The 140,204-nt window shown below is 37.3% G+C and overlaps 1 protein-coding gene and 1 long non-coding RNA gene across 2 annotated transcripts; one reads left to right on the top strand and one right to left on the bottom strand.

Annotated features, from left to right (window-relative positions):
- Positions 1 to 30,393: 30,393 nt before the first annotated feature.
- LOC136286850 (uncharacterized) lies at positions 30,394 to 49,333 on the top strand. Its single transcript, XR_010720008.1, has 3 exons — positions 30,394 to 30,626; positions 47,798 to 47,941; positions 48,428 to 49,333. It is a non-coding gene; the product is annotated as an uncharacterized lncRNA (long non-coding RNA).
- On the bottom strand, positions 31,536 to 119,157 carry ADGB (androglobin). Its single transcript, XM_066178893.1, has 35 exons — positions 119,094 to 119,157; positions 118,577 to 118,721; positions 115,525 to 115,617; positions 113,212 to 113,283; positions 111,723 to 111,911; positions 109,000 to 109,139; positions 107,682 to 107,768; positions 105,938 to 106,149; positions 102,677 to 102,796; positions 96,031 to 96,125; positions 93,523 to 93,697; positions 92,702 to 92,792; positions 89,881 to 90,025; positions 81,040 to 81,085; positions 79,172 to 79,337; positions 77,206 to 77,269; positions 75,438 to 75,534; positions 74,289 to 74,421; positions 72,753 to 72,867; positions 71,150 to 71,317; positions 69,040 to 69,178; positions 63,474 to 63,662; positions 62,002 to 62,095; positions 60,328 to 60,462; positions 59,373 to 59,526; positions 56,011 to 56,198; positions 54,259 to 54,434; positions 49,050 to 49,246; positions 47,767 to 47,878; positions 41,072 to 41,181; positions 39,054 to 39,215; positions 37,122 to 37,230; positions 34,984 to 35,071; positions 33,596 to 33,779; positions 31,536 to 31,967 (listed from the first exon to the last, which is right to left on the bottom strand). Exons 2-35 carry the CDS (start codon positions 118,712 to 118,714, stop codon positions 31,806 to 31,808), a joined length of 4,545 nt encoding a protein of 1,514 aa, XP_066034990.1. The 5' UTR covers positions 118,715 to 118,721; positions 119,094 to 119,157; the 3' UTR covers positions 31,536 to 31,805.
- Positions 119,158 to 140,204: the final 21,047 nt, after the last annotated feature.

Raw genomic sequence — 140,204 nt, forward strand, 5'->3', positions numbered from 1 at the left:
AATTGAGAATATAGCCTCTGCTCCCCCTGTAGTTTTAAAAGTCATTTTTAGAGCTTTTAATTTAGTAAATTTTATAACTGACAAACAATTTGGCTGCAGAATCTAAGAAAACCAAGAGCCTACAGCATAACATTAATCCAGTCAACCATTACAGAAGTTCTTATTAACTCTTTTCATTTTTTTAGACAAATAAAACCCCATATAATATATCTTGCAAACTAAAGAAAACTGTGACCACTATGGTAGCAACACAATAGCTTATAAACTATAAATAGACTGTTATTTTTAGAACACTGTGTTTCTTAATTGCCTATAAACTTACCCAGTTGTGAGCACTTTGTGAAGACTGATGAAAGAATGCATTCTCCAAATTTCCACAGGGCAGAGCGACTCTGTATTGTATCTTGTGGATGGGACGTTGACATTAACTGACAGAAGCAGGAACACAGCAAGACAGATATTTTTAAATGAGAAAGGAAGAAGGAGAGGAAGAAGGAGCCCTATTAACTCTTCTTCTTCCCCCACCTGGAGTGCCCTGCACCTGGCTCAGCTGTGGCTGAATTTCAATCGGTCTCTGGTGGGCCCTGGATCACTGTGGATTTGCATGTAAAAAGAAGCAAGATGGGAATATCCCAGTGAGATTTTCATAATCCAGCTTTTGTCCTCACCAGGTACAGACCCTGCTGATGATTTTTCATCAACGCATCTCAGTCAAACAGTAAAATCCTTTTAACCTTAGGAACAGTCATTCTGAGATGAAAAGTGTCTGTGTGTCTGCTCATCATTAACAGACAGATTGAAGAAACTCATGTCACAATTTTAATAACAGAAGCCAGAAACACCAGTGAAATATTGACAAGTGGAATTTGTTCACAGAGGTTTTACAACACTCTTAGGAGAAAAAAAAAAAAACCTCAATGAAGAGAGATGTAATTATCCAGAAAATTACTGGGTTTTATGCACTGTTTCTTTCCATCCATAGGATCAGCGTGGTAAATAGTTCAGACTGGACCAGCAATCTCCTGAAAGGTGCTGAGTCTTCCCAGGGAATGAATAACCATCACTGTGTGCCCCAAGGCCTTGTCTTTGGGCACACTTCCAGTCTTGCTGCCCCTGCAATGCTCTCTGCCTCTGTTTCTGCCTTGGATTTTCAAGTGATTCCACAGTTTTCTTGCTGATGAGTCTCACTTCCAGGGCCTTCTGGCTGTCCTCTAAAGTGCCTCAGCTCTACAACTCCCCCCTTCACCCTCTCCATTAGTGCTTATGGCCTCCAAGAAGGACTCCATATGGCTCATGCACCAGCATCCTAGAAATCATCAACTTCCTAGCAGACAAGTCCTGACAAGGATGGCTATTCCCTTTACTTAATCCTTTTTTCAGCAGCAGTACTCAGAGAGGATGCAAACAACCCGCTCTCCCCCCCCCCCCCCACCTGCCCCCCCTTCCTCGGGAATCTCAACACTTCTCTAAGGCCAGATCCATCTCAAGCATTTTCTTTGGTTTGATAAGGTGAGGTGGGGAGCCAGTGCCTGGTTTTTGGCCAAGGACATTTCATTAGAAAATGAGCAGCAATGCAGAACTTAGCAATAGCGTAGCAAGTTTTGCACAGCTGTAAAAAGAAGTTTTATCACTATGAGTAACAGTGCCATCTGCTGACTCCCACTACAACCATATCGGAAGGATTCCATATTAGATAATTAAGCAATAAATTTTTCCAAAATCCAATATCTTTTCACAGAAAACAGTTCTTGTTAAGGTTTTTTTTAAGTCATAGGATTCTGGGGTAAAATAATTTTCAGTATGACTTCTGAAGTCAGGGAATCTCAGCTGTTTTCTTATGGACCTGAGAGGCAGCAGTGTTTTATTAAATATTGCTCTGACGTCTTTAGGATATTCGGATTACTTTACAATATTACACAAAGCACCTGAAAGCTTTGCATAGCTCTTCCTGATTTTGCCCCCTCTCTGTTATTTTCTGGCCCTGCTTAACTGAAAGCCTAACTTTCCAGATAGAAGCAGGACCCTTGAGGGTTACAGAAAAACTCACAGCCCCAGTGTCGGAGCTCCAGCTATTTGGAGAAGCTGTTGATTTTTAGAAAATTTTTTTTAAAAAAATCCATGTTTTTACACACACCGAGTCTGCTAGTCTCAGGAGCCTAAATCCCAAACAATGGCCCCAAGGGATCCAACATAACAATGACTAATGCTGATGGATCCATTTTAGGTACCAGTCTCCAAAATCCTGGTCATAGTCTTTCATACTCTGGCCTATTAGCTGCTTTTATTATGATTTTTAAGATAGTGGTGATTTTTTTTTTCCCCAATCAAAATGCACTTGATGGAGCATTACTTTCTAAATAAAGAAAATTACTTCCATACCTGAATCATCCTTGATCTTGTCAAGGGAAAGCTTTTTGTCTACCACTCTCTTCACTACAGTGCTTTTCATGCAAAAGATACTAAAAATGAATGCCTAAGTAAAACATAAATAAGGGAAAAAAAGAAGATCTTAGTGTGGGGAAAGAGTAAAACAGTACAGCTGCAACACCTGGTGAGTCAACCTAAAACCTTCTGCAAATGATGTTTTATCACATATTTCTCAGCAGTTCAGAACTTGCTTTTCAGCTGGCTATTGCTAGGCTGAAGTGGGCTGGTTGAAAACAGCAGATGTGATTTGCTCCTACCCAGATACTCCTTTCCTGCCACCCCAGATGAGTGAGTAGTCTACAGCTTACACACTACAAAGACCTTTGCTGTGGGGCTGACATCGCTATATAATGCCATAACCAACTCTAAAATAAAATATTACCATAGCATCATATTATTTACTAGACCCAAACTGGCAGAAAATGTAAGAAAGGCAGATTTACTTATGTAATTTTTCTTCTGTGTTAATATGACAAAGCCTGGATGGGCTAAGCATATGTAAATTAAAATGCTGAGGAAAAAAATGCAGAAAATAAGAAGCAAAAACTGCATACAAAGTCTACCACCAAGATTAAGAAGTTTTGGGCTTGTACAGTGTTGGTTTTGTGTGATAAGCCAAATTCTGAGATTATAAGAACCATAGCAATGCTAGAGGTAAATGTGGGAAGGTAAATGAAAGCAAATTTCTGAGACCTATGTCTGCCAAGGAGGGATTTCACTGAAGGCTTTGGTGGAGGTTTTTGGAGCCCTGACTGCTGACAGAGGCTGTTAGAGAGTTTATATGAAGTAATTAAGTATGAGAAGACTGAAATTAATAATCCCATTGAAGAGAGGTCTTTGTAGCTGTGCACAATATCTTGCAAATATGCTGGAGAGGGTTTATGCAGTAATGTCTTTTGGGTCTGCTCCACTCAAGTCAAAGAGAGGTCCCAAATTTCTTCAAGCAGGCATAGGGCAAAACTGGTATCGGGTCAACATTCATATGTGTATATTGCTTCCATCTGGTAACAGGAAAGGAGGTTGTCTGTGTTTCCTTTCAGACTGGAAAAGTGAATTTGAGAGGTAGATTGAACTGTCATAATAATTTTGCTGGTGAATGAGTCTATGATCTTTGGCTTAATTTTGTCCCTTTTTGGTACTGTTTGCTGCTCACAGAATTCATCCTAATTAACCTATTTTACTCTTCATCTGTCTTGCTCTTTCAAACAGAAGAGGAAGGAGGCTTTTGATGCTTGAAGAGGCCCAGTTGAGCAAATCTTACTTGAACGTCCACTTCCAGTCCAGCCAAGAGTTACGTCATGTGCCTTTCAGGTTGTGCTCCAGTGTACACCCCACCCTGCAATATGCTATTTTCTTTTCAGTTTGATCTTTCTGACTCCTGGTCAACTTGTTACCTTCTGAAATTCTAGCAGGTTTCGTGCCTGGAAAGCTGCTAATCATGTAATTCATACACATTTCTGTGTTTCTGCATTTGTCCACCTTACTCTTCCATATTCCATGCCATTTTGAAGAGGGTCTTCAATTCACCACATTTTTCAAATTAATTTTGATTTATAATCCTGTTCTCCAGCATAACCACAGTTCTTCCCAGTCTGGTGCAACCTGTGAATTTAATACAGTTACAATTATGTTGCCTGTGACAAGATGCTGCTCAAGATGTCTTTTGTGCTGGCACTTCAAAGATCCAGGCTGGACTGCCAGGCCAGGAAATGAGTTCTGTTCAGCAGGAAGTAGTGGGTAGGATCCAGTTCTGCCCACACGACCATATGATAGATACTGGTCATGCTGGGAACTGTGGCAGGGCATCTCAGCTGATCTGTGATACATCCAGGAGAATGGTTCTGGAGTTCCTCCCAGGAATGCAGGACTTTGCTAAAATTCAGTCCAGACTTATTTGTGAGACATATATACATCATTCTGCTCTTTATTATTCAGCAGTGACCCTGGAACCATGTAGGAGTGTGTGTGGGCCAGGTGTGGGGTGGCTCTTACAGCTATATTTGTACATGTAAGGTTCACTGTGTGCCCCAGAGGCTGGCCATGTACCCACAGAGGCTCCCAAGGATTTTGTCAGTGCATGGAGTCTATCTCAACATCTTCATTTTTGTTATGAGGACATGATGCCTCTCATTCCTTATTGTATTTTCTATATATTTTGAGAAGATGACAGACAGAGTTAAATACTTGTTAATTTAACTACCTTCTTTTAATTCCTGACAGAAAGCTCTTTCCTGCTAGAGGTACTTTTATGTCATGGAGCGTCAATGCTCCCTTAAGCACAACATTTGAATCCTTGCAAAACCTCCTTTCTATGGTAATTTTCACAGTGGTCCACTTACTTGCTCATAGTGGTGAGATGTTCATGTCTCCTGTTGATTCACCTGGTTCAAAATTGGCTTGCAGGACATCACTGTATACTATTTATATGAGCAAGAAACTGGTGAGCAGTCACAATGATTTTAGGTAATGGTAATGATTTTTACTTGATGATTTTTTTTTCCCTTGAATGCATTACAGATGGGATTTTATCATGTTGAAAACTAATAATCCTTTTTTAAACAGAAATAGGACCCTGTGGACCTCCTGCTAACCTGATGACAGGACTGCTACAGGCTGCTTTTCACTAGGAGTGAAATCAATGTAGTTGTGGTACAACGCCATAGGAAACAGGCTCTTTTGCAGACACTCATCTGCAATAAGAGTGGCAATACTCAGTACTGTCTCTGCACAGTGAGAATTGTTCTAGGGAAGCTGTATAGCAGAATAACATCTACGCCAATCCATTTCTCCATGTGGAGGCAAAAAAAGTGCTTAGTGAACAAGTCAGCCCTAATATCTACAAGACAGATTTGGATCTTCAAAGAAGACAAATTGTATTAAGCATACAATCCTCACATGAAAAGCGTCCCCTGTATCCAGGAGTGGATCTTGAATTTCCTTCCAAAGCTGTGGTCACTTCACACACGCTATATAAGAACACTACTGTCTGGAGGTCTGGAGAGGTTTAGATGTGGGGTTCCAGTTCCATCACACATTAGTACTTTGATGCTGGATCATTGTTTTGCACATCTAGACATAAAAAAATTTAGGCCTATATTGCAGTCTTTGTTCACTATTTTTATTTGATGACTAACTGAAATTTAAATTTGTCAGCCTCAGAGGACCACAGGTTCCTGAACTAGTAACTGGAATTATTATAGAATCATAGAATACCCTAAGTTGGAAGGGACCCACAGGGGTCCTCAAATACAGTTCCTGGCCTTGTACAGGACAGCACAAAAAGTCACACCGTGTGCTCAAGAGCACTGTCCAAATGGTTCTTGAATTTGGTGAGGCTTGGTGCCACAACCACTTCCCTGGGGAGTCTGTTCCAGTGCCCAACCACCCCCTGGGTGAAGAAACTTTTCCTAATATCCAGTCTAAAACTCCTTTGGCACAGCTTCAGGCCATTTCTTCTAGCCCTGTCATTGGTCAGCACAGAGAAGAGATCAGTGTTTGCCCTTCTGCTTCCCCTTGTGAGGAAACTGCAATGAGGTCTCCCCTCAGTCTCCTCTTGTCCAGGCTGAACAGACCAAGTGACCTCAGCTGCTTCTCATACAGCTTCCCTTACAGACCCTTCACCATTTTTCTTGCCCTCCTCTCGATGATAACTAATAGCTTTATTTCCTTCTTATATTTTGGCACCCAAAATTTGTCTATTTTTTAACAGAATATTACAGTGGAGAGATTACAAAAGATACATCTGCAGTCAATATGCTACAGAGGTGCTATTGTTCTGGTTTGGCACAAGTTCTTTATTTTTGACTGTCTGCTGGATTCATCGTTTTGCACTTCAGATTACACAATATAAAAAACTACCAAACCGACATTCTTTGCTAATACTTCTGTGTGAGTTTAATCTCAAAATTTCTATTTGTGACACTGAACACTATTTAATCAAAAAGAAAATGCATCTTCAATGATTATTAAATTGTGAAAAGCTATCTCAGCTACTTTGACTAAGAAACTTCTCAACATTCAAGATGATTCCAATGTATTTACTGCATGCAAAAAAAACTCAACCAAAAAAAATAAATAAAACAACAAGAAGAAAACAAAACAAAAAAACCAAACCCACTATTCAAGACTATAAAAACAAACTGCTTATTGTGGAGTTAAAAAAAAAAAAAGAAAGTGAGTCAGAAACATTTGCAACCCTCTGTTGGCTCATTGCAGCCCACGAGTTTGGGGTTTTTTGTTTGTTCTTGTTTCTTCATGGCATCTTATGTTGCAAAGCTTGGCTGCCCTGAAGACAGCATGTGGTGCTTTGAAGCACCTGCCCCAGGTACAGGACTACCACGTCCCCACATCCCTTGTGACTCCACCTATTTGCCATTATAGTGACCATCCATGGAGCTAGCAATGCTCCTTTATAAGTCAAACTTCCCAGCTGAGAACTGCAGGCAAGATAGAAGACAATGGTGGGAAGACATGGAGGCAATCTCCACAGCTACCAAAGTGACACTGTTCTTTCAGTGCTTTTCCTGCTCTGAAAGTCCAAATTGTCCACATGGGGCTGTTGTCCAGCTGTTCAGGTCCAGTGCTGCATGCAGAGGGGCTCATCCTTTTAGCACAGCTGCATCTGAAGTTGTCTGTAGCAAGGACCTGGCAAGAACTGCTCCTTGCTCCAGGTGACTTCAGATAGAGGTGTGCTCCAAGGCATCTTGGGCCTCTATTTTTGTCCCTTTTCATTTGCTAGCAAAGTCATGAACACAAGATTATTTTTTCAGATCTCAGCAATACCCAGTGATTATTCCCCTGCTCACTTACAACTGTTTAGTAGCTGAATCACTTCCCAGCCAGCAATTGTGAGCTCAGAGATGGAGGCATCTGTTCACACAAACTGAGGTGTGGGAACAAATTAACTCTAGGTTTGGAAAGGGGCGAGGGGGAAGGGAGAGACTCATTTTAAATACAAGCCTCTCAGGCCCTAAGGCAGGCAAATGCCCCATACCACCCTGCAATGCTGTTTGAAATGGACCTTTCCAGATCACACAGCGGAGGTTCTGAACGCACTAATAAAAAAATAATGAACAGCAGTAAAGCTCCAGGGTTACACCTTATTATTGTCTGGTGCCAGTCTGTTTCAGATTAATTTTGTAGCTAGGCTGAAACAGCTTACCAGATTCTGTTGCTGTGCATGGCAGTAGGATTTGATATTTGTTCTGGTGCAGAAAAGCTTTCATCTGTGTGTGATGATTAAGGAACCATCAGTCTGGAATTGCTTGGTATTGCTGGGTGATGTGGCCCTAAGCTTTTGAGCCATTAAACAAAGAGCCCTGTTGTGTTTTTTCATTTTTTTTTCTCTCCTATAAGGCTGTTTGCTGTATTTCCTAAATGGAACAGACTGCCTCTCAGCACCCGAGCCGACTTCCCACCCCTCCTTTTCTGATGGAAGCCTATTCAAGAATAGTCTTCACAAGCTTTCTCCAAAGCTGTTATGTGGTCTGATAACAGCTTCACGGACAAACATACAATCAGCCAGTTAAAAGCAACTTTTCCAGGGGAATACTCTGCACTCCTGATGGCAATATTCCTGGGGTTAATTAGAATATACCAAATTTTCATTGTACTTCCATCATCACAGCTTCCCTGCAAGCTGCTCTAAAGCAGCACAGACCTTTAGAGCTCTTACCTCATACAGCGACAGCTTTAGTCTTGGCAAGGAATGAGCAGGGAGGAGAAGGGAGGAGGGAAGGGGAGAAAGGAGGATGGTCACTCCTGGCAGACACAACAGTAAGAGTTTGTAACCTTGCAGAATACCCCCTGGAATCTTGCCCGTGCTGCCTTTCACACAAAAACCACTCAGCCACTGTCCACACTACATGAAGAATTAGATAAGAAAAATGACCAAACCTCTAAAAAAACAAAATCCCTGAGGTCCAGCATGACTTCAGAATAAAAGAATGCTGCCTCAAAACCAGATTTTGCAACTTATTTCTTGCAACATGGCTGATCTGGACAGCTGCAAGCTCTCTTGGAAAAAACTCCCACATAAACATCTTCAGCGTGTGACTGCCCTCACCAATGAATATGTCAGCACTCCTGCAATCTTTGATATCTTTGTGCATTATTGTTGCCCTGATTTTTTAGCCTTCTGATGATGTTTACATATTTCTAGTGAAGTCTCTCACGAATGTAACATAAACAAGTAGATTGTTTTCATACCAGTCTCTGATGGACTGGTGAACTGACCACTGGGGTCAGAAACGTGTTCCTCTCATCTACCAATCCTTGATCAAACTCCAAATCCTATTTAAACCCCAAATCATAATAAACTTCCTCTTTCTCTCCTCACCTCTGAACCTGAGTGAGTGTGGTTCTTTCGTGTCCCTACCAGTGACACATGATCCAGGAGCTCTGAGAGATGGTTAATGATTTCTTGCCTTCAAATCCACAGGAACAATAAACACAGACATGGTGCAGTGTGGTTTGGGCTTAGGTTTGTACACATGATGCTTTGAATCTGGTTTGGTTAGGTTTGCTGGTCCCAGGACACCTGGAGTCAGCAAACTGTGCTCATCAGCACACACATGCTGTGATGCAATTAACAGTTACCACCTTTTTCCTCTGAGGTTAAGAAGAAGAAGCTGCAAATTAAATGTTGCTCCACTGCTGCTGTTTCTAAAACCACAGGAAAACTTGCACATGCATCCGACTGAACCAATTTTCATAATAGATCATGAAAAAGGGGAAAAACTGATGGCTGTTTGTCTTGATAAAGGCTCAGGAAACACAAAAGTTAAGAAAAGGCAACAGGCCCTACGCTGTTGCACTTTTGTCACTTGGATCCAAGGGAAATACATAATGGCAATGCTGTGAACCTTCATACACTGAAACCTCTGCAGGGGCCTCATTTTCAGCCTGTGTTTCAAATCAAGATGGAAGAGCTGTAGGATTTGACTTTGGAGTGACAACCATGCGAAGGACAGGATGTGGCACGTATAGAAATGAAAAGTTACTGTGACAATGTCTTCCTTCTTAAATAATTGGCTTATGAGTAGAATGAACTAATGCAAAAGAAAAATAAACATATCTTCCTTTGCCAAAAAGCGGTAACTTCAGTAAGCAGTTCTAACAACTCCCTGACTCACAATTTGTGAAAGCATAGGACAATGATAATTTTGTGACCTTCATATTTCCAGGAAATCTGGCCAAAATTTGCCAGTCAATGGAAAGGGGATCATCAACCTGCAGGCCTTATTCTCCACAGAATACTCAAGAAATGTTCTTCCCAGTGTAGCTATTTGGGTAAGCTCCAAAACTGAGTCAGAGCACTTGTGAGTTCACAACACTTTGGTTGAATACTGCAGACAGACAGACACCCAGCCATAGGATGACTCAGGAGTTTTGTGAACTAGGTAGACTTGAAGTTACATCCTACAAGAAAAGCATTTGCAAACAGGCAGCTCTAAATTCCCATCAGATGTTGTGTGTCTGCTTGAAGGTCAGACATCAGGGCAAATTCAAGGGAGAAACACAACTCTCAAGGTTAAAAAAATGAGGTAGGGATTCATATAGGATTTGTGGTACTATGAGCAAAAACCATTATCTTACTGGCACCTAGAGACTAAGACATTTATTCATCTTGCAGTCTTGATAAAATTAATGAACAGATCTTAGGATAAATGGTTTATTTATTAGAGACAGCTATTTATGTGATAATAACCGCTAATACTCCTATTTAGTTGATTAATCTCTAGAATAATCTGAGGCCCTGTGTGAATTGATAGTAGTGGGTACTCATGTTGAGTGGGGTGCTTGTCATCCCAAAATGTCAGCAACTCTCAACCCTGCCAGCAATCACCAGGTAAAGAAGAAAAAAAAAAAAAACACCACCAGAAAAAAGGGTTTAGAGAATGAGAAAGTCAGCACTCCGGTAGCCCTCACAAATCTTTTTCATCAGGAAAAGAAAAACTACCCTTGATATCACTGGAAAGGTTAGAAGTTAATGAGGGTTCTGATAAGCCAAGCTGGAACAGCACAACACCACTACTCTCAAAAGAGCAAGAAAAACTTTATCAGTTTTTAGGAAGCCTGTTTTTTGTTAGATTGCTTTAAAACAAAATTATATCTGAGAAGTGAACGGGAGACTTTAGGAGTTAATGCCAAAACGGAATATAAGACAACTTCCTGGTGCATGCTTGCTCTGCAAAAATGCTGTGGTTTCCTCTGTCCAGATATAGCACAACTGCTTCAGCTGCACCTAAACCACCACTATCACCACCAGCAACAAAGGCACACAGGAAAAGGCAGATCTGAAATGTCCTGACATTTTGCATGTACAGTTGGAGTTGCAGGAGATGATCACTGGGCACATTCCACTGTTTTTGGAGGAGCTGTTTAAAGTGCATTCCTCACCCAGCATCTTGGCTGTGCAGAGCTGGGCTGCAAAGATTAATGCTGAAATATTCCAGGACGAAGAAAAGTCTCAAATGATAATATGCTGGCAATTAAATTTCTATTGATGAAGTTCATATTGGATCACACATACACTGCATACTGGTCTTCAGAGAAGAATAGAGATGAAATTATTTAAGTCAAATTTGTCAATTTATTTTACTTCTTACTGTCTTCACACTCTCTGGTCACTTTACAGTGGAACAGAGCAGTCACCACGCCAGCAAACTTTGCTAGAATGAGGAATTCCATCAGTATGGAACTAGGAAAATTTAGGTTCCCACAGACTGGTGTCAGGTAACCTCTGACTGCTCTGGCCATAATAATTTTTGCTTTCTGTATCTTTACACTATTCTGATCATGGACCATAAATATCTCCTATGGTCATATATATTTTCCCACTGCTCTCCTGCTTGGAGATAATTGTTTGCATTTGCCCATAAGACATCCCTCTCTGCTGATTTGGCATTGGGTATCACTAGCTCTGAAAACTGCCCAAGCACCTAAGAGGAGACAGCACCCTCCCATCTCCACTAAACCAAAAATACAAGTTGCACAGTAGCTACTGCAAGTTCATCTTATCATGGAATCACTACATCCTGCAAAGCATCTCCTAACTGAGTCTGAGATCACCTTTCACTGTTACTAGCAAAGAAAATTATGCCAATTAGTCAAATGCATGTTATCAAAGCAAATGGTCAAGTGGTTGAATAAAGAATTGAAAATTGAGAACATTTTAAATGTAGATACCTATCTTTCCTTGGTTTTGAGCCCTAAATATTTTCCCCTCTTCTCCCCCATTTCTCTTAAAATATATTTCCATTGCATTCACTAGAAACAACTGTTTCTGTGAAACATAAATTATTAAACTTCCAGTTAGATTTATTGCTTTTAGTTCACTCTAAGCTCTACACAGAAAAAAAAAAGATGAGTTAATATCATAGGCAAAGTTTTGTTCTCTGGATTCCCTCTTCTTCTCACCAACATAAGGAGCCGTACTCACACATATTGTGCACATCCTCAGCCCAATGTGAAGTGCTTTCAGTTCTCAGCTCCACTTCTACCCCTGCTGCAGAGCTCTACATCCTGCATCCAGCACCCCTGTTATCCCTCCATGCCCTTCCTGTTTCCCACTCCATCCCACCGGAAATTCTGGTGTTTGGCCTCTCAATTGCACAAAGAGCAGAAAATCACTGCACAAAAAGCAGCAAATTACTGAAGCACCAGGGAGCCGTGTACGTAATGACTGGCTGCTCCCCCAGTGTGGGCTCCAGCAGGGTCTCTTTCTGATCTTGGCAAAAACTGCAGGGACTTAGTATCTTAAGAGATAGTATCCCTCACTTCCATTGCCAAATTTGACTGAGGTGCTGCTGCTGATGGAAAAGGAGAAGGGCAAGTGGAAGGAAAGAAGGAAGGAAGAAAGGAGAAGTTTGGGCAAAGACTGACAGGCAGAGCTGTCACATCATCTTTGTTTTGACAGAGCAACAGACTACCACTGCCAACCAACTCTGAAAACATTATGTCCTCAGATGCTGTGCTGTGTTTGGTTTGTCTTCTCCTTTCCAAGTCTTACTGAAAATGAATACCTGGAGGAGAGACAGATCCCTCAGCCAAACTGCAGGATGAGAAAAGAAGCCTCTCTGAAACAGAATGTATTTATGCTCCTCCATCCACCCAACATCCATCCTGGCAGTGTTTGAACAAGATGCAAAAACAAGTGGGTCTTAAAATATCGTTCAAACATACAAATTATCACAGCCCGATTCCATTCACGACACAACTGTTCTATAATTTGGAAACAAGCTCTTTGGTGGCATGACAAATACAAGACGTCAAATTCTGATTGCACAGACATTCATTGTTCTGTTGCCATTAATAATCCTAATCTACGCCAGTGGAAATTATGTGCTTGTATTAACAACATATGAACCAGACAGCTGTGAGGATTACTTCTAGCAAGGCACCTGCTCCCCAGTCCTAGTGAGAGTTATGGGAAAGACGTGCTCCCAGAACTATCCTTCAGGTGTGTGTGGAAGAGGAGGAGCTGTGAGGCAATGTGAGGCAGAGAGAGCACTTGGAAACATGAACTACCCCAATATCCAACCACATTACTCTGGGCTTTCTTTCCTTTACGGGGAGGAATAGGTGAAGATGAAGAGAGTCTGTGAAGCTCTTCACAGGCACATGAAAATGAAGGCTCTCACTGCCCTGTTACTGCTCTAAGGGCATGGCAACACAATCATTGTGTGCCTTTCTTCTTCTGTTATGGCTGTTTCTCTGTGCTTGTCCTCAGAACTTCTTCCTGTCACCCCTGGTCTGGCTCTCACTGAAATGAATCATGCACTGTGTACACTGCACATCCTTAGGCAAAATATCTCATGGAAATGCAACCACAGTTTAGTCACAGTTTGAATTAGATCCACTCAGGCATACACTATGGGGGAGGGGGGATGTTGATTTGTTTGTTGCATATATATTGGCTGTTAATTTTTATTGCTTGTAAACTTTCTCTCTATAAAATCTGTGTGAAAGCTGGACTACCACAGTAAAGGAAAGTTACCATATGGGGAAAATATGGTTGATTAAAGTGGCTGTTTCCATGTTTGCTCAGTGTTGTGACACATCTTCACATTGGGTAAGGTGATTGGCAGAGAAACAACAGCAGTGAGAACTGATGACTGTATGCGTCATGTATAAATGCCTGGAGCTGAGTAGGGCTTGGTTTTGCAAACTTCCCAGAGCTTCCAAGCATGATTTATTGAAGATTATTCTGCAATAATGAAGAAATAAAAAAAAAATAAGTTTCACAATTCTTCTTTTAGACTACTGAATGCACAATGAAGAAAAAGCAGGGAGACTGTCTCATGCAGGGAATTAAGGTTATTTTAGCACTCCAAATACTCTACAGAAGGTACAATCCCATCTTTCATGTGTGTATTAGAGCTCCCTTCTTTCCATTCCATTCCATTCCATTCCATTCCATTCCATTCCATTCCATTCCATTCCATTCCATTCCAGGAAGGATGGTCTTCTCCTTAAACCAGAGTTTCCTGATCACAGACATTGAATATTATCTGAAACTCATGTCATCTCCTCTTTCTTCAGCACCCCATCTACAAAATGTGGATAACACTTCTCCCTTAGTCTTCAATCTTGTATATTTTCAATACAGTTTATTCTATGTGTTTATGTAGATATATACTGAGAAATATACAGACTCTGATTTTCTGGGCCTCTAGCTCGTACAATAAAATGAGCATAAATAGCTTTCAGTAAGGAGCAAATATGGTGGGCAACTTACCCACTGGTCTAAAAATGGACACCAGTTAGACCTGTAAGCACTGACTCTCATGATGTGCCATAAGTAGCAGAGATGTAGTGCACAGGTTTCAAGAAGTTTTGCACCTTGGGATATCTAAGTATTTGAAGTTTCCTTAGACAGGGACAAGACTATTAGTTGTCCCTAGCCACTGGGATGGAAAGCCCAAACACCACCCTGCCTAACCTGTTCCCTGTGTGCAGAAGCCCCTGTGCTGGTTACTGTTGGACTTCTTCATTCTGTGACATGGAAAATGGGATGTGGTCCCATCATCACTGCATTCCTTTTGGCAGGCTTTGCCTCAATCCTTGTGGATGCAATACCAACTGCTTCTTGTCTCATCTCACATCCATCCTGAAAAATTGTGGGGTTTTTTCAGACTTTCAGCCTGTAGCCAGTCATTTTCTTCCTTCATCAATAGTCTCTCATCATTCAACTCTAGTCTCATTCTCTTTATTCACAGAAGCTAACCTAGAGCTATTTTTTTATTTAGCTCAAAATATACCCTGATGTCAAGGCAGAAGCCTCTGAGGTCCACTTTGTATTTCCTGCTGGCCTGAGGCAAGTCTCATTCTCATGTGTTCCCTTTACCAGGCCTCACTTACTTTCTCTGTTCAGCTTTCTCCTGCTACAGGCCAGGTTCCATGGAATGCCCTAACTTGTCCAAGGACTCAGTTTTTCTGAGGTGAGGGCAGAGGTCCTAGAGGAGCTCTCCCTCCTGGCTGGCACATCACTGCATGGGGCAGAGCAGATGAGAAGCAGAGCAGGGGCAGAACAGGGGAACTAAGGAAGTATTTAGACAAGAGTCCATTCTGAACAAAATGGACCCCAGCTTTGTATTGAGGAAGGGTAAGGTCACCATTAAGCCTCAACTGACTCTCAGTATTTGGACCAGCCTGCCCTGAAATCCTCCCCTGCAGCACCAGAGCCTGCTCCATCTGTGAGCTGCTGGTTACAGCTTCTCTAGAAGCACCCGCATGTGCTGAATTCATGGAAGCGAATTGGATTGTTATATGGTGAATTAAGTCTCTGGATAACCCTGTAGGGTCTGACTGAAAACAAAGGGCCTTACTCCCTGCTCCTGCATTTGCACCCAGTTACTGCAACTGCAGTAAGCAAAGTCCTTGGGGAAAAAAGTCAGCTTCAATGAAAGAAGAAAAGTATTGGTAATTCTTGCAGGGAATACCTGCAGAGAGGGAAGATGCTCTCCAATTGCATCAAAAGCTGTGCTGCACATGTATGCACTGTGCAGCAAAAAGCTCTTCCTTCGGGCAGAATGAAGAAAAAAGGTAAATCTAGGTGGGGATGAAATTAGGATGCATTTCAGAAGATTTCCCACAACACAGTAATAAAGTGAAACTCGACTGAAAGATTATAGTGGGACTGGCTTTTGATTTTCCAAACAAAAATTGAAGTGAAATAAGGACAAAAACCACAGAGTTTATGCGTTAAGCATGTTGGTGATAAGTTAATGTGATTGTTTGTAGACTTCATAGTATATTTTGAGAGACTTTTGCTGTTCAAGGGGTTGGTTATCCTGGTGACAGTCTCCTGCTCCCAGATCCCAGGGGCAGCAGAAACAGCGGACAGCTGGAGTCCAAAAGCAGGAGCTGAGGCTGGTACTAGTGCAAAGGGTGTTTCTGATGGACATAACTTTCTTTCCATTTTTGTCACCAATGTTTTTGTTCCCTAAACCCTACCTGAAAACCCAAGATCAACACTGCTTGGTGAAAAGTTTTGTAGTGCAGAATCAACTACAGAAGACTAACAATGGCAAAACCACAGCAGTGAATTTTATTTTTAGTATTCTTACAAGTGGAATAATCAGACTTGCTCTGATCTGGTGATTTATGAGCTATCTGAGAGGTGATAGCTTATGATCCTCACTCAGGGGCCATGAAGTGCTTTCTGCCAAAACTATCAGCCCTTCACATAGCCCTTCACATATTTTTTTAACTTGTGTCATCTAGGCTTTTCCTCTTGGGTTTGTTAGCAATCAATGCCTACCTAGCCTAGGCATGTTTCAAAAGGAAAGACATAATATGGAATAACTTTTGTGGAAGAATATGAAATTAAATGCAATTTAACTTGGGTGCCAAGCAAAAAAATAATTTTGATCCAGGCTTTGCCATCACAGCAATTGAACGTTTAAATGTAACCACTGGCCAAGAATTCAATCACCAAGGTATCTCCTTTTTGGGCTTACCTTTTGAGGCCAGATATGCAGATACCTTTCTCTTGACAACTCTCCCTCAATCACTCTGAAAATCTTAGCTAAATCTTTTAATTCCAGCACCACTCTAATGGTGTTTCTCCTGGAGGTCAGTTACAAGAAGAAAAAGGAAACGAAAAGGTCTGAGAAAGCAATTTTTTGATTGTTAAATAAGAATTTACTGCTGAACTTGGCAGAACATTTGGAAGTATGGAAAATGTATGTCCAAAATAATTCACATGCACAAAATAAAAGAGCGACACATGGGCATAAATGATTACAGTATTTGGTTCTAGATGTGCTAGTCATCACTCAATACTCATAAAAAAAAAAAAAAAAAAAAAAAAAAAAAAAAAAAAAAAAAAAAAAAAAAGCAAGCTCATTTTGCACTGTGATACTTATTTCTTCTCGGGTGCCCATGAAAGGCAGATTTCTAAGCTGAGAATTCCGGTCTGTGGCTCTGTGGTTGGCCCAGGCGGGTGCTCTGGATACACAACATTCCTGCAAGTGCCATTTTGTGGCTTTTGGGAGAACCAAACGGCTACATGATACATGAAACCAGGCAATCCAGGGACTGTAATCCAGATGCCATGAAGCATTTGGAGAAAGGAAGAACTTCCTTTCCAGAAAGGGAATGAAATCTTGTGGTTTCAATGAGGATTAATTGGGCAAGCTTCGGTCCATTTCCCTGCACTTCTTCTTGTCCCGTTCACTTTTGTTGTTTTTGCTTGGTTTCGGAATTTTCCCTTTTTTACCTTTAACATTTAATTTCTTTTGTTTCTCTCCTCACTCTTTGTTTACATTTCTTCCCTGATTTTGTGATTTGAATTGGAGTAATTTTGGAAGTTTTGGTCCTTTTCACTGCCCTTATTTCATCTCAGTCCATTTGGTTGTAGTCATTCCATTTCCAAATTTTCTGGTTTTTTTCAATTGTACTGTTTTTGATCACATCTCCTCTTCAGAGCAATTGTTTGACTTTATTCTCTGATTTCAAGATTTCATTCCCTTTTCTGAAAGGATGAATTTCCAAATGCTGCATGGCATCTGGAGTCACCCTGAATTTACTGCCACATACAAAGAGCAGAATTGATGGGGATGAGCTATTTCACCTTTTTCCCCAAGTTCAGAGCACAGTCTGTTCTGTTGCCAGGTCCTTTTAGATTACACAGATAAAGATTTTGCAAAACATTCTTGACCTTGCAGTGTTTCCAAAATGTTTACTGAATTTCAGTGGGAAGAGATACATTCGGTAAGGAAATAACCAGAAGGAGTATAACTCTGCTCTACTGTTAGCAGTGGTTAAAATGCCAAGGTGTATTTAAAACATTCAAATTAAATATAAGTTTTACAGCACCACAGGAATTGATTAAACTTATGTTTTCTTTTGACAGAGCACTCTGCTCTCCCTGCTGTCGAGGGAGATATTGGGAACTGGACTCCAGCTGGCTGCTGTGCAGCAGAATGGTGCTGCTTGCAGGGCCAGGACCTCCCTGGGTTTCACCAGGCTGTGGCATGGCCTCTCCTAATTAGTACTGTTTTCATGGGGAAAGAATGCTCCAAATCTCAGGCAGAAGCTGTATGAGCAAAAGCCTTTTCCGCTGTTCTCTAAAGAGGGAAATCCTACACAGCACCCATGCAGAAGCAGAAGAGGCAGCATCCGTGAGCCCTCCCCTGCCTCTTGCCACATCTCATCTGTGGACAAGGGGACAACCCAGCCTCTCAGCCCACCAATTTAGCTTTTCTGCAACTCAGCTGAATGCCAAGTGCCCTGTGGCAACTCCCTCACTTCAGCCTTGAAGCAAACCCTGAAATCCCAGGGAGACTTGCTGCTATCCCGTGGCTCCCCAGCTGGGACTGAAACGGCTCCATCTCCTAAAAATACCCTCCCTTCTAGCCTGAGAATAGCCTGTTCGAGGGTTGTTTTCTTCTGATCTCATTTATTTCCCATCGCTGTGCCTGTGATTACTCTCCCTCAAGCCCTCTCTCTCCCTCCTACCAGCATGCCTTGCCTAATTCCTCCCGCGACATTATCAGCTGGGATGATGAGCAGCTGAGCTCGGCATTAGCGCTGACGCAGGCGGGCTGACAAATGAGAGCGGGAGCGCCGCCGGGCGCGCATTCCCGGGAAGCGGGAGGTGGAAGCTGACGGGCTGGCAAAGAGCGAGAGCTGGCGGCTCTCGGGCCCCTTCCCTCGGTGGCTCCGGGCGCAGAGCGGCGCAGGGGAAAGACCCATATGCTTCGCTGCCCTCGGCTTGCCAAGAGCCTCTGACTACCTGGCTGACCCGGGCCTGCCCAGTGCCGTGTCACACGAGCAGCTGGCAGCTTTGCAAAGGGATTCTGTGCTTCCTGTCAGGCTTTTTGTTGGTTGCTTGTTTTTTTTCCCGTGCGTTCACCCTTAGGATCATGAAAGCTGCATGACTGTCCAAGGCCTGCTCTAGCAGGAAATGGTGGGAGATGAAGCACCATTTGAAAAACAAGGTTAGTCTCCCTAGAAAGAGGGACTAGATCCTCAGATTTTCACTGTCCACTGCTCCAAGGCCAGATAGCTCCGCATCTTCCATCTACCAGCCCCTACTCAACTGGGAAGCACTTAAGGATTTTTTTTTAGTCTCAGTCCTTGGCATCAGCTGTAAATATGGTAAGTTCCCCTTTGTTCCAGAAAAAAAAGGTGGGCTTCCAGTTCTGCACTTGAAAGTGTGTATTGAGCAATGACTGGCAGTAATTTTACATGATAAGCTCTAGCTGACTGAATTCAGAGTCTGTTTTCCCTCAGAATACTGTACAATACCTTGAACTGGGTTTGTTCCATTACTTACTGTGATGAAATGCCAGGAAGTCACATCAGGAAAATTATACATAACCAGCCAGTATTTCTCCACTCCACTTGGTTAGCAGCTCAGCCACCTGTCCCTGCATGCTCCTCTGCTAGTGATGCTTCTGATGAGAAGCTGTTTCTTCTTTATTATTTGACCAACTACAAGAGAATTACTGTGTTTATAGTCTGCTTTGCTACTAAATCTGGATTTATGTGTGAAAGAAGGCAAAGGAATTTGGGAAAAATTTACCCTGAAACGCAAATGTTCAACAGACACATCACACAATATAAGTAAATAGAGCTTTAAACAGTCCTCTGTCCTGTAAAAGTCTCACTTTATTCCTAGGGAGCTGGTGGTCACTGTTCCCAAGGAGACAGACCCACGTTGTATCCCATCACAAGGACAGCAGAACCTCAGCTGGAGAGCCATTAGTGTCTGCTGCCTGGTTAACTATGGGCTCATATTATTTTCCATTAGCCTGCATAAAAGAAATCCCACAAGGATGAAAGCTAAAAGAAGCATTACTCCATACATTCTGCATTAGGCTGTTAAAGCGTGGCAGAAACAAAATGTGTCACCCAGTGCTCTGTATGGAAAGCAGTGGGCAGCTGGTGGCCCTTGGGGTGTGATCGAGTGGGTTTGTTTCACCACTAGATGACACTTGTATCTCTTGAAAAGGCTCTGCCACCCTCAGTGTGGCTGCAGGTCACAGAAATTTTGAAAGCAGATTAACCTTGCTCCAGGTGGGAGCTCCCTGAGCCCCTCTCAGACACAGTCACTGCCTGGTTAATTGCAAGTGGTTGCACATTAGGAAGCCTCACCTGATTATTTTGCAAAAGTAAGGTAGAGAAAAGATGATGACTCGACTTTTGAAGTTCTGGTTTCCCTCCCAACAGAAGCAAGATAAGTGCTCAGTGAGAGGTCTCCTACTGACTTGTGGAGCATGGCTGAATGCATTGAGCTTGTCAAAAGTATGGTGGACTCAGGGCCAGGTACTGCAAGACCCCAAACTCGCTATGAAGCCATGGCCAGGCTGTGCCTCACTCCTAACACCACTTTAAAAAAGCCACAGGGCTCATGTGGTGTTATGGCCAATACCCAAATTCTACTCTTTGCAAAACCAGGACAGCTCCTTGTGCCCCAGCCCTCTTAGGGGACAAAGTCATTCTTGTATACAAATGCTCAAATACCACAGGGTAACACGCTGTAGCTACCACGATGATGGAGAACTTTCTGAGTGATAAGCTTCATTCTGCTTCAGGAATTGATTATAAGTATTTGAAAATGCAAATTTTGAAAAGGCAAGACAATAATAATAATAATAATAAAATCCTGAGATTAAAAGAGCCACTAATAAAAAGTCCAAGATTAAAATGCTAGTAAGGCTTTAGATTACACAGCCATCATGTAGCAGAGCACTATACAGGACACAGGGAAGTGTAGAACATGGTGTTTAAGGACAGCTGAAATCATATTTCTGAAAACTCTCCATGAAGAAATGTCCATATACTTCTGATACATGCTCTTTAATTCCCAGACAAATACCAAAGGGGTGAAGCTCCTATTCCTCCCAGAAATAAGAGAATAGAAGAACATTCAAACACAGCCTGAGATGGCAGCCCTATGCCACCCTTTGATGGACTTTAACAGGCCAGTAGTGCTGTGCAGAATCCCAAAGAATTGTACTTCCACAGATCTGCTTGCAAGATGGGAAATTCATGGTTTTTATGGCTTGGAAAGTGATTATCAAGATAATGGCGGCAATTTGTCTGCAAGCTAGCCTTCACAGAAACTTCCTAATATGAAGATCTTCTTCTCATATTGTGCATCTTAACATGAACAATTAAAGTCTTATGGATTTTGCTGTTTCATGTTTTCCCCAGTTTATGTTTTTTTCCCCTCTTTTTCCACAAAAATGGAAATCTGCTTTCCAAGTACCTTTCCTCATTTGTGATGCTGGCCAGGTAATTAACAACTTCACTCACAATCAATACATAGAGTTTTCCTGAGTGTGTAATAAGGTAGGAGATGAAGATAGATTTTTCCTGTGTAAGCTTTCCACAGTAAACCTGAGTATTTACTCCTCTTGCATAAATCTACTTACCTCCTTTTAATCATGATGATGAAATCAATTAAATACATTTTACTTGTCTGCACAAAAACTAATGAGAATAAGATTTACAGGCAAGTAGGGTATTCTTGATACTGAGTTATTGGATGGAGACTCGAGCTAGCCTCTAAGTTAAGACATGTAGAAGTTAAGACTTTTAAAGTGCTGGACAAGTGTGAAGACACACTGTACTACCAGTGCCTTAAACCTGACTTTGCTCCTGTGTCAGAACAAAGCAAAAGCTGTGTGCCTGATTAGAGCTATGACCATACATAGGAGAAAACAGTCCACATTGGGGAAGCAATTTACAGGAACAGCTTGTTTATTTCGGACAAACAGTGCTGCCTGTGTAAGCCCCATCTCAAGCACAGCTCCTGCTGGCTTCAGTGGGAATCTGGTATGAGTCAAAAGTGGAGGCTCAGTAGTGCTCTGTGGAGAAGTATGATCATAATTATAGCGTGGATTATAATTGGAGACTTGCAAAGTCAATCAGCCTGCTTCTGGTAATATCAATAGCTGTCTGGTGGCTAAATTGCCTGGACTAATTCTTTTTTAACACCTCAGCCATAAGACTCATCATTAGACAAATGCCATATCCTAATATATACTGCAGCTTAAACACAATGATAGCTTCAATCTGTTTTTTACTTTCTGTGATATTCTCTCTTTTTGCCCACATACAGGGAAAAAAAGTTTATTGTAGGCAGAAGACTGCACGGACTGTTCCCCATCAGAAGGTTGTTGCAGTCTTCTTGTCCCTGGGAAGTGATGAGCTTCTGCAGACCTCTGGTGCATTATGGTATTTGAAAAATAAGCAATAAACAAAACAAACGTTTGCTGCAGCTCTTGATGCTGCTGCAGCTCAAAAATTTCCTGGAAGAAATAATCGAATTAATATGTATCAGATTCATAAATTGGAAAAAAAGGCCAATCAGCTGTTCAAAAATCTAAGCAGTCCCTGTTATGATCTTTCTTACTTGTACAGTTACCTACTCAGTCCATGCAAGAATACTTGGAGGGGAAAAAACAATCCTTGCTTATCCCAACGCCCTATTTTCCTCTTGTACAACACGCAGAGTGTGGATTTGGTTCCAGCTGAGGAACCTGTCCAGGGTCAAGCAGATGCAAATCCAGTGTGTGCTGTGTCAGGCCCCTCAGTGGAGCAGGCAGGGTCAGTACCACTGAAGAGCACCCTGAAGTTGTCGGGAATATTTTTATGCTTGTTCATTCCCTGGATCTGTTTCAAAAGGCAAGCGTTGTACTTGCTGACAGCAGCCCGTGTTTTCAGAGCTAGGCTCCACCAGCAGTTAATTCAAACTGGCCTGATTTTCACTGCTCCAATCTGAAGCAAGTTCCTTGGCTCCTCACTCGAGTAATTTTTAGTTAGAGACCTACCTTTTGGTAACTGATTCGGAACATTATGACCTGCCTTTAAATGTGATATGTTACAAAATTAGAGGGACAATTTATGGGCCAGCAGATACTTCCCTTTGCAAGTTTCTAACTTCCCAATGCATTATATCCTTACAATGAGTCAATAAAACAAGTCACAGCTGCAGCGCAGTGAGTGTCAAGAGGCGCAATGGACAGCGGGTATTCTTGATGATTTACTCTATCAGCCTCCTGAACAAGCACTTTTACTTTCTGAAAGTTCACCGTGCTATACTGTACGAGGTGAGTGCCTCTCGGCGCTTTGGCTGCGCCTCCCGCACCGCAGTGAGATCGATACCGTGCACCGGAGTCAGCCTCGCTGGGGGAGGAAGGTCAGCCGAGTTAAGCCGTCCGCTGGCCCGCAGGCAAACCCTGAAAACAAAAAGCGGGAAAAAGCCTTCAGGGGCTCTAAGGCTTAAGGCAACTCAGGCTGGACACGGCCAGCGCCCGCACTCCCGGGGGCTGGCAGCGGCGAGGGTTCAGCCGCGGGTCAGCGGAGCTGGCCTCGGGTTTGCCGTGGAGCGATCACACACTCGGTGTTGAAACGGGCAGAAGGGCTGAAAGACACACAAAATCCCTCCAGTCCACACAGATTCCTTCTCTTTCACGCGGAATAGGGGCAGACGGGGCACAGCTCTGCAGGGCTAGATGAAAGCACGGGGGTTTGTTACTCTGCAGACCCGGTGCCTCCCAGTTATTATTTTTTACTTTATTTATAGCGCTACTCAAAAATGAGTACACATTTTGCTACGGGGGAAATAAAAGACAAAACTCCCAGCTATCCTTGCCTACAGCCTCTGGGAAATTAGCCCGGGTCAACGAGAATTCAGCGCTTCTCTCCTGTAGCCGCGAATTGCTGAGAAACCCTGTTGGGTGGCAGGGGACAGCTCGGAGCAGGGGCTGCCCGGACCCTGCCCCGTGCCGTTGGCGGCGGGGCGTGCGTGCAGGGCTGGAAACGGCCCGTGAGGGCAGGGACGGCCGCCCAGCAGTGCCGCCATCCCGCTGGGATGTAGGGGCAGGGCTGGAAGCGGCCCGTGAGGGCATGAGCGGCCCATAAGGGCAAGGAGCAGCCCTTGAGCGCAGGAGCGACCCAGCAGCGCCGCGGTCCCGGCGGGAGCAGGCACGGACGCAGCGCCCCCTGGCGGGTCCAGCCGGGAGGGAATGGCGGCGCCGGGACCCCGCATGGAAAATCGCAACTCCTTGCGTAAAATATTCTGTGTGTATTACCTGTTCACATCGCGTTTTAAAAATTCCTCCAGGCAACAATCATAATTATGAATTTTTAAAAGTGGCTGAATGACTGAGTAAGGCGTCCCCTCTATACTATCTGCATTATTTTTGATTGAAAATGAAAAAAACCACACACACAAAAGACACACACACCAAAAACAAACAAACAAACAAAAATGACTGTGGCACAACGTTTCTGTAGGTTTCTACTTAAATTAATTTCCATATTATTCCCCATACAGCCACACTGCTACCAAAGTGACAGTATGAAAGCAGCAAGGAATACAGTGGAACCTGTTAAAAAGGATGGAACAGGGAGACTGCATCATGTTGAGTCTGAAAGCAAAGTACTGAACTGGACTGCCAAGAGTGATATCTCACAGTGATATCTACCCTGTGCATCTCGCTGGTGAACTCCTGGCCTCCCACAAAAGTCTAGCTGAATGTCACTGAGCAGGGACTTCATCTGATAAAAAGTCTCACACTTGATTTGCAATTGTTCTGCACTGCATGCCAGCTCTGTTGTACCAGTGCTGGCTGTGTGTTGTATTATAGCAATGATATAGTCTTGCACACAAATGCTGCTAGATATGTGAGGGACAATAATAGACCTCCAGCTCCTGCTAAGTTTAGTGAGAAGACTGAAAAGAGGAGGATACTTCATCTGGACTTGTCTCTGATTCCAATTTGTAAGTGGTACCACAGGGATCTACATTCTTCTCATCTTAGCCATGTTTCCAGATTTTTTGTTGTTGTTTTGTGTTAAACAAATCAGAGTCTTTAGGAGAAAGCAGATATGGACATAGGCAGACAAACACACTAAACAGAACTTAAATATCTCAGCCTGTGCATATGGTATTTCAGAGCATCAATTATCAAAACAGTTTCCATCTGCTACATCACAGCTGCAATGTGCTAAGCAAGTTATATATATGGGAGACAAAAAGAAACCACTTGAAAAACCTAAGTTACCAATGAAGTCTTTTAAAATTATCACACTGAATAGTTCAGGTGAAAGCCATTAAGCAAGTCTGAGAAATGTGCTTTTAGGAAACTCACATTTTGCACTGGAACAATAAAAATGCATTCCCTTGCTTTTCCTAATGCTTTTGGTGAAATGCTGTAAAAGTCATTCTACCAAGAGTAAGGACAAGGTAAGAGGAAGTTTCTCATTCCTGCATCAGCTGAACCTCACATTCTCTCATGTCACATTTTTGTGGTGTAAGAGAGAAGAGTACAAACATAGCTTCAGGCACTTGTAGCTAATTTTTAGTCCCTTATCCTTCTCCAGTTCCCAAGAGTAAAATTTTTATGGGGTATGTTAAGTCCTGTGATATAAAGGCTTTCATTCCTTTGTCTATTCTGGTGGACTAGGGGTGGAGTAGTTTTAGTCTCTCCTGGATTTTTGGATCTGTGATTCTAACCTCTGCCAGCAATAGCCTCCACAGCCAAGTGAAGGTTTCTCCGTAGTGAAAAAAAAAAAAAAAAAAAAAAAAAAAAAAAAAAAAAAAAAAAGATAAAACCCCATAATAATTATGGCCTTAAAGATGAAGAAGTGGAGCATAGAAGAGGAAGAACAGATTGTTTTTTCACTGCACCTTTTCATCCCTTTAGGCGCTTTCTGCTTTCTGTGTGTCTGATGTAGTTCTGGTTGCTCCCAGCTGTGCCACTGCTGAGTGCTCGGACTGCCTCTGTACCTGTCTGTAGCTGACATCTACTGGTTTTTGCCATGAGTAGAATGTCCAGACATTGGATGGAAATCAAATCTAGCACACTACAGGCTGCAAAAACAGTAATCTTCTCTTAGCAAGACACTTTATTTTTATGACTTATAAGCAAGTCAAACTTTACAGAACTTCATGAACATGCTGCTACTGTATCCCTCCTTGTATGTTCCAGCTTTACAATGAGCTGGATTATACACCAAGCCAGGATCTCTCTTGGCCTATGCTTGGTCTTGTGAGAATGGTTTTGTTGAGAATAGGTTCCCCATGGTGTCTGGGAATGATATCTGGGGTGTCCTGTCTGTGGGTCCACACCCATGGAATCCACCTTTTCTCAGGCTGAGAGTAGACAAGCCTGGGTATTATTTCCCATGGATTGTGCTGTGCCCCCAGGGCTGCCATGTGCAAGGCAAACACCTTGCATGTACCCATGGAAGAGTGAGCATTTTGGTGTGTGCCCTTTGGGGGAAAGCCATGTGTTGGGCAGGGAAGCTCAGGTTTCAGAGAGGAGTGTGCACCCAGATCTGGCCCTTGGGCTTGTACATTATCTCATTCTCAGAATAGTCTGCCAGTCCCTGAACCATTGACCCTAACTACATTCTTGATGCCACAGAGATCCAAGTTCCCGAGTCCTATCAAACAATATCCCCCATCCCCCACACCAAATATTTTTTCTTATTGTGGCTAGTGACATCTTCACTGCACCTTCCTTTCATGCTGTTGTCTCACTTCATACAATGCAGATTGTTGCTTTTCCTGGCTTTCTACTCCTCTACTGTCTTTGTCCTCTTTTGAGATGGAAGACAACAGCATCTTGTTTTTCTGCAAAGAAGAATATTTGAATCATTGAGATATGACCTGGACTCTGAATTTATTAGGACTGATTCAAGTAATGAATGAGAGGAAAAAAAGGGCTCTGAGAGTGAGATTTCTTCATTCTGCAAACTGCCATGTGATTATGCAAAGCTGTTCTCTTATGTTTTCTGCCAGACAAAATATGTAGACACTTTTCTTGCCTTTTGGAGGGGAAATGCTGTGCATGTGCATAAATTCTGTCTTCCTTAAATTAAAAAGAGACCTTATAGAGTGGGAAAATTGTACCTTGCTGGGGTGAGCAGACTGGCCGACCAGAACCGAGCCTGCTTTCACAGCACATTGCTTGTCTCAGTAGCGAGGCAACATGGAACAGGCTTGGTCTGCTTTTTGATCTGTAAATGCCAGCCAAATTAAAGCAAAGCAGATGGGACAAGTAATATGAAGATTAACGAAGCTACTTGCATTAAAAAGTAACTGTAGATACATATTTTAATGGAAAAGATCCTTTCTAATTCAGAGTAACTGGTCAAAAGAAAAGGATCAAGCAAAGAAAACTGTTAAAGCTTCACAGAGTATACCTACAAAGAATTATTACGAGCCAATAAATCTTTATGGACTTAATCCCCATTAAATTGAATTATCAGGTCAAAGACTTATTTTCTTTCTCAGCTACCTGCATCACACTGTGAATCTACCATTTTTCCTAAAATGTAGTTGAAAAGAAATCAAACAGTGATAAATGCTTTAGGGATTATTTACAATGCAATCTAACATGTTTTCATTCTCCTGTGACTTTTGCAGTTTCCATCCAAACTTTTACAAATTTCTATGAATAGTGGCATTTTCCCTTTGTATTATCCTTTGTATAACTGGCTACACTTCAATTGAAAGAGAAATGAGTGTCAGGAGAGAGTACAGAAAACAACTTCTTTTAGTTTTACCACAAAAAATGCACCTCAACCTTAACAATATGCTGAAGGATGCCCTCTGCTCTAATAAAATTCTAAATCAATATTCAAAATTCCAGCCAATCACCAAGTATAATTGTAAAACATTTCCAGTATTGCTCTAAACTCTGAGCTCACTTGGGGTTTCCAACTGCATAGCTGGTTCACAGGAGGAAAACCAGGCTTGTCTCTCACATACCACTGTGCTGCTTCTTGAAACTGGTTCTTGATATTTAGATACTAATAGACTCTTCAACAGTGTTTTAAGTATAGAGAGTGGAATTAGCTTTGTATTTCATTCATCATTTGGAGGTGTGGGGGAATCAGAAAAAAAATAAAATCTTACCATTATATTGGAGACTGACTGCAAGAAACACACAACCTTCTGCCAGACACAGATCAGGATTTTTGAATTGCTGAGTTACCAAATTCCCTTTATTTAGGTAAAGAAATGGCTGCCAGACTGTTCTTCAGGAGTCAGACTTGAAATTTCAGGGGAGAAGTATGACAGTTAAACTGCAACTTTTTGAGATCAACATAGATATATGTGCTGTTTTTCATACACAGAGTCCTTCTATGAACAAAGAATGAGAGGCTGTGTAAGTGACAAATTGTGCCAACATTCTCAGAGATGATTTTCTATAAGAAATGTTAGAAGGTCCCTACTCCTACTCCCTCAAACCTCTTCTGTGGTGTGATGCCATCAGATAGCTGGTATAGTATGCTTTGATGCAGCCATTCTGCTATTGCACCTCCAAAATGGGTGTCATCTTGAAAGATCAGGCAATCGTGTCTTGATCCAGAAAACCTTGCCCTATCTGTCCTGTTCTGTAAAGGGCTTGACTCCATGTGTGAGTCCTCTGCTGAAGTTCATCACTGAGTAAGAACAAACATGATTTCAAGCTTGTCCTTATGCCTCTACTGAATCTGGCCCTGTATGGCTGAGTTAAGTATAAGCAGGACTCGTGACTGTCCAAATTCCAGAACTTTTATTACAGTAAATGTTATAAAGTTATGGTGCTTAAAAGTTGTGTTAATCCTACAGGGCAAATGAATAAACACGTTTTACCCATGTGAACACATAATTTGACTATTGGGCAGCCTGGTCTACAAACTGGAGCCAAAAATCCTATCAATTAAAACACAAAATACTGTTCTTGTTTTCCTTATAGTAAAGTGCTAAACACAATGGGTCTTTAACTTACTGCAAATGGCTGTTTTGAAATAGTTTTGTTTTAGTTTTTGTACATCTTTCCCCACTAACTTAGCCTGTAATATAGTGCACCATGCAAAAAGCTGTTTTGTTGGTGTAAAACTGATGCATATGAAATGTCATCAGTCATCTGTTTCTGGTCCAATGTATATAAATTCTGACACTATCCAAACAAAGCATTTTCTCTTCCAGGCTCCATTGAGATAAGTGAATATTTTGTACTGGAATATGTAAAGGGATTTAGTAAAACTGTTACTGTGCTTCTCTTAAAACATTACACACTCCAAAGTATGTGCAATTAAACAGTGTGACAGTAATTCACACCCTCATCATATCTGCGTTGTTGAAATGATTAAAGAGCCAATGGAGACATTCACAAACCACACAGCAGATTTTGACAATGTCACATTACCCTTCAAAATGAGAAAAATGGTGAAACTTAGAATTATGTTTAACATCTGAGAAAGATTTGATAATGTAGATCTGAGTACATTGTGCCTGAGTTTAAGTCAGTTGACAGCTGATTACATGTGGGGATGGGTTGTGATCATGAAGGTTATTAGCTGAATTTTTGACATTTAGATGTTGACAGTGCTGGCTTTTGGAGCTGGATTGATTTTTACAACAGAATGTCGTTATAGCGCTTGCAGTGACATGAAGAACAGAACTTCAACTTGATCTTCCTCTACAGAAGCTCATTAGAGATTCACATAAGAAGACAACCAACACGTGCTATTACCATGGAAACAAGATGGAATATTATGAAGCAGTATATCCCATATTTCAAAATAGAGAGGACAAAGAGCAATTCTAGCAAAAATCTGACAGGCTTTTTATTTGCAGCCTGTATGGGTCAAAGCAAAACTTAGCTCCTGCTCTTTGAAATAAAAATCACCAGCGCAGTTTTAGTCCTCTGGTTTCAATTCTTCCTTTTCGAAGACAAAAATTCAAGATAGTTTAGTTTAGTTTAGTTTGTGATGTATGGGAGGAAGGAGGCTGAATGGAGGCATTGGCATCACAGCAGGTGTGTAGGTGTGGTGAGGTACAAAGCACACACGTCATAGAACTGACTGAAGAGTGAGTCAAATTCAAGTCAAATAGTGAGGTATGGATAAAATAGAGGTGAGCAAAACCAGCAGAAGCTTAACATCTGGTCATTAAGATGCAGAGGAAAGCCTAATTACAAAGACAGTGGCTAGCCAGTTGTAGTGGTTTAAGGCAGATTTTGGGAGGAAAATCTCCTAAGGGGGCCCTCCCCCAGCCGGTTCAGGGAAGGAAAAAAAAAACCTCCTCTGAGAGAAGTGGAAAGAACCTTGTTTATTAAACAGACAAAGCACTCCCCAGCACAATAAATTCGACAGTACCAGATGACAAGAACTTCGTGCCGCTCTGGAGAGATGACAGGATTAGAAAAGAAGTCCTTCCTGGAGGTGGTTGCTCTGTCTCAGTCCCTCTGACGCTGGGACACGCTGCGCAGGATGGATCTTGGTGGGTTCCAGGTGCAGGCCCCCATGGCGCTCCCCCGAGTCCTTCGTCCAGAGAGATTTTAACAGTTCCAAGGAAAGACGAAAAAAGAGGAAAAAAAAAGGAAAAAAAAACAGGAGGGGAGGAAAAAAAAAGTGAAGATTCTCCTCCTCTGCTAGCTACTGCCTAACTAGCTAACTAACTACTGAAGAAAGAAAAAAAAACATCTCTCTGTCCCTCCCGTGTGTTGCTGAATCCGACTCTCAAGGCCAGCTGGCGGAGGAAAGTTTCTGAAAACAAACCGTGTGCTTCTCCCTTCCCCCTGCTCCCAGACCCAACACCAAAGGCACACAGGGCAATATCCAACAGAGACCCAACAGACAACTGGGGATACAAACCTCACAACGTCACTCCAGAACACCAATACCAGTGGCCAGAAATGCATAGGATAAAATTTCTTGTGATTTACATCAAATGGGTGAGTCTCATAGTTTCTTCCCTTGCCTAGATAATGAAATGCTTTTGGACATCCTGGACATAGTGCAGGTATACAATACATACTTAGTCTAACTTCCCAGGCTTCTGCTTGTGGTTACATACATGGGAAATACTTTAAACCGTTTAAAACACCTCTGTCTGTTCTAGAAAGTTTTCACAATTATAAGAGTCTTGATCATTGTGTCTGAGTACAGAGTGATAACTTGTGAGTGGATTTTTTTGGGAAAGAATGGTAAGTAGAGCAGCAGCATGTGATGTTAGTTTTTTGTGTTTGATGACACAACCACAAACACAGGAATTCTGTAATAATGGAACAAGAGCTTAGAGGAAATACTTCACCATTTTAATAAAAAGCCTGTGATTACCACTTTATTAACACACTGGTTTACATTTAAGAAATAGTTTTAAATTCCAGCTGAGAGTCTATTGTAATTAGTCACTTTGAGCAAAGCCAGCATGGGCAAAATATATCTTAGGAAAGATGAACAAAGAGAATAATAGGGTTTTAAGGAATGTTTAACAAGCCTTGGAAGGTTGTGTCATGAGTTTGTCACTACAGAGAGTTACTATTAGATTCCAAAACACTTTAAGAGAATGATGGAAGGGAAAAATATTACAGTACACAGAAAGCTTGTGAACCTACTCAATCAGGCTTTAGTAAGCCTCCCAATGCAAGCATATGAAAAGTGTGGTTTGCCCTATTTAATTATGATAAACTCTACAAACTGTCATCTGCTTAAGTAGCCAGGTCAAATGACTTTCAAAGCTGACAGGTTACATTCACTGTTTCAACTCTGATTCATTATTGACTGGTTTTGTTTTGCTTGAAAAAAAAAAGACAAAAGACACTGTGACTTTGGGAGAAGTGTCTGAATGGAATATGAATTTTATTGCAAATGTTAGGCCAGTAAAACATAAAAACTTCAATAGTAGTGAGTAGCTTTGTGAGAAGCAAAATACCAAACATTTTGCTAAAAAGAATACTAGATGAATTTTTTCACTAGCAACAGGCAAAGAGATAAAATGTGATATAGCTGTCAAAAATACTTGAAAATAATAAACACTTTTCCTCATCTTTGCGTATGAACTTTCTTTCCCAAACTGTTAAATACAATTCACGAGTGATAGCAACTACATTTTTTTTCCTGCTAAACCTTTACTATTTTTTCTTTTTGCTTGTGTTTTTCTTCTTTCGCTCTGCTTTCAGGGCTGCTTCCTGAGCTGCCAGTTCTTCTTCTCTCTTGCGCTCAGCTTCCAGCAGCTGATTTCTGTATGCTTCCCGAATGCTGTAAACTCTGCCTCGTGCTTCATCCAACGATGCCTAGCCAAAAAACAAACAGCAACACTGCCCTGCTCAACACATCGCTCTTGATTTTACCACAAGCAACTGCATCTTTCCTGTTCCGTTTCGCCTTGTGACTCTATAAGTACAAGGAGAGCATCTCTCCTTTTCTTTCCATATGGATGTTTATTGATTTCTCAAAGGAAACAGCTATATGTCAGTCTTTTCACCATGAAGAAAAGAAAGGTCGGGAAAATCCTGTTTAAACTGCTGGCATAGTAAACTAGTTGTGTGAAAGAAGAATAGAGCAACAGAGTAGTTACCTATCTGGATCTAGTCCCTTTTCAGTTACTGGTTTGCTTTGCAGTCTTAAACAAGTCTATTAAAAACTAGGATTCTGAAAGGCTGGAATAGCTTAGGAGTTGTAGCCTTTTAAGGGGCTAAAGAAGCCTAAATCATAACGACCTTCAATGAGACTTGGGGCAAGTGGGATTTTGGCACCTCTGAATACTTTCCCTTTCCACTTCCATCCTGAAAAATGGGGATACCTGGAAATCTTTATATAGTTCTTTGTGGTCTACAGATGAAAGAACAGCAAAAGTGCTTATCAGCACAGTGTGCATATTCACAAGTAAATCTCATTTTAAATTCATACTGTGAAATATTTTTAATGGAAATGCTTTCTAGAAAGAGTTGATGATCTACTCTTGGCACGAATTTGCCCTTCTAATATAGGGCAAATTAGGCATCCAAAATCATAGCAACATCTAAAAACCTGGACTGGCACCCTTATTAGGGTCAGCCACTGTTGGAGAGCTGCAACTCCTTGCTGACCTGTAGTTGAGTGATATAAATCAGGCTGTCTGGGAACTAGATAAGGAGATGTTTTCAAGTAAGGTTTCTGTAAATAGGTTGATTTGATATAAAATTATTTTTATTGTCTCTTATCCAGTTTTAAGAGCTCTGAATAGTCACCAGCTGATTGATAGTGGTTATTGTATCACCACTGTAACGAATAATTTTGTTCCTGTTGGTGCTCAACAGTTAAGCCAATTTGGTAAGATATTTGTACCAATATCATGTGCAGTTCATTGGCTAAATTAATTGTCGCATTGGATGCTACCCTAATGGTACCACATATTTATAGACATGTTTTTTTGAGGTTTAATAATCTAAATTCTTAATTTGCTGGCATCATGTATATTCCAAGAACTGCCTTTTCTCTTGGACACCGTAAAAGCAAGTTATCCCCCTGTATAATTTTTTAAATTACTTTTCAAAAAGCTGTATATCATTCTATAACCAAAAAAAAAAAAAAAAAAATAGCCAGACTGGAGATGCTTTACCTGATAAGCATCTGGTCATGTATGTCAAATGGTCAATTTTTTCTGACTTATAACCATCCTTTTATGGTGATACAATAGTGCTTTTGCAGAGAGTGTATCAAGAAAATACTAAAAATATCATATTGAGGATGTCATGCAGCACTGTTTTTTTACTTTAGATCTTTTAGTTTTAACCTTTGCCCAAGTGAAATTTCAAGCTTGCTCGTTGCTTCTAATCACTAGTACTGAATACAAAAATTTTGCTAATGGTTGATCAGGATATTCAGACTAGTGGTGGACATCACAGCAGTAGTTAACTGCAAAGTAGTCTTCTAAACATACCTGAAGATTCTCATACATTTCAAGTATATTTTTCTTCAATAAAATTCTGTCATTTTCTTCTTTTTGTCTTTGTTCCAAAACCAGCATGCGAAGTTGCTTAAAATGGTTGATTTCTTCTTCTTTATGTATCTGTTGCTGTTGAATGATAGACTCATTTCTCAGCACAGATTCAGACCTTGTTTTTCTGAAAGAAATACAAAGCAGATCTTTGTCTCATATCAAATGCAGTTTTGGTTGTTGTCTATTTTGATTAACATCTACGTGCAGGTATTTGGCTTATATTTGGCAATATCACCATCATATGGTTAGATATGGTGGAGGAGTCACTTTTCTTCTGCTTCTATATAACACCAATAAGAAAATACATTCCTGAGGCCAGGTCTTCTCATACTTGAGCGTATATTTTAAATCTATTTGTAAAATCATGTTTATCTTTGAGCCTGTGAAAAACTCCTACATGCGACACTTATTTTAATTTGCAGGAAATATATTTTCAGAAGTTTTGATACTATAATTCTGCATTGAGACAAATGCAACTTATCTTTTTTTTTTTTTTTTTTTTTTTTTGTTGTTGTTGTTGTTGTTGTTGTTGTTGTTGTTGTTGTTTTTATTTTTCTTTTGGTATAATGGCAGGTAAGTGGATAATATACTTTTGTATTTTGTCCTAAATGACTAGTGTAAAAGTCAAGGAGTTGAAGACAAATGAAATGCTTACAAGGTTCAAGCTTGTGGAATGTATTTTGTGATATTTTCTACTATCTTAATGCTATTCATTCAATATAATTCCAATTTCCCTCTCAATTTAAAATTTAAATTGAGCATTTTTTCAGTATTTTTTAGTCTTTTGAAGATCAATGAAATGCAAAAATGCCACATTGAATACAAATGGACTTCAGCATGAAGTGAGCTCTAGCTGCAGCACAGCTAATAAGGAGGTGCATGTAAATGAGCTCAGTAAGTTCATGTCAACACTTGTAATAAAGGATATAGTTATTTTGAATAGCATATATAATGAATACAATTATTTCAGCTATTAACTATTATTAACTGAACTGAATTTGTTAAATATATTATTTTAAACCAGCATAACAACCTGAAAAATTTCTTATGACCCTGGGGTTGGTTCAGTTGGTTGAAGTGTGGTTCTGATAACACCAAGCTTATGGGATCAGTTTCTGTACAGGCCATTCACTTCAGAGCAGGACTTGATGATCCTTGTGGGTCCTTTCCAATATCATGTGATCTGGAAATACGTGCTCCTTACAACAACACTGAAATATTTGTATTTGCCTGAATGCTCATTTTCTTCAAATGTTTATGTCAGGTACTTCTTACATGCAGTGCAGTGATTCAACACCTTTGACATTGATTATGTTAGGGCAATTTACCTCGTGTAAGGGCTAAGGTCTATAAGCTCCCATTTTTTTTTCTCCGTTTTTAATCTTGAGTCAATAGTTGTTTGTGGTGCGTGCTTTCCTGTGGTAAGAAAAAATAAAACAAAACAGATTAAACTCGTTATTTGGTTATGCTAGGGAGCTCCACCTAAAATCTTACATAATTTTTTCTTCCTTTGTCTCAGCAAAATACATTATTAAATGAGAATATAGACTAGAGAGGATATAATATTTCTGTCCTTTTATTTCCAACACCTAGGATAGAATCAAAGATGCTATAAAAAACCCACATATACTAGAATGAAATGAATATGTGTATTTTAGCTAAATCCCCTCTACTCAACAAAGTTAGTAAATCTAAGCAAGAACAGTGAAGTTGCAGTGCCTAAAAGATATAAAAACAACTCCTGGATATCATATTCTTTTGTTTAAAAAAATCAATAAAAATCTGATTCTCTAGTCCTGACTGTAGTTTAAAAAAGTTATATTCCCTTTCAGGGAGAACATTTAATTTAAGAAATACCAGTTCAAAGAAAAAACGTGACATAGTAAAACTGGTATTCTGAAATTTTAAACTATTTTTAATCACATGGATAATAACCATGCTATGTTTTATTGAAGCATTCTTGCAAAACAATGACACATCTGATATTAAGCATGGCCACTGGGTTGAGCTGCTTTGTCATTATTTCAATGCTTCCTTCTTTCAATTTGTCTGGATGTGCTGAAAAAACTTGTGAAAGTGGATGAGAATGAATGGTGACTGCACTAGTTTTCTATTATAAAAACTCTTTCATTACCTTACTTATAGCAGTAGCCAACTGAAGTATGTTAAAAACATTACTGGACTTTTCTCATGAGAAATAGCAAAAGGTTTCTGAGCATTAAAATAATTACTGTTTATATATTTACTGTCTATACATAGACAAATACACGAGCCTTCTCTGCTGGTCTCAAAGGGTGACTTGGATCTTTGGAAGTGCCTTAGACATTGCTCATTAGAACAGTATTCTCCAGAAAATAAAAATCCTCATTAAGATACTGCATATTACAGAAATGTTCAATCCATCATTGCCAATTGCTGCACTCTGTGGAATAGAACCACAACAACTTAAAGTCATTGGGGTGTCACTCTTTACTTCCTAAGACCTTACGTTAGACTCTAGATGCTTCCTTTAGAACAAAGCTCTAGGTGGACAACCATTCATTTTGAAGTCCTTTAGGTGGTAACTTAGAGGAAACAATATTGTTTCAAGTAACCAGTTCTTTGTTAAAAGCCTTAGGTGAGTATTAATTCTACTTTAAGTTCTGAACCTTTCCTGTGAAGATTATTTACTGGGATGGAAAAATACTAATCTATAGTTAAGTACATGTCACAGGTTCTAGTTTCATGCACATGAGTCATGTCACGGTCAGACTGGGAAGTATCCTTTCCTTTTTGTGATGGCCTGAGCACAGTGTATTCAAAGAAGAAAAAAACCAATAAACATCTTGAAGTCTTGCACCCAGTTCAACTTTTCATCAGAGTACAGAAGTTGGCAGGGAATACATATGAAGAATCCATTGAAGTTGTAATCACTAAATAAAATTAGACAGCACTTATGGAAGCTTCCAGGAGACTAATGCTACTCAGTATGCACTTTTTGACACCTCACTTCCAGATCATTCTCTATGAACAGTTACCATGAAAATGAACATAAAAGGAATGCACTTTAGGTGTATTAGTCTCTTACTGACATGCTATTTTAACTGTTTGTATTTATCTGCTGCGAAACACTTTTTTAGCATCTCTACACTAATGAACTCTGGTACTTGGAACTGAGGGAGAAAGTATTTACCACTAATCTCCCAAAAATTTCAGATTAATTTAGGGTTATAATTCTAATACAGAAGGGCTACCTGAAGTTTGCTTAATGGTAATTTGGCAGCCTCCTGGAGATGTGAGGCTGTATCTGTGTCTGGAAATAGAGCAATGAAACAAAATAAAGAGGGGATAGAGAGCAAGCCTGCCATTGCATATTGGACACCTTTTCTGGGGCTGATCTATCCATCTACTATCAGTATTTAATGCAGAAGTCTTTCCTAAGGAGTGGAAGATGCTGAGCACAAGGCATAGAAAGTTGTACCCTTACCTGTTTCACTTGATCCAGGTGTTAAGCCAGCAGTCTCAGCCCCAGCTGTGGGTTCCTCTGAATCTTGCACAACATACTTATTAATAAAACGCACACGCTCCTGAAAAGCCTACAGATCACAGTTTTGAAATACAGATAACAAAAGTTTTACTGCATATTTTAAATCTCAGAGAATTTTCAAAATTAGGATTCTATAAGTCTTCAATAAGACCTAACGGGGTGCAATGTACAAGTCTGCCTGGTGTTGGAATTGGAAAAGATCCCACTGTATCAGTCCTGAGACATTGCACACTTACACTGGAGATAACTGTCCAATGAAATATTGGGAGATCACTAGCCTGTGGGCAGTTTAAAATAGTACTGGGATTAAAAATAAAAAAAAAGCTCTATAGCTGGATGTATGGCTAATGCATCTCCTTAGGGAACTATAACTTCATCCTAGGAGCTCCTATAGCCTGATGATTTAGATTTCCTCTTGAAAAATGAGACCTTTGGGTAAAAGCCCTTTAAGATTCAATTACCTTTGATGCCAAAACCAGACATCAGCACTTCTGTCTTTTCAGAAGGCAACTTTGACTCACTCACTTGGCATTCTCTTAAGGGCTATCATTGCCAGAATGGATGGAGAAGCCCGTTGACTTTTGGTCAGCCTGGAGTCAGGCACTCAATTTCCAGAGTCAGAGGGTCTGCTACCCCTGAAATAGGCAGACATTGGACCAGGGTTGTCAAGAAGAAAGAGGAGGGGAGGTCCTTAATCTGGTTAGAATACCCCCATTTAGACCTTGTTTTAGCATATTCTGTTGTTGCTGCAATTTTCTTAACAGCAGCTCTTTAAAAAAATAGTCACAAACCCAAGGGGCTTCAAAAATGGAACCCTGTAGTTGTCATTCAGTTGATTTTCTGATTGAAAAAGGTAATGGTGATAGAACCAGATTCTGAAGAGTCTTTACACATCAAAGAGGATTCATTTCCAGCTAATCTTTAGGAGGCTGTACTTGCATTTTCAGTCTCAGCAAAACAAATCAAAGCTGCAAAGCAGCATTTTTCCTTAGTTTCAGAATTTATTAGAGTAGTGTCAGGAAACGTTTTGAGCTTTGAACACACTGGGAAGAACTGAGGAAATCTGAGCATGTAACTGAGAATGCTCATGTCTGAGATTCATTCCTGAAATGTAATAGAAAAACCCCCAAATTTCCAATTTTGGGGATTCTGGCTGAATATCCCTAATGGGCAACAATATTGGTGGTGATCAGGAATGACTTTCAGGTGAGTTTGAAGACTGCACTTTGTTCTTTTATTTTTCTTTGGTAATGATGCTTCCAATTCGGAATCAGCATTGCACTCTTTGCTTTGCTAGAAAGAACATGTATTTTTTTTCCATCACAAGCATATGTCACACCAAAAGCACCCAGATGCAGCAGGCAACTAGACCAGTATTGCTTCTCCAAACCAGTGAATTCATATTGAGCGTGTTACAGGCTCATGCAATACAGACTGAATTTGGAATCTTGGCTGCAAAGGACAATTTGGGTACTGATATGACCAGGTGCCAGTTCTTCAGGAGAAATAATTTTTGGCATGTTTATAACAGTGTATTTCTCGAAAGAATCTGTTCATGCTAAACATTAAACTTGTCACAAGTAGCAGCTCTGCAAATGTGTAGAGGTAATAGGCTTTCTAAGGAGAAACTTTTCTATGTTTTGTAAAGTAGAATCTAAAGTCTTGGTGATGTACAGAAGCCTGACACGGATGATCTGGATTCCTACCCAGAATTCAGGCATATAATCACTTTTAATTCTTTAAACTGTAAAATTTCCTGTCTTCCAGAGGGGTGAAGAGGACAGCCCTATGAAGGCAGGTTTCTGTTGTGGCAACTGCTCTACCATTACAACAACTCCTGACACTTCTGCAGAGACAGAACTCTGATATTACCTTGACAGCTCTCCCTGGCTGCACAGACTCCCATGCTTCTTTCATGGCTCTGATCTCATCTACTCGCCGGGTGTCTTTCTTCACCTCCAGAAAGTCTGCATCTTTCTGTTCACTAACTATGCGTAAAATCCAGTAGGGTGCATTTGAATCTCCTGGGTGAACCTATCATAAACATCATATAGTCACTGGTAGACATCTATTACCACATTTTAGGATGAAGTTATGTTTTTGTATACTGGTAATTTTTCTGACTGATACACATTGTACATTGACAGGATTTGATATGCATTATGACACAAACAAAGGCTGCCAAAGGAAAGAAAGATTACTTTGCAATGCCTGGAAGCTCTTTGAGGTGTTTTGTTTACATGTTTTCCCCACCCCCATGCAGCATACTCCACACTCCTAGTTCTTCTGAACAATTTGTCCAAACAAGAATATTTCATGTGATTTTTCATGCAATTGTTTTATCTCCCTGCCAAGTCTCTCCTCTCCTCTCCTCTCCTCTCCTCTCCTCTCCTCTCCTCTCCTCTCCTCTCCTCTCCTCTCCTCTCCTCTCCTCTCCTCTCCTCTCCTCTCCTCTCCTCTCCTCTCCTCTCCTCTCCTCTCCTCTCCTCTCCTCTCCTCTCCTCTCCTCTCCTCTCCTCTCCTCTCCTCTCCTCTCCTCTCCTCTCCTCTCCTCTCCTCTCCTCTCCTCTCCTCTCCTCTCCTCTCCTCTCCTCTCCTCTCCTCTCCTCTCCTCTCCTCTCCTCTCCTCTCCTCTCCTCTCCTCTCCTCTCCTCTCCTCTCCTCTCCCTCTCCCTCTCCCTCTCCCTCTCCCTCTCCCTCTCCCTCTCCCTCTCCCTCTCTCCTATTTTTGTAGAGAACTAAACCTTTCTCTGTCCTATAAGGTTCTTTTCCAATCACTTCCTAAAGTCTCTAAAACACCTTAAGACATGGCTTCACCAGAATCATGGGGTAAGTAGGGCCTGAAGTCTAGGAGACTATTCTGCTGCCTGACCAAGAAATGAGATATTGTGCTGCACATATTTCTGGAAAACATCCCATCTGAAGGAGCTTTAAGACTTAGAACTAGGGTTAAGAGTTCAGCTCTTGTTTGAGATTAAAGGAGGGCATGTTTTTTATCTGAGAGGGCTCCATCTCAAAACTTGTATATATATATTTTAGTGGTGGACTCCCAAGAACCATCATCCCAGCACCTCTAGTGTAAGGCCCTGTTCCAGAACTCTGTATAATTAGGTGTGGATATGAATCACAGGCAAGTCTGCTGTGCGGCAAGGTTAGTCAATTAACAAAATCAGTAGAGATTTCTTCATGAAAACCTCTATGGTTCTTTCCTTAAACTACACACCATGAGGCAGCAGAATTCCCAGCAAAAGCAATGCCATTAAACAAGGAGCTGTCAGTTCCTACATTGCTTTCCATTAATCTGTTTGCAACCAATAATATCAATTATTCCTTTTAAGGCATAAAGGCTGGCAATTGCTTTTCAGACAGGCACAGAACACTCAGATGATCCACCTCAGGGGATAAGAACTTCCAAGTAAGCAAGTACACACCAATTTTTCTGCCACTGTATGTCTGCATGCTAATGACAATTGTGATATATGAGACAGGAACTGACTACAGTGGAAAGACCTATTTCATCTCCCTAGGAACTCATGGAAGCCAAAACAATAAGGGATTAATGGGACACAAATATGGTGAATTCTTGGGATTTAGTAAGCCTTCAGCAGAGACAGAAACTACACTAACAAAAGGAACAACCAGTTGTTCCTTTATACATAAACAAATGAGCAAATTGTATGTCTAAATCCAGGATGCACATCTTTTATAGCCAACATTTTTAATTCAAGCTTTCTCAGGCGTTAGGCTAAAAAGGTGGCAAAAAAGGGGTATAGAGAAATACGAGGGACATTAGAAGTCCTAGCAGTACTGATCTGCAGACCTGAGAATATCTCTATATTCAGTACAAGGATGGCACACTCAACAAATCGAGACTTTGGCTTTGTTCTCACCTGAGATTCATGTGATGTTCTTTCTTTATGGAACTTCTCTTTTTCTGTCTTCTCAAATGCTTTATCTTTTGATCTTCTGGTTGATTTATAAATCTGTGCAATCTTTTTTACTTAGAAAGAAGCGAGAGTTAGGGGAAAGCTGTGCTCCTTATCCTTTTCCCCTGTGTATTACTCAGATGTAGTTATAATGCATAATGAATTAGAGAATGTCATTGCTATCTATAAATATAGCTCCCCATATAAAACTCAGGGTGGAATAACAGCACAAAACAGCCATACAGAGAGACAAAGGAAAGCCAGTTAATTAGTTGATACTTTCAAGTACGACCAAGAAAGAATATGAGGACCAAACTACTTTAAAAAACATACTTACAAGGTGAACACATTGTGACAGCCTTATCTGTCCTAAATAGCATTTAACCTGGGGCTTAACTGAAAGTTTTCCATCGTGCCTGCCAGCAGTCACTGCATTGTTGCTTTGTGTATGGGTCAGTATAATGCACAGCCTGCAGAATCACAGCCTGACTCTCACTTGCCCTATACAGTCTCATACACTCTCTGTCAGTGTTTGTTATGCACCAGGGAAGGTAAGAAACTCAAAAGAGGTAAAGTGAATGTTCTCATTATCTCACATCCTGAGACTGTCTAGGAAAGAGAATGTAGATACACCCCACAAAAATGTAAGGAAGTTAAGGCAAAGAAACAAGTGTGAGACTCAATGAATATTTAAAATATGCAAATTTGTCATTGTCAGAACTATCTGAGAACATTTTAAATTAATTATATTATCAGTAAATATGTATACTATATGTTTTAATTAATGATACTGAGAATTGACATTTGCAACACTTATTTTGCAAAGTCTTAGCTGATGAGAGCTGTAAACAAGACTTCTTGCATGTCATATTCTTTTTAAAATAAATGAATATATAAAGCATGTAACAATATTTAACTTTAATAGCATAAAAATGTGTCAGTTGAAACAACCAGGGATGAATCCAAAACACTATGAGAAAGATTAAAAACCTGAGTCTGAAATCTCCATTTCCTTCCACCTTTCTACTGCCTAAAACATTGAGACAAGTGTTGAAAACCTAGATTTAGCCAATATGGTAAAACAGGGGACTTCTCTCAGAAAAAAAAGTTGATACAAGTGACTGTTTCACAGTCTGATGAATATAATAAGATATCTTTCACTTAATGCTTTTAAGGGAATATATCTTTAACTTAGTGCTTTTCCAGTTTCTTTCTAGTGAGGACAAATCATTGTACTGCACAATTAATCAGCTTTGGATGAGATCTGCAATGTCATGGCTGAGGTTATATGGATATATAAAGTTGTAAATATTAAATATATATAAGCATATTTTAAATTCACATATAACTCCACATATGAATATATATTATATGGTATATGTGTATTACATCATACATCATGCATGTGCTTGTCTAGAAATGGTATTATTCTTATCTCCTCATGCTACTTAAAAAATGTCCAGTGACACAAAAGTGTAAAGCTTAAATTCATTCAGTGCTACTGAAGACATATATTAATGAACGAAAGCAAAAATTAAAGTGATCTCCATAAATATTGAATATACTAAACCAACTCCCCAGGAAATGCAAATTTAAAACAGTGACGATAATTCAGTTATAAAATGATTACATAAATGGATTTCCCTTTAATTTCACATCATCATTACAAACTAGCACCATAAATCAGGTTGGTGTACATGCATTATTCAAGGAATTATTAATTTTTAGAGATAAACTATTTATTGTTTACACAAACACTCAAAAGACATTCTTTTTAGTTAGCTAAATGATCTCAGACAAAGATTTTCTATGTCATGGGATACTACAAGCTTTGTCTGGTTTCTAGATATATTTTGTGACTCTGAATGATAGGATTTTGATGTTCTGAACTTATAGCATACCCTGGTAAGTTAGTAAAGAACAAGGAAGCATAAGAAATGACAGGGCTAGAATGAGGTAACCGACTTTAGAATGAGGTAACCGACTTTAACTCCAGATATGAACGCTCTGGGCAAGACTAAGTGGAGCTCTCCAAGCTCTCCCATGTGCTGAAATCTCCAGTTTCCCCCAGCCCTTCTCACTCCCTCAGCAGAGCAAGCAGTATCCTTAGTTTGGGGACCAACCTCCAGAAATGCCTGGAGGGGGCAATGACTGCATTTTGGCATGCAGCCCACTCTGATTCAAAGGGAGATGCAAGTGGTAGCTTGGGGCTTTTCTAAGGGCAAAGCCAGGCAAATGCTTTGTATGGGATATAATAAGAAGAAATGCAGGTAGATGATCCAGAAAGTAAAAGGCTGTTCCAGCTCACAGCTTATGCATCAATCATCACAAACTCTCAGTGGCAGTTTTTATATCTCTGTGGCACCAAGAAAAGCTTGGGCATCACACGGGCTGACAGTGGTGACACACAGCTGACAGCAACTTTAAAATTAGCTTTTCTCCTGGTCTTCAACTATTTATTCAAAAATTAATTTAGTCTAATGCCAAACGGGACCAAAGTGATCATCCAGACTGATGTCCTGTCTATGACAAGTTAAACAATTGCACCAAATGATTCCTAGTTCAAACTCAGCTTCAGATTGAGATACATCAATTCTCTTTTTTAGGATAGACAGCTACTCCTGGTTCATGAAATTTAAATTACAGAGAATCTGTCTTATTCATCGGTGTAATACAGAGGAGTCTTCTGAAGATCTCTTTGAGAAGATATCATACTTCTGCTATCTGAAATAGGCTCTGAGCATTTAGTAGTTGGTAGTAAAGACTGTTAGTTGCCCCGTGTGGGACTTTAAATTCCATTAAGAAAAGATTGAGAAGTTCAGATGTTGCTTTTCCTGTTTTTGACTGGACCATCAGAAGGAATCTTGAAAGATGGCAATGTCAAAAATCTTTCCAAAGCTGGGCTCACCCAGACACTAAAGTTACAGAAAAAATACATCAGGATAGCAGCAAACCAATAATCTGGTTGCAGAAGTGGCATGGGGTTAGAGTGTGGCTTAGAGATCTACAGAACCATCATGTATCCTCTGTGAACTCTTTGTTCACTGAACACCAGGCAAGTGATTAATGACTGCTGACAGGCAAACTGGAAAAGAGAAAGAGAGAGAGAGACATCTCAGCATCCTGTTAAACAGCCCATGGAATCCTCTCCTTGGCATGAGCCAGCAAGTTCTCCTGTGAGAAAATAAAACCTGTGGGAGAAACTTTCACTGCTCTGGAGGATAAAAAAGACTATTCCAAAACATATTGACTGTCCTGTATTTTCAAGCCTACCTCTACTACCTGGGCTGAGCACTTTTATCTTCTGCTTTCCCAGTTACATGGACAGCCCTCTCTCATCAACAGCCTAAACTCCTAAGGTAATTTAAGGCAATATGTAAAATACATGCTGCAGTCAGCATTCAGCACACAGTGATGATTCAGCTCGGGATTGTGACAGTTGCACAGTGAAACTTGTGATCTTATGACAAGAAAAATAAAACCAAAGAACCTAAAACCATAATAGCTGAAAATCCTATATACAAAATGAACCTTAAAATGATTTTTTTCACACAAACAACTGAAAATGGCACTAGCAGTTGCAAGATTGTTGTTAATTGTTCCCCTTTTCAAAAGAATTATGGTCTTGAGTTTACATTTTTAAAAGTATTTTTCTATTGAAGACTTGCTCCATAACAGTTCTCAGAGGAAGGAGACAAAAAACCCCCAACAAACAGAGGAAGAAAGAGAGAAAAGAATGAAGACAGTATAAGCAAACTATGTGGAACTTCCTAATTTCTGTGTACTTAGGTTTTCCTGCCTAATGCCTTTTTAATGTTTTGTTTGCACAGTGGGCTCTTTAATGAAACATTTAATGGGATTTCATAAATAATAAATATGACTAAGTATTATTCACAAAGTAACTTTCGTTAACACAGCTCTTTCTACAAGTACAAACATCAACAAATACAAAATTATCATAGCACCTGTATAGCAAAGAATTTACTTTATTCAAAAATGTTCTAAATAAGTATTTATAATACTGATGAATATCAATAGTATAATAGCATAGGTCTTCATTTAAAGGGAGACTAGTTCAAAAGATTTTATTAGCTCTTAATACAAAGTTGAAATATGCTTTTACCATGATAAATTAGTTTTAATACTAAATTAACTCCAGATGGCAGTGTTGGCTTACGTGAAAAAGAGGTACTTGAAAAGGGGAAATTTTTTAACAATAATTTTTCACCTGACTCACTGTAGCATTCTTAAAAATCACATGGTGAAACAATACCTTTTTGGTTACACACCAACATTATTATTATATGAATTTTGTGTCTGACAACTTATGTTGGGAGTTTTAAATGGTAAAGGTCAGTTTTCAAACTGATTTAAGACTAGGTCACAATCAGAAAGAGGAATAAATGTTTGGGCTTTCCCCCAAAATACTTAACTATAGTAAGCACTTCAGATAAAAATTGCTGTTAATAGGGGTACATAAAATAAACAGTAAGTATTAAATGAGAATTGGTCTTTAAACTTTTTGATATAAGTTGTGTTTAAACTGTGTTGGTGGCCTAGGCAGTCTGTTGGTATCCTGGTATAAATAGAAACACTCAGTTAATAAGAACTGTGAAATGTATTTGGATTACTTTGAAAGGCAGCATTTACAAGAGGGCAAAAAATTTGCAGCATTTAAAAATTATCCCAAGAAAAAAAGTGCTTGTTATCACTGACTGTAGCTTAAGGATGTTTGACTGCTAATGAGCATCAATTAGCCTGGAGAAGGGGAGCTATGGACTGGAATACTGCTACCTTGAATTCAACATGAGAACACTCATGACATTGACAAGGCTCAGTGAAATGAGCTGAGAACTAGTGAAGAAATTTAAGAGATTAAATGACCTCCTTTGACCTGCAGTTTTACAGACCACGGTGAAGCTGTATAAAAGGATACTGTCAAGTGCAAGCTGTCACTATGTAGCCAACTCAGAAGGGTATGAGGATGTAATAGGACATCTACTGTAAGAAGCAGTCTAACAGGGAAAATAAGGAGAATGAATGGAATCATCTAGGAAGAAAAGATGATATTGTGAAGAGCACAACAAAACACCAGCAGGTGAAATCACTAAAAGAGCTGTGTACAAGCCTGTAAGCCTACATGACATAGCTCCTCAAATGCTACTAAAACGGACTATAGATTACAGTAAATCAAGAAGATACATCTTTTTAAAGTTGTGTAATAATAACTGAAGAAATGCTGAAAAAAATCTCAAATATTGCATACATCCCAAACCCAAGAAATTAAATAATATCTATCAGCAATTACCGCTGCTGAATCTAAATTCTATCCAGAGTACTAGAAATTACCAAAAAAAAGACTTGACCAGACATTTAAAAATAAATATGTAAATAGAATAAAAAGTGAGACTTATCATTAGTAAACAAAAACCAAACCACCCTAAATATTTTTTTTTATATTAGCAGGTGTATGCATATGAGGAAGCAAATAATTTCTTCTTATCATTTCTTTTAAAAATTGAGTTATAGAACTTTAATATTAATGATGCAGAATATTTACTGAATGATGGAAAGTAATATTTTAGGTTCTGCAGGAACCTAGGGATGAGAACACAGGAAATCAGCTGCATGTGATGTTCTGCACCAGCAGGTGGAGTAGGGCTGCAGTCTCAGATGTAGGGGATACAGAGGCAAGCCACTGGGCACACTAGGTGTCTAAATGCAGCTGGTGGAAGGATACACCTTTTCAGAAATATACAGGCATCCAGGGGGCTTCCATTCTTTCCAGCTCAAGAGAGAAAAGCAGGATGAGGCATCTGGTGCTGTCTGTGTTTGTGTGTGTGCTCTGAGTGTCTGTCTGAGATCTGTGTAATGTGTGTGTGTGTATACATATACATGCAAACACACATCATGTGTATGTGTGTCTATGTGCATGGCTTGGTGGGATTACATCTTCAGCCTCACAAACAGTTGGACCTGGGAATGTGCAGTGGCAGCAGCCTTGCCTCTCTCAACCTCTTGGGTCCAGAGTGATAAACTTTAACATAATTAAGATCTAAATAATTTTGTGTTAATCTTGCTGATAAAAGAAGAAGCAAATACAAGACATTTATGTAATTTACAGAATACTGACTAGGATTCTAAATGCTTTTAATATGTCTTGGGATTGGTTTTTACTGTCCCTTAAGAAGAAATGCTACAATAATCTGAAAAAACCCCAAAACCTTCTGTAATTTCTCTGTCCCCTTTGCGACTTAGATGTACAAACTGTACTTGGGAGCTTTCCTAGTCTTCTCTCTTGCTAAATTCTTCTCCTAGCAGTACAGAAACAATACATTTCTCAAACCAGGCCTTTCCCCCCCTTCTTGTTCAGTGCATTTTCTTAAATTATCAGTAGGCATGTTTCTGTTCCAGATCTCTACCTAAAGCTGAGCCCTAAGAAGGTGGGTCTTGTAGTGTATTCTCTGGTTTCCTTGTATTTTGTGAACTGAAGATGTAGATTCATGCAATCAAACCTCATTTCCAAGAGCTACAGAACAAGAAGTTTTGTTGACTAGTTATTTCACTCAATCAGTAAAAAAATGTTGCTTGGAAAAATACTTTCTTTTTATAACAGTAACGTGATACATTTGACTAAATACGTTCTTAGATCAACCTACCTTTGATTTCATCTTTCTGCTTTTCTTTCAGTTCCTGAACAAGCAAAGACTCACTCTCAGTAAGAGGCCAACTGTCATGCAACACCAATGCCTCTATTGAATACTGGTGAGACTGTGAAAGAAAATGCAACATGTTGAAGTCATAACAATTACAGCAAGCATTCAAGTCCTGCAGGTTAGTAAAGTACCAGCTATTGAACTCAGCAAATAAAACACATAATTAATTTACAAGCAAGCACATTACAGCATTCACAAGAAGCTTAAAAAATTAATGTTAATTCCACAGATCTTATTTTAATTCCTGTGAAATTAAACAATTACTCATGTGTTTATCAAGTAAAACTAAACTGGGCTACACAATAAGGAGCTACATTCCTGTAAGATTTCCATGTAACTTCCCTATGTATGCCATGTACTAAAACAAAGACTTTTGTCTTTGATTTTAAGACCTACTACAGGGCTTTGAGCCCTTGTACTAGCACTCAATAATGCCTTAATTTGAGGTAGAGGTGACAGGGTCCTTGGGCTGTTTTAAACATTGTCTAGACTGAACTGGAAATTGTTATATTTATTTAGAAACTGTTTTCCAAAATTCTAACACCAGTTCTGAGTAAAAGAAACAACTCTAGAGTTTATTTCTCAATAATTTTTTTTTCCTTAGGTTATTGTGTTGCAATTGAACTCAACTATCAAGAAAAAGTCACAGCAGAAAAACATGTAGAGGTGTAAAACAAGAACTGTTTTAGAAAGTATACTTAAAAATAGACAAACAATACTAAATGACATCAAGAAAAACCCATGGTTTGACATTAGCCTCTGACAAACTTGGCTTGACTAGTAGATATTATGTGTCACAAAAGCTTGCAGCTGACTGGAAATAGGTGTTTTGCTATGCAAGCTATTACAGATGGCCTTCTGTAAGATCATATTTCAAAGAAAGCTCATCCTGAAGCATCAAAACGTTAATTTAATTTCTGGCAATTTTTGATCTTTATGTGAAAGTTATGCTATACTTGTACTGGATTTGCAAAATGAAGAATGCTTAAAGATGGAGTAAATCATCTTGATATGAAACCACCTACTTATTTAGTCATTCATACATGTATATTATCCTTTTTTCATCACCTCATTCAAAAGCTACCAACAGTCTTAATTTTGAATTCCTTGTTCTTGCCTCAGGATAGAAAATCTCCACATGTACCAAAAGAATTAGCAATAAGCCTTCACTATTTTTTTGCTGCTTTTTTTTCCCCCCCAAATCCCAGTGATTAACAAACTCTTACTTGTTGTGGGCTTCCAACATTATTTTCAAAGTTTTCCAAGTGGAAAGATTCATCTATTTTTATCACTGGGACTTCCTGTACAGGGTCTGTCTTGGAAGAAGTTTTGCTCTCCTTTGACGAATGACGACTTGCTTTTCTTAATCGTCGAGTTTCCAATCCCTTCTTTGGATTACTATGATTAATCTGTTGGGTTTTTACTTCAAGATGATAAAAAAAGGTGCAGAAATTCTATGAATTACTGGTATGAGATAAACAGATGCCCCCAGAAAGTACCAGAAAGAATAAACATAGTCCATTTTCTCAAACTGGATTATACACAAAAACTTCCAATTAAAATTATGCTTATTCCAAATACTATCCTGATTTCATTTTGAATGCAAGTCATAAACTTCTTCAAAGTAAATAATGAGAAAATTGAGACTGTGTATATAGGACTGTTGTTACTATTTATAAAGCATGTAAGTTTTCCCCTCAAGACCCATACTTCTTCCCGGCACTACCCACCACAGCACCACGCTCTACATTACAAAATATAGATAGTCTTGTGCTCCCTATGATGGAATCATTTGTGGCTACCCTAATTGTGCAAAACTGGATGAAGGGAAGAGGTGCATTGGTCACAGTCCTGTGAATGCATACCCTTACAGAAGTCTCTTATCTAATCTCTTTCTATCAACCTGAAACAAAGATCATAGCTAACTTGAGCTAAAAAAAAATCAGTCTTGAAAGGAGGTATAAAACTATTGGTGATCTATCCTTTATCAATGTATATAATTGCCACCTAAGGAAGATGTTAATGTGGAAAAACTGTGAAAACTGGAATGTTCTAAAGAAGGGCTGGCACAGAATTATTAACTCAGAAAACAAATCTGTTTTCATTTCTAATGCCATCAAAATGTGTGATATCCTTTTGCCTGCATGTCTACAGAGAAAGTAAAGCTAATTCTAAAAGTGAACATCTCATAGAAAATTGAATAAGGACAAAGAATAACACTTCTGGGGAAGCAGATTAACCTGTGTTACACTAGCAACAGCTGGACCCTCAGCCAGGAAAGAGATATTATTTTGACTTCACTGAGGACAAGAGGCTTTACTCCTCCTAGGGTTTATTGTATAAACAAAGGATGATACTGCATCATTGCAACACTTTGAAAGAAAAAAATGTGCATTTTCATGCGTGTTGATGAAACATCCAGGGAAATTCACAGTACATGGCGGGACTATTAGACCAGATTCAACAAAATTTACTGGTGGTGTGTCAAAATACAAATGCCCAATCAGAGGTTAAGTGTGCCCCTCGAAACTCAAACAGCCAGGAAATATTTTTTCCAACCAAACAAATTGTGGTTGCAATGTGTGTGTCAATATGAAAGCCAAATGTAATGGATTGCATCTTTCCTCTGCCTAAGCCAGTGCTTCCTTGTTCCTAAGAAAAGCAGTAGAAGTCAGGAAATCAAAATAAGATCTTGCAGAGATGGTCTCTTAAAGAGGTCTCAAACTCCTAATCACAAGTTCTGAGTTGCTCTTCTGCATTGCATTCAGAATCTTTAGCACCAGAGCCATCTCTCTGGCTGTCCCTGTTGCAAGGAAGCCTGTGAGAGAAATGTGAAGAAAGACAATACTTGGTTTCTTCTAAACCATTTTTTAGAGTGCTGCAACTTCATGGCTGTTATTTTGTAAAAGGCATGCCTAAGCAAGTCTGTAACTCTGGAACAGTTTCTTACTCGGTGGCTGCTGAGCTTTTTAGGTATCAGTTAACTTCCCATGCTGTGTAGGTGAGAGCAGATGTAATTCACAGTGGTTAGATTATTAGGTCTTTCTCCAGAAGGAGCCAAAATCATGAGGTTTTCACTCAATAGAAGTGCATTTGGATGAATAAGAAACAATATCCAAAGCCCCAAATCTTGAATATTCTACATCTGCAAGAAAACCTGCTGCAAAGAAACAAATTGTATTCCAGATGAAAGAATAACTACATAAGACATTTTCTAATTGCATAAATTGTAGGTTACCATTTGCAATATTTACATAAAGGTTTCTAGTCAGGAATGATCTTCAGTGCCTCTCTGAGCACTGCTAGCAAGGGCCAGGGGATGTAATTTACTAGAGGGTAATTTAAGCAGTGAGGCCACCTAGATGTACTCCCTTGGAGTCAACAGAGAGGTGAGCTCCACCCCAGGATGTGTTGTGTCGGGGCTTTGGGTGATGTGCATTGCCCTCAGCAGGAGCTTACCTCTACCGAGCAAGATAGGTGAGTTGAAGGGAGGTTGGATTCTTTAAGCTACAATTGGTTTTTATGAATGCCTCACTATTCTCCTCTTCTCTCTCTCCTAAACCTGAAGAGCTTAAGTATTGAAAAATTCTATAAAGCTTTTCCCAGAGGAGGATCCTTCAATGAAGAGAATTCATCTCAGGATGGTGGAATCCTCCATAAGAGTCGATCTGCTTCCTTTACAGGAAAGACCAGTCGGAAAAGCTCCCCAAAAGACATACACGACCAATAATTCTCGCAATGCTCACCAGGTGGTGCTGTAACACCAAATTATTTTTTCATACGAAAATACGCGTATGCCACTCTCGGTTTTCTTAAGTTCTGGCTAGAAGAAACTTCTGCCTACCTCGCTTCCAGATTCAAATAAATATCTGAAAGATATTTTTATACTTTTTAACAGGATTTTATCAGCCTGTTACTGTGGAAAATAAAAGGACTGTGAGCATTCACTTGCCCATCTGTGCTTACACAACTGCTGTGCTTGTATCAACAGAACAAATTGTGGTAGCAATGTCTGTGTCAATATGTAAGTCCTTTATTGTCAAGCAAATGTACTAGGTCCAAGTCATCTGCTGCATCTCAGAAGAGGTAAATATATTCAAAATCAGTTGGTTTACTGTAGTTTTTGGGCTGTAAAATACATTAATAGAGCAGCTGTGTCTGGAGGTGAATTAACAGGCTTTGGGTGGGCAAGGGAGATAGTGTTTTATTGCTTGCACAATAATGTACTTAAGAGAACTTTTGGCAACACAGTGATCAATTCTGAGAGGCAGAACATGTGTGGCAGTGAATAAGTGTCAAATTTAGAGACTGTATAAGGCTTAACTAACAAGATTGGTGCCAATGGTATAGCAGTGTTTTCTGATTATTCCTATTCTGAGAAAACACACTTTTTTAGAGAACAAAGAAATACTGACAGAAGGAATCTTGTTGAATTGAGTGTCAGTTGTACAAATCTTCACTTGAACTTGGCATCAGTATTTCTGAGTGTTTCTATTTAGTTATTGTAAAGGCCATAAAAACACTTTTGGCAATAGCAAAGAAACATGCTTTTACAATGCCATGAATTGAACCACTACAGAACCTAGAGACACTCAGTTGTTTGGGTAATACAATACTGTCATGTTGGTTATACTGAGGACATTTCACAATATTTTAATTTTATTTGGATGCTATGAAAGATTCTACACAAAGTATCTTCTCTGTGATATACAGGATGTATATTAATAGGAAAAGAACTTCAGTTTTAAGGCCAATTGGTCTAGTATTGTAAAAATATAAGTAATAGTAAAAGAAACCCCAAAAAGCCCAAAAAACCAGTGACAGCTTCACAGTCTTTCATTCCAAATGGCAGCTCTCTATATAGCCACATGCACTTAAAGAGCATCAGAATATTCATTTCAACTTCAAATATATCCTAAAATCATAACACGATTTTATGGCCACCACTTGTAAATAGGCCCTGATACAAAAACCTTCCTATTTTCAATCAGGTAAATGTAACAGATATTTCCCTAAATAATTCACAGTGGATTAAAATAATTTTAAATTAGCAGAAATTATTTGCATCATAGCACATTAGAGCTAGAATGTATGTGTCTGATTTCTGAGGATATTTTGCAAAGTTCTCACATATATGTCCTGGTAGACTGGCGAAAGCAAAATACCACTTCTAGTTATTTTGCCCCATCCTTTCCTTTCAGAATCTGGTGGAACCCACTTCTCTTCCCTGTGACTTGATCGTGCCTTTTAACTTATTTCAGTCTTAGCCTATCACACTTGCAAGAGACAGCATCCCAGTATCCTGAAACAAAGTTTCTCCTTCGCTTTACTGAGGGTAACTCAGCAACTTATTGCCACTATTGCGATGCTGCTCCTAAGCTGAGCTATTTTACACTTTCCTGTTTCTATTTCCACCAGTCTGCTATTAAGTTTACTAGTCCACTTCCACATTCCAAAACCATTAACCAAAAATAGCTACTGATTATCTTGGTGACTCAGAGAGAGTCATGACAGCTTCTCTACGTCTTCTTTTAAAACCCTAATATTTTCGTCTGATGAACTGTGTTTTAAGAGCATGGTCTTCCTAGGATGAGATTTTACATTTCTGGTAATAACAAGGGGCAGTTGAGACAGAAATCAAGATATTTCATAAATATGATTAAGTTAATTATTTTTCCCATAAAGCATTGGAATTTCATATAACACATTATGCTAAAGGATCATGTTTGAAGACTCCACAGGTTGAAATAGTGGAGGTGAGCAGATGAAATATTTTGGGCATTAGAAAAGCAATAATCCAGTATCTGAACAATTTGTCCTTGCCTCAGGTTCTCAATATGCTCAAAAAGGCAAACTCAGATTTACAGAAGATTCATTGTTTAGAGGTCTTCATAAAAGGACTGAAGACTTTCATTTCTTACATATCTCATGTATAGTGGTGTCCATGGAGAGTACAGTAGCGGACTTGTTGGCTTATAAACATCTGCTTTATTTAAGCAAACTTGTAATTCTTATAAAGAATTAATTTCAAAATTGAAACACAACTATAATGAATAATTCAAAATAATACACAAATAAAATGGAAATCATTTGATTTAGGATTGAGGTGTATAGAAAATGGAAAAAATGTAAATTATCAAGGAAGATGGCGTGGCACTATCCTCTAAAATCTATTACATATAAGAAGTATAATAGAGGTAGGCAGATGGTACTTAATTTTTTGTTTAAAATTACCTGAGCACTACAAGGTCCATTGTCAAAAATTTCTAAGAATTATGTATCTCATTCAATTGTACTTATTGGTTTTGAACAGTAAAATTAAAGATTAATGAAAAGAGCAGCAAAAAATACTATTTTCTGTGATTATCTAGGGTTACTGTAAGAATATATATCCTGCAGTGAATAAAATTATCAAATATGGAATACAATACTTACACTGGATTGATTGATTTCTCCAGAAGTTAAAAACTGGGATGACAGCATTGCCCTTTCCAATGACACTCTTAATTTCCTTCTCATTATCTAGGACTTGTAGTTTAATGAACACATCTGATTTAGAGGTTTCTACCTGCAATGTAGCAGTCTGTGATGCTGTGACTTTTACAAAATACCTGAAGAGGAAGAAAACATTATAGCAATACAACCAACTATATCTGATCATTCTTTTTTAGGAAAGTACCAAAATGTTGTGCCGAACTGGAACCAAACACTTAAAATTGAGTTACAAATCAACAGTTTTCCTGGAATCTGATGGGCTAAGCTTCCTGTTGTGAAGTTTAGTGCAGTGAATCAACAAAAAAACCCAAGTGCTGATTCTGAAAAATGGTGTGGTCTAGCTATTTTTTTTAATTGCCTTATCAAATGTCCAATTAGACATTTGACTCTCTACTGTACTTTTATTTGTTGACCATCATTAGCCAGATTAGGGAACTGTATCATTACAAAATTACTTGAGGGAAAAAAAAATATTTGCTTTCAAAAGGGTAGGGATATCTCCTTTGATAGCAGTAGCTGCTTTGGTCAGCCTAAAAGACTGTGGCATTAAAAACCTGTTGAATTAGAGTCTGAGGACAAAATTCAAATAATTGTTATGTTGTTCAAATAGTTGTTACGTTGTAACCCATTGTGGTATGTATTATATGCTTTTTGTCCATAAATTCAAATTGTTATGACTAATCTCACCAAACAAGCAAAGAAATAACAACACACAAAAAAATCCATCACCCTGACTTCAGCACATTTGGAGCTAAAACTATATATATATATATTTAAGTTTGGTAACATCAAAAGGGGAGAAAGAATGAAAATCATCAAGAAAGACAGAGCTTACAAAAAATTTAATGCATTTGTTTTGTCTCCATTACATGCTTTCTTCTTTTATATTGAAAATGATTCCTTCTCTTAAAGAGACCTCTATCCGAATAATAATCCATTGGTTTGAAATACTGAAAAAGCTTTCAGGAATCAGGATAAAATGTTTTAGAGTAAACTTTCAAAATATACACATTTAATCAGTTCTAAGCACAGGGCCAGTGGTAATGCAATGTGTAGCTCTTCATGTAAAAACTTCAGCATAGCAATTTAGTCATGGTCGGTTCTTAACTCAGAAGGGATTTAAATGAACTTTAATCAATTAAAAAAGAATTAATAAAAACCTAATCACATGTTTTTTAAATGTATTCTCCTAAAAGAATCAGCATGCTAAAATAAAACATATATAAACTTTTCTGCCAATACTTCAAGATGTAAAATTGGTCTGATATATTGGAAAAAAAAGGGTTTTATTCCTGTATTAATTAAAGCTTTATCCCAAGAGCTGAAAAAACCCCCAAACTTTATGTCTCTTCCCCACCTGAAAAATCTTGATTTTAATACATGTTTATTCCCCAAAAGTACTATGGAATTTCAGTAACTGGCATATGGATAAGACTGAGCTTACAGAAATGCAAAATACTGAATTTTGATTTTAAAGTTCTAGTCTGTGTACTTCACACCTGTTCTTCACTAAGTAGTGGCAATATTTCACAAATAACACTTTCACTAATCAAATGTTAATTTGATACCTCATAAAGTTCAGCTATTTGCATCAATATTTTCCCCTTCTAAGAAAGAGGAAAGAACACAATTTTCTGGTAGGGATGACCAATATGAAATTCAGAATTTATTCATTCTTCTCTCAATATTTACCTAAACATTAGGAACTCCTTGTTGGGTATGTAATGCTCCTTAAACTGTCGAGTAAAATAGCTATTATTTACAGCCCCACGAGAGAGGAATGGAAGGGCGCTCTGGGAGCTGATGAAGCGCAGCATCCATTTTCCAGCTGCCACAGGTTGGTCATCAGTGTGCGCTTCAGCCACAAAAGTGTATCCTTTCTGAAAGGGGAAAACAACTCGTTTTTATCTGGCAGTAACTCTGCTCAAAAAGCACTCTGTGACTACGTGCAACACATTTTGTTGTCCATTACACTTATTAATATAATAAGATGTCCTTCATCAGCAAGAATCTTATAACTCCAGTCTATTCTAACTTATGGAGCATCTCTTATTTTAGCAATTTATATTTGGCAAAAAGTTACATAGCAAGTTAAATACAATTTCATCTAACTGGAAAGCTGGTAGGTCTTTTTAGGGGCAGGTACAACCAGAGTCCTGAAATCACTTTCTAACCAAATTATTTGATGATTTAAAATGCTCCTTCATGCTTAGGCAGTGTGAAAGATGGGGTTGGATGAGTTCGCTGCATGGAAATTTAGAGATGAGATTACTTCCGTCTTCAAATCTGAGATTAAATTGACATTTCTCTTAATTTAATAATGCCACTGCAGATGCAGCATGAAATTTCAAGATAGTAATCTTATTTTTATGAAGATGTTGATTTAAGAAAAAATATTTCTAGTATTAGAAAATTCAAGTAAAAAAAAATAATAAAAATTGCAACACAATTAATAGGGCTGATGCAGATATGGGTGCTTTTTACGAATCCTGAGAATAGGAATATGAGGAGCCAGGATCCAACATAAAAAGTTTCAAACTTTGATTGATTTGTATTTCTGAAAATGAAGGCAACATGAATGTGATTAGTTGAAAGGCATGGGCAGGAAAAAGGGATATATGGAGTGAAATGCCCACTTGTAATGTTGCAGGGGAACTCAGAATTAAGTCCCTTCTTCATGTAGTCCAACTAACCCTACTATCTCCCTATTTCAAATATTAAAAATTCATGTTCCACCCGATAAATAGTCCAAATGAAAATACTTTGAAAGACTTAATTTCCTTCAGTCCTCTTCTAAATTCCATTTAAAGAAATCTGCATTTACCAGCAAAACAAGCTTTGTTGAAATATCCTTCTAATAAATAGGATTGTTATTTCAGGACTATCCAATAATTCAGGGCTGTCGCTCCAGGAATACTGAATATTTAGAATGAAAGTAAAACATTCATGATTCCAATTTGTGCAATTGTAGCAGTAAGGGACTTTATAATCTTTAATCACCACAAGGTAATAGCAACCACTCAGAATTACCATTCAGGAGAACTCTCTTATTTAGACATTTAGTTAAGCACAGGGACACAGGTCCCTCTGTTCTTATCACATACACCTGGAAATGGGGAAGGATTTAGCCAGATATTCAAATGCTTTCTGACAGCACGGGATACATGAGAAGAACAATTTCTCTTGTGTACCTATCAATAAAGAGAATGTTATACAATCTTAACGTTCACTAAAAATATTCAGAAAATTAAGACTTGGGACCAAAGTTTGTTTGAATGAACACTTTCTGAATAATACAAGCAATGAGAAAGCACAATAACTAAACTTTGTACCTGGTAGGAAGATCAAGTCCCTACTGAGAAATAAGAAAATAGATTTCAACATGCAATGCAACCCCACTAAATGTATGTCTCTTTCTTAGAAAACCTTCAAGAAGTTTCACTACTTACTTTTATATAGCTTGTTACAATTCACTGTCTCTAGAATCAGAAAGGATTGTTTTCTAATATACCACCCAAGTTAACTTTATGGCAAAGTAAGATGAATCCCTTACATCCTTCTATGACTAGTCAAGAAAAAAACTGAACAGTGTCTTTGCTCCAATAGACTTCTATTTTCTGGACTAAATATGGTGGTAGTGATGATTTCTTAAACTCTTATCTATGTAGGTCAGCTGAAGCTTGAGTGCTTATCTCTATCCTTTTCTACAATCTGTTCAAAAGACTTGTGAATAATACAGAGAATAGAATTAAAAAAAAAAAACAAAAAAACAAAACAAAACAAAACAAAAAACCCACCAAAACCTGCCAAGAACTAAACCAAAATTTAACTATATCCAGCAGTAGAATAAAAAAAAAAAACCACCAAAAAAGAAGAAAATTTCATGCAACCCAAAGAAATCCAAATAATGCTAAGCAAGTAGCCAGTTTCCATCTAGGCTGTAATGTTTGCAAAAAGAAGACAGACTTTATTGCTAGTGTGCAGATTTTATCTTCGTTGTCAATCATTCTGAAATGAACTTTAATGTGTTCCAGGAGTGTCTCTGCAGCAGAGTAACAGTATCTGTTGACAGGATTCCTTTTTATCTGTGTTGTAAACTGCTGAGTCACAGCTTAGAAGCAGAACTGGTAGGTGTATTTTTTTTAAAAAAAATTACTTTTTATGTAATAATACTGACATTTAAGAATTCGAGCATACTGCATTATTTCTTGCTTGATGTATTACATTGTTGACTATTTTTTACAAAATTCTATCACAAAAAAATATAACAGGTTAAAATAATACCATTGTATTCTGTGTTTACTAATTGCAGAATGCCTTGTCAAAGTATCAACAGAGATTTCAAAAGCTTGTGCAGGTCCACTGAAACAATAATCAACTATTTAGAGATAGGAAGAATCAAGCTAAATTGTAGACTATAAGGTTATTTCTTACTGAGAAACTCAGGAGCTCAGTGATTGAGAAATGCAGTAAGAACAAGTAGAAAAATATAGCATGCCTACGCAATTCTGTTTTAATAGTTTAAAAATCAGCCATTACTACTATTTACCACATTTAATATTACAAAATATAGACTATTAGCTTAGTAAACAATAACAAAAATAAGGCTTTAAGAGGGGACTTCTTCAATAGGGAAGAGCAGGAATCCAATGAAAAGGGCCATTTTCATTAGTAATTGACAGAATCACTGAGGCTACTATGCTGTACCCATGGGAAGAAAAGATGTCCCTTTATCATTCCTTATTCAAACTTTTTATGGCCACAAGTTAAACATTGGTACAAAATTTACTATGCTCAGTGTTATGCATGATAAACTGCAAAAAACCCCCAAAACAACAGCAGCTGGAAAGAGTACAGAGGAGAGAATAATCAAAAACTCGCTAATAAATGTTCAGCACAGAAGCAGATCAGCGACAGTCTCTGTTCAAACCTGCTGATTAATAAGGGTGTGCTTTTAAGTAGAACACTATGACATAGCCAAAAATCTCCACAGAATTTGGGCATTTGTTATTAGTTTTAAAATTATACTTTTCACTACAACTTCTTGCATTTACCTTATTTTTGGGATAAATCTGAGAAGTCATTTTGAGAAAGGCATTTGGCATTTCCTCCTGTGTGTCATTATCCAGAACATGAAGTCTACAGGAAGGGATAGTGGTAAACACCTTTGTAAATATAAGCATGTCTTCTGGGACAATAAATATTTCTCTAAAAAAAAAAATACATTATATCAAAACTATTTTCCCAAATAAAAGGATATGTGTGACACAAAGCAAAAAATATTGCCATGGTTTAAGCCCAGCCAGCAATTAAATGCAATGCAGCTGTTCACTCACTTCCCACACCCAACTCACCTGAGGGAAAGAATCAGAAAGAAAATAAAAATCTCTTGTGTTAAGAACAGTTAAAAACAGAAACAAAATATACTAATAAATATTCCAATAATATCAATATTTTTAATTAATAGGAGAGGGAGAGAGAGTAACAGAACCCAAGAGAAACAAATGATGCTCAATACAATTGGTCACCACCCACTGACCGATGCCCAGCCTGTTCCTGAGCAGTAATCAGCTCCCTTCCAGGTAATCCTTCCCCAATTTATACACTGAACATGATATTCTCTTGTATGGAACATGCCTTTGGCCACTTCAGGACAGCTGTTCTGGCTGTGCTTCCTTTCAGATTTTTGTGCACCTCCTCACTGGCAGAGTGTGAGACCCTGAAAAGTCCTCAACTTGGGGTAAGCACTCAACAACCAAAACATCAGTATGTTATCAATATTATTATCACACTAAATCCAAATACACAGCACTCTACCAGCTACTAGGAAGAAAATGAAGAAGAAATGAAGAAGAAAATTTACTCTGCTCCAGCCAAAGCCAGGACAAGTACATGTCAGAGTTTAAGGGAAGCAGACAGATAAGAAGATTTTTAAGCAGGTTAAGGGAAAACCAGAGGATATCAATATTATTTCCCCATAAGAGTTGTACAGGACTCTGTGAAATTCACCTGAAAACCAGAAACCATGCATGTGGTGGTTGATTGGCATATGTTACTGCATAGTCAGTGAAATACATCTTACACCATTCATCTTCATAACAAGGGAACTTTTTAGCTGAATCAGAGTTTCTTTTAAACATTTCTCTGGAAAGCAAAAAACAAGATAAAGACTTCAGTCTAATCAGGACGGCATATATACATGTATACTGACTTTTACTGATGCTGATCATGAAGAACACTACTTTGTGCATGAATGTAAAACAACATAAAATGTGTTACTAATGTTTCTCTAGTAGTTGTTCACTCTTAAATAAAAAAAAAAATGGAGGGATCAGTTCTTTCAGACCTCATGGCAAATATATACACATATTTCTATCAATCAGTCTATCTGTGATGACAGCTGCTTCTAACATCCCAAGATGTTATGACTTTTACAAAACGTTACCTCTTTCTTTTTCTTTTTTCTTTTTTAATAAATGTCGCTTAGCATAACTTCACTTTCTTTAAGTTGTCATCTTAAAGCTGTGGAATCATTAGGAGATAAAAATCCCTTTATTTAGTTTTAAAACTTTTTGGAACAACATTGGACTAAAAGCAAAACTTATTGGCCAAGGTGCTAGATTGCTATGTTAAATGGAAATCTGTCAGCTGTTGAAAAAAAAAATTAGGCACATGCACGTTAGCATGATTTTAACACTCAAATGTATCCCTCAGGGCAATGTCTACGAACACCATAGGTTTTAGAAGTCCGAAGTCAGACTAGAAACTGCATCTTATCTTTGCTGATGTAGAAATGCTGCAAATCTAAAATGGATGGCTAATATTTGGAACAAGGCTGTGGTTGCAAAGTGCTGATCCCATCAATGTACACTGGTTTTACAAGGTTAGAAACACTAAAAGGTGAAATAAAATTATACCTGGTGTGAGTGTTGCTCAAATTGCTGGTTATAAGGAGTGAGGATTTATATCCACAGGCAGTAATTATTGCCAGTTTTCGCTCCTCACCCCTGGAAGAACTGATTTACTGCTAGATCCGTTGTGTGAACACTTGCAGAGAGATTTCTTGAGGACTTAATGGAAATATGTGATCCCCAAAGAGCTTGAAAATGACTTAATGAACACTTTTGAAATTAGAATAGCTGTCTTTCCAAAAGCTGTAACACAATGTCAGGGAAAGCATAGAAATACACCTACTACACTTCTACTACCTAGAAATACATCTACTTTCCTTCAAGTAAGTTAACAAAAATGTCCCCTGTTGAGATGATAAACTGGGTACAAATAAATAGTAAAGCTATCTCCTTTCTACTGTCAACCATGATTGTTTTACAGATAGCACAAATCAAAGTGTTTCTTTAAATCAACTGGTTAACTGCTTTACTAAGGAATTGGTATCAGATCGACACTGATGGAGCAGCCTACCAAATGCTCAAAAATTAAATACATGAAAAAGGTAGTATTTTAGCTCAAGCTGTAGAAAAAAATCTGTAACATATCTAAAAATTATATTTTACTCATGTAGGCTACACAGAATAAAGCACAGCATATATTTAGTAAAAACATTTCATCATTCCATCAGGGTTTTATAATTTTGACACTAATAATGCTCTTACCATGTTTATTTTGTGAAAAAACAGTTTATAACTGCCTGAAATAAAATAGTTTGATTTATTGCAAGATTACCTTAACAACATTACAGCATACTCTTCAAAATTTGACTCAATCACAGTCCACAGGTTTTTCAAAATTTCTTCAACATCGGTGTTTTCTTTAGTACCTAGAGATAATAAAATAAGTTAGAAAATACAGCATCCAGTTTTGCTATTGTTCTAAATTTACACCTGCCAAACATTTTGAAAAATACCACTTGCAGAAGTAAATTGCCTTACTTATTTGGAGTTTTACAGAAGTCTCAGTGAGCTGAAAACTGTTTTTCCTTTGCCTGAATATATTCCATACATCATCATCTTTGTACTTTTTAGGACTTCTACAATTGCAAAAATGATGTGATCAATATTTTCTCCAATCTACAGTTTTTTCACTGTAACATGTTGTAGTGATACGTGGCAATCTATGTCCTCAGAATAGGCTATTTAACTCCCAGCAACTTTCATCTGCAGATACCAGGGAAGGGTAGGGATGTACCTAAACTATCTGTGTAGCTAACAGGAAAAAAACTGGGCAGTTCCAATGGGTAATTCATCCTACCCATGTTGGATAACTCACATAACAGGATGTGTTGTCATCTCAAGGTGTCTGCTTCTACACATGGAATACAGATGAAGACAAGACTGATTTTTAAGTCTTCAGTATTACAATGCAAATCTTGGTTTATTTCAATAGCTACCTTATCCTTTTAAAAATAAATGTCACTTTTTTCTAACTTGAATGTGTCCAGATTCAAGCCACAAACTTTGAATCTCAGACAAATGATCTTCTTGTTAACCCTTGGGATATCAGCCTGAAGATACTGTTGCTATCAAATTGTTTTCTTCATGTGGGTACTTAAAGATTGTAGCAAAGTCTTTTCTTATCTGGTCTTTTTGCAATTACAGACGAACAACCTGTAAGTACAAGGCCTATATTTAATCCTGATCCTTACAACTCTACTCAGAATTTTGCAGTTGTTATCTTTCTTTCTTCCTCGACTGAGGACACTGCACTTGGACACAGTATTCCAGCTGAGAGAACTGCTGAATAGGAAATGTGCTACAGGTCTTGAACTGCTATACAAGATTCCCCTATCTATATGCACAAGAATGAAGAAGAGTATCAGCACAGCTTCTTCGGAGGACAGCATTGGACTTTGATCTCGTGTATGTTCCACAAACTACTCATTAAGACACTTAGGTTCTTGTATGATCTCCTTTATATTTCCAGAAAAAAACCCAACTAACATTTAGCCCAGCTCTAAATCTAAATTAATATAAATTCTGGTTTAGTATCTATGCAAATCTAGGGGGGTGTATCTTTCAGATACCTTTTAGTACCATATGTACTGAGTGGTTAGGTGTACTTAATAGAACTATAACTCCTATTTCATTAGTTTCAGTTAATTTTACCTAGATATTAATTAGCAAAAAACCTCTTTACAGTGAAGATTCAAATAACATTAAGTATGAGACATTTTTGAAAGGCATTTTTAAATGACAGACCTGGTTCTCTGCTCTTCAGTATTTTCCTAATATAGATCCCTCTCCAGATGGCTTGAATTTTGAGAGCTGCTGCCTCTTCTTCAGGTGTGTGTGTTTGATTCTCCCAATTACTAAGGGATTTCTCCTCACTGCTCTCTGGAGGATTGGAAGAATGAGTAACATCAACAAAGCTGGATGTACTGTGGCTGCCTGTAATGAATTTGAAAAGAAAAGAATAAACAACAAAAAAACAAACACAATACAGCAAGAGAGTGATTTCAAGCATTTTATGATGAAAATATCACTCTTGAAATTTTGTTTTATCATAAGTTGGAGAAAATATACTGTATAATTACATGAAATCAAAATGTCAGCTACTTTGCTAATTACAAACATCAAATAACTTAATTTTTCTCTTCATGGACAGCTATTGCAGGACATTTTTTAAAATCGTATCTCCTACTGTAATTTCAAAATGTTCTTCCAAACATGAATCAAGAGGATTTGATACACCAAAGCCTGACATTGTACACAGCTTAAAAGAGCTTCACAAGATTTTTAAGTACTTCTATCTCTCAAACTGATAATTTTATTAAGTAATAATTTCAACACCAATGCTATTCAAAACATTTTGTTTAGCCTTTGCAAAGGAGCCACAGAATAAGGGTAAGATCTATGATAAAGGGAGAGTTCATTTATCTGACTGATTTTATGTTACCAAGGAGTTTTGAAGTGGAACAGAAATTAGTGGGTTCTGACAGATTAGCAATGAGCTCTTTGAAGGTATTCTTGCCTAGAAATTAGCATCCTGGGAGCCATCCACACCAGGACTTAGGGAAGGGTGTGGGGAGCAACACCCCAAGGGGCCAGTGCCAGGGGGTTAGTTTGGAACTGCACACATATGGAACAAAGGTAGCAAGACAGCGTGATAGGAAGGAAACAGTGTTGCAAAAGGAAGTCCCAACAAATGAAAAGGAGAAGAGGAATCTGCTTGAAAAATGCAGACAGCTTCGAAGGCAAACAAACTATCTTAAGATACTGCTTTCATCAGTCAGATCACACATTTCAATCCAATTACTTTTACTCAATATTGCTAAATCTGGCTGTGCTCTCAAACCATAATTTCTCATCCGTATTTCATTTCCAAACCCCAGAAAGCCTCTTTAATACTTGGGGACTGAAAGATTACACCAGCCCACTTCAATAGAAACCAGATTAGAGCTCAACAATATGAATGGCACAACTGCTTTTATAAAACAGAAGCATATAATCAATCACAGAATAATACAGACTCGAATGGACCACTGAAGGTCATCTGGTCCAATCCTAAAGCCAAAGCTGGGGGAATTTAGAACAGGTTGCTCCTGTTCTTGAATAAATGTCCAGTCCATTTTTTAATACTCCATAACCATAGAGACTCCATAATTTAAGTGGGCAGTCTTTTCCAATTTTTCACTAGCCTCATGGTGAAAAATGTTTTCTTAATATTCAGCTGGAATTTAACATGCTGTGTTAAATGTGTCTAAGATGTGTTCTGTCTGTGCATCTCTGGAAAGGTTTGGCTCTCCCATTTATTCACCACTGTAACACATTTCAAAATGAATTTTTTCAATCTACAAACTTGTCTATTTTTCAATTAAATAACCCAGTGGAAAGATGACTTCTGACCCCGCTAATCATTGTCTTCATGGAAGGGAAATAGACTTCAAATTTCAGCTCATGCTTTAGGGCTCAGAAGAATGACTGCTGCTGCAGAGCCTACCTTCCTCATATAAGGCAAAATAATGTATTATAAAGTAACAGTTGTGTGTATATGAACACGCATATACACAGATTGACCTAATAGGTAAGGATATCCTAACATGGAGCAGGAATCAATAATACAGAAAAGTAAATACAGAAAGTATTGGTGTGGTGTTGCCCTGTGAACCATCTGAAAAATTAATCCACTGAGGATGTCAAGTGGACTCCATAACTAGAAATAAATACATACACCTCTAGAAATAAAACATTTAATTTGTGAGGATAAAGAATATATGGATATACAATAAGTTACTTAAATGTTGAACTGTTCCTGAAAACACAAATATTAAAAAAAATTGCATGGGTTGTCACACAGAAATCAATTTTATTTATAGAAACTGTCAAAAGTTGCCGCAGATCAGGCCAAACCCCCAAAATTATGCTTATATACTCCTAAAGTATATATTCCTAATGAGGTTCTTTTTCATTCAAATTTTTATACAATGTCATAACAACAAAAATATTTTTCCTTGAAACATTTAAGGCAAAATAATGAGGTCTAAAATAAATAGTCTAATCTTTTGAGGCTTTTTTTTATTTAACATTTCTTAATATTTTTCTTATAAGCAGAGAAATGTATACTGTGAGATGCTTTGAATCAACCTTGAACTAGTGAATGCTTTAAATCCATCAATATTGAACTAATGAATGTTTCAAATTTGACATTATGATTGAAAACAGATTTGTCAAAAATCTCTGACAAGTCTTAGCTGTTAATCAGAAGACACCATGTTAATAATAAAACTGAAGATTTCAAAGCAGCCTAGCAATATACTGTTCACCATAAAATCACTGCAGTTTTCCTGGAGACAACGTAGCAACGATTTTTTTGAAAAAGGGGCCTTTGCATGTACTCAAGAGACACTTTACATATTCAACCAAGTACTGTCAAACTTTCCCTCACCCCTTACTGGAACTCAAGCTCAAATCCAAAGTGCAAGAAGAAACAAATTTTCAGAATTCTCTTTTCAGTCATACAAGATAACACAACTGTGTAATTAGTCTTCCTAACCTATGTTTCTGGAGGAGAGAGAAGCTTATCCTGAAAAAGAACTGAGCAGAACTTCCTAAATAGTTTCACAGTTGAGATAAGCTTATAGAGAGCAGCTCAACTTCTAGATAAAATTTCAGACCAGAAGGTTTTAAGAGAACTGTACACAAAAGACACTCCACTTCAAAGTTGGAATTTATCCATGAGAAAGAAATGTAGCCCTTGTAATGTGCCTAAATGACTATCAAGAGTTTGAGACTCTTGAAAATAAGTGCCACAGACCTCCACTGACTGCATTGGCTTACTATTGAGCCCAATGAAACCAGGTGTAACATCATCCTGATATGCCTCCCTTCCTAAAAATATCACATACCTGTGTAAATTTAGTACCTCATGACTGCTCAAAGTTCTGCAGGGCCCCTTTATTCACTTTATTTCCAGGATACCACAGAAAAGCCATGCCATGGTGAAGCACTCAGTTTCAGATACTTCCATCCTTTTTTCGTATGTTCACATGGCACGGCTTCTGCTTGTTTCTTGTGGCTCTTCTGCTAATTGTTCCATGGGGATGGATGATACTTGGCAATCAAATAAATATGACTGGATCATTTTCAGGATGGTTTCTCAGAAACCTTAGCAGGCATGACCACTAACTGCAGTAAACCATAGTATCTTTGCCCGAGGTAAATTTTGATTCAAATTAATTCAGCACAGAGTGCAAAATAAATATGGCCAATATAGAATGGAGGTGCTGTTTCAAAAAAGGCTCAGATTTGACTTGATATACTCACAGACAGAGATGACAAAAATATTTCATGCATCTGTATGGTAGTTTACATTGATGTCTCTTAGGTTCCAAAGAGTTACAACCTCATCATGTCTTCAGCAACTAATGTGACAATGCAGTAGTGCTAATGTGGGCCAGGGCAGTCAGCTGAGGCCAATCCTTCTAGGACTTTCTACAATGCAGTTTTCAACTGTTTTTTCCTGCTATCTACCTCTTTTTCCTTGACATTTCACTTGGTTTATGCTTTATTTCTTTAGGGTTCTAGATGGAACCTGAACAAAAGCATGCATTTACTCCAAAGCAACCTTTATTAAGCAGGGCAAAACATCAATAAAGGCCAAAAAATGTCAATAAAACCAAAAGGAAACAATTACCTTTCCATTCCAATAAGGATCTCTTGTAATTTAATTCTAGAAAAGCAAATAATTTAAAAGGATACATAGGGCACTGGAGGAAACAAAACCAAAGCAGAACTTTCTTTCTCCACATATTTATTCTACTTCTCTGATTCACTGTCCAACTCCTAAAAAATATTCTGTCACAGTGGATCTCATACTTGAGTAATTTATAAGAGATCTTTGCTACAACCTGTCAACTGTGCTAATTATTCAAATCTATTTAAAAAATGTCTTCTAATGCTGACAAGTGTTTAAGGTTTTTTTTTAGGATACAGAAATCAGTAGCACAGTCATCTTTAAAAAATGTGACAGGTGTTGTTTACTTCAAGTGGTGTGATAAATGTCAATATGCTGACCATAGTAACATACTTTCATCATAGAATGAAATTCTCTGAAAAATACCTGTTGTGTCACAGAAGAATAACCTTCAGAAGACAGGAGATTCAGAGGAAAGTTCCCAGTAAAGAGAGATGCGCTTATAAATGCTTTCTTAAAAGGACAAACATATTACAACATTGTGCCAGTAAATATATTTGCGTACATTTTATTTTAGCTTTTTACATTATTTTTCCAGAATAAACTGACTAATCAAAAGGAAGTTAGTATCATTTTGTCTGACTAAGTAGAACTTACTTTATTCTGTAAGTTCACAATAGACAAAGGAAAAGCTAAGTCCACATAAAAAGTCTTCAAATGGTGATCATGTCTCTTCCCCCAATCAGAAAAATTATTTTTCTGTTGTGATATGAAACCATATACATAAGTCTTTTATTACTAAATTCAATCCTAACATTAATAGATTAAAAAGTTACAGAGACTGAAAAATAAGTCCTAAAATGGAAAAGAGCCATATATTTGGTTGCCAGGCAAACTTCATTCTAACTGCATAAAACTCCACTCTGCATAAAAAAAAAGCAAAGAAACAGTGGGAAGAGAATTATCCCTCCTTGTAATAAAGATCTTTGCCTTCCAATGGCTTCTCTTGAGTACATTCAGGTACACAGCACAGCGTGATCACAGGATGGAGAAGAGGCAGATGGTGCTGTTGCCAGTCTCACACTACATGGGAATGACTAGCCAGCCAATTAGCCAGGCCACACTATAATTTCCCAAATAGCGAGAAAGCAAGTCAAGAAATATTAAAACACCCCTACCCGAAAAAACAAAATCCTTGCAACTTATCACGGAGAAACAGCTGAACTTTCAATGAAGGTACTAACTTGAGTCTTCTTTCGCTCTCATTTTGTGAACAATATATGCATTTAAGGTCTTCTCAGCTGATACTTTGAACAAAAGTGATGAGGTGCAGTACATCAGGTAAAAAAATGCAGATGTTTGTTAATGTTTGCCAATATTGACAAATGTAACTCAAAGAAGACAAAGGACAGTTTTATAAATTAACAAAGGGTAAACAGACTTTCTGGAGCAACAAAAAAAGGATCAGTTCTGTTCTGAGATGAGCCTCAGATATGCTGTCAACAGTTAAAATCTTAGGCTTAAAAATTAACTGTGCCTACTTAAGCAAGAAAAAACAAGAACAGAGAAGAGCTGGCTTCCCTGAAAATAACAATGGGCAGATATATTTGAAGTGCATTATCAGTACAGTACCTGAAAACACAGTGTCATCCCCAGAAGTATCAATGTCTTTAAAATCCAGAGTGAAGGACCTGAAGGCAAATTTGTATCTGCAAAGATCCTTCTTGTCTAATACATATTTGATCAAATACCAAAAGGCATTATTGAAAACCTAAAATCAGACGGAAGAAAAGCACTCAAAGAATCATTCATTTATAAAGACTGATTTATACTTCTCTTTATTGTTTCAAAAATTGTTTCCCTCTTCTCTTACCATGTTTAAATGGAGTCTTTAACTTCCTCTAACAAATGACGATCTGAAAATTAATCCCAACTGTAGGACTACAATGTTTCAAGGCAACAATAGAGAGAAAACCTGTTTCGTGTCTGGCTTACAAAAATAAGAAAATAGGACTTATTCTACAGTGTGTTTATCACCCAGAAGCATCCTAGTAGTTTTTGTGTAGGGGGTCGATGGCCTCATAGCAGAGGAGAGAAGAACATATTATAATTGCTACCATCACAATGGGAGTTCTAAACTCAAGGTTTCAGAACAGGAACCGGTAACTGAATGGGAATGTTTTCGACATTAGAAGGTGCCACAGCATGGGAAGATTTGGCTCTATTTTTATGCTTTGACATATTGATGCTTTTTAAAGAGCAGAAATCCAGTCTTTTCCTCCCCCACTTCTAGTAGATGGGAATTTTAGAGTGTGTTTTAAAGAACTTGTTTCATAATCTGAGTTGAAGAACATAGTAACAACTTACTGGAAAAGACAAGATTTTTCTCTTTCATTCCCCTAATTTCAGATTTTTCTGCTTTCTGGAAACATTTAATGTATTTTAATTCTAATAAACATGTCCTTTATTTTTAAATTTGTAAAACTAGGGAAGAAAGAATATAGTAGACTCTTTCCTTTATTCAGAACAATTTTTCACTCTTTGTATTAAAGACAGATAATTTCCATATTTTCATCCTTGAATCACTGTCAGCTTAGTGCCTTTCATTTACCTCATTTCTGTCTTTTTATTCTTTTTTAGCTATACATTGGTCTCTGCAGAGGGGGAGAAATTAAGGGATGTGTGTTTATGACTACTGAATTTTTCTTGAGGTCCCAAAGTTTTGCCTATATTTCACATGAGCATATGCATTTAAAATTTGTATATTCCATTCCTAGGTCCAAATCGATTTTTTTTCCTGGTGACCTGGCATGTAAATTACCTCTTTCATGAGTGGTGCACCTGTAATCATTCTTTATTATTTATTTATTTTTCTGAATTTGAGCCTGCTGTCAAGCCCATGTACAAAAGTGCTAGCTTAGGTGTTCTAATTTTTAATATCAGTGATTATAAAAATAATAAGCTCTTTCTTCTATTCAGTCTTCTAAACTATACAGTCTGAACTGCATGAGCTTTCTTGTACTTTGATGAAAATAAATGGATCTGGAATATATAAAATACTGACTTTAGAAAAATCAAGGTATAGCAACATGATCAACATCTGCATATTTATAAAAATTAATATATCTTCTATAAAAATTGTTGCAATCTTTTTATAATATTGGAAATCTATAGCACAAAGATCTACAAAAAAGTGCAATGTTTTCATCATATACCTTTAATTTATCATACATACAAAGCAGAAAAGTTAAATAAGAATGCTGCAGTTTCAAGAAACAAAGAAAACCAGCTTGAAGTACTGTGAATGAAAGAACTCATTTCTGCCTCCAGAAATATAGGCTGCAATACTATTTTCCTGTTACATCAACATTAGACACGGAAAATAACCATTAGACTTTTCTGCATTTCAAGTAGCATCTTTCAAATCCAAAATGAAGTTGTAACATAAAAACATCTCATGCTTTCTGCCCCTAAGTGTGCTAAACTAGATTCACAAAAATATCCTATTTAGAATGTGCTGCTCTGTGCACATTGAAATTTTTCTTCTTAAAAGAAGATAATTATCATACAGTTGAAGTTGTGTGATTTGGGCTTACACTTTATATTGAATGCCACATTCAGAGCATGCAGGTGGTCCTTGTTAAGTGCACAGGCATTGTTTTGAAGAGGACAATGACAATGTTAAGCAGTTATCCATCTTCTGCAGCTTTTAGATATGGGTCCATTAAAACTATTTGCTCACCTTGACATTTTCTTTAGCTATTTTAGTATCATGGAGGCCAGGAGGACAATGAGCTACTTCCAATTCCTTCAATGCTTTAGGAAGCTCATCCTTACTGCTGAAATTATTTATCACATTTCCGACAGCTTTCAGGATAGTTGTAGCCTGTTCTATAAATCGAGAGCTCTCCTGGGGAAAGAGAATAAGCCAACCATTGCTAGAAAGATTGCTTTAAAACTTTCTTTGGTTCTCTTTCTGGGCTATGACAGAATACAAGCTTTTTTTTTTCTGTGATGAAGTATAAAACTTTCTGAATTCATGCAGATGTTTTTCATATTATAAATCAATTACGTCTCATCTCTGATATTCAAAAGCATATCAAATTCTCACTAATTTTAGCCAGTGAAATGAATAACCGGCACCGTAAGATATACTTATTCAATGTTTTATTTTTCCTGTATCATTAGTCCTAGGAAATTTAACCAAAAATATAGAGACTTTCTACTACAGTGATAATAAGACTGTCAGCTGAAGTGCTCAGCATCTTCTGTTATGGAAAGACAAATTAGTATTAGTATCCTGCTGAAAACAATGATCAAATACATGCTACCTAAAGCCTCAATAATCTTCATCAGGATTTCTGTGCAGGAATGTGGATGCTTTCCTGCAAATGACTGCCTGTGGAGAAGTTGCTTCAAAAAGAAGCATAGGGAAAACCCAACGATAAAATTCTGCTTTATTTTCTCGATGAGTAATAGCTTTTCCTCCAAAAATTGAAGGCAAGGGGATAGTACACCCACAGATATTTTTAATGACCCAGCTTCTTGTATTTCAATTTCTTTACCACAATTAATGTGATAAATTTGCACAAGCTGTTTTAGTGCTCTATTATTAGGACCCAGAATCTACACTAGTATGTAAATTTGCTGTTACACTTACATTTTAAAATGTTTTTGCACAAGTGTTCTCTAGAAAATATATTCCCTTCCCTCAGGGACTTCAACACATATTTGAGCATACTGCTTGCTAAAGAAACCTTAAAAATATGGATGAAACTTGTGTCTGTCTGGATTATGAACAATGAAGAACAAAAGCTGTAGTAATTTCTCCCCTGGGCCTCTTATCTCAGCTACAAAAAACTGTTTGATTAAATTTCTCTTTTTACATATAAAAGCTGCTCTAGGGCCCTGTGAGTAATATGCGACATCATGGGACCAAACAGACTTCACTGATGTGAGATTTTATTTAAACAGGCAGGTATTTTTTAATATTCAGTAATATTTATACAAGTATTTTATGACATGCCTCAAAGAGTGAGTTATATGCTACCCTGTAATATGTATTTCAACAAGAGCATTTTTCACATTTTTATGCTGCACTTCTATGTAAACCACAATAGTACCCAATTTTAACTTACATATTTATGTAAGATAATTTTTGCAATATGCATCCAGTACCTGTTATGCTGTGAAACACATATCTTTAATGTCCTTAACAATTTCATTTTAAAATTAATACTATACCATTTAATATAATAACTCTAAATGGAAATCCAATACTACTTCACTTAAATTAGTAGTCAAAAAAACTGTTATCACGATGTTTGATTAGTCATTATGCACACCTTTTGAAGAGATGGTATCACAGCAGCCTCTTCTCCAAAGACACAGGGCACCATGCTACACAGATGAATGTGGTGTCCTAAGGGACAAGTTACTCTGAAGAGCAGGATGTGTCGCCTACAATCAAGAAAAAAAACAAACAAACATCCCTTTTTTTTTTTTTTTTTTTTTTTTTTAATTGCAGCAGTTCTTAAACTTTTCCTTTCACATATTTGGTAATATAATTGTCAAAATTTTGTTTAGATGAAGAAACTTATCCAGGCCACAGCTTCAAAGTGCTGACCAGAGATCCAGCAGTGAGAGTAAGAAAGGAGAGTTAATGCCCTCCAGACACACTGATAGTTTTTAATTGCATCTTTTTCCAACTGACATTTCAATGCCCCTCAGCCACTTACAGTGGGAAGAGAATGCCTTCCATGCTTACCAAGTGACTTCTCTTTTGGAATGAAATGGGGGAGACAAATCATTTGTCTCCCAAACCTTTTGTAAATGAAATCTGACTGAAAGCCTCCTGTCTCTGATTGGAATAAAGAGAATCAAAGGTGGGAAACTTATAAATTTTAGATGATGGTATCTCTGTTAGCTTTGAAATTCACAGGTGCAAAAAGATACATATTTTTGGCACCCCTACAGTATAGAGATACAACTTTTAGAAACTACAGTAAGAAAATACATGTGAATGCAGAACTACATGCAAATGTAGTCCATAAACATGATAATAATTATTCCAGTTTTAGTCTGAATCAAAACAAACAAAGAGCACTATTAAAGACCTTTGATTTAATTTCAGTATGCTAGTGTGGTATTTTCTTTCTATGCCTATTTATTTAAAATCTTAAAATACATTTTGTTTCATCTCTTTGAGATTAAACTGATGATTTTCTCTCTTTGGGAAAGTAGAAGGCCTCAGTGAATTAGTCAGGAATATGATGCTTATGACAAGACATGAAGATGCCATTTTCCTGGTTTCCCTGGAAAGGTTTTCAGAACATAACTTATGAAGGGCTCTTGTTTTTTATCTATTTCTTTATTTAAACTATCAGCTAATGTCCCACACTGAATATTTAGAGTACATGCAAAGAGAAAAAAATCATAATAAGAAGTATTTGAACTATCACATTTCTAAATCAGTTTTCAAGAAAAGCATTGAAACCACCTATGGAATCATCATGCTTTTACAGTTCCACAAAAAATGCTAATTCTTACATTTTTTTTTGCTACTCCAGGGAACATTTCAAATCATTCTAGTTAGAAACACTTTCAAATAGGAATTTGTAGGAATTTAAATCTATTTTTTAGCAAGTCAGTCTTATTTTTCTTGTTAAATGCTCCTAAGTAAGAGTAAAGAACTCAGAATCTTTATAAAAGTGTTGGTAAACTAACAGTAATTTGCCAGTCTTACCAAATCCTGGCTATCAACCAGACTGATACTCCAAAAACTTATGTTTTAGGAAATAAACTCTTACTCGGTTACTGTGTAAATGATCATTTCAAGCCTTAACTAAAGAATCAGGACAGAAATGAAGCCTCATACGTACCCAACAGGAAGATTTAGCACAGTAGCTTTGGTTGCAGATGTACTCATCTTTAACACAAGTTCTCCAGGAGTCACAGATTTCCAAGAGAAATATTCAACCCTCAGCACACCCACTGAACCTTCTTTTTTAGTACCTAGGTTAAGAAAACAAAACACAACTGATGTAATATGGGGAGGGTGAGTAACAATAACATTCAGACACACCTATGCAGAATCTGTAGCTACTTCACAGTCATTAGAGACTTAATATAGGTTTTGCTAACACAAAATAAAAACCAGTTACATAAAATGCATTGGTGGTACAAAATAGGGCTTGTTTGTACTATTTGATAGAAAATAATGGTTATAAAATGTGTTACTAAGAAGCATACATCCGACATATTCCAAGTCACTTAAGGCTACGCAAACAAATCCTTTCTGGCCACATGCAAAGGAAGCAAATAGCTGTAAAAAATATATTTATTTACACTTATAGTCTATAGTTTAATTGTTTTAGCAGAATGGTCAGTTTGCGTTTTCTTAAACTTTCTTTTGGTTGGCTTTACTCCACTCCAGATGCATTGAATTACGTCCATGTCAAATGTTTAAAAATCTGATTAACCTAAGTCAACTACCATAAAATGCCTTAACTCTTCTGAGTTTCATTCTGTTTTTCATGAGATACAAGGGATTAATATTTAAATCATTCAAGTTGTTAGGTCTTGAAAAAGCCAAATTAAACATACTTGAGAGCTTATTGTGTAACAATTTAAAAATCACTTCCAAAATTAACTTTGGTTATATTGCTGGTTTTGCTGCATTAATATCAGCTAAGGCATAAAGTAGCTTGCAAGAATGGAATCTGTAGAAAAGAAAACCCAAGAAATGCAAGGAAATCCATTCCAGAAATATACAGATGAAAAGCTTCCAGCAAATCATAATAAACAGAAAAGGGAGGGATTCTTTCATGAAAACATCCACCGTAAATATGAAATAATGACAAAATATTGCTTGAATATTAGTGTATTTCTTAAAACCAATTTGACTATTTCAAACTATTGTTAAACTCTCAAACTGTGCCCAAGTACACAACAGACAAACACAATGGCACAAACATATTCAAGAATGGGAAAACACAACACTGACATGTACTTTTGCCTGTTGGCCTTACCTTCATGCCAGTGTACTAATGCAGAAAAGCTAACCACGATTTCAATGGGCATCAGACTGTCCACAAGCAAATAGTGGAAGACTTCCTCCTCAGAAGACTGTATAGAAAAATAGACGTTTGTTCATTCATTTGCACTGATTGCTGTCCAAATGACAATTCATACAAAGTAGGTCATTCATACTTCCTACAAAGTAGGACTAAGATTTTGGATATGGTGACTTTAGCTATGGTATGGGAAATAAGCAATAAATAGTCACTACTTCTTCCAAACTTCAGACATGTCATTTAAGCCCAGACCCTCATGCTGCATGTATAATAGTGTTCAGTTAAGTCTTTTTGCATGAGAATATTTCTTCTTTTATATCATACTGATCATATGTACCTAAATGCTTTTTAGGTACATATGTACTAAAAACTACAAAAAGGTAAAAAAAAGTACATTTACTTGGCAAAAAAACAATTAACTGAAGACCAAAACTTTTGTTTTTTGCTGTAACTTTCTGACTTAAATTAAATACAGAAAGCTTGAAAGAAAATAAGTACTCTTTGAATTTGTAGATATGAGTGATCCTCCCTTATAAAGGGTTTTTTCTCCTACAAAAGTCTATGAAGGCAACATCTTTCACTCTCAACTTTGATACGTTACTCTTATGCCAATATTAAAAACTACATAATGATTCTATTGTTCCTATAATTCTTCAAAATCTAACGGTGAATGAGCTTCTTTCTTCAGAATGGTTACAGTACAGATCTTCCTGGATATTCCAGAGTTATATAAATTCATTTGTTTTTATCCTCCTATCATAATATGAAAAAGTTCTTTTATAAGCAAGATACAGAATTTACCTAATACTATAAATATATCATCTCTTTCAATGCTAGAAATTAGAATGGTTTTACAGCAAAGGGTTTTTTTTGGCACATGAGCACACTACAAGCAAGACTATTATATAGTCTTAATGCTGATTATGGCTTACAAAAGTGTATCGCACAGTCATTAGGAAAATTTCCTGTGATGTGATTACAGAGAGATGGGAAATTGTAGGTGTACTACAATTATGGAACATAATCCATGTAGTTAACCTTCTCAGTACAGGATTTTCCATGAACTTCCTGCCTGGAGTTTACATTTTGGTCCTCTACAATTACACTTCAGATACACTATAAAATAAGAGCTGGGACAGGTTGCTCAAGCATGTCAAATAACCTTCTGATGATATGAAATAATGGCAGGTTTAGAGAAAATCCATTATTCAAATGTAACTAAAGAGTATTTCTAACTCCCTGCTAGTGGATGCTGTAAATAGCAAAAGGACTTTGCATTTAAAGAGAAAATGGAGTGCTATGCTAAACAGACTCAGAATTTGGGTTTTAGGTGACAGGGGAAGATGAAGGAGAATTGAAGAGCAGATTCTGTAGCTGAATCATCATTAAATTAAATTTAGACACCAAATTGTTAAAAAAGGTTGTTTTAAATTAAAATAAAGAGTGGTTGGAGATCTGATTCACTATAATCTTTCTTTACATAAGCCTTTTTTTGTTATTGTGCAGTTTTGCACTCCATAGCATTTTTCCTTTTCTTAAGCACATATATATAATGCTGAATATTTGCTTGCAAACATACATTTGTACTGACTACAGTAATCTTAATCCATTGTTATTTTTCAGCAACAGCAGTTCTATATGCTCTACCCATATCCTTTAGGACACATGTATTATCTAACTATGTAAGACTTTGAAAAAAAAAAAGCACAATACAGTCATTTACCTTAAAACATGTCCTATGATAATTATGAGCATATGTATGTGGCTTGTGGAAAACATACAGCCTCCTAAGAAAAATATTAAATTGAAATATAAGATATATATGTCTGTAAGAATATAATCAGTAGAAAGTACATCGTTTACATAAATGTCTATTTCATAGCACAAGATAATAATTTCACTTTCACACGTCAGACTCACAGCTATTTCTCAAAAATGGTTCAACATTTTTAGCTATAAAAAGGTGAATAAAATTAACCTCCAGAGAAAGCAGCTAAAATTAATTCATATATTTGCTGTGTTTCTACACTTTTCCATTGGAAGTCAGGCCACTAACTGGCTTATTTTCAATCTATAAATGGTAACATGTAAATATTACTCAAAACCTTCCATACTGATGAAAATATCTGTAATGAAAATACATGAAAATTACTGTAATGAAGTTTTATACAAGGTATTACTGAAAGAAGGACTGTTTTATACACTTCATTAATGTTTTTTTCAGTTCTGTGCTGTTTGCAGACCTTCAGAAAGCTAAATAGTTTCTGGCAACAATTTTTTTCTGATTTTGGTTTCACCAAGGGAGACATAAATGGCTTCAACTTTAATTGAGGATGGAAGCAGATCTGAACCAATGTTGTTATTACTCAAAAACTCCACAGGGATCCTGATCAACTGCTGACATATCAATTCCTACAATGACTAAAATATTCCTCACTTCTCAAAATTCATATGAGCAATGAACATTCTTCTTATTTTCACTGTGTCTGAGAGGTTGGCATGACAGAGAAGGAAAAGCTTTCAACTGGACAGATAAAATGAAATTCTAAGATGTCTAATTTCTTCTGAGGAATAAATTCTTCAAAGGTCAGTCAAGATGCTCTGTCAACAGCTACTTTATCAATTGACTGTGAAAATAAATTTTCACTCATTTAGAGATAAGAAACTGATAAATGCTTTTAGCCTTAATTAATATTAATAGTGATCTACAAAAGGTCAGCAGTACTTTAACATTTGGCTAATAAGGTAGAAATTTCATTTTTCACATTCTCTGTATGTGAGCAAGACTTTTAAAGAAATTAAATTGCTTGTGATGCTTTTTTTTTTTCTGAATGACCTATCTTCCTGGACCTGGGACTACCTAAAAGTAGCACAGAAATCTTAACAAGGCCTAAAGTGATCTATGACTTTGTATTCCTAAAGTTCCTGTACTGCTGGCTGGTATAAAAGTTATACAGTCTCCTTTAGAGAGTGAATAGAGTTTAAACAATTATTTATGAAAACAGAAACTTCGCAAAAAAATCTCAGTTACACGTTCAAGCAAGAAAAGAACTAGGTGAATTTTCTCTGATAAAATTACTTCCCTCGGCAATCTTAGATTCTCTAAAGGATATGTATTGTACCAGGCTCCTTAAATCTGAAAGACAGAAGCTGAAGATATGATGCTACAAGTACACTAGCTTTTTTAGTGTTTTCAGAGGCATAAATGCCTTGGAATTATATTGGAAAGGGAGTGAGACAAAACATCTAGTTGATCAAGCAAAGCTATTCTGGATGGCAACAGATTTCAACATTTTTTTTTCTTTAGAATTGTGTTGTTTTGATGCAGACTGTATCTGCCCAGTGCCTCCTGCATTGTAAAAGCACCTAACAGCTGCAACACTCTGTGACCTACAATCTTCCAGTCCAGCTGCAGTCTGACAGCTGCTTTGTGGAGCTGGTGTTGTGTTCTCCACTGTGTTCTGGAGGACACACCCAAGGCACAGAGCAGGGCTGCAGCTACAGACCCACTGTCAACAGGGACAGTATGTCTGGTCTGAAGAGCAGCCTTGAAGCCACCCTGAAAGGCAGGATAGCAGTACAAAGAGGATCTGTTAAGAAGATAAAATTTTTATACTGTCATGTTTTGAATTTTACCATTGTTATACACTACACTGTATGGAATAAACCCCAAACCCTTCATTCCTTACTGGAAACAAACACAGAAGTCCTCAAAGGTAATCCAGGTTTCCCTGGAAACTGAAATCTTTTCTGATGCTGTTTCGTCCTTTGATTTAGCCTCTGTCTGACTCTTTATATCAGTATCAGCTTTTTCTGACATTTGTTTTGCATCTAAACTGATATTGTCATGTTCTTCTGCAAAGATAAAAAGACAAACAGAGCCAATACAGTGACAATATGCAAGTTAAAATAGTGTCATTCTTAAAAATTATCCTAAAATTACAAGAAAATTATCCATATGTCAGCTATTATGCATACAGTTTAAAACTAAAAGTTATCCCACTAATCTAAAGAGCTCAAATGGTGACTGAAGCAACTCTATATGGAAATTTAGGGTTTGCATCTACAACTGCTTAAGTAGTCTGCCTCAATAAACTCCCACATATTGAACTGTGTCCTAGAATCTTCAATATCAGCTTGTTAGGTACACATACAAATGATTTCTGCAAACCTAAATTCATATATATATATATATATATATATATACACATATATATATATATACATATATATATATAAAACCCCCACATCTCCTTGTCCAAAGCTCTGATTCAGTGAAAGTCTAAAGAGGCAGTATTTTACAATCCACAGTAAAAAGTACCGAGAAATTTGGAGGACTCAAAGACCCAGCCTGGCCTCTGGTACTTAGCACACCTATGATGCTACTCACATAAGTCAGTCTAACTACTTCTAAACAGAAACAGATTTGAACTAGATTACATGAATTCTCTTGTAGGAAAATCAGAATTAAGGTCAGATTCACGCCAAAATATAAACATGGACATGTGTACATAGATTTTGCCGTCACTCAATAGCTTTTAGTGTTGTAATGTAACGTTCTCTGCATTTATCCTCTGAGATTTATATAAATAGTTACTGAAAATGTTTGACCTGGCCCAAAAAGAAGTTTTGAGAATAGTCCAATAACTGAGAATAGAATTACTGAACTGCTATTAATTCAGAATGCTTGCTGAGGAAAAAGATGAAGTAATATTCAAACATCAGGTTTAACAAATGAGAAAGGTATTAGAAACATACATAATTTATATTTAAATCTGCTTTGTAATATTTCATTATCACCAATACACACAGAGATAATGTGTGGCTCTAACTTAGTTTGCAACTATTTTTCAAGAACTGAAAGAAATGCACTATGAGGAAAGGCACCAAAGGCCTTTTTTCTTTCCTTCAGCAATGGAAAAAGTACCTGGAAGCTGTAAAATCTAGACTTCCTCTTCGATTTAAGTTAACATGGGTGTTAGGCTTCCAGTAAAACAATCACATTGCACTAATGTTTAAGAGCCTCTTATTTTTCTAATCAGATCCTCAAAACTTTCAAAGTAATTTAAAAAAATGAGATACTTGTTTAGAAAAAAATTTGAACACTCTTCAAATAGTGATATAAAACACATTTCAAAGCAACATTCCTTAAAACGAAAGCTGGTTTTTGGTTGTTTTTTTTTTTTCCATTTTTCAGAAAAAAAAACCAAAACAAAAACAACAACAACAACAACAACAAAAAAAAAAAAACCCACAAAAAAAACCAAAAAAACCCCCCTAACACTATATTTCACAGTCCTTAAAAAAGAGCTCTGTGTACAGAATCCACTGTATTTTCCTGGAGAGTAACTTATGAGAAGTGTTTGAAACTTTTTGAGTACCAAACAGAAGACTTTACATAATTATACATGCTGTTATCAGTTCTTTGAAATCTTTTCAAGTAAAACCAACACCCATAAAATAGTAAGACTGCTGATATTTGTGCATCAGGATTAACACCGATGCCAAAGAACATGGGAATGGGAAAACTCTGATTATAAACTTTACACACACTTACCTTTACTGGATACCTCTGCATTTTGTTGCAACAAGGGAGTGGTCTCCTACACAGTGAAAAAAAAAAACCAAGAAATGTTGGGGAAGCTGAATCAGGGAAGCCTTATAAATATGATTGTTTAGCAAAAGATTCTGAAAATATGAAACCTATAATTGAAATAGAAATGGAAGCTTACTTTGAGTTGTAGGATCCCGAGTCTTAGTTACTATATAACCTGAAAACAACAGCCTAGCCAGCTGAAGAAGAATCCCTTTTGATGGAATGATACCTTTCTGCTGGCTAAGAAACCAAAGGTCAATGTAGCAAAACAGAAAAGTCTAAAGAGTAGTTTTTAGAGTTTGAAATATAACATAGTATGGTAATGTAGTAGTTCTTATAGGCTATATGTAGATTCTATAGGATTTTGTGTCTTGTATTGGTTGGTCACTGTAAATTAGAATATTCATCACAAAAGGAGATATAATGCATTGTAAAGAGGACCTCACTCTCTATCCCTCGCTCCTCTCTCTCTTAACTTTTACCCCCTTGTTCTTTCTCCCTCTCTCTCTGGGACTTCCCATCAGCCGAGGCTGGTGGCTGAAGGCAAAGCCCTTTTTACCCATGACCCTTGCAATAAAACCACATATTCTAGAATATCTCAGGTCAGCAGAATTCCTTCTCCCTGCCATCCACGGATGCTCCTACAAAGAAAAAGTAATGATGGTGATTATAATCTTACATTATTTTGATAGAGAAAATACCTGATGTTGGAGCAGCCCTTCCAGAGACAGAGAAACAAGCTGGTAAATTACCATCGTGAGTCTGGGCTGAGTTTTTAAATTAAAAACAAACGTAGCAAATTTCACCATAATACCTACATACATATTGCAAATACCTACAAACAGACAGATTGATGTTTTTCTAGAGCAGTACATGTTATCTGCAATGCGAGATAAAAGCTGTTTTATATATCTACTACTTCACTATTAAAACAATGTTCTTCGATATTACTGGGTTTTGACAAGAGAGTAAGCTTTATTCTAAGAACTAATACTCCTATTCTACAACCAATTCAATTATTTTCTTGTTTCCATTCTTGAAAAATATATAGAGGATTCCTTTTCCAACAAGCACGTCTTGCTCTGTGCAAGCAACAGTACACAACAATCATTAGCAACAGCATCCTTGATTACAATAGCATGGGGTTTTTTCCTATCGCTGTACAAATAAAAAGTAACCTCTTTTTAATTTTTTGGCAAACAACTTTATCCTGGTCAACCCCAGCTCCAAACTAGAATTGTCGAACTAATATGAATGCAATATAGCTGCTTACACTTGAAATTCAAATGAAGTTAGCCAGTCTTTCAGAAAGTCCACTCATTAAATTTACAAAGACAGGGTCCTTGTCTTTAGGAGATTAAAATCTTTGATTTAAAAAATGTGCCTAGTCATCCTTCTTTCTGACCGCCCTCTTGTCTGCAATATGACATACATTGAAAGAGTCACACCCTCTTTTTTTTTTTTTTTTTTTCTTTCCTGAGGTTGGGCAGGAGAAAGAGATTGCACATGTTCCAGTTTACTTTCTAAATGAGGTATTATTAATGACTTAGCTGGACTAGCTTTGCCTCTGCAAAGACAAATATTAAAGCCTAAAAAGGCTATTACAAACAAATTTGCAAGCTTTCTTTCATCCCAGGTCTCCCTTCAGCTAGATCTGCCACCCTTCTCCCCACCCAAACTCCTCATATATTCGCTCATATATCTTTACATGTGTCAAAGATGCTGATGCTGAAGCTGGTAGCACTGACCTGGCCAACAGCTGGACAGACATGGTGATTTTCTGTTCTGCATTTCAAAGAGGAGCTGTGCTGACTTGCAGCTTTTATGCTTTTTCAGTATAATCAAGAAATATATTTTGAGGTGCAGACTGACATAATTTAGAGTCTGAGTTAGGCTGGATGGCAGGCCACAACAGTACCTAAATCTTGCACAAGGTCATTGTGCTGGAAATCCAGGTCTGCCTCAACCCTCCTATTACAGACTACCCTGCATACACTGTGTGAAGGGACCTGTGAATGCTTGCTTAGAGGAAAACCTTATGGCTCCCTACTTTAATTTCTAGCTCCAATAAAAGTCTTCCTGCAGCATTTTACACAATCTCTATGAGCTTAGGACATGGGAACAGGCTCAGGAACTTCACTTCTGGCAAAATTTTATGTGTTTGATATTCTCTGAATTAGCAAAGGAAAGAGTTGAGCAAATAATTACAGATTTAAGAATCTCTATCCAAAAACTGGAAGTAGCAAATAATTTAATACACATAATTTAACCGTAATATTGGTTGTTATGGGAATTTAGAAGTCCCCTTTTTGCACAGCAAAAATCTGAAATTGTATTCCAAGTCTGTTATGTTTTGGTTTTTTTAATGCTTATGAGTCAAAGCTGGGGACATCACTAATATTAAAAGCAATTAAGGGAAAAATTAAGACAGCGCTGAAATTTTTAACACCTGGGTTAAGAATTTAGTGATTGAAATATATTGCATTTTATAGTTATTTTTAAGATTAATTTCTTGTTTTTCTATGAGCTGAAAAGGATCTTGCAAATAATCATGTACTTCACCTCCTGTTTCCAGAATTCTGTACACAAAACTGTTCAGAACAAGTCAAGCTGCGATCACTTGTCATGTCACATTGAGAGTCATATCTCGACATATGAGTCTGAAAAATCAAATGGACTATTTCTTCCCTTTAAACTGTGACTTCGGAAGTACACAAGCACTGAGCTTTCATATTTCTCCATGTGAGCCTACAACTTTCAAAATTCCAATGTTGTCCAATTTCTTGTAGGAATCACAGGATTCACCAAACAGATATATGCCAGCTATACAATTTATTGAGTTTCTTCTCAGAAATCCTGGGCATGTCCAAAATATAAAAAGTATGAGATCTACTGTATAAGCCTTGAAGACTGCAATATCTGTACAAGTCTAGCACTTTCTGCCTGAAATACTGCTCATGGACAGTGCACATGATCCATGCTTCTAGTATGGACATGAGGTAACTTCATATAGAGCTAATATTTCAGTACTAACAGTTGGCAGCAGGAAAGCCTGGGGGAATACAGAAAATCCTCAAAAACTGCATCAACAGAATTTCCAGTATAGAAGGAGAATGTGGCCTGGAAAATCTGGATGCTTAGTAACTTCATGCAGTCCAAGCTGTGAAAGCACCTAACCGCAGCTGTGTGGAGACTCCCATTGGCTCATTTACTCAGTTTTTGGAGCACAAACATAACACAGTCAAAAGCTGCCGGCTTTTTCAATAGCACAAGATGTATTCGTCTACTTAATCTTCACTGACTTGGAGACAACTGGAGTGACAAGAAAGTTCTCATTCTTTTCTTCTCCCTCCTGTACCATGCCTAAGACATTGGCACAGAAATAGAAAATAAAGGCATTTTCCCTTCTTAATGAACACACATTGCCTGAAAAGTCAGCTCTGCTGCCACAGCTTCTTATAAAGAAATAAATTAGAAAAGACATAGATCCAGCTGTGAACATGGAATGATGCACACAGATTCTGGGGGAAATACATATTGTTCTTCCTTCAGTGAATGGCAAATCTAAATGAAAATTCATTAGATAACTTAAAAATATGATTTATCATCTTTTATGTTTCATAATGATTAATGCATATTTGTAAAAACAATGGTAATTCGTAAATTTATAGCTATCGTGTTACGTTCAAGGATTCATTCATATTTTACAGTCTCCAAACATTAACCATATTTTTATTTTATTAAAATCTACCAAATAATACATTTTTAAATTTATCTGATATTCTTATAAAAAACGTAGCCTTTTCTGTTGTAGAAATGACGCATAGAAAAACTTAATACACCAGGTTTTCTGTGAAAAACAGAAGTCTTCTTCAAAAAATACGCTCTCTGAATATAACTGCAGGTGAAGGAATAAAGTTTCAGGTGCTCTATTTTCAAGACAAAAAATCCATTTCAATTCCTTCAAAACAATGAAGATGACCAAAATATTTCTTAAGGTCTAAACATGTCTTAAATTTCAAAGTTTGATGTTGACCTGAGAGTTATATCATCAAAGGGGGTTTTGCATCTACAGTCATTTGCACAGTCTTTTTTTTTATTCCTCAGTCACTGTGTACACTAAATGGAATATCAGTTAATTGTGATGTGAGGTAACAGAGGTGGGTTTTGAAAAAAGGCAATGTTGCAAAAGAACAAACATCTGCAAAGCTGTGCACAAACTGAGATATAGAAATAGCTTAAAAGTACTGTATTACCAATTTGGCATCTCTTTTCTTCAGTCTCTAGAACTGAAGCTGCCCAATATGTATGTGCAAGTAGATAATTGTGGGCCCATCCAAGTGTCTCTATACCACAAACGTCTAAATGCCTCTTCTCAAGTCCCTCTCCTCATTCATGTGCCTTATATGTACTGTGTAATTTTTCTCTGAAAATAATTAGCAGGGAATTTCCATTTTATGCAGGGTGAAGTGATTTTAAAAATGATAAAATTTGTAAAGAAAATAGATATTTTTATATTTCCTACCTAGATCTGCTGGTGATTCAATATCAATTCACAGCACTTATGAAACACAACACAAGAAGAATTGGAGAATAAGAAAAAGCTTATTATGACACAACATATCATAATAATGTTTATGGGGAACACCAAAAGAGCACTCAACAGAGCGTGCAAATTAAATAAACTGGAATCAATTGCACACGAGAAGATAAGACTGATTTTGCATATATAATGGACAGACTGAAGTAAGAAACATGAAGGAAACAAGAACAAGTTGTTTGTATTTGTGTCACTGGGAGAGAGTGGAGACTCTTAACATTTTGCTCTAGAAATTAGCATTACCATGACACTGAAGAAGTCACAAGGAGAAACATGAGTGTTCTGCTTAAGATGCATGAACATAGCAATCAGGTCAGTATATTAAAATACCTAGTAGCCATTGTACATACTGATGGTAAAGAGATTCTGATTTTCTTGCTTTGTATTTCCTCAAACAGAACACATAGAGCTTTATTCTCAATAGGATTGGAGATAACTTCTCTAGAAGAATTCATGCCGATGAAGAATATTCAAGTAGGCTTTTGAATAGCAGACCTAAAAGGAAACACTACTCCTGGATAATGTTCATCTCAGAAGTGTTTTACAAAATTACAAAATTACTTGCATAAATCTACAAGACTGTGCAATTTATTTATGATGATGGTTTTAGTTTTTTCTTGGCCACAAAATACTTTCACATGTATTTAAATTATAAATTATTTAACTTCCTATTGAACAAGAATAAAAGAGAGCCTCTCTGTTTAAGAATTTGGCCCTATGTTATGGAGTTTTTAAACAAAAAAAACCAAAATGCATTTTCTTAAGAACAGTAATTCAACATCAGTTTAACTACCAAAATAAGATACTTTAAAATATTTTTTCCTAATGCAAATCCAAATGTTTCCAGGACAGTAAAATCAATGAATAGGAAGGTCAGAGAAAAAAAAAAAAAAAAAAAAAAAAAAAGAAAAAAAAAAAGGGTTTGAAAAATTCAATAATGAAGGATTTCTATTTTTTGTCATGAATACTTTGAGGACATGAGGGATAATGGCATGTCTTTCAACTTCATGTTTCTCAAAGAAGGTACATCAAGCTCCTAGAATTTTGTCTTTCATGTATCACTAGTCTCTGTTTCTGTGACAACAGATCTTAGGAACAGTGAATCAGATATTCAGTAATGTTACTTCATGCAGTTTACATTAGAGTGAATTGAAATATGCCAATTTAAACTTGTCGAGCATCTGGCACAACAGCTGACTGAATTTCAGTCAGCTTAAAGCATAAAACTGCTGTATCCCAAAGATTTGGTAAATCTGTATCAAAGGTTTTAAAGCAGATGTCTCTTGACTAGGAATCACGCAGTTTAAAATGGAGACAAAGTTATTCACATTCAGTGCATTACAATACAAAATTCTAAAAATTAGCAATAATACATTGAATTTGGGAATTCAAAGTTTCTCTTTCAGTGTTTCCTTATTTAATCACTAATTGCCTTGTTTTTAAAAAGCATATGTTATTATTTCATTTTTAAAACAACAGAAAACAAGCTCTTCCTTTATGAATTTGCCAGAGGTATCCACATAATTTTGTTGATGAAAAGATTTAGTATGTAAAAAAAAGAAGATTGTTCTTCAAGTTAAAAACCATTTTCTTTTCCAATCTGCAAAAATGAAGTTCTACTTGCATACTTCAGCTATTAACAGGCATAGCTTTTTTCAGCTGAGGTTTAAATTGAGGCAAAAGTAAAGTTCACATGCAAGGAAATTAGCTGCTCATAACTTCTTACATTTCATCTCTGAATCAGATTGCCCTCAGCCTACATCACATTCATGTCTTCTTCCAACCATTCCAGTTTTGTCAGCCTCTCTCATGTATTTTCATACTCTCCCCTTTCTCTTCTTGACTGCATGTCCTACTGTGATAAATCAGCCTTCTAAATCACTCTTGGACTACAGCAGAAAATCTTAGTGATTTTACACACTCCTTTGATGCTTCCAGCAGATAAACTTTTATTATTTGGCAATTAGCCAAATCTGTATTTGTACACCTAGAGACTGAAGTATTGAAAACAGTAATTATTATATGCTATAAGATGCTACTTTTTGGGGGGTGATTTTATGATGCTGGCATTTCTAATTATCTGTTCTGTTTATGTTGGATATCAAGTTTTACATTTTAAGATTGGTTCTGAGAGTGAAGGGGGGAGAAGAATCATGTTTGTTTGCAGAAATTGCACTTGTTCTTTCAGTGCATGTTGTTTGCAGCACAGACAGTGAGAAAGAGCTTTCTTTTGCTTCCAGTTAGTTTTTTAGCTCACTGAAGCAGAGAAGTTTTTTTGACTGTAGTTTTGGGGTTATTTTTGGAACTGTTCAAACTTGTTTTGGACTCAAAGTTTAGAAAAAATATTGGATGCTCACGCCTGTGGCCCACCAGGCCCTGGGATGTGGCATTTTCCAGAGTGGTAAGAGACTGTGCGAGCTGAGCTACATCCCACAACAAGGACTGTCTGAATTTGCCATCTCTTCAAAACACCAAGAGGTTTTACTGTTTAATGTTATTCATTTTTTTCGTATTTATGAATACTTCGCTTGTTAAATAAACAGGTTTTTACACTTTTCTCCAAGAAAATCTTTCCCGAACCAGCGGGGAGGAGGGGTAGCTTGAATTTGCTTTCTAGGAAGATCACATTTACAAATTTCCTCCCAAATTTCTCCCAAATCAAGACATACTTACAGCTCCTTTTCATCCTGCTGCTTTTTGTAATGACTTTTGTATGAGATGCCATTATTAAAAATACTTTTTAAAGTACTATTAAAGTACCAAGTAGGGTATTGTTTATAAAATGTACACAAAATACTGAATAGCTAAATGTATCATAGAATCACAGGTCATAGATATATTCTATTGTAAAGTATTCTTCTTCACTGCAGAATTGCCTTATTTTAAAATCATTAAATCCACTAATGATATCCACACATCTAAACACAGAGTATACATATAGATCTGAAATATAAAAATGGTATGAGTGTACCCTGCAGAGGAAATATAAATAGAAACTCCAAAAATTACATAGAAAATTACTTCCCATTCATTTAAAAATTTAAAGCCAAAAGAGAAATGCTATCAAATGGTCTTTTGAGTAGTGTCTGCTGCAGTAAGAATGAAATTGAAGAGATGCTGGACTGCCACATTGAGTTTCTTTGTAGGTGTTGAGCAAATGAAATAACTTCAGTGGAGCTCTGTTTGTGTGTTTTGAAATGACTATTTAAGTCTTTATTTCTCTATGTTGTCAATTATTTTTCTGTATGAAATATTTTTTCATGAAAGGTATTGTTCAGAAACTCTTTGAAAATATCATTTTTTCTCTCTTAAGCATGTAAAATTTAAATATTAGAAGGAGCATTTTATTAAAGATTTATCTAAAAGCAGACTTTGGTAGCATATACACATTTCAATTTAAAACAGAAAAGAAGAAAAAAAAATCAGTTATTACAATTTCCCAAAGTCATCCTAGCGACATTTTATTAAATTTAAGTAAGATTAATCTTATCTGGCTTGGAAAATTACAGTGGAGACTTCTACCTAGTAACTAGCATTGGCTTGGGTAATTTGAGCAAACTTGTAGGCAGTGCTGAATCTAGTGAACCTGTTTGGAGAAACGTCATTCCCTCACAGAGTTGCACAGGAAGCCTGGGGGCCTAAAGCATAGCTGAGGATTCCTTCTGAAATTTAAGAGCAGGCCAACTGAGTAGTGAAGCCTTATCTTTTTTCCAGACCTAGCCAGAGGTCTTTCCATTCAGTCCTAAATGATGATGCCATTTTAAGGCATGTGTTAATAAAGTTGACATTTTTCCTAGTTACATGCGCCTAGGTACATCTTGCACTGTAGCCAAAATAAACTAATCATAATATACACTAAGATTTATTTAAAACACTGCAGACTATCTTCTTAAGATACTCCTATCAAAAGGATTTTAAAGAGCAACACCAAGACGGTGTTAGCAATAGAACTTTAATAATCTGAGGGAAAATCATAAAAAAAAAAGTTAAAGGAAAAGATGTTAAGAAAGATTTCCCACCCAATACACATCAAAATAACTATAAAGTGGAAAGGGTAGGGAAGTTATTTCAAAAGCAAGGGAAAAAGCCTTCTGAAATGTCTTTGAAAACACATATTTCAGAATTAAATAGCTTCTATTTTGTCTTTCACTATCCTTTGTAATGTAAAATTAGGTCAAGTTAAAAAATAGAAATTTTGTTACCTGAGAATAATCTTTGGGATTCGAGTGCCTTCGATTTTGATTCATATCCCCATTAATGTCACTTTCATTTTCATCAGTTTCAGTAACAGAAGTGAGAAGGGATATAGAACGAAATCCTTTTCTGAGGGTAGACTGTGGAAAGTGGCTAAATAATAAAAGAGAACATAAACACTTTAATCCATACATTTTCTTTCAAATGACAGTCTTCATAACTATTCTTAACTGAATTTTGTCAAAATAATTTGTCTCTCCTTTATTTTGAAAGATTTCTAGGGCAGCACAGAATCCATATCTTCATATATTTCTTGCCATTACTGGCTTGGCACTACACATAAACCTACGGTAGAAAGACCTCTTAACTAACCCTCAAAAAGGCAAAACCCAAGCCAGCTGAAAACTAGATGATAATGGCAGAAGTGAAATAATTACTATGTCCCCTAGACAAGAAAAAAATACTACTTGAATGGAGGTAAGGCAAAAATTAAAATGTTTTGTGTCAGAATACTTTTTGTCTTTTCCCTCAAAATGGGTCTCCATAGCTACCAGACGACTAAAACGTGGGATAATCGAGAAAACCTGTTGAGGCCTATTCTGGTACTAGCAAAAGAAAAAGCCCCATTGGTGACTTCACTGGAGGCAGGAGTAAAAACTGAAGGAAATATAAGTAACGCTTTGCTTGTTAGTGAAAAACTAGAAGACCAAGACCAAAACAATTTTGCATACATGCTAATTAGACTTAAGTGTGTAATTGTGCTATTACAGCAATAAAGAACAAATTAAAATGCATTATCTAGTCCCCTTTTTAAGGACTGAGATAATGAAAGATCAAGATCTTTTGCAGTAACAGTGACAATTATCTTGCCTTTTAGTCTTTCAAAATAATTTAGCAGAAGAAAAGGAAGAGATTAAAAAATTTCAGTCCCAACTGTGTATCTAAGTCCCTTGTCTTATTTACACAGCTATATTACTTTAATGAAATGTAATACCTGCTATATTTTTTGGCTACTACCTGCTAATTACATCACAAAGATTAAATTAGCTAATTGTCATGGAAACTTAGCACATTAAATAAACTATCCTTCCCCAAATGGGGCAAGTTGACCATAAAGCAATCTATCAAATATAAAAAATTAATATAAAATCTGTTAAAATGCAAATACTTCAACATCTTCATTATCAATCTCTCATTATTTTGATAGCCTGTTAATTGCTTAGAGCATTATAATGTATTTCTACTCCTACTTTTTGAAAACAAGGAATAATTTAAGTACTTCTAACTAACAAAATGCAACTGTATCAGCAAAACAATTACATTATCCAAATATTCCAAGGTCAAGTCTTCCATGGACAAATGCTGCTGTTCAAAAAAATCAAAAATATTTGACTGGTTTATTATCAGTCCATCCAATTATGATGATCAAAATGTAGAACCTGCCACATATGTAATTTAGTCATTTTATTTAGAGATGTACACAACAGAATGTGTACACACACCCTGAGAAAATACACTGATCTCCAACAATTAACAACCTGTTGTTGGACTCGGTCTCAAGAGAAGACATATCCTCCAAAATTACATTAACTTTTTGGTGTACACTGGGTATAAGATACACTCAATGCTTCATGACACAAGCTCAGTCAGAATAAAAGAGACAGGAATAATAATTCTAGAGCTTGTCTGAATGTTCACATCATAAGCTGAAGCCTGACAGATGTGCATTATTCAGTGTGCTCTAGGAAAAAAAAACTACAGCTCTGATACACTTTATGGTAATCTTTCATTTCTTGTCAGGTAACAATATTATGCTGAGCATGAAATATCAACTAGAAGTCATGTATACAACAATTTTTGCAGTGTCTCTAAGACACCTATATAAAGACTTTGGTTTTCAAGGGTTTGTATGATTTCCAGTGTTTAACATCAGGCGTTTACACAAAGCTGTCTTTTGACCATGAGCTTCTTCACATGCACTCTAAGGCTTGTTGTAACAACTGTCATGGACACAGAACAGCCTCTTTTATTCAAAAACATTAAGCATTCCATATCAAACTTGTGATGCTCACGAAAATACTGACTGGCCAGTCAAATGTTATATATTAGAATTAAAAAAGACCAGTAGTTTGAGGAAAAATTTGAAAGACATCAAAGAATGTTTGTACTTCTGGCAGAAGTAATCTATCAAAAATTCAACATCTTTGGGCCCACTGGATCGAGCATGTGGCAACATGTCTTTGCCTGACAGCACTCCCTGTCCTCAAAGGTCAGAAGCCCTGAGAACTGTGCATCTGCCTCTGGGACTGTCTGTACCGGGTGTGACAAGTGGAGACCCCTATGTGCATGTCCATCCCCTGGGAAGCTTTCTCAGCAGTGCAGACATGAGCAGAATGTAGGGAGAAGCAGCTAAGCCCAGAGACTCATCTCCAACAGAAGCGTGTGCTGCATTTCTAAAACAGAAGGTGTTTGTAAACCTCAAAGACAGGAGGGTGAGCATAATTGTGGATGTATGAATCTGTGCGCCTGATTAAAACTTCTTGGGATTAGCTACAGGAAGGTGTTCAGAAGTTTTCAGGTGCTTATTAACAATTTGTAAGCATCTAGTATACAAATTCAGCTGTTGTACTGCTGATATGGATCCTAAACATACAGTTCACTGCTAGCTGATTAATTACATTATACCAATACATCAACAGAGTGCTTTGTCCTGACGTGCCTCAGACATGATCTGAGCAGTTTCTCCCTGAGACACAAGTAAAGATACGTCATTGCACCTTCACAGTGCCCTTTCACAATGTTAATGCTGAAACTGCATTATATACTTACGTGTCTGTTGGTATTGTGATAATATCCAATTTGTATTTAAAAAACAGGCTTGCGACCTCAATATGCTTTTCAGGTTTCTCTACCACAGGCTCTAGGAACAAATGATCTTGTTAAATATATACATTCATAAAAGTATTTAATACTATTAACGTCAAGAAATAATTCCCAATGGGGATTCATCACCCCTAAATAATTTTCCAAGTACCATCTCACGCGCTTGAGTGGAACAAAAAAAAACAGGGGTGGTTCTAGGTGATATATCATGAAAAAATGAATACTTTACACCCTGATCTTCAGCCTGTAAAGTATTAAATTGTGCCTGACTTATATTTAAGGTTGTTGAGGGTAGCTCAAAACAACTACGGCAGCACCTTTTGCCTTTGCCAACTTCCTCTATTCCTTATCCCAGTATACTTTGCTAGCCTGTCTGTAACACTTCCATGCTCAAGCTATCTTGTATCATGCATCTAACTCCATTAGGCAGTACAGACAAACCCCAGAAAGAAGATTACTCTAAAACTATGAGTTGATGCAGCAGAACTAGTCACATACTTTAAACTTTTAAAAGGTGCTCAGAAGCTTTCCTGGCTCTACATCAGAGAGCTTCTGTGTTACTTTGATAATACCCCCTCTTCATTTGCTCCACTAGAGTGCTTTTTGCAATATAAATTAAGACACTTCTGAAAGCATGGAGGAAATATGGCTAGGAGGAAGTAATACAAAATTGAGTTCAACTGAAATTAAGCTAACAGATAATAAGTATGGTCCTGAAATAATTAAAATGTAATTACAAATTTATTTGCAGTTTTTAGTAGACAAACCTTGAGGTTCAGATGTCACAACAATGTGCTTTTTCTGACGGAAAAGCTTCCAAGAAGGAAGTGGTGGTGGTTCTGGCGGTGCTACCAGAGGACAGGACCTAGTTCTAGTGATCAGGACAGGATGGCTGTGTATATGGAAAAGCCCATATTGCCTCATCTTCTCTGAAGAATCAGCCTATGGAACATGGAAGGATAATCTGACTCGGTCAGATCTTCTTTCTCCTTTTATCTGTCTAACAAACAAGAACAGTATGCACCCAAAAGAATCTAACAGCTTGTAAAACAAATGAAATTAATATAGTCCACTTGAAAAGACTATCCAAAACCATGCTGATTAGAATTTGATATTCAGCACTACAAGTATCCTTAGAAGTGTTTACATGTATTTCACTTTCCACAGTAGATTCATCACTTCTTTTAACTTATTTATATAATCATAACATACAAGTGAAGAGAATGAATATGTAAGAAAGCAACAGGCACAATATTTTCTTTTAAATCATACTTAAAAATATTATCTGAGGGAAAAACTCCCTACTTCATGCTGAATTTATAAAGTGGGAGAATTCTAAAATCAATTGGTCTTTTAGATAACCTGAAAAAACTTCATAATGTATTGCTTTGAACCAACACATCATTAAAGCGATGCTTTTTATTTGATGGCTTATTTATAAAACACATTAAAGATGTGTCAGTTGATCCATATACCAAAGCCCTCAGGAACAGGCTTAAGAGCAGTTTTAGATGTGGACATTGAGTGGTGCTCTTCCCACTAAAATAATAATGGTCCAGTACTTAATATCACAACTAAAAGTTCTGTTACAAGATTTGTATATCCTTTTAATTATAAAAACACACTTTCTTTTACATGCTAAATAAATCACCAAAAACTTATTTCTTTAACATACTCATCAGCAAGTCTGTGATGGCTTCTACTAATTTTAAAATGTTCCTTAGGTTCTGTATATATGAACTCTGTAGAGAAGAATGTTGTTGTGGTTGTCAGTTTTTTGAAGACTGAAGAACAAATTAAATTAAAAATGCTAGTGAAAACAACCAAGAATAGAAAGTTACATGTCATAAAGGAGAATTCATCTGTAAAGTACACTACACACTTGTAGGACTCAATTACTGATATTTTTTTTCATTTTATTTGAGCAAACTAAGATGAATTCAAGACACAACAATCCAAGGAAATCCATAGTAGAAAGCAAAGTTAAAAGGGATACTGCAAAAATTCAGGAGAGAAATTCTGGCGCAACTGCAGTTAATGACTTTCTCCAACTTTTATGGGAGCAACTCTTATCCCAGTGAATCAATTTTCTAAACTTTACTTCAATCAGTGTAGTTTGTCTCAGCCGCTGAATACAGCTTGAAAATGGTGGGGGTTTTATCCATAAGAAATCCTCTACTCTTCTATATTCAACTTCTGTCAACTCCCATTTTTCTATCAAGTCTTTACTAAAATACTAGTTTAGACATATAGATTCATCTGTCTCATCCTATTTGGTCTGCCATACCTCTTTTTCAGTAATGTCTATATCCCAACAGACTGTAGTCAAGTATGAGACCCAGGATGTTAGGTGGCAGGAAAGACATAAGCCCATATCTCCCCTTCCATTTTGCTTTTTGATGGCTAGCATTACTTATTATTACCAAAGAGATAATATTGAGTGAGACCTTAAATTAAAATAAATTAAACCAATATCACAGATAACAAGTTAATCTTCAAAATTGAAGAAAATACACCGCAAATTTTAAAAAAAGAAAATAATGCAAAAAATAAATGCACTAAAGCGTAACGCCTGAAGCCATTTCTGGAAATTTCTTTATTCTATGGAGCTTACCATTTTCCTGAGAAGGCAGCTTTAAATGTAATGATCTAATTATGATAGATACAATTTAAATGGACAAAAAGGGGAAACCTAAGTAATCAACTCAAGAAAGCCTGCTCTAGCACTATAAAAAGCTTTCTGAGGAGTGTGAGTGACTAAATGGAAATTTAAGTGTTGTTTTTACCCCAGCTGCATTAAGTGCACTTCATCTAGGTACTTTCACCGGTTACAACACTAATGGTAGAAATTGATATAAACATGTTATTTCTTATATAACAATAAACAACATACTAGAAAATGTATATCAGGGAGTCTTAACTGTAGTCTTCAAAAAATTAAAATTCATGTTTTTCAAGTAGCCCTTAAAATAATTAGACTTTCCATTCAGAAGTATGTAAACGTGAAACATTTTCTAGCCCACATCTAGTCTTTCCCAGGAGACTTCAGCTTCTGAAATCCTGGGGAAAGTGGAGGAAAACTGAGTAAAATCAGCAGGCTTTAGCAGGAAAATTCATGTTCAGAATACAGAAGTACCAAAACATAAATTTAACTGATAGTCATCATCTAGCGACTGTTTCACTGTGCTAATTGTATTCTTTTTGTTACAACATTATGAAACACAGTGATAACAAAGTAAGTAATGCTTTCCCGCCCTGAGAGCACAGAATCTTACCATTCGTGATAATACAAAAATATCCTCTTCAAACAAATGCAGCGGTATGCAGCCAGCATACACAACCATTTCTGGCTGGGCTGGTACAGGCGATTCTACACAGAGAACATCAAAATGCTTTAGAACAAGGTGAACAATAAAAAAAACGTAGCTGTACCTCACACTAAATTATTGTGCTTTCTCTGCCCCATCTTTATGAATATTTTCTTTGGCTGTTATTCAAAAGAAGAGCTCATTGTAATGTACTTTGAAAAGAAACCATGGAAGGAAAAAACCCCACCTCATTTAAATCATCAACAGTATTTGCATGTTTTACTTATTTTATGTAAATGAGTAACAGAAAATACAATTTAAAAATATGAGAGGTCAGAGGTAGCTTTCAACATTTTTTTTTGTTTTACTTCAAATTTTAAAAACAGTAGATACTAGCATAAAGAAAACATATACATAATCCATGCAGATGGAGTAAAAACATCCTGATTAGTCAGTGCTAGTTAAATGCTTCTCACCAGTGAAGGCAAAATTTGATCTTGCTAACAAAAGGATCCAAAGCCAGAGGTCTGACCACTGCTGCCAAGGGATATGGAGATTGAGATAAGCAATTTGAGAAATACAGTGCCTGTAAACCAGAGTTACTGCTCTCACTTCTGTCAAGCAGATGAAGAAATGGAGGTAATGATGGCTGCCTCAGAAGGTATGAAGCTCTAAGGAATACAAACAGGACACAATCACTTTGTCAACCCCAGAAATCTGCTGCACTAGGCAACCATATGATCATCCCCTACTCTTATCTGTGAAAAAAGCCACTGCTAATTCCTGAACAATGAATAGAAGCCAAGGATGTCTGACAGTCAGTTCATTGATGCTGAAGGGAAATTAAAAGTCTAAAAATAATACTTGAAATATACGGCTCTGGTTTTACCAAAAAGACATCTCAAAAAGAAAGATATCTATTTCTCTCTATTTTTCCTTAGTCATCTCAGAAAACTTGGGAGGCAAGATTTCAGTACACAGGTTGTGACACCTGTTTTTCATCAGAATGCTTTTTTAGGAAAAATTTCTTCACAGAAAGAGTTGTTAATCATTGGAACAGGCTGCCCAAGGAAGTGGTTGAGCCATCATTCTAGGAGGTATTTAAAAGATGTGTAGATATGGCACTTAGGAACATGGCTTAGTGGTGGGCTTGGCAGTACAGGTTAGCAGCTGGATTGAATGAACTTAGAGGTCTTTTTGAACCTAAATGATTCAATGATTCTATCCCCATCTAACACACCAGTAAAATTATCTGTATCTGTCATTGTTCCCTTCAGCCTCACCTCAAATAAAGGAAAATTGCTTCCTCTGTTTAGTAAATATTCAACAAGAAGTTGCACTAAGAATAGGTGTTTTCTGGGAAATGAAATAAACCGAAGTTATCTACATAAAAACAGGCAAGTGTCAGGAAAATATGATTTATCAGACCTAAAATCTATTTATTTAGAGGGTATGTAACATTTTATTCTCAAAGTACAATATCTTTGCATCTTAAATATTCTTCCAGGAATTCAGTTACCCAATTAAATATAAGCTAAAGGTAAGTAAGAGTTATTTTTCAATGGATTCTTAATTTTTCTCACTGCATACAGGTAATTTCCACATTAACAACAACTCTTGGGTTAGTTGAGGATTTCAACTTATTCAAAAGCAAGGCTATAATTAACTTTCATCTCAGTCCTTACCCAATACAGGAATATCTGATCTATTACAAACACAGCAACATTAGCTATGATATCCTGCACATTACAGAACAGTATGTGCCACAAGGCACACCAATATCGTTGCATGTGAGAAGTATTTCTCAAATGAAAGTATTTAATCAAATACCAGGTGGAATGCAAAGCTGTCATACACAGTCCAGATGGGTTGTGAAATAAAATGTCTGCAGGGCAGACAATAAACAGCAATGAACAAATTATTAGAGCATGCAAATGATTAACCAGGCACATCATATCCACTTGAATAACACTATTACAATACTAGTACATTATACCAGTAGCTTTAAGAATTACATATTATTTGATCTTTATTAACTGTACAAAAAATAAGGATGATGTATGCAAATTATTTGGCAGCAAGTAATTATTAGTGTTGATTCAGCATTTGGGGAAAACTGGTTAAAACTGATAGCCTTGATAAAATTGCATTATTAGATGAAAAATGTTATACAGTACAACAAAACAGATTCAGCAAAGCCTATTATTTCTATCCATCAGTACGGATATAAGAACTGCAGTGCTTTGTTACAAAAAAAAAAATTGAATCCATGTAGCTACTTATGTTTCACAGTGCAGCTTGGCAAATTCACTTGCAGAGAATGAATATTAAACAACCTGAACAAATGCTTCAGTCCCTTTGAGAAGGGAAAGACTTGAATTGATCCATGTAAAAGACATATCCAACCGCTTAAAAAGAAAGGCTAGGAATTAAAATTGTTGGTTTTAATTGATATTAACCATTTTTATTTGTTTATCAGATGTTTTGGATATGACTTGCAAAGAATTTTCTCATGCTTAATGTTTCTTTCAAATATTTATCTATCAAACAACAGCTAATGGTGTAGTTTAACTTTCCAAGGACTAATGATGGCAGATGAGGACTACAAAGGTGATCTGAGGGCTGGAGAACCTCTCCTAGGAAAAGGGCTGAAAAAGTTTGTGATATTCAGTCTGGACTGGAGAAGGCTCCAGGGAGATCTTAGAGTAGCCTTCCAGTATTTAAAGAGAAGCTTACAAGAAAGTTGAAAAGAGATTCTTCAGGCCATGGAGTGATAGAAAAATGGGCAAATGTTTTAAGTGACCCCTCTGAAAGAGGGCTGGCTTAGACGTAAAAAGAAAGTTCTTTACCCTGAGGATGTTGAAGCACCAGAATAGGTTGCTCAGAGAAGCTGTGGATGCCCCATCCCTGAATGTGTTACAGGCCAGGCTGCACAGGGTGGGGGCTGTGAGAAATCTGGCCTAGTGGAAGATGTCCCTACCCATGGTAGAGGGTTGGAACTAGATGATCTTTAAGGTCCCTTCCAACTCAAACCACTCTAAGAAAACACATCTGTTGGGTTTTAATATCCTGAACATCAGGTGTGCAGCTCAGATGTTAACTTCTGCTGTTGTGATAGGCATGGATAGGCTTCGCATAGCAGAATGTATGTTTTAGTTTTCTGTGCGCTCTTCAGAATTGACGTAAATATTGCAGAATGATGATATGAACTTGAAAAACCAAAACATTAGGCTTTAATCCATCTTGTAAATGAAAACTCTTGATTAGGTAAAAGAAAAATTATAAGAACATTACATATATATGACATTACACATATATATGACATTTATCTCAGTGCCTCTGATGATTACAGGTCTACTTGTTTGATTTCAAAAAGTATAAGGATAATCTCAACACTTCTGTGACATAGAAAATATTACCTTTAATTACAGAATTTGTTTCAAGGCAAAATGACATTATCAAAATACATGGTTGATTTGTAGAACTCCCAAGTTCTTAGCTAGTGCCCTATTAAATGGAATAGAATTCCCTTTCCAGCAGTTCAGAAATTATTAAGAAACTCAGTAGTTTGGAAACCTAAATAAAAGCAAAGTGGTGATTCTTTATAGGAATAAGGGGACTGAGTAGCTTGTTGCATATAGGTAAAACCTTACAAAATGAAGGCCTTGCAAAACCATGGCTACATCAGCCAAGGAGAAAAGAACTATGGGAAAGTGACTCAGCTGAATTAGAGGTAGAAAAACAAGTTATGTTACCATCACATGTTCTCATCGTGGTGTATGGTGGTTAGCTGAATTATGTTTGTTATGATTTAAAAGTACATAACTGATAATGGGCTAACTGCTTAAAAAGGCCTGGTTTGTACAATAAAGCAGCTCTCTGCACCTGCCTGGGGACCCCACATCCTTTTTGACACTCATCTCACAGTAGCTCATCTCATACAATCTCATTGTAAAAACTGCTCATAAAACAAGGGGATAATCCTAAGTACGAAAGGTTTGTTACTAGAAGAAAAAAGCTGCTGAGTAGAAAACTGTAGATTTGTATGTTAAAATGGGTCAGTAGGAACACATGAATTGTCTGCCAAAATTTCCTGAAGACTGGCTGACTGATAAGCCAAATGACCAGAGTTGGCTGCTCTCAGGAAGAGTTTGGACTGACCGTGTCAAGGGCTTCTTATTCAACTGGATCCACAAAACTGGATGAATAGAGAAACAAATTCAATGCTTCAATGATCTTACAACTCATACTGCATTTGTGGGGTGCAGCAGGCATTGGCGTGACTGCAAGGGATTCAAATCCGCATATGTTTGTATTGGATCTGGCTGGGATTGAGCTTCAATCTGGGCAGACCTTGTGGTGCTGTTTTAGATACATGACCAAAACACTGGAGGGTAACACACCAGTGTGTCAATGACTGCCGAGCCAAGCTGACACACCAGTGAAACTGTTCCTCACTCCACAACCCCAGCAAGAACACTGGGAGTGGGCAAAGGGTTCAGTCTTCATTCTTTGCCCCATCCCACTCTGAGAAGTGAGCAGGTGGATGGGTGGCAGCTTCGCTGCCAGACAGCATCAACTCACCTCATCAACTATTATAGCCCACACAAAATCAAAAGCCTGTAAGAGAAGTCTCCAAGTATTTAGAAGTAACTGGTACTTCAATAGGTCATGAATATACAATGCAATGAATACAGAAGGTTTTGCCATTTTAAAAGTCAAATATAAATAATATCTGGAGTAATTAAATATCTCTTTATAAATATTCCATAATTATCACAAAGAAGAAAAACTTCACTGAAGTCAACAGGTAGAGTGAAAGCTTGCAGCAGGGAAATAAGAACGTTTATCATGCTGGAAATGAAACACTTTTCAAATCACTTAAAATGAAAAAAAAAGTTGCTGCATTAATTAAAGTCACCATTACAAAATTCCACCAGAAAAATTCAGGCACTTTCACAACTACTGCCTCTGGAGTCTGACTTTGAATCAAGACCTAGTTTCAGATGTTATTTTATGCACAACAATGGTTCTACTGTCCTGGGCCACTTGGCACACCATATGTCTCAAAGTCTGCAAGATTCCCGTTTTTTGGCGACACTCTCAGGAGAAAAATGCATTGCAATTCAGAATTATATCAAACTACAATTCCTTTTTTTTTCCTTGCAGTATAATAATCTTAAATTTGCTCTGTTGCTATAGAGATACCTACCTCTTACTCTTCTCCAAAAATGTTTTCTGGTTCAAACTTAGGAAAAGAGTTCTCTGATCAATGTACTCGAGCCCTGAATTAATAATCTTTCTAAATAACCTCTTCACAGGACACTAGCTGTCTTCCAGAAAAAAGCATAAGCTGTGCTTTTAGTGGCAGAAGAAAGATCTAAATATCATGCCATTTTTCAAATGGAAGCACTGCCTCTTTTTTTTAATGTTCTTTCACTCATTTTGTACAATTTCTAGAATACATATCTTGGATCCTTTTGCTTCCTTTTTTCCATTATGTGCTTGAGTACTAGTTAATCACATTACTTATATTCACATTAAACACCTCAGTTCCTATTCCATACCAGCCATATTAAAGCAAGTTACAATCCTGTAATATATTTTAAAATTCACTGCTGTTTAACTCATTTAGTAGTATGTAAGGTAGGAATTTAAATAAATATATTAGCTGATGACAAGCCACAATCTTTGTTTGCTGTAGTTTAAAATGATTTAAAACGCTAATTTTAATCAGGATTCAAATCAAGAAGCAGAATTACCATTTATGTAGTAAATTTCATTTTTACTTTGCACTTATTTCCCTTAGGAAGATGTTCTACCTATTCTCACCTACTGATTTGCAACTGCAAATTATTCCAGTTATTAACTTTTTTGCTGCTAGTCACATGGAAATGCCACATGTATCCAAACATAAGCAAAGCCACGAGCATATAAACTTATTGTACAATTGTGAAGATCTCCTACAGTTTATGCTAGCGAATTTGAAATATCTTAGTAATTGTTTACTGCTTGATTAATATTTACTTGTGGGGGTTTTATAATATATTTTCTTGAGGTTTTTTGGGGGGGTTTTCTTAAGTATTAAATATAAATGCACAAAGCAAGAATTTACCTAATTTTTGTGCTCTTATGAATATATCAACACAGAAATTAAATTCATCACTATGTATTTCCTGGACAAAGATTAGCAAAAAAGATTTACATCATGGAGTGAATTTTAACAAATAATTCTGCAGCATCACCCCCCCCTCCCCAGCTCCCCTGCCCTTCAACAAAGGAGCACTCCTGTTTTACCCAATTGCAATTTTGTGTATAAAGTAGATGTTGAACAAATAAATTACGAAAGAGTTGTTCTGTGTTAAACACACAACTGTAAGACAGCTTGCCACTAAAAGTACTAACACAAATATACTATTCTTAATCTATGTAACAGATTAGGTTAGAATGACTTCAGCATGTAATGTGAGCTATAAAAAACTACAATTTAAACTAAATAAAAAAAGCAAATATTACTTCCCCCCAGTTACGTTCAAAACCAAATTAAAGCAAAGCCTTTTGCTTTATGTATAACTCCTGTCTGTATTTTTAGCTTCAAAATGATAGGACTTACTTTCATCTAAGTCCTCAAGGCCTTGAGTTTTTGCCAACTTTCCTGGAGGCTGAAGCGCTACCTTTTTTTCTCTCTCTCCTCCTTTTTTTTTCTTTCCTACTTTTTTCTGCTCTGCTTTTTCTATTAAGCAAAATAAAGATTAAATATTTTTCTTTCTCAGATAAAAAATTTCAGTCAAATATCATACTGTGCAAATGGTTTAATAAGATTTTAGATAAATTTTAAAAACAATCAACCACAAACTCTTTGAAGTCAAGAATTGAGAAACAATAATAAACTAATGTAATTTAATTAAAATAAATAAAAAGTAGTCCTTAAGATGTAAATTAAGATTTACTGAGAAGGAGCCAGGAAGGCTTTGGTCCTACCTTTTAGTTATTGCAAAACTTTTATATTCTTATTGCAGTGTAAGAAATCATTGTATTTCTGGCACTGTGCCAAATATTTTCTTCATGTCCTTGGCTCTCATGCATTGGTAATTGCAAAAAAAATTCAAGTAGACAATGCATAGATTCCCAATGGACATGGAATTAGAAAGTCTCCCACAGTCTAAACATTTTTTGAAGCCTTAGAATTTAAGACTACAGAAAAAGACTTCTTAAATGCAAAAAAACCCCACCCCATAGAATCATGGAATGGCTTGGGCTGGAAAGGACCTTAAAGGATCTTTTAGTTCCAACCCCTTGCTGTGGGCATGGACACCTTCCATTAAAGCAGGTTTCTCAAAGTCCATCCTGGCCTTGCCCACTTCCAGGGATTGGGCAGCTAGAACTTCTTTGGGGAACCTGTGCTAGGAGCTCACTGTCCTCAGAAAGAATTTCCTTCTAATATTCAATCTAAACCTACCCCCTGTGAATTTATAGCCATTCACTCTTGTTCTATCACTACATGCCCTTGTAAAAAATCCCTCTCCACCTCTCTGGTAGGCCCCCTTTAGGTGCTGGAAAGTGCTCCAAGGTCTCCCTGAAGCCTTCTCTTCTCTAGGCTGAACAATCCCAGCTCTCTGACTGCCTTCATAGGAAAGGTTCTCCAGTTCTCTGATCATTTAAGTGGCCCTCCTCCAGACTTGTTCCAAAAGGTCCATGTCTTTCTTGTGCTGGGACCCCAGAGCTGGATGCTGCACTCCAGGTTGAGATCTCACAAGAACAGAGTAGAGGGGGAGACTCACCTTTGTCATCCTGCTGGCCACACTGCTTTGGATGCAGCCTAGGTTACAATTGCCTTTCAGGACTCTGAGCACACACTGTTGACTCACGTACTGTCTCACATCCACCAGATCCCCCATGTCTTTCTCCACAGGACTGCCCTCAGTTCTTCCAATCTATACTCTGTCTCAGACTGTCTCCGTCTAGGTACACCACCTAGCACTTGGACTTTCTGAACCTCATTAGATTCTCATGGGTCCAATTCTCAAGTTTGTCCAAGTCCTTTTGGATGGCGTTTCTTCCTTCCTTTGTGCCAACTACACAACACAGCTTCACAGAACCATTCCAGGTTGAAAGGAACCACAGTGGGTCATCTGGTCCAACCTCTCTGCTCCACCAGGGTCATACTAGAGCACATAGCACAGGATTACATCCAGGCAGTTCTTGAATATCTCCAGTTTAAAGCCATTCCCAGTGAAGGAGACTCCACAACCTCTCTGGGCAATGTGTTTCACTGCTTGATTACTCACACAGTAAAGTTCTTCCTCGTGTTCAGGTGGAGCTTCCTGTGCACCAGTTTCTGCCCACTGCCTCTTTTCCTGTTGCTCAGCACCACAGAGCAGAGCCTGGTTTCATCTTCTTGGAACTCACCTTTTAGATACTTATACACACACTGATTGAGTCCCCTCTCAGTTGTCTTTTCTCAAAGCTGAACAGGCCCAGCTTGTTCAGCCTTTTCTTGTAAGAGATGCTCCAGTCTCCCAGCCATCTTCATTACCCTCTCTGCTGGACTCAGGGGCTCCATGACTCTAGTGTGCTGAAGAGCCCAGGACTGGACACAGCATTCCAGATGCAGACTGAGTGAAGGGGCAGGATCAGCTCCCTCCACCTGATGGCAAGGCCTTTCCTAACATACCCCAGGACATCACTGTCCTGCTTGACCCTCAGGGCTGCTGGCTCAGGGACAGCTTGTTGTCCACCAGGACCCCCAAGGTCCTTATCTCTCATGGTGACATGGATGGCTTTGTGTCATCCAAGCATTAATCCCAGGCGTCAACCGAACATCTGAACAAAGATTTCAGCCTCAGAGTTGGAGATTACAGAGCTGTATCGTGACACAATGGTTCCCTGATTCTTAGCTATTTCAGTTACTAATAGAATTTTTAAGTCTTTGGCAGGATTAAATTTACTTAGCTTTCTGGGAAAAAAAATACAGCACCCTGTTGGATGAACAGTGCTGTTTCCAGTGGCATGCCCATTCCAAACTGAAATATCTACCACACTGATGGCTGTGTCAAAATAATAGCAGGATTTCCTAAGAGAGAATACTACCTCAGCCAGGTAACTTCTAAGACTTTCGTAACACTTTTGACATTGGGACATAGCTTTAGGGATTCAAAGTGAGGAAGTCAGATTTTTCTGAAAATCTAGGAAGAAATAGAAACTTCAGCATTTGATTTGTACTCTCCAAAGGCATGAGAAGCTGTGTGAAACTGTACCCATGCCTACAAGTCAATTACAGCAACTAAGAAAACTCAGTCCCAAATAAAACAATGAAGAATAATATACTGGAACAAACATGTCTCTAAATGTAAGTTTTTTCATTTAAATGTAAATAGGATTAGCAGCTCTTGAAGAAAACTATTGCCTATGCCTAGTGGCATAAAAGAAAAGTTGCAACAAATAAAAATGCAGGTAGCCATTAGAATGTATTTGTCACAACTCTGTAGGTAATCACAATTTACAACACCCATTATGAAATGTTTAATTAATTGATGGTCAGAGAAATGTTGCCTTTGGAGAAACTATAACCTTCCTGATTAGTATCTCTGCAAGGAACCAGACTTCAGAGAAATGGCTGCGACAATGATCTGAAAAAAAACTCTGCCAGATAGTGAAGCTATTTTAATAAACTAAAATACTAGTAATGCTTCTAATGAGATCTATAGCTAAAGCAAAAGTATTTTGAATTTGCATCACTGCAACACGTTTAGTGAAACAACAAACCCTCAGAGCTGTATGTGGCAATATATGCAAAATATACGTATTTGAAACAGAGATGATGTTAAACTTATTTATGCTTGGCCTACAAAGATTAGACTGTAAAATTACAGACCTTTGCTAACGCTATTGACTGTCTCTACTCTCTCAGTTATATCTGACAGCTTATCCACAGATGAAACTTCACTTTTAAACTCTGAGTCTTTGGTCGCTTCAGGTTTTGTGTCATTCTGAGTAGTCTCAAGCTCTGGACCCTTCTTCTCTGGCAACTTGAATTCTGGCACAATCTCTTTCAAAAAGTCCCAAACTTTGTCCAAGTATTCAGGCCTTTAAGAGAAAGCACAAATGCATATGTCAATGGTAGGGATATTTCCAATAAGAGAAGAGTGATTTTCATTTAGACAACACTTTACCACAACTGACAGTCCAACTCTAAAAAATGCTACTGGGCTATTTTAGTAGATACTTTAGATTGAACACACTCTGTATCAAATATTTGTTGAGACAGCTCATACCCATAAAAAAAAGATGGTGGTTAGAGATGCATGCAAATAAAACATCCTTTCTCAAGATTTTTAGCAGATACAAGTTATGGCAGAGAAACTTTCAGACCACTTTACAACTACACAATAACACAATAAAAACAATTGTGTTTTTAGCTCTGTATATTTAAAAGCTTCTCAAAGGTACTTACAAACTGGAAGAGTTTTGATATGACATAACAGTTGCAGTCATGTTGGTTTTCCACAGAAACTTAGTGATTCCAGCAATAATCTTAAACAGGGTCATGAATGAGTTTCATGCAAGCTAACTGCATTCAACTTTTTTTTTTTTTACATAAAGTAAGTGATCGTAAAATGAGCTGAAGTCATACCACTATTACAAAGACTCTGGAGTATTCATATTTTCATATTCCATGATACTATATATTTTTAGTAAGTGAATACTATTTTTGCTGTTGAAATCATAAAATCAACTATAGAAAGAAAAAAAGTTACGCTACTTAGGTTATGTCCTACATACATACAACTGTAGGACACCAATATATCAAATACTTAAATTGCAAGCATAGCTTGAGACATAAGAATTAGTGAACAATGGAATAAAATGTTCTTTGACTGAATTTATTTAATAGTGAAATATGGTTAAAAAAAAGCAATTGTATCTAAGTCAATTATATATAAACCATAACAGTTTGTTATCTACATATTCATTTGAATGTGTATATCAAAACGCTAAAAGGTGTAATTCAAAAGAAAAAGTTTAAATATTTAGTATCAATATCCAGGTGATTCATTTTGTAAAAAGAATGTCAAGCTCAAAAGTCAGAATGTCTTTCTTTAAAAATACAAATTTAACAAAAAACACACAGGAAATAAGAAAAGTGTTATTGTAGGTAGGAAACTTTTTTTAGTTGAAACTAAAAGTTTGCCAACTGTTACAATTTAAAAGGTGGAATCATCATACCAGCTGACATTGATTCCTTCCAAATTCATGACATATTTTCTATGGTATATTCAGATATAAACTTATTATCAGCAGATATTTTGTAACTGCATACTAAATGAAACAATTCTCTAATCTTGTTTTCAACACACTGTTTAATATTAGTTAAATTAATTTTATGAAGAGTAAGCATCAGTATGATAAATAGCTTTGCAACAAACCATATGACTTAAAAAGAAAAACACAAAATTGCATTTCTCAAAGGTACATTTCCCAAGTGCCTGAATTGTAAACCATTCACTTTCCAAAATTGACGGTGAAGGACTTTCAGGGCTCAGCTTTATTTTTCATAATGTCTTATAGAGTTAAATATTAAGCAACTAATGCATAAATTGTTTAATAAAAGAACATACTGAAGAGGAATAACTTCTGGTATCCATCCAGTCAGTGTTTGTAGAACAGTAAATTCCTCCATTTCTCTTTTTCCAGTTTCATGTATACTATAAGACGAAAGTAGACATTTTACAATTATAACGTAACCAATAGAGTAAACTCTACTTTCTGTCAGAATAAGACCAGATACAGAATAGTTTGATGAAAAACAAGTAATTACTTGCAATTTCAGGAGTTTTCCAAACCACTGCTGACTACTCCCCTACAAAGTTAATGCCTTTGCATCAGGTTCATTATTTTAGTGTTCCCTCTGGTACAATGGCAAATTTTTTTCAATTTTGTTAGCAAGCATACTATATATACTTGCTCACAGTTGCAGGGTTGGAGACGTGTTTGAAATCCCTTGTGCTAAAACAGGGTTATGATCCTACAACTTCCATTTCCTAAGCAGCTTCTCTAACTCCCAGGTTATTCTGAACAGGCTGGTTCTGCTTTCACTCTAGCAAAATTCATTCTTTCAAACTGAGACTCTGCTACTCTGGAGAGGTTTCCTGAGAGGACCAAGGCCAGAGATGCCAGCACTTGTTTGGGTAACCCTTGTGCTCTGGAGAAATGCAATATTTCAATCACATTTCTGCGAACAGAGTTTCCTAACAGGCACCTCTAGGCAACTCCTTAGTCTGTGTAAACATACTTTAGATGACTTCTGACAAACATAATTTGATATGATAAGAATAGGGAAGCTTCACAACCCAGATGAATGTTTTGAATTATTTTCTCAAGGTTATTCATTTAAATTCTTGGTGTTCATTGCTCATTTCATAGGAATCTGTAGCCATAATTGTCCATTATTGCATCATAGGCCACCTTCTGCTTTTCTGGTCACTTCAAGGGAAGTGGATCACTGTACACAGCAGCACAATTGTAGCAAAGGTATCAAAAACAGCTCACAAAACTCTACTTTCAATATTGGTTGAGTCAATATTGGACAAGGCTGACAATAACAACATCATTAAGAGTTCACAGGTACTTCTGTTTGGCAGAAAGCTGTATGTAAAGTTTTAAGGAATAATGGCAAACAAATGAAGCAGATGAGTACTCCAGTTTCTTTGTAAGTTTTCTGTGACTAAACTTACAAGCACATCTAAAAAGGAAACCCTGCACCTTCTGTAGCTATAGAGGATTTTGTTTTACTGACTTACAGTGTCTGCTTTTGGAAGTGTCTAACTTTCATTACAAAAATCTAGCAAAATATATTTCCTATATATACTAAATCAACTTTGTGCTATTACCATGTGACTTCACAAAACAAAGCAGAAGTGAGATAACAAAACATACCTAGTATTTGCTAACTTAATGATAGCTTTGGCCAGCAACATTGGCCAAAGTTCATATTGGCAGGTTGTAGCCGGTAATAACAAATTCTCCTCCTCACTGAAAGGCATAGTGTCATCCACAATGATCTTTCTCCAACACCCCTGTGACAGGGGAAGGGGAGGAAAGCAGAAAGAAAAAAAATTAGTTTGTGGGCTGACAAGTGAAAACAACATAAGAGAACTTTTAATGCTTTCCCAAGAACTTGAGTCTACTGTAACTTGATTTACATCACAGATGGCTTTAAAAGAAGTTCTCACACAATATATGAGAGGCATGGAAACAGCATTCATAGCATTTTATTACTGCTCTGACTTATTTGCTTCAGAGATTAATCTAATTGCCCCCATTTCCAAATATATTTCATCTCATATGTGTAGTACATCATGTGCATGTATTCACTGCTATTTCTTCAGCTGCCATGACAGATGCCTTAGAAACAGTAATGATTAAAAAAAGGCTTAACTAAGATAGCAGCTTTTTAAATGCCTCTTTTGGTCTCAGTCTGGAAAATACTTGTGATACAATCAGTCCTCCTTTCTTCCTAAAGACTACCCAAGGGATGTTGAACGCAGTTAGTCTCCTGTTAAGCATTACAGTAGTATTTTATAAAACAGTATACTAAAAAAAAATCTAATTTAAAAAAAGAAATCTAAAAATTTTTTTCTGCATTTCCAGGATAAGAAACAAACAGTAAGACAAAGTACTGATATCTCCAATACGAGACACTCAGTTAGCAAACTGAGTTAGTATTCCACAAAATAATCTTGTCTACCATTCTCCAAATAAAAGTCTGTCCTAGTAATGAAGATATAATAGAAAATAGGTGGGCCAATACCAAGTGCTTCTGTTAATTCACCCACAAATTATGAAGAGTGACCAAATCACTAAAGTGTTCACCGTGTGTTATCAGAGAGTACAAAACCATTGTTCTCTGCTTGTAACTAAACTATGGATTCAAGCTGCAATAACAGCTGATTAATGCTATGAATTCTATAGGTCTAAAGAGAAAAGAAATTTAGGCCAGAGGGCAAAGATATTCAAAATGCATAAAAGAATCTAAAAAATTTTACAATTAGAACAATTCTATGACAACCAAAACAAAATATTTAAACTTCCCTAGTTTGAAAAGGACCTAGTCAGTGATATGATGACACTATCTCCTCTTCCAATAATCGCTGAAGATTTCTAGGGAGAATAGTACAAGTTGAGAAGTAGAGGAAAAGAAACCAAATAAATTTTTAAAAAATGTGGGGCAGACCTACAGATGGAAAAAAGTGAGAAAAAAAATAACTACAGAAACAAATTCAATAAACTTCAGGAATGCAAAGTGAAACTAGAACGAGGGGTACAATTTATATATTGTGCCAATTATGTGAAAAAACATCCACAGGTTTGATGTCATGCACCACTATGCCTTCGGACTCAAGGCAGAATATTGGTGAAATCAGTTCATTATTCTTGCACCTTTTACCCTCTTTTTCATTTAATTTTCTACTTTCCCCAATGAAATCTTTTTCTCCTCTATCTCTTCTGATATTTGTCTTTCCTTGTTTGTACATTTTCTTTAATCTTCCGACATGTGACCCTCTTTTTCCTATTTTACTTTCTGTAAAATACAGCTAATATACCCAGAGGAAAAAAAAAATGAATAACCACTAAGGCCCAAACCAAAAAAATACCCAAAGAAGTGTGACAAAAAGTGACAAAATGAAGCATGCTGGGAACTCTTAGAAATGCTTTAAAATGTAGTCTTTTACCACATGGTTACATAATATCTGCAGCATTAAATTCACACACAGAATAATGTCCTCTACTGAGGAACTTGAACAACACAATTTACACCTTCTCAAAGCCATGCAACTCATTTCTCTATGAATATAAGTTATTCCACATGTGGAAGCAGTAATAAGGGATGAGGAAAGCACAGGTATGTAAATCAGATCGGTGTTCCCCTTTCAGGGAAGGTCACTTTGAAGTTTTTGTTTCCAGCTGACTGTCTCAAAAATATTTTCAACTTTGGGCAACTGGAAGTTTAATTGGGTTAGTTATAGGTCTATAGTTAGCATGCTGTGACATTTTCTGTTTCCAAAAGACAAATATAACTGAAATAACTCCAACAACATAGATAACTTTTTGATGTCAGTTCTTTCATATGTCATTATTTCTTTATTAAAATGAAGTTCAATATGAAATTATGTTTTCCTGTTGGCTATCAAATGTGTTAAGATATTGTCTGTTTTCTTTAGAAATCCTTGGGATGTTTTAGTTTTAGCAGTACATCTTCAGAAAATGGTCCTCACAAAGAAAGTATCTGTCTTTAAATGCACTTAGATACAAATAGGTCTGTAAAGTCAGACAACTAAATTACTTAAACATAAAGAAAATTTAGCCTAATACAGAGGTGCGGGCCACATGTCTGACAACTAAGCATTTGCATCAAACCTACAAAAGTACAAAAATAAAATACTGTCATTGCAAGCAATAACATTTATCAAGCCACAAGTTGTACAAAAATCACGTGAACTGTAAGAAGCATTTTAATTAACAAGTACCAACAATTTCTCAGTTTTTCTACTCCTAAAAATCTATGTATTTTCAACAATAAAATATATATGTCCATTAACCGTTAAAATTTGCCATGCTAGCTGCATCATATTTTTATATTGTTGGAGGAAACTACTCACCATCCAATAAAGTTTCAATACATATTTTCCAAATTTATTGTACAGTGGTATATGCTCCTTAGTAGCTTTACATAAGGCATAAATGTGTTCCCAAGGTTTCCAAACAAGTGTGGGTGTTTCACTATTTAAGGAATTTTCATTATGTATCCTCCAGACAACATAGATTTCACTTACAATCCATCTCATCAACTAAAACAAAAGAAAAACAGAAAGAAAAATCTTTTCAAGTAACATATATTTAAAAAAATTCAAGTTTATAATATAAATATTAAAGAATAAAAAAATCCTGTCATAAATAAAAAAGTGACATAAAAATTTAGCTATGGTTTAATGGAATAATTAATTTCACTATTCCAACTTCTCTTAAAATCATTACAATACCACCCACAAAAACACAATACTTGATGAAACTCAGTAAACGTACAGCATAAATAAAGTTATTCATCATTTAACAAAGACAAATGAGAAATACAATCTTAAAATAAATTATGTTACAGGACTTGTGAGTTGTCACTTGTTTAATGTCTCATTAAAAAGCCAGCTTTTAAAAATTAGTGTTGCCTTCAATAGTCATTATTTGTACTCAGTAAAAGAAACCCTAAATTATTAAATATACTTAGTAATTTTTAAGACAAAGTAACAGCTTCAACTGGTCAGGTTTTATACAGGTATTTTTATAACACGCAGATTTTTGATAGATGTCGTACTTTAACAAGTATTACCAAACTGTTACAATGATTTATGTAAACTGGAATGTAAAAAAGTTTTTACTACAAGAAACTTGCCCTGAAATTAACTAGCAGTTATATGGATACTCCAAGAAACTTGCCCTAAAATAAATTATTGGTTTTGTGGACATCAAAATTTACATGACCTGTCTTCTGTGTTTCCTCCCTTATATCACTGGTGCTTAATTCTGAATTTGCATCGATGCACTGAATGAAATAGAAATTATTAAGTAATATTACATTCAGTAAGACACTCAGATGCCTTGGTTCCACCTGGTTTATATTTTCCCATAACCTGCAGAAATTCAGTAAACATTTCAGTTCTGGAGAGACAGAAAGACTATCTGGGTCACAGACAGTTAGACACACATGCAGGCCCACTAGGACTTCCAGAAAGTTTGAAAAAAAAAAAATCCTTTCTAACATAGCCTTTATTTACTCCTTTCTTTAGACAATATTATCCAGCAGTAATTACCTTAATTCATAGACTGCATATATATTTTTAAAAAAAAAAGTTTGGAAAACATCTTACTATCACTGGTTTTTCAAATTCTAAAAAGAGATAAACATTAAGTATAATAATCTAGATAATTTCTTGCCACTTTATCCCCTTCATTATTCTTCCACTTAAAAAATTTCCCACAACTTATTTCTTCTTTGTAGGAATTTGGAGTGAAATTCAAAAAGTTAAAGAAAGATAAGAAAATCTTTTTTTAAAGGAACATTTTACTTTAAAGGGGCATTAATGCGTTTCCACCTACCTCACAACAAAATATGTGCTCATTTGCTGAAACAAGGTCAAATGATGTTTCATTTTTGACTACCACAGGAACCTAGCAGAAAGTAAATTAGTTAGGTCCATAGCTAAATTACCTGTAAAAAATTAAATTAACAGTAGCATTTAACTGCAGTGAACGTGCAAATGTTGGACACCTGGCACACATTCATCGCACATTTGAAAACTAGAAGTGATTATCTTTTAGATGGCTTGATATTTCTTAGTAAAACATCCTTAAAATGTAGGTTTCAAATTCTTAAAAAATGATTATTTTTACCAGCAGATTTAAAAAGTAGCAAATCAAATAATCACTAAGTAAATTGAGATGCCCTCAATTTCTTAAGATATTTGAAGTTCTGCATTTAAATCACAATCATAACACTGTCTCATACTTTGAGATTCCCTTAGCTACCCACCAGGGTTCACAGGGATTTATTTGCTCATAGACAGTGGTACTGTCTGAATAGCGACTTTATCAAACCTTTGGCTGCATTACATAGTGTTCATGACTATTCCCTTCTTGTACAGCCCATTTCCTTTTTGTAAGCAGTTTAGTAATAACATACTGGAACTGCAGTTTATTGAACTAAATGTATCAGTGCCTCTCATCATGTACTGGTGTTCGTTGCTTGATTCTTTGCTTATCACACTAAATAGGCTTGTTTATACTTTCTTTTATAGTTAAAAATATATATCAAGTAACAGATAATTCTTAATATCCTTTCATTGCTTGACATTTACATTAATTTTTTATAAAATCTCTGGTAATCATTGCCTGTTGAGTCAAAATATAGTGGACCAAAAGAAGCAGCAAAGTTTTTATCAGGTCCAAAAGAAAACAAGTTCTTTCTTCATAGTATTCTAGAGATAGATTTTTAAAAGCCATTTTTAATACAGACACATGTTTCCATGACTTTCTGGGCAGCCAGCTCTCTTGCCCTCATTTTTCAGATACCTCCACTCAGTTTATGCATTTTGGCAACATTTCCCATTCAATCTTTCTGGTCTTGTCAATTACTCCTCTGACCTCCCCCTCTCCTTCCATTAAAAATTAAACTTAGATCTGTTTAGTGTCTAATTAATAAAAAATGGAACTGACAAGCTGACAAAAGGAAAAGTGACAAGCCTGAAAAAGTTGGAAGGGTGGTCCAAGTGCTTTAAAACTTCAATATTTCATCTGAAATAAATCATGTAAACCCTTAGATTAGTAACAGAATTATAACACTAACCTTTGAAATGGGAGGCTGTTTATTTTCTCTGCAATTAATTTTAAACTTCAACTGAATAACAACCATGCATAATTTTAAAATGTTATGATTACCTTGTAGACAACTACTGTCAAAGACATGGACATGTACTCTGTGTAGCCCAGAAAAATATGATAGCTGAAGTGAAAAAAACAGTACTGTAGTTCTGGTAAAGTTAGTTCATAGTTTCATGACAAATATGAATACTTCAGATCCCTGCTCAAGAGAAGACTCAGTTGGAACACACAGAATTTTTCCTGTACCCATGACAGTAATTCTTAAATCAGAAAAAAAAAAAAAAAGAAAAAGAACACAAAATAAAATGGAAAGGCATCTCTTCATCCAGTTGTCTTCCAAATTTACATGGGAGTCAAAAAGCAAAGCAGATGTGGGAGGATACACTACCATGATGTTTTTTACCAGGAAGTGATGGTCCATGGTGGTCTTATCTCATTAATAAGATTCTGTATAGCATCATTGAGAATGCTATAACTACAGTTAACTGGAAAGAGTGGGGTTAGTATAGGTAATCTTATGTCCTTTAAGACACTGAGAAACCCATGTTGCATGGCACAAGCAGGTCTCTGATCCATCTATGCAGCATTCTGTACAGATCCCATCCATTTTGGTTTTACTGACCTGTGATATAATTTGAGCTGTGAAAGGATATTCTTACAAGAAAACAACTCTGCTCACAATTTCTGCTGTGAAATGAAAGGACGTTGAGGAACTTGCTGCTGTGGTTACATCAAGTCGAGGAGATGCAGGTGATGTAATTGCCAGTAAGGAGAAGGAGCTGCCTGCAGCCTCCTCCATTACCATCAGCTGTGTGAGCTCACCCTGGGCCCAGGGTTTCCAGCCCTGTGTGCAGCACAGGGGAGCTGTCACATAGGCCACTGACTCCTCATGTACACCAGTCTCCAAGACAGGACTGACTGTGTGGTCAAGTGGCTTTTACCTGCTGAACTAACTTCCTCTGCTAATTTCACTCTATTTTTCACAAGTTTGGCCATAAGCATTTTTTCATCATGACCTTGCTTGTTTCTTACCTCATTTGTTAAAAACTCTTGTGGACGTTTCCATGAATGCACTTTTAAGGATGCTGGCAACCTTATTTTCCCTTCAGGATCATCGAATCCAGGCTATATAAAATACACATGAAAAAAATGGACCACTTTTAATAATTACAGTATTGTATCTTCCATGAGATTTAAAATAATATATTGTTCACAGGATAACTCACTTAAAGAGAAAAACAGCATAAAAAAGAACTAATAGTATCTACAAGTGAACAAAAAGGGCTCAAAGCCCAAGATGAAGATGCAGCATAAAAGCCACCTACAGTGCTCAGAGAAATTTATGTGGTCTATACTTTCTTAGAAGTCTATATGAAATTATTCTTTTTCTTTTCCCCGTTCAGAAAGGGCCCCCCAAAAAAGCTTTTAAATCAGTTACTCTTCTACCAGGTTATTCCTACATACTTTTCCTAACTCCCTTATTTCTATAACTTTTTAAGTTGAAGACTGGAAGTAAATATCTAAAGCAATTAGGACACAAAATAAGCATGTTCCATGCATTTAGCACTGCTATAGAAACCAAAGAAAGCTATAATTATACAGCATAAACTAGCCTGTTAAAAAGAGAGGCTCATACAGTTTTCAAACTTGCATTTTTGAAGTGATGCTTATCCTTCATGTGCACAGAAGGCACCAGAATATACGATAACTGTTTACCTACTGGCACAATGGAGGATTAGGACATGCCTCAGATAGTCTGTACTGACTGAGAAGCTAATCAGTTACATGGTTAATGCCTTTTATTTGTGCCTGGATCTTAAACAGCTTTTAGGCATATTATACATTGGTGTGTGTTTCACAGTCTAAGATGCACTCTATCTTCTACAGACCAGAGGAGGAGTTGCTGGGAACAAAAATCTATGATACTTTGAGTCCTTAATGATTAAAAGGAAGGCAAAACAAAGTGCATCACACAAAAGCATAAAAACCAAACACCAACAAAGATGGCCAAATAATCTTCTCCCCACATTTTTGTTTGTTTCATTGTGTAAGTTCCTTCAACATAATAATCTGCAACAAGCTATTTCAGTACCTGAAGGAAAAAAAGATAAGCGGGGGGGGGGGGGGGGGAGGGGGGTGGAGAGAAGGAATATTTAAGGAATACTAAATTTTTTTTTTTTTTCTGAAAGCTTAAAGAATGTCTTGGAGCCTGGACCATACAGAACTGTATTAAGAGAGTTTATATTCTGCTTTCAGAGACATTCAACCCTGACTTCACGGCATAATATGAAAGTTTAGCTCTTAAACACTAGATAAACCAGAGAAAGGAGGCAGATAGGGATGACACAACACTAAGCAAAGGAAGAAAACCAAAACAACCAAAACAATAACCCCAACAAACCCACACCTGGAAAGATACAGCCTTTCTTTAGTTTCCTAGAGCAAAAAATGCTTTGAAGAAGAATATTATAGGTTTTGCTAAACTTGACTAAAAAAAAAAATCAAGTTTTAACTCATCTTTTAATTAAAGCGGCTATAAGAGACAAGTGCCAAGTCTCAGAGGTTCATGCTCTAAGGACAGGAGTCTCAGCCACAAGTTCTAGAGGAAGGACATGGAAGAAATGGGCATGAGAGACAAAGACAAGGTCAAATGCGCAACTGCAGCAGCACAGTGCACTGCTCTAAGAGAGGGCATTGTGTACAGGTGCTTGTTAAAAGACCTTCAGTGTTACAAGGAAAAAGATCACTTCATGTTGATTTCTTTACCCACACAAGAAAATAGGACTGTTTATATTCCTGTTCCAAGTGTACTCAAAGGTCCTGGATGACATTACTAATTTTGCTTCCAACCGAAATAATCTAAACAATGTTGAATTCTGGTTACCTCCTTGGATTGAAAGAGGTCACACTACAAAATACATTAGATCTGCAAATTCATCTGCTGTGACTGACATATAATTCCTTTTAATGTGTAAAAGGATCAATGTTTCAAACAGCTTGTAGCTGAACTGAAGAGTCGAGTAAAGAACTCAGAACATCTCTTGTGCTAAAATAGAAGAAAGATTTTCAGATATAGTTATTTTGAAGTTTATGTATGATAATAATGTCTGGTAAACTGAACAAATTAGTGGTAGATAAATGTTGAGTACAGCACAAAGACACCAAATGTGGTAATGGAACAAGAAAAGGACACTAAGGAAAATTATTTACTTAACAAGTTAATGGTAGTATTCAGTACAGAATGCATACCTTCTCTCAAAACAATACATTGGCCCCACAAGAGTATAATATAGTCAACCTTGGATTAAGGAAAAAAAAATATAGGTATATGGAAACATAAACATAGTTCACATGGACACACTCGGAAGAAATATATGAACAACACAGAATTTGCATATAAAATGGATGATAAAGCATAATATTTAATGCATTTTACATTTCAACTTAAAATGCTGAATTTAAGAAATTCTTTAAAAAATAAATTTACTACTACTCCAAATAAGAGACCCATGCAATGATAACCAGTTTGAAGGAGTAAAAAACCATGACACTTTTCATTCATTCCAAAGTTGGAAAACAGAAATTTTTCTGCATCTGGCATGTACTTATTTTCTGCAAGGTCATTCTCTACATACTAGAACTGCAGTGCTTCACACGTCCAGAAGCTGCAGTGTACAAAAGAAAGTACTTCAACATCCATTTTTGCCACAATGAAGATAGACACACCAAACCTTTTAAGCCCACAGAAACTGCAGTGCCCTGACATAATACAACAGTTCAGCTATTCCCATATCCTCAGTTCTAGTTATGCTATGAAACAGATTTGGGGGTGTATTTTTTTAAACCATTAATACACACATTAATGCACAAAGATATAAGTTCATTTTAAAAGCAGCAAATAAAAATGCACAATACTTCTGGTCTATTATTGTAGTTTAGTAGAGAACTACTTAAACATATTGAAAGTAAATGATTGGGAATTTATAAGTTTATCAGCATCATATAATTTTGAAGCTATGACAAATACTCTATTAAATACAAGTACAAAAACTGAAGCGGAAATAATATGTGTCACACAACTTACTGAAATTTGACCTTTTCCAGGTTTTTCTTTTCCAGGTTTTCCAACATCCCATTTTTCTGCATTGATATCTGCATCGTTCCATTCTGGCCAAATAGGAAATCTACTCTTCTCGTGGGAAGCAGCTACCTTGGAATGCATAGATGACCTAGGAAACACACAGTAGCATAAATAAAAATGAACAGCATTATTAGACAAGAGTAGTACAGAGACCTTTATCTTATAAAATATTCTTTTTAAAATATACTACAATAGAAATTTTAGTATTTTTAGCTATGTTAAGTTTTTTGTCACTAAGGCAAGCAAACCTATAGAAATGCTTTGACAGTGGAGGTACAACTAACATTGAAGAAGGCCTCAAGCACCAGCTAATTAGTAACCTCTTCGTGCACTGACTTTTTCTCTGTACCCTTCCCATGAGCAGCTCCACACAACACAGACTCCTCTCCACCCTTTCCTAAGTCATTCCTACCTCTTACACTACCACCTAACCCTGCCTACCCCTCATATAGCATCTTACTTTATCTGTTCCTTGTGCAACCACTCATCCCTTCCTCCTCACAGCATAGCCAGTAGACTCCAACTAATTCTCTAACAGCCAACTCACTCTTTTATTACACTCATAGCTGTGAGGGCAAGGCTGTTTCCACTCTGCAGTAATTAACACAGCTGCAATATATTGGGGGCAAGACTGCCTTCAGGATTATCTCTCTCTATCCTCCCACAGTGCTTCATGTTGTTACTAGGTGTAAACCAAGAAAATATTTTAATGAGTTTATACAAGGAGGAATTCTGCTGAAGTAGATTAGGAAGGTGAAGTACAAAAACAGAAATTGAGGGGAGTTTCTTCCCTCTTCTTTTTCCCTGCTTCAATCCACATGGCTCTCATTTTTCTCCTGTGCCAGTCCTAGCATTCATCACTCAATTCAACTCACTCACCCATCTGAAGGCTTTCTTTCCTTTTTTCTGCCTTACTTTCTTTAGATAACCAGAAGGAGCTTGCCACAGATAAAAGATGTCCTGGGGAAAAGGACTCCCACTTCTAGGCATCTGTGAGCCTCTAGATCAGCCAGCACTGTCTCCAGATAATTTCATTCTCAGGGCTTCTTGTACTACCAGCACTCTCACTACCTTCTTCTTGGGTTTCACAGTCCTGGCAACAATTTTGTTGAGGCTGAAAGGATTTTCACAAGACTAATACACAATGTATTCATAGCCACAAAGTAGCACTAGTGCACCTTCATCTTTCCAGTGCATACAAAGGGCTGAAAAACTGAATTAGCTTGAATATTCATTAATTGTTCCTGTAGAAGTGCAACAAAATGTGTAAGTATATTCTAAAGTCAAACACAGACTACTTAAATGAGTAGTCTGACTAAAGGAAAATGTTGTGTAGGAAATGATACCTGAAAATACTATTAAGCCGCATCATCCAGAAGGTGGAAGCAGGGACAAGTCACTTGGGGGAACAGAGGCGTTGCTCAAGTGTAGAGCAGTGAAACTACAAAAACAAAAGCTCAGCTGGAGTAGAAATTAGCAAAGGATGTTAAGGACAAGGCAAAAAGCTCCCATAAGTACATTGGCAGCAAAGGACAAGTAAGGAAGCACATGTCTGCTGCTCACTGGGGTGGGGAACAGCTTAGTGACAAAGAACATGGGAAAGGCCAAAATACTCAATGTGTTTTTGTGTCTTGGGTTTTGTTGGCAAAATTGGCTCTCCCCAGACCAAGAGTCTATTTGCAGAGTCTGTGGGAGTGAAGCATTACCCACAGTAGAGGAAGGAGCTGGGCAGCACTTAGCAACTGGACACACACAGCTCCATGGGACTAGATGGAATGTGAGCAAAGGTACTGAGGGAGTTGACTGGAGTCTGATTTGGATCTTGGTAACCACAGTTCTTGGAGACACTTTAAACTCAAATAGACATGGATCTAAGCAACCGGATGTAAACTGGTCCTGCTTCAGTAGGAGTTTGACTAAATGGTTTCCAGAGGCACCGTTCAATGTTTTTCTATAATTCCATAAAACTTTAGTTGTTAGCAATAGTAAGGACAAAGACATGGGTAAAAATAAAGGTTTCTCACTGTCTAGACATTAACTACATTCATCCACACTACCAGTTACTCTTAATGGAAGGCAGCTGTTAAAATTCAGTACCATCTGTGCCTTCTGCTGTGCAAAAACCACCCAAACATAGCTTCTACTTCTCTAACTGGAAGGAAGATGCATTCAGTACAGTGATACTTGGCTTTATTTTTTCATCTTCGTCACCTCAGCCATCTGTAAATTGACTCCATAACATCTGATCTTACATTAATGGTATAATATTTTCTACAATGTTTTCTTGAAAACTCAAATGATCCTCCATTCTGTATTCAATAATATCTAACAAGCAATTAAAATACCCTGGGGTGTTTATCAGTTTCTATATATCATTTCCAGTTGTTTCAAAGAATCTGTTGCATCTGTGCTAACCGGAAGCATGAAGAACAATGAAAAACTAAGTGCTGGCTGTATCAACAGACTCAACATTTGTGATATTTTGAAACCTGAACACCTCTAACACTTATTTGAATATGACTCCTGGCAGTTTCTTACACATCATTAAAAAACCCCCTAAAATTCTCATTTTTTGTACTTTTTTTCTTACTTCAGATGAAATATGAATAGCATATGTAGCAATTTTAAATATTTAAGGACTACTCCTAAATTTTTGTGTCTTTTTTCTACTTCTAAATCTGCATTTGCTCTTTTACATATTTATAGAGAAGCATGGAAATTTCACTTACTGATAACAATAATAAAGTTATTCTGACACCATTCACAAACAAAATTAATGATAATTGCAATAATTTGAAGAACCATAGAATGGTTTGGGTTGGAAGAGACCTGAAAGATCATCCACCTTTTCTGCCATGAGTAGGGACACCTTCCACTAGACCAGGTTACTCAGAGCCTTTCCTCACTTTATGCTATAAGATTTCTGAGTGCTTTGGGACAATAGTAGAATAATAAAAAAGGATAATTTTAAAATGCAATAATGAGATATGGAAGAGTTACTTAGCTTACTAAGCTTACTAGTCACACTAAGACAGAAAATTACTTTCTATCACACTTTAACATAACAGAATATCCTCAGCCATAACGACGAGGAAGACATGGGAACAATGCTACCTATGGTTGAGATATTTAAACTAAATTGTGGAAGTCTAATGCAACTGCATCTCAAAAAGGATAATTCAATAAGACCTGGAAAATTCACAAATAACTGCAATTTAATTGGCCTCCAAATATAAGTAATAAATAGTAATACATGAAAAAAAGACAGCTGAATTAATTAAAAATGCTACATTTAAGTAATGCTATTGAGAAGTTCCTCTGTTATGGGAATTGAATAATAGAACTGTGAGATTTCTTTGAAATTAACTGTAAGATACAAGGACAATTAAATGCATTTTATGCCCAGACTGGATGAGCTCATTGTGAAACAGTATTTTAAAAACCAATTTACTGGTAGACTTCCTTTTAATCCTGTGCTAAACCCTAAAGGAGAAGAAGGAAGAATAAAGTGCCAAATGAAATACCATGAAGTTGGCACCTCTAACCCTTTAAGTGACTTCTTCAAGAATACTGGTATAATTGATACAGTGCCAACAGGGGAAAGAGGGTATGGCAGGATACACAAGCACAAAAGGGAAAATGCAGACAGATTGCAACCTAAGATTTTCAGAAACTTCAGATTTGATAGAGAGACAGGAAACAAGCCCACTGGAAATGTGCTCTCAAGTAATACAGTCATTTAGTCTGTAGACATATGCACTACCCACACTGCAAGCAAGATCTTGTCTGCTTGGTAAATTTTCTTCCTAAAATAGATAAATCTAGCTGTAAATTATCTATGACCATTCCTTTGAAAGAAAACCCAGCAGCACAAAAGGGAGTCTTCTCAAGAATTACAGAAGTATTGGCAGGTACTTTCAGAACAGCACAGCCACTCTAACCTTCCTTTCCTCATACTCGTCATTCTGGATCATTAGACAACAATAATTTCATGACACCATGCAGGTTTTTTTAGAAGTTGGGAAGACACCAAGAGGCAGTAAAAAAAAAAAGTGTCTCTTTCTTGGATTTGAACAGTCAGAAAAAAACAACTTCTGTCCTCAGTAAAGCTTTTGTAGTAAGAAAAAGAGGGCAGAGAACAAACAGATGCTTCAACTTTTTCTCCAAATCTGCCCTGCAGGGAAGCTACTTAAGTTTTTCTCTAATGTCTTCCAACCTCAAAGACAAAAGGCTCCTTTGAAGACCTTATTTATAGCAGAAAGTTCTTTTAAACTATAATCACTGAAATGATTTTTAAAAAGTAGCATCTGAATAGCTTAGAAAACCAGAACAGAAACCATGGTAACACTCAAGTTCATAAGAATCTCTAAAGGATACAAAAAAGTTTGGCCAAGTATCAGTAACTCTCTGGCAAAATGATTTGCTCTTTTCCTTCATACTTAGTGCCATTCTTCAGAAGAGGGACAAAACAGAATGAGTCACAATCAATCAATTTAATAAGCAGTTAATAAGGCAATACAGTCTTCTCCTTATTATTAGAATAGTCAGTTGCAATTACAAAATAAAACCAAAATATGAATGAATTGTTTACAATAGCTTGCCATTAGTCTTATCTTGGATCCTGGAGCCAAAACTTATAGGATTCTCTGCAGAAGTAAAATACTCTAGTCTACGTGCTGAGAGCTCTCACATTTGGGGAGACTCAAGCCATGGATGAAGTTCGAGTATGATGAGCAGAACAAATAATTGCAAACCATCTATGTGGCAATCTCAGTTGTCTGCAAGAGCTTATGACAATAGGTTTTATTGTTATTTCACTTTTGTGTACTGGGGTAGGATTTCTTCATCAAAAAGCACAGAGTGCTTTCTGTGTGAATTAAGTTCAAACTGGAAAATTAAAGTGATGATAGAAAGAAAAGATGAACACCAACTGATTATTCTTTGTAGACATATCATTTTTAAAAGGGTCTTAAATTTAGATCACTGCTTTCAAAGTGTGATGTTCTCATTTCTAAACATAGCTGATGTCCTTGTAGGTGTCAGACAAACTACTAATAGACCTCAGCAATTTGTCAAGAATGAGCCTCTTTTGAAGGCACACACACATTTGCTAAGAGAGATGGTTACCTAGCCTCACATTTAGCTTTACCATCTCAAAGTCCACGTTTTCTTATTTTTATTTGCCTTCACATTAATGGAAACCAAATTTTTCTTTCTTGGTTTGCTTTCCAGATTCTAGGAGGGGGAAGAAAAACCCTATATGCCAAATCCCTTGTGCAAATTTTACACCATAGCATGCCTTGGACATTACTTGAAAGAAAAATTAATAGAAAATTATGGTTTAGAAGCATTGCAGGTTTTAAAACTTTTATTTTTTTGTTCGTTCTCCTTGTTTACAGCTTGATTCCATTTGTTGCCCTATAAATATTGTCTGAATTTCTATCCTTGTAATTTTAGAATTGCAGCTAAAATTGAGTATCTTTTAGTGTTTTCATCCATTTGTCCCAACTAAACCTTTTTTCTATGTAAAAACTTGAAGTCAGAAATTGAATATAAAACACAGAATCGAGTAATAGATTTTTGCTATATGTTAGGGGAAAAAAAGATGTGTTCAAAAAAATGGTGACAAATAGACTGGTAAGCAACTGAATACTTAATATAGATTATAATGTATTTTTTTGTCTTGTGTGACAAAAACTATGTAAAGAAAAAAAAAGGGTTTTTTGAGGAATTCCTGTAAAATTCAACTTTCATACTCATAGCAAGCTCCTGAACAATGTTAGAATTTTGGACCCTGATCCCTCAATTTTTGCATTCCAGGAAGAATAGTTTCTATGGCAGAAACTATCATTTGCAAACTGCTCGAAGACAAGTAAAATCAGATGACATTATATACTTGAGAAACAATATCATGTACATGCTGCTTTCAAACAGCAGCCCAAGACCCTGTAGCCTGCAAAAGCAACGCCAGGAAACTCAGCTTACCATTTTCTTTGCTGAGACAGCTGAAGTGAAAATTCTCTGCTCCTGATTCTATGGAACCAAAGATTTACTATAAAAGTTTTGAATACAGAATGGAGAAAAAATACCTTTTATTTATTTGAAAAACATTTTTCACAATGGAAGGTATCAGATTGTCTGGAGGTCATTCATTTGACAGCCTTTCATGTTCTACCACACTGGAGGTCACTTAAACCTTCAAAAGACATCCTTCAAATTTATTTTTTCAATTACATTCCCAAGAGTGGAACATTGAAAATTAATTCCAAGAGATGTTTGCCAAGGCAGAAACATTATTTTATCTAGCTCTTAAAGGAGCACTTGTAACATACAGAAACAAAAACAGTCTACAGAGGTGGGCTTTCTATCCAGTTTCACATGTGGAAATATGATATACCCATACTTAGATAGCGCCATAGCAAGAACCTGGAAAGAGGAATGTCTTTTCTGATATTTTCAGGTGCAAATCTCAGCCAAAAGAAGTGATCTCTGACTGATTCTTTCAAGATGGTTATGATTGACTCTGAGTTGTGCTCCAAGTGGGATTGTGAACCAGTCCAAATCCTTTGAGGTTGACTGGTTTCAAAAGGTGGTGGTGACAGGCCAAGTGAACAGACTGCCACAGACAACAAGGGGTTCAAGCCTCCTATTGCAGTTTTCCAACAAGTCACAGATTCGAAAGCAAGTAACATCTACATGCAACTTGCAGATCAAATTTGTCTGATCAATGTGCTCTTTCTCCAACTAGTAGCAAATGAATGTGTGTTATAAGATTATAAACCGACCTTAGACCCAGCTGTAAGAATGCTAAGACTGCTTTTGACACTAAAGTTTGATACTCAAGTATCAAGTAGAAGAATATGAACCGCACAGCATTGCTTCCTTGTTGGCTTCTGTCAAAACCTTGTGTGCCTTCTGTATGGCACCTGAACAATTAACCAACAGCTAAAAGTCTGCATGGCAGAGCATGACAGTACTTCTGTGGATTTAGGCCAACTCATTTAAAAAGCAATTTGCATGCATTGTTAAGAAAACCAGGAAATCCCACTTCGTCTGTGGTGGTTACAGAGAGTTCACAGAAGATAAAAGACCATTCTGCTTAAGTAGATGAATAATCCCTGGCAAACAGAGTCTCTAACACGATACTTTAGGAATGCTTTCTAGTTTCAAAGCACAATTATTAGCATTTTTCTTTTGACAGTACATTATCTGTTACGCATTTCTGCTGAAAGCTGCTTTTCGCCATCACACTTCATTGCACTGCTCATCGTAATAGAAGTCAAAGCTCCTCTTGCACAGTCTGATTGAACAGCCTCTAACCAAGGGCTCATGGAGTGTTTGTCTGCAAGATTCTCTGACAGTGCTTTGAGTCTCATGGAAAGAAAAACCTAAAACTAAGATCAGTAGGGAGTACAGTATTTAGTGTGATATTGCCACTAGTAAATTACTTAATATTTTCATGCCCATGAGTCCATGAAGTTTGAAATCTACAGATCAAATAGGCTGAGCTCTCAGAGGTTCCTTGTTTTAATTAGAATTAACTAGGAAAATTAATTTGAATACATAATTTTCTAATTAACATTTAATCTAGTTAATAAAAAATTAAACTTATTGGTCAGCTACTGGGGTAGAAGAAAGCCTCAAGCTAAGGCCATGGGAAAAATCGCGCTGGTCAGGGTGAGGAAAATCTCACCTTCAAGGCCCCAGGGGAGCTCTCTATGTTAATTAGTCTAAAAAGTTCTTTGTTCCCCTTGTTACCATTGGCTGCTTTTTGCTGCAGTGTTTTCCATATTCCTGATCCTCTTTCCCAGTTGGTTCCCTGCCCTCAGACTCTGCCTTTGTTCTACCTTATATAAGTTACTGTAACCTCCTGGCCCTGGCCTTTTTGGTGAACCCCATACTGAGCTAGGTTTGCTGTTTGTTGTTTTGCTTCTTATTAAAGTGGCTCTTTTTCAGGTCACCAGATCATGCCCATCTCTCATTTACTTTGCCACCTAAAGGGACTTTTGCCCCTGAAATCCCATGGTGACACCCTGCCTTCCTCTCCAGGCCTGGGCTGTCACAGTCAGCTCATATGCTATTCTAGTATGCTTACCATATTTACCAGAGACAAAAAAGGCATTATCTCACCACAAAGCATGAAACTAAAAAGAAATTTAAAAGTAGAAGGGAATAAAAAGTACCAACAAACTGACTATATAAAGTTGTACTGCATTTACACACTGAAAAATTTCAATTAGTGAAGTACAGGTGCTGAAAGCAAGAGCTTCATTTTTCCAGTCAGAAATTCTAGGTCTAATTTAGAATTTTTTTTTCTGATACTACTTACCGCCCTCAGAAAAATGAGTTACTTACAAAACAAATAGAAAATAAAACCCAATAAATTTAGAATTTAGGTATTAATACAATAGTATAGTAATGGACTTTCGGATTGACAATGATGCAATAAATAACTTCTGAAGAACAATCATGAACCTAAGATCACAACACATTTATTCACTAACACTGCTATGTCTGGGGAAGGTACATATGTGCAGGATGGTACTGCTTGCTCAGTGTTTCAGATGGCTAAATTTTAAGATACATAGATAGTTTTCCCTTCTGTTATGCACCTGGATGTCCTGGAATCCTGGACCATTACAGATTTATATTGTTGCTAAATTATTTGAGAGACCAGGAAATGCCTTCCAAAAGGCTGCAGACAGGCATTCAAACAAAAACAATTGTTTACCTTTGGATTGCAATTAACAGCATGCTAAAGGACCATGATCTCAACACATCCTCAGTTTTGTCAGGACAGTAACTGCAAACTGGAGATGAATAACTGCTGTAGTCCAAGAAACAATACTCACAGAGTCTTGTGAAGCCTTAACTGGCTTTGGTTAGAAAGGATCTGAACTGAGCTGTTTGAGTCAGAAGAGCCTTGTGAGTTATCAAAAATCAGCTTTGTAATAAGATATAAAATCTTGTAATATGTTACCAGTTACAATTGTAAAGCAGCTTTTGAATGCAGTGAAGGTTTACAATTTTTCATATAAATCTTTTCCTTGCAAAGTCCAGTGAGTAACTTTACTGGGTTTGGCTAGGATTGAAGTAAATTTCTTCAGAGCAGTTTGTAGGGGGGATATGTTTTAATTTTGTGATGGAAACAGTGCTGATAACACAGTGATATTTCAGTCATTGCTGAGCAGTGACTACACAGAGTCAAGGCCTTTTGTGCTTCTCATGGCTCTGCCAGCACGTAGGCTGGGGTGCACAAGAAGGGACAGAGGGGACTCAGCCCAGACACCTGACCCCAAGTGATCAAAGAGACTTTTCTTACCGCGTGTGGTCATACTGAGCAATAAAATCTGGGGGAAGAAGAAGGAAGTGGAAGACGTTTGGAGTGATGACATTTGTCTTCCCAAGTCACCATTATATGCGATGAAGCCCTTCTTTCATGAGGATGGCTGCCCACCTGCCTTCCATGGGAAGCAATGAAAGAACTCCTTTTCTTGCTTTGCTGTTTGCCTATTAAGCTGTCTTTATCTCAACCCACAAGTTTTTGCATTTTCACCCAGATTCCTGCCTTCATCCTGCTAGGGAGGAGCTAGCAAGCAGTGTGAGTCAGAGCTGCCAGATGGGGTTAAACCATGACACTTGAAACAAATTATATTTTTAAAGACAGCCCAGTTTCCAATAAACTGGGCAGAATTAACCATAAAATGGGTACGTCTAATAAAAAAAATGCAAAATCAGGACTAGTATCCTCAATGTCTTTTGTCCAAAATGTTCACTCTGTTTCAAATCTCTAGCAGAAGTTGGTTATAACCTGCAAGCCACACTCAACTCTATAGCTCATGCACAATCAAAACAAGCATAAGCACCTACATACAAATGTAAACAGCTTTTACATAATACAACAACTCCTTCTCTCAAATGAAACATGTCGTAACACATGTTGCAAGTCAAAGATATACCACTGGGCTACCCCCTCAGACCACAGAGTACTGAGTGAGAGAATGGGTGAACTGTAGCGCAACACCTTGTCTCAAACAATACTGCAACTGAAAACCTGCAAAGAGCGTAAAGGTATATCCAGTATATTTTTCAAATACTTTCACAGCCCATAAGTATTTTTAAGAAAAGTGCTCAAGCACTTCCTAAGCTTGATGTGGTTGTTATGCATTTATGTAATCTTCAAAGGGTTTCTTTTCTGCAGGCTTGTTCACTAGTTCCATGTAAATTTTAATGCCCATTAAAACTTACATTAACCAACATGAGAGGCCCAGTGCAACACTAAAAGCTACAAGTTCAATTACCATGCTCTTACCCACAAGTCATTAGTTCTTACCATCCTCAACCTTCATCCTATCTAACGATCCCAAAACATCAAAAAATTAAACTGGTCAGTCTATTTTCTCTAAACTACCAAACCCAAAGAACAAATGCAGACAATGAGTAAAACCTGAACCACAAGCCATGGCTGAAACCTCATCCTGGGCATATGGGAACTGAAGAATGAACAAGCAATGCCTTTTTTTTTTTTTTTTTTTTTTCTTCTCTTATTGTCCCATCCTTCAATCTTAATAAGAAACACTAGGTATTCCTAGGCATTGGTGCAGCAACCTGCTACTCACTGCAATCAACCAGGCACACAGCTAAAAAAAAAATTTCTTCCAGCCAGTGAAGGCTTCAGCCTTTCTCTGGTGGTCCTTAAGGATACAGCAGCAGTAAATATTAGTTGCTGAATTATTTAAAAAGAACTCCAGTACTGCTCTGATCTTCCCCTATATACATTAGTGACCTCAGTCTGTGCTACAATTACCATCACTTGCCTCTCTTGGCACTGTCCATTAACTCCTCACTTCTGTCCCTAATAGCCCAAACCCTAACTGAGATAGATGCTGATGGCTTAAGTTTAATTCAGAAGATTGGACTTGATGGCATAAAGTTTCATCAAATTAATTTAAAAGCATTTTAATTCATTATCCATTCTTACTAGCCAGAATCTCTCAGTGCCACCAACATCAATTCCTTTCCACCATAGCTGTTGAAATCTGGGAAAGATCAGATTCTCAGTAACCTCTAATGGTGCAATTAGGAAAAGCTATAAGGGCAGCAGTCCTTTTGAGCTCTCCAGCCCATCATCTCCAGCAGCAGCCTTGTTCTTGGGGGAATTCCTATCTAATTAGAAAGCAATAATGAAGAGAGACCCAATGGAGTATCCTTCAGAGACCCAAGGGAAGTCTGGCCAGCAAGTCCAGAGGAATTTTCCTACCTTCTCCATATGCTTCTGAGGTCCCATGCCAATAGTGCAATATATCCACCCATAACCCTGACTGATTTTCCACAGTGCAGATGTACTGTCCTGACTGTTCTAAACACTTGTGGGGGGAAAAAAACAAAGCCTCACTAGAAATTAAGAAAAGTGATTTTAAGGTGATCAAAATACATTGCACAGATGTTTGTACACATTACTCTCAGATGATTTCTGCACCAATTTTGTCCACAACAGATTAAATTATAACACTAATTCTTTTTGGTAAGGACTGACAGCTTTCAGGATTTTCTTTTACAAATTGTTTAAAGAAAAAACAGTCTTTTTTATATTATTTATATTTCTATTTAGTATTTTGATCATTACAGACATATAAAAACAAGTCACGTTTACTATCAGAAAGACAGTATTAGTCAAGAGACAAAGTATTTTTAACATTTTTGTCCGTGCAACTGCAAACTTTGTTCTAAAATAAACCAGAAAATCTATCTTGCAATTACAACAGAATACTAAACTTATAAGGCAACATTTTCTCAGGCAGGCTGCAAATATCCTTTTCTCTTTCAAAGACAGGAATAGTTACATTACTTAGGTTTTCATAGATTTACACAAAATTTTTACAGTAAATGTCTCTGTTGCATAAACATCCTGAACAAGCTGGGTAACAGAATGAACACAGATTTCACAGAGAATCAGAGAATATTCTGAGTCAGATTCCATTAGAATCATCAGAGTTCAACTCCTGGCCCTGCACAGGACACCCCAAGACTAACTACATGTGCCCAGGAACAGTGTACAAATGCTTCTTGAATTCTCTCAGGCTTGGTGCTGTGACCACTTCCCTGGGGAGCCTGTTCTAGTGCCCAAACACCCTCTGGTGAAGAACCTTTTCCTGATATCCAGTGTAAACTTCTCCTGACACAACTCCATGCCATTCCCTCAGGTCCTGTCATGGGTCACCAGACAGGAGATGACTGCCTGCCCCTCCTCTTCCCCTTAAAAGGAAGCTGAAGACTGCAATGAGGTCTCCCCTCAGTCTCCTCCAGGCTGAACAGGCCAAGCCGCTCCTCATACAGCTTCTCCCCACAGCTGGCCCTCCACAGTGGTGTTTTCATATCCAATTTGCCATTGACCAGGACTCCCAGATTCCTTTCTGAGATGCTGCTCTCCAGCGTCTCCTTCCCCAGTCTGTCCATATATCCAGGGTTGCCCTAACACAGCTGCAGAATCCGGCATGGGTCTTTGTTAATCTTCATGTGGTTGGCCCGTCTCTCTAATTGGTTGAGGTCTCTCTGCAGGGTGTCTCTATCTTTGAGGGAGTCAACAGCTTCTCACAATTTGCATCATCTGTGAACCTGAGTCCAAGTCATTTATGAATATAATGAAGAGCACAGGACCAGTGATGGAACCCTGTGGAACCCCACTAGTGACAGGTTCCCAATCTGATGTCACCCAATTCACTATCACCATTCATGCCTGACCCATGAGCCAGTTGCTCACCCATCCATGATGTGTTTATCCAGCTGTGTGTGGGACATTTTGTCCAGAAGGATACTGTGAGAAACAGTATCAAAAGCTTTACTGAAATCCAAATCTCTAAGAAGTAATTATTATATCTCCAATGAACACAGCTGCAATCTTACAGTGTGCGTAAAAGATTTAGTTCTAATTTCCGCAACCCATTAAAAAAAGGCTTAGTAAAATGACTTTGATAAAACATTTATAATCATTACCAACACTTGCCTAGTATTAGGAGAAAATCATTACCTGAGGAAACATAGAGCACCCTGTTCAACACAGGATTTACCAAACAAAATGAGGAATGAATCATAGGCTTACACAGTACAGCTGTTTTATCACCATATTCAGCAGTTTTTCTCAATAATTATTAAAAGCATCACGACTATTCATTTTATCCCAGACTCCTGCAGAACCAGCTCAGTACTCTTCTGATTGTTCTTGACAATGACACAGATTATGAATTATATCAGAAAATTGAATGTTCTCTGCATTTGGATCTAAAACTGTACTTTCTAAAAAATGAATGATGTTTGTATCTTGTTCTTGTAGACCAAGATTACATCTGTATTACATCTTTACCGTAATACAGATATTCCTCATTGTACAGCATTTTTCCATTTCCAAATAAAGGAATAACATATCCATCTGTCTGCTATCAATTGCATTCCCACTGTTCTGACAAATCTCAAATGCTACGACAAAGGGAAAAGCAGTCTAGAAACAGTGTGGAAAATTGGAAAATGACATACAGCCTCCATTTTGCATAAATCACCACAGCCTGTGGTTCTAACTTTTGACCAATAAGCCTAATCCAAAGAAAAAGCTCCCTATAAACGTTACCAACTGTAGATCAAATCTTGAACTGCTTAGTTTCTTGTTCTCTCCCACAGAAATTCTGTAGTATATTGCAGCAGTCTCCAAAGCAGGCAGTGCACACAAGGAGAAAAAAATTAGAGCTTGAGTAGTGCAGGTATATATGACTGATAAAGGAATAAATACACATGTATAGGAAGGGTGCGCTCAAAAACTTTCCACTAATTGAGTTGTGCAATAAAAAAGGTTTGGAGACTATTGGCATACAGCATGACTAAAAAAAAAGAAGGATCTGTTTCAATGCTTCCTTCCTTTCAGAGGGATTAAGAATGCTAAAATACCTTTCTGATACTGAGTTTGGCATGTAAATTCCAATCCATCTGGGAAACAAGAGCAAGAGACAAGAAAGGCTATTCAAGATGTTCAAAGTGTTTCCAAGGGGAAAATTTTAGTCCCACTATGTTCAGTTCCCAACCACCAACAATTTCCAGAGTTCTACAACACCAGGTTTTCATACAGATCTTTCATGAGAGCATACTAAGAGGCATGTGGGTTTCAGCAGGATGAAGATCTTACTAAGACTAAATACTTTAGTAGAATAGATTTGATCAATGCACAACTGACAGAGCAAAACAATATGACTGAAAGCATAGCAAGTGCTGAAATAAAATTTTCAGCTATTTTATAGCAGTATTCTCAACAGCTTCTTGAGAAAATGGGTCTACACTTTCAGTAAAATTTTTGTTCCATGACAAGTTATGTACACAAAAATTTAATAAACCAATTATATAAAATTTATTAAACTCATTGATAGCCTTCCTTGATTTAAATTAATTTCTATGGTTTAACAGATGTCAAAGGAAAGTCTTTCCTGACAATTTAGTCAAGGCTTATCCGGTCATTTTCTGAACTTGGAATGACATGCATTGACCTAAAATAACATTTTTTTTACCCTTCATCCAAAAGGCCTTAGTAACATTTCAAAATGACAAAAAAATGTTTATAACAGGGGCACTCTGCATCACAATGGTTTATCACAAGATAAACCCAAAAGACATACTACAGTTAAAACAAAAGTTATAGACTTAAAGAAAAAAAAATACAAACTATTTATTCTGTGTTATCATGGCTCTGCATTGCAATCAGTTTACTGTAACATGTTACTAGATTATAGGAGAAAGAAAATCACTAAGCCACCACTATGACATCTTCAGCTACTCCACCTTATGTAAAATAACTTTCCTTTGTTTTCTCCAACAGCTAAAACTCAAAAATGTCCCTAATAGCTTAAATATCATCAGAAAAATTTGATAAACTGTTTGAAGCAATAAGTATGAAGGACAGCACGGCTATGGGCAAAACAACGGCAACAACAGAGTTACTAAGCAAAGGGTGCAGTGGGAAGGAACTGGATACTGGCACCCTACAACAGAAAAGTTAGCAAAATAGGAATCAAGGTGTGAAACATAAAAAAGAAACATGAAAATATGAAATAAGAAACTACTGTGTAGTGAAGGCTGTGTAACTAGATATGAAATAAGCACAAAGAGGCATTTGAGATTCATTTCAGGAGAGAAATAAGTGATACAACAGAAACCTTCGTTTATGGCAGAAAAAAAAAAAAAAGCCGAGGCCATAAGCACATACATGAATATATGAGATGCCTTTTTCATTTGAATCCTGACAGAGCCATGCAGGATGAGAAAGCTGCTAACAGCACAGAAACAGAAATCACGAGTCAAAACAGTGACAAGGAATGTCAGTGTTCTCTATTTATTTGTCTTTTCAGGAACAAATAGACATTTACACAGAAATATACAAATTCACGCTAAAACCCCAGCAAAGAGCAAAGAATTTAAAAATAACTCGAGAGATGCTATTTACACGGAAATATTTAAAAAATTAATAGGAAGAATTCTTTTTTAATCATACTTGCTTTCCTCAGATTCTTTATAACATAAAGCAAACCTTCCAAACATTGGGAATTGTCTTTCCCATGAAACTGATGTGCTAGAACAGCCAATAATCATTTTGCCCCCAAAACTGCAGCTAGTTTGGTTCCTCTCTACTTGATGAAAATGGAGCGTCCCTATTGCCAAAATTATCGTCTTGGTTCACAGCTTCGAGGTTCTTCTAAACCCAACATCATTTCGGTGAGCTCTTATCTTCTGACAGCTCCCGAGCAGCAGCTGGAGGCTCCGTTCCCCTGGCGGAGCGCAAGGTCCGAGGCGTGTGTGCCAGACCAGGGGCGCTCCAAGACACGCCGGGCACCGCCGGGGCAGGACGGCGCTACCCGGCAGGGGCGTCCCGAGGTCCTCAGGAGGAAGGGATGACAACTTCCACACCAGCTGGGCCCCCAGTTTCAACAGACATACAAAACCCCAAGAGCAACCAAACCCCACCTCGGCTTCATAAACTACGTTTAACGAAGCACCCACACGAGCAAGTGAACTTTGCTAGCGCAAGTTATTTGCCCGCACAGCGCGTACGGGCACGCCCCCGTGTCCGGCCAGGGCCGCCTCGCACAGGTGCCCGCCGACCTTGACGGCCGCCCGGGCCGGGGCAGGGGAGCCTCGGGGAAGTTCGTCGACCCTTCGTCGGGCCGGCCGGCGGGGGTGCCATCCTCCCGCGCCCACCCTAGCTCTCTCCCAAGGGTCTCACGTTTTGGAGAAGGTGCTGGCGCGGCTGGAGGTATCCTTCTTCTTGCCCGCCTTGGAGGCCATGGCCGCGGGTCGGCGCCGCCGCGTCCGCCGCGTTGCCGGGAGACCCCGCGGGCCGCGGGCGGGGCCGCGCTGCCGGCTCAGGGCCGAGGGGCCGCCCCGGCCCCGACACGGCCCCCGCCGCTCGGCGAGCCAAAGGAACGGCGTGAAATGCCTTTGCGGGCAAAGCTTTGGCTTCGAGGGTAACAGACACCGCTGTCGGCGGCAGCTTCAGGAATCTGTCCAAAGGACGTAGTTTGCCTGCTTGCGGGTAATAACCAGTTGAGAGAAGCTGTCGACTCCGTCGAAGGCAGAGAGGCCCTGCAGAGAGACCTGGAAAAGTGAGGGGACTGGGCAAACACCACTTGAATGAAGTGCTGGACTCTGCACCTGGGACGGAGCAACCCTGGATGTGCGGACAGACTGGGGAACAGGCTGGACAGCAGCACGGCAGGAAGGGACCTGGGGGCCTTGGTCGATGGCAACTTGAATATAAGTCAGCTCTGCCCTGGCAGCCTGGAGAAATTTCAGAGCTAGACTATGCAAGTCTTTATTTTCTTTTTAATTTCAGATTGGGGCAATTAATTAATTCCTGCTACAAAGTCCATGATTACCAAAGTGAATGCCATTCCACCAAGGTCAGATAAAATTAGCATTAATCTGCTGGTTTTGAATTCAGCAGATAGTTGACTTTAACTTGGTTTATAAGCAGACTTTTTCAGACACATTCCAGAGACTCCACTATTGCTAACAACTCCTATTTCTAACACCATATTTGCTGTTTCCCAATCTGTAGAGAATGATGAAAAATCCTTGATAAAAGAGAATATACTTCTTTGTTTATTCTTATTCAAGCTAAGTCTTTTTCAAATATAAAAATCAATGAAAATCTATTTGTGAAATTGCAGTGGGCATGAGTAGATGAAAAATAGGAGGAAAAATAAGCAGATGTTGATACATCTAGAGGCTTATTTTAGACAAATGTCAGATCTTGATTTATATCAAGATGACAGGCAGCCAGATATATACTCATAAATTTCAAAGTGCAGAATTCTGCCACAGCTTGGCATTTCCTTCAGCATTATGTCCAACAGCATCCATTTAAAACAGTGTACTTTGGGACACTTTTGACTTGAGAGCCAAGTAAACATTTCAATTTTATTTATTTCTTTTCAAACTGAGCAGCTGGTCTTCTCCTCATACAATTGTGTTATCAAATATTGATTAGGGCAAAGAGATAAAAAAATAACAGAGACAGAGGTGAGTTCAAACATCTGGCTACACCTCTTCAGTACCAGCCCAGAGCTGTTCACCTCCACACCTTGCTGGATGCTGATGTCAGCTTGTAGATGGGGGACAGGATTCAGTTTGTGACCCAGAATGCAGATAAAAACACCATGGAAATTACAGACTTTCTATTCCTCTGAATCCCCTTTCCTTTCCTATACTTACTGGACAGAGAAATACTATGGAAAAGAATCTATGAAACATATGTATAAAAGCAAGAGGCACTTGTGAAAGTTTTCATAGTAGGAAAACTTCCTTCCTGATCCCACTGCAGATGACCAACAAGGTTTGTGGCAACCCAGCAAATAAAGGTTTCATAATACACTTATGTTAAAGACAATATACAAGTAACTGAAATTTGAGTGCCTGCATCTGCAAACATTTTTGGGTGGTAGAGGAGGAAGAACAGGAATCAGAAAAACTTATTTAAGTACAGAGCCTTTAATTCTTTGCTCTGTTAAATGATAGTTACTACATAGGAAGTTCAGAATGGACCTGACCTTTTACCATAAAATCCTACAATAAGTTTGTTTGTTACGAGTGATGGCATTAAAAGCATGTATCCAGGTGCTTTGTGAAGGAAAAAAAAAAAAAAAGATCTCAGGTTTAACATCCATCAAGTTACATCTTTTTATTTATGCAAGAAGTTAATTTAGAATTCCATAACCTAACAGCAATGACAAGGACAGCTTGTTTGGAAAGAGAAATTAATCTGAATTTCAAACAAGCTAGTTTTCTAACTGGCAAAGAATCTGTAAAGTCACATCAGCTGTTTCACTGCCCTAATGTCTCAAGCCACAAAGTATATCTGACAGACACTCCCTGAAGGAAAGAAATTGTTAGGGTAGAGGCAGCCTGACAGAAAATCTGGAATAAATGCACAGGACAATAAAGCAAGTGTTAGGAACCCACTGAGATGTCACTAAACAAATACTAAGGTAGCATGTACTGATTACCAATGGATGGATGACCTTCTGGTCATCATTCTTCTAAGATACCACTCAAAACACCAGCTTGTTTTTTCCTGAAAGCATCACATCAACAGCTTCAGCACACGCAAGCCACTGGCAGGAAAGCAGCCTTTTTACCTTAAATATTTTGCACTTTTTAATAGCAACACATAGTACTTGGAGAGAGAAGAAAAGGAGTAACTATGAACAGCAACACTATCAAAAACCCTCTGGGGTCTTGGAGCTCAGACTTAAGTCTCCTCTGATTTACAGAGGGCATAAGGACTCCAGAACAAAGGAGTAAACGTTTTTGCCTTAAGAGAAGGAGTGCAGGAAGGGGGCAAAGCAGAACATCTAGAATTACTAATAAGTAGGTTAAAGATACTCACTATTCTCAGAGATGCCAAGTGACAGGATTAGAATCAATGTGAGAATTTAAAAATGAGAAATTCCTCTTTAAAATAAAATCTAATTTTATTTTTAATTGCATTGAAAGTGGTCAAACAGTGGAGCAGGTTTTCCAACAAGACTGTGGAGTTTTTAATCAAACTCGGCATGACCATGAAGAACCTGCTCAAGGTCTGAGCAGAGATGTAGGACTACATAATCTTCCAAGGCCACTTCCAACTTTACCCATTCTGTGGTTCTGGGAAGTTTTCCATGAAAAAATGGGTTAAGGTCAAAATCAGCAAGAGGCTTCTGTAAGAAGAGATGCTTTATTTTCAAGCATGAGGTTGCAACAGTCACAAGATGAAAGGATTTTGGTGTTTTATTTTTGAAACTTTTTCCCCGTGTCTTTTTATCAATTGATAAGAAAATCTAAGTTCTGAAATTAATGCATTTAACAGATAAAAATCCCCTTGCCCTTAACTTCCAATACTCTCTTTTATCTGTTTGCTAGGTGAACAGGGAGGTAGAGGAAATGTAAGGAAGGTACAGGTGATAGGGGAAATAGTGAACAGAGGACAGCAGTCCACCGGCATGTCTTTAAGTGCAGGCAGTGAAAGATCAGGAAAAGAGTGAAGGCTGATCAAAAACAGAGCAATTGTGAGTGGCAAATGGTAATGCCTGAGAAAACAAAAACACTGCAGTGTGTGATAAAGCCTGGGAGAAGCAGTCTGTGCACTGAGTCAGGAACAGGCAGTCACTGAGGTGACATAGGCCAGGGAACTGAATTTGAGCAAAATCATCCTCAAACAGATGGACTGAAACAGGCAGCTCTATTCCGTTAACTCTTAACAGTGAGGTTAGGGAGTAAAGTGGATTATGAGAGTTTTCTTGGGTAAACTGATGGAATAAGACAGGTAGGGGGAATAATCACAGCCAGCTGCATAATAGAAAATAGACTTTGCTTAAGCACTGGACTTCACTGCCATTTCAAAAATATCTTATGGTACCATGTCTCATGATTTTTCAGGGACATGGTTTTTCCAGCATTCCAGCCACTCTTGAAATTGACACCATTCCAGAAAGGTGGGGTTCATCAGTCCTGTGTTACTATTTCCATTTACCTTTTTTATTTTCAAGTTCTTTATCTGCTAGAGCACCATTTTATCACATTCTCATGCTATAATCTCATTTTGGAGAAAAACAGACCCAAAACATTCTGTTAAATATCAAGCAGCTGTTCAAGTCCAATTTAAATACAGCAATACAATCAAGGCCCATGGGACTGCTCCTGAGCAGTTATTGATTTAAGTGGAAGTGTGAACTGGAGACCACCACAACTTTGATCACCTCTCCACTCAAATACAGGGATAAAACAGTGCATGCTTCAAGAGCAGGCAGCAGAGGAAAATCAAAGTAGCTCAGAGAACCACGCAGAGCAATTGCCTTTCTTTTTTAAATTTACATTTGATGATACAGGGCTATCTTTCTATGTCAAAAGGAAAGGCTTTCTGTGTTTGATACAGTGAAAAAGTCCTTTCTGAAATCTGGAGTTTAAAAAGACAACTCTGATTCTCTAGCTACTGGAACTGTTACAAAATCGGGATATGGACAGAGGAAGCAGCATTACCTCTTTAAAAAATTCTAGATATTTGGCCAAAAGATACAATCAAATTGTGACAGTAGCCTGAGGGTCAGAAGGGTATTTGTTTTTAAACTGAGAATAAACAAACTTAGTGTAGTGTAAACTACAGAATTGCAGAACCTCTTGAATCTCTTAGCACTTTTCTTTTTAACTTTAGTATTTTGGTTTTTACAATTTTTTATTTTTTTACTATTAAGAATGTAACTTTTTTGCAGGAGTTTTAAAAAGTTAAGTCTCCTTGTTCTAAGTAAAGGCGTACTGCAGATCATAGCAAATCCTTTTTTACAGTGATTAACTTTAGTGTGTTTTAAGTGGGGCGGCAGTTGTGTATGGCAGGCTAAAAACAAAAGGCTGTACTATTTGAAAAATGCAAATTGTTAGATTCCTGAATAAATATGTTTTAATAGAAATGTGATTAATATTCTTCATAAAATTTAGAAGCAAGACTGTAAAGTGATATGTCTTCTAACTTGTTTTAACCAAATACACATCTATCATCTTCTCTAAATAAAAAACTACAACAGTTCACATTCTCTAACTTTTGAAACTCCTAAAAATTACATAAATTATTGTCACTCTTATGCCATCATCCAGATGCCAAGTGCCACCATAACCATTTGAGCTGTAAGTAGTCTCATAACATCTCATAGCTGTAACATTTGAGCTGTGCTTAGAACAATAACCCAATGAAATGAAATAGCATCCTGGTGGACAATCTGATGGAAAGTTCTTGCTTCTTAAACTATTATATACAAGAAGGCAGTGATTTTGGGTATCTTGTAGCAGAGTGCCATCAAAACCAGCAATTCTTTAAGTTTCAAGCAAAGTAGTTTGCCTGTATGGTGGCTGACCCTGGCTGGGCAGCAGGTGCCAACCAAAGCCACTGTATCACTCCCCTCTCAGCTGGATGGAGGACAGGAAATATAACAAAAGGCTCACGGGTTGAGGCAAGAACAGGCAGCAATCACTCATGAGTTGCTCTTATGGGTAAATAGACCTGACTGAGGTA

The sequence above is a fragment of the Chamaea fasciata genome, unplaced genomic scaffold (assembly GCF_029207755.1).
Source record: "Chamaea fasciata isolate MVZ Bird 193981 ecotype frontalis unplaced genomic scaffold, bChaFas1.0.hap1 SCAF_3, whole genome shotgun sequence".
Taxonomy (NCBI): domain Eukaryota; kingdom Metazoa; phylum Chordata; class Aves; order Passeriformes; family Sylviidae; genus Chamaea; species Chamaea fasciata.

What these genes read in the sequence shown, in the direction of transcription:
- ADGB (XM_066178893.1), bottom strand. Translation starts at nt 118,714, where the DNA reads ATGCATTCCAAGGTAGCTGCTTCCCACGAGAAGAGTAGATTTCCTATT. An exon ending in GACTTCTGTGTTTGTTTCCA is followed by an intron (nt 77,270 to 79,171) that starts GTAAGGAATGAA and finishes TATTTTTCTTAG; the next exon opens with GAGGCTGTATGTTTTCCACA. An exon ending in AGATTTATCCCAAAAATAAG is followed by an intron (nt 56,199 to 59,372) that starts GTAAATGCAAGA and finishes TTCCCCTTTCAG; the next exon opens with AAAGGATACACTTTTGTGGC.